This window comes from Lissotriton vulgaris, chromosome 4_1, assembly GCF_964263255.1.
Source record: "Lissotriton vulgaris chromosome 4_1, aLisVul1.2, whole genome shotgun sequence".
Lineage (NCBI taxonomy): Eukaryota > Metazoa > Chordata > Amphibia > Caudata > Salamandridae > Lissotriton > Lissotriton vulgaris.
In genome coordinates, this window is record NC_141691.1 from 1,344,871,007 (window position 1) to 1,345,015,185 (window position 144,179).

Genomic DNA, 144,179 nt, shown 5'->3' on the forward strand with positions numbered 1-144,179 from the left:
GGGTGTTTAACTTTTAAATTTTGATCAGGTTCACATCCGCCTAACTTCAAGTGCAGATCAATAAATTCTGCCTACTTTCTCATACACACTCGACACACATATAAGGCGTATCAATCGCCGTGTTTCTATAACTTGTGCTGACGCTGCCGGAAAGTTCTAAAGCAGCAGGCGCACACGGGCTATTGAACACTTAATGCGCAGACACATTAGAGCAATGTACCATTAGTGCCTTAGCCCCTTTGCATTGTTTCACAAGAAGCGCAGGACGACAGCGGCGCATGCGCACTACGGAGAGACGCAACGGGCATGCGTGATGTGATTCCTGTTATGAGCACACGCATGCGCAGAGTGTCATTAGAGACCGATACAAGCCGCGATATTTCGAAACAGCGGCGTGTTTCTATTGGATAATTAACTAATTAGATCTTATCTTCCAATCAGCGTTAGTATAAGAAGGAACTCCTGACCTCCCTCGGTACCTCCCTCATTGCTCGCAGACTGCGCCGAGGTACCGACGGATAGGTAAGTCCTGAGCCCTGTTGCTCTTAAGGAACTACAGCCTGGGTTGTTGTTGTTTGACTTCTCTCTAGCCAGATTAGCATAGCGCCAACTTACTCCTGATTTTCTTTACGCTTCACTTGGCTCCTTCGGGCAAAAAAAGCTATAAGTAGTATCACTATGGCCATTAGAGAATGTAGCTCTTCCATTCTCCAAATATTGTTGATGAACATCTTTTATTGAGACAACGTATATGTAGCTAGTTGCCACCATATCTCCTTCACAGTGAGCAAAATTGCACAAATTCTTTTAGTGAGGACTATTACTTCCTTGTTGTGCCCACTCTTGGTTGCTACCACAGAGTCTGGCACATTAAATTCATGGTCAGATTGTAAGCAACATCTCCATTGGGGGTCAGTTGGGTCCGCGTCTTGGAATAACACGGGATGTGGGCATATAAGATAGAGGTTTCTTAGTGAGTTTCCTAGGGATACAAGTTAGATTATGTAATCACTTGTTGTTCCCCCATGATTTTTCTTTTTCCACTAGAGCGGGGCCTCACACACCGAGCAATTGCCGGGCGAGGTGAGGTTTACCCCCACAAAAAGCTGGGTGAGTACCTTCCTTTCATTATAACTATAATTCCCACCATCAGCACTCTATGGCTAATGGGACTAGTCGCGTATAATGTTTGCACGACCATGTGACAGATTGAACCTCCCTGTTACTGAGCACTGTTTACCGTTCATCTCCTCAAGCTGAGTAGCATTATCCTTGATAATATCTTCTTTTTTTTCACAGGGATGAAGAAATAACTTTGGAACCACACACATATGAGATATATGTCAGGTAGGGTGGTTAATAACCACTGATCCATTTCTCTTCGTAATAATATATTGTTTTCACATGAATTGATATATTTGCAGTAGCACACACTATCTTTTAGGTCCTGAAGAAAGCCGGGTCATTAACCCTCTCGGCTGAAACATGTTGACCTCACCCCTAGCCAAATGATAGTAATACATTTTTCCAAACTATCAGGCGGTTTTTAGTACATGGCATTAGGACAATCCCTAAATAAACATATTTTTTGTCCTTCTAGTCATTTTTATCACACTTGCACTTATCACTTGCACTGCACTCCACCGGTCCTTACACCTTGGATAAACATAGAGGCTGAGTTATCCAGAGAGTAAGAGGTCCAGTACTTTTGTACTTTAGCCTGTGCACAATCTTGGCTATATGTGACCCTTCTCTCTTGGTTCTCCAAATGACGAAGTTCCGCCAAATGGGTGGGCTGATGGAAACCTAACTCTAGCCTGGGATGGGACAAGTTATGTATAACTGGTGAACTGCATGTGCTCCAAAATAGGTACCTTCTGTCACATCCTTCAGACCGTTGTTCTTCCTTCAGCCAGTTAGGTTTCTTGATTTTGAGCACACTGTACTTCTCCGTTGGGGGGAGGTGACACTGCTGTTTTTATTCATTAACACTGCAAAACTGCCAGTACTGCACCTTTTGCTCCCCGAACCTTTTGAAAAGCAATGAATTAAACAACTGCCCTCAAAAACTACTTTTTCAGTTTGGCTAAATCAACAAACTTTATTTATATCAATTTTCATCAGTTTTTTCAAGTAAAAGATACTTCATTATATTACACAACTCCTACCACTCCTCCTACCCTGTCCCTGGTACTACTCAAGCGTTCTCAAAACAGTGGATAAGTGCGTGCCTGTCTGTGCACTTGGAGCACTCATACCAAAAATGTGCACGTCTTGCGAGTACATATTCCCTAGTTGTAATCCAAACATGGTCCCCCTGATCCTCCCGGACCTTTGGTTGACTGTCCTAACCTCCTCCAGGAGGGGCGCCCCTAAAAAGGCTAGAAAACTATAGGCAAGCCGCTGGCAGTGAAAATGGTCTTCCCGAACTTAGCAAGCCCATAGTATGCTGCCACAGATCTGTATTCAGTTCCCCCCACTTTGCCTCCGGATCGAAAGCCAACCACACCCTTAATTCCTCATCATAATGGACCCAGGAATACCACCCGAAAGTCAATTGGACCTTTTGTATTACAACCATATATTTGAGCACGGCAACGCAATGTTCAGGAAACTTCTCGCAGTAGACACTGGCATAAATGTAAAACGCTGCGGTCCACTTCTCTATTGTCAGGGGATTCCTCTGTCACTTAGCCAGTTCATACTTCTCTTCATTTGACCCCTCTTTGGAGTGCAGCTCCCTATGAAGGAGCTTAAACATCTCTACATATTCCCCCTTCCAGATGTTTTCCTTCATTGCCAACATTAAGTGTTCCCCCAAGGGCTTCATCATCCCCATGTATGGCAGTCACTTAACTTTCAGCTCTTTGCTGTTCATACCATTCTTCTTGCCACCTGAGAACCCCATGCCTGTCGCACTTGAATCCCCTGCACTCTCCCTGCCCTGTACCTCACAGTCTTCCTGTCCTCCACTCCTACTCCCAACTCTTTTATAGAATTGCCAGCTGTTCTGTCTGTACCCAACACCAGCATCAGCAACATACTTACCTCTTTGCAGATGCTCCCCTCCTCATTGTCACACCCCACATCTACATCCGTAGATAACAGCACTGGGCCCTTGCCCACCTCATGGCTTTCAAGGTCGGAGCCTGTACAGGTGCTTGCTGCCTCACCAGAGGCCTCCGTGTTACGGATGCTGCATTGTGCCGGGCCTCTCCCATCTGTAACACACTACGCACCAAACTGTGCCATCCCCATCTTGCACATCACCTTCTTCTGGGCTACCCTCCTCGTAATCCATTATTGACACTCCCACAGCACCCTCGGTCCTGGCCCAACTCGGGCCTACCCCCTCAGACTGTCTTCTTAGCATTGTTCTCACTTGAACCGTGGGCTGGCTCTCATTGGCTAGGGGGCCAATATGAACCCCACCATACTGGTCTACCGACACCACCCATCCCTCCTCTGAATTGAAGGTGCCGGAAGTCACCAAAGACGTACCCACTGTTAGAGCCAAGGGGGTCACCCTGGACCTAATTCTGCTGGCTGCGACGGGATACCACAGATGTCTGGTGAACTGCTCTGGGCCCACCCATCTCTTCACCTCTATGTCTGTGAGCCAAACAAAACTCTCATGGGTCTGGAAAATTGAGATGCTCTGCAACCTGCAAAAAAAGAGCACATGACTAGAATGTTGGTGCCCCTCACTCTCCTATTCACTCCCATGTCTCCCTCCAGGACCCAAGACCATTGCTCCTGCCCATGGCTGCCATCCACGCCATCCAAGGAGTACCCTCCATGGACCTCACATCTCCTCCCTAATCCCCCATAAACCTGGCTCTCCCTCTCATTGATCATCAGACTCTGCCCCCTCCTCTTCCCCACTCCATTCAAGCACGGCAGCCACCAACCCAGTGGCCGGGACCTGCGTCTAGTGGGCCCCCTCCACTCCCTGGCCCAGTCTGCTACGCCCCACCCAAGGCTGGTCTACCTCACTCAGTTCGTGACCTCCTGACCCCTCAGGAGCCTCCCTGTGTTGCCCTCTGGAGCCAGTCCCCTGGGCCCAGCCAACAGCCCTCCCTTGTCATCAAGGATCCCCCTCTCCAGACACAACCTGCGCCTACTTGAGGGGCTCGATCGTACCTGGGCCCTAGAATCAGCTACTCCCCTCACTCCAGCAGCATGAATTTAGGCCAGCAGGAGGATCTGCAGGGCCTCCTGCTCTCTTCCCAATATCTGCGGGAGGCTAACCATTTGCCTTCCGCTCCATAATCACCCCCTAAGCAGACGGAAGTCACAGCAGTGGCCTCTCCCTGCCTAACTCTTTCAATTTGGTGGACTTGTATATGCCTCTGGGATGCAGTTGAGACGCTGCCGTTTCTTCAGCGGGATGTGCTGACTCGCTTAGTACAGATGCCTCCCGATTGCCTGCTGCCTTGCCCTTGCCACCCCATGTCTTCCGCGGTTTAGAGACATGCTGCTGGGTGCCAGGTTGCTGTCTTCAGTCTCATCCCTCACCTCCCCACTATGAGGACCCCCACGCACCTCATGAGGCCTCATGCATTGTCATGGAGCGGCCTCTGGGTCTCACCTGAATAGAGGTTGCCCGCAGTTTGCGAGGTGGCGAACAAGCCAATATGGCTGCTGCCTCGATGTGCTTGTATCGTGTCCCCTGTTCACCACTAGGCCCATGCGCCCTGCATCATGTACCAGGCGAATGGCTTGCGCAACCTTGCCGGCATTGGACGCCATTCTCGGCCCAAACTTTGACAAACGATGGTGCCAGGAAAAAAGGCAAACAGGGCTCCCTGACGATAGCCACCAGGTCACCCAAAACCTAAAAGTGTGGCAGGGAGCCCAAAAAGAGGCCACTATATTGCCCTCTTGGGCTATATTGGGCTCCATTGGAGACCAACAAAAAGGAAGGTGGTATCTAGTCCAGACAAGGCCGGCATGGCTCGCGTGTGGGGGGCGGGCCTAGGGGGTCAAGCAGGGAGAGGGTGTTACGGGGGATCACCCAAGGAGGAGGGTTACAGGGGAGGTCGAACGGGGGGGTTCATTTAAATATTATTTTTTTTTAATTTAACTTACCTTTCCACCGGTCAGGTCTAGCGTCTTTTGGCTCCTGCTCTTCTGCCTCCGGCAGGAACAGGAAACCAGGCTTCCTCCCCTAAGCCAATCACAACGCTCGGGAAGGCGCCCAGCCATGAGATTATGGGGAGGCATGTTCACCATGTAGGCTGCATGAGGCCTGCATTGGTGCTATAGAGTTCGAATGATTGGTTTGGGCGGCCCCAGAGGGCCGATCAAACAATCTTTGCACACTCAGGGCACTAGTGGTCACACCACTCCTCCCCTGCTCGCAGAGCAGACCTGCAACCAAACATAAAATGGTAACAACTAGAAGTTTTTACCATTTTATGTTTCTGCTTCTCGTACTGCGAGAAAGTAGTGGAGCGACGCTCCTCTGCCCTAGTGGAGGAGCTGCCTCTGAGGCAGTCACTTTGACTGCCCCCTCTCCCAAAAACCATGGGGGCAGACTTCCCTGCAGTCAGTTGCCCTCTCAAATCCCCATGTTCTTGATTATCTTGCATCTTGAAACATAACTTGGGAACCTTATTTGCAAGTGATAAAAAGAATGAATAATATAACTAAGTTTTTCAAATCTACCAATCTGTTTTTAAGGTAGGCCAGATTGCTACAATGAGCTACGAGCAGATTTCCCACATTTGCTCCTATAATCAAGAAATTGAGCCCTGTTCTCATGACATCGTGTGTTTTAATAAGTAATTTTTCTTATGGAAGATCAAAAATCCTTGCACCTGCACTAAGAGCATGTTCTCACACTTGTGCCTTGCCCTGCCTGCACTCCCTTTCTTGATCTTTTTATTCTTGGTTATGGGTCCCATTACCTTAGAAATTCTCTCTGTGGAGGAAAGACTGAAGAGATCAGTTGTGAGATATGAGTATATCAATTACTCTTCAAATAACTAAACCAGATTAATTTCTACTCCAGTTCAGGAAATGGGGTAAATTGGACCAGATGAGGATGAGGGGGATGGGGCTGTAGCAAAAGACACCCAGCCCTCAAAGTGAAACACAAAGCCAATGCAAGATGTTTGAAATTCTGACTATATAATTTACCACTGTACGTTAACAGGTTCATCCTATTCGAGAACATTGCCATTCCAAATTATGTCAACAAATATAAATAGGCATAGGCACTGAAATAGGGGCGTAAAGGTGCTGCTCCCTCCCCCCTCTCCCCTCTACAAAAAAATAACCATTCTGGAATTCAGAAGGTGAAAGAGCAATAAAGATGGATTTAAATGTTGTTAATATCTTTTCACGTTTACTGTGCATTCAAAGATGGGGGTCAAATCCAGATTGGTGTATTGTATCATACTGCAGCATTTAGATAGCACTTAGTACTCCTATGTGGGGTGCTGAAGCACGTGCCTGCATGGGCAGCATGCAATGAGGAGGAAAACTGCAGGAGTTATGGTATACCGGGATCGTCCGCAAACGTTGCAAAGGGTGAAATTCAGGGACTTCGCAAAGCGGGGTTAAAATAAAAATATCTTTGCAGACCCCTAGTAACAGGGCTCTTTGTGAAGCAGACAGAGCTCTTTGTAAAGTAGTCTGCTGCACCACTCTATTAAATGCATAATAATAAAAAACAGCTAATTATCTGCTCAAAGAAATCTCTCCAAAGGCGCTTGTTTGTGCAAAGAACTTCGCTCACTCATCGAAGGAAGTTACTCACTTAAAAGAAAACAAAGAACTAAAACTAGGCGCCACTGCTGTGTTTACTTTTGGAAAAGTTTAAATCATGTAATGACAACAACCTCTTAACTCAAGCCCAGACATAGTTATTAGTGTAAAGAATACGGCATCAGCATTTGCTGCTTAAGGAGTAGTTAATGGTCAATGCCAAAACTTTCACACCCAAGGATCAGAACAGGCGGTGCAAGAACACTGCCAGACACCTACCAGCCAATGGTCGGGCTGGGCTAATTCCAAAACAATGGCGAATACCTGCCAGTGTGAGATCAGTGTGGATAGTAACATCTCATGCCAAGTACCCGCCAGTCAGGATTCAGAAAATCTCCGTGGATAATCTAGAATGTAATTAACTCCGATTTCGCTTAAGAAAACAGTTTAAAGTAAAACAATGATGTAAATGATGAACACTAGTATACAAACAGGACTCACAAAGGCAAAAACGTGATGGTTATTTTATGGTCGCCAAGTAAAAGGTCTACACTCATTTGTTACTTTATGAGAAGTAGCTCCACAGGAAATGTATGTTTATGATAATACATATAGGGGTACACTGATCCACCCACTTTTGGCTATAGGTGTATGCCTGAATGTATGACTTTATAGTTTTGGGTCATAACTTCTGCTACCCCACTAAGGGCCAGATGCACAAACATTGGGAATACCGATTTCCTAATTGCGATTGTCTCAGAGTCGCAGTTAGGAAATCGGTATTCCTATTGTATGAAACTCTTCTGAGTTTCATTAGTGATTCCTAGTGGGTTGCAATAGACCTACCTTGTCCATATTAATGGGGTTGGCCGCAATTTGTGACCCATTAGAGATCTCAGCCGACATAGGGCTGGTGGCCTGCTGAGGTCAGCATACCATCAAGTCTGTAATGCCGCCCGTTTTCCTTAACCCCTTCCGTGTGCGCGTCGGCCGCAGGACCGTTGGCCGACGCAGCCCGGCCCACTTCGTCGAACACCCGCACCACGGCGGAATTGCCGCCGCCGTAAACGGGTTAAAAGAAAACAGAGTGTTGTTTTAAGAAGAAAAAATTTACATTTTCAGTTTTATTTTTTCAAATGAAGGCAGTGGTTCATGAGACCACTGCCTGTTCTAAAATATATATTTTTGGGGGGATCCCCAAGAGACCCTTTCCACTTTGCGAATGAGTCATCACCAGTTTTAAACTGGTGGTAAAGTATTACTGTTTTGCGAGCGGAATTTGGTCACAAAACATTAAAACATACCATTCTGATTCGGTATTTGGAAAGGAAGCTTCTTCCAAATACCCAGTTGGTATTCAGTAGCAAACACAAATTGCGATTCGGTAACAAGTTACAAAATCACAATTTGCCTTTTGTACATTGTAAAAAGCTGTTTTACAGTTGCAAGTGACCCGATTCTGTGAATCAGACTGTTTGCAAACGCAAAATGTTTTCTACATCTGGCCCTTAGTGCCTCGTGTATGTGAAGTAGGTGGAACATAGCCAGGTTGAGAGATCCTCCACCCCCTTGTCCACATCCTCCTGGCCGACAAAAGGGCATACTACCCCGTGCAGTCATGAAGGATTCAACTGATGTCCTTTCCAGTTTCTCCTGCGAGTCTTTGAGTGTAAGGGAGTGTCCCTCATATGGGGAGAAGGCAGTTGAAATAAGAAGGAGACTTCTAAATGATCTGACCTGCTAAGGGGAAGCACAAACTGAAATGACAACCCGGGTCATTAGAGAAGATACCATTGAGAGTATGTCCTGCCACGTGGGTGGAGACCGTGACAACCTGTGACAGCCCAAGGCAGGCCAGGGTCTCTTTAAAAGCCATCTCTATTAGCACTGTCCTCAAGATAAAAGCAAGAATGGATATATTGCCCTTTCCCATGTGGGGCTCTACAAGGTTCGCTGTTTCAGTCAGGAAAGATGTCCTGGGTCTAGGGGGTCTGTAAATTAGCATGCCGGAGAAGGAGCTAGTAGGAGATGTTTTTATTTTAAAGTAAAGAATTTCACAGGAGTTGCTACAGACGTTAGTCTCTGGGTGGCATTGATATTGTGCTTTAAAAATCGCTGCCAGACCTCCTCCTGGCCTACCTACTCTATTTTGTCTGAGGATTAGGAAATTTGGAGGAATAGCATCCACTAAATCGGGGCCCAGGATTCCGTAATAAAGAAGGGTTGTGCGCCTACAAAAAGTCTCCTAATTCGCCTTTATTTTTTATCATATACCTAGAATTAATTAGAGACCCTATAAGTATATGTTCCGACCTCCCTGTTTGTTCAGACAACACAGCGGATTTTATGCTGTTATGGAAATTCCCAGATGAGCCCATGAGATATGAAATGCCTTAAAACCACAGGGGTTACATTAACTGGAACGAGAGTCATACATTTCATGAAAGCCAAATGAAGTACAAGGACTGGGCTTACCCTCCCAACTTAAACCCCGTAGCTGTCTCTAGAATATACTATAGGTGGAGGCTTTTCTGGGCCTGCCGGGCAAGGGATCTGGGCACCGAGTGCATTCCGCATGTGAACGTGCAGAGATGGGCTTGCCTTTGGAACGCCGTTGTCACGCCTGTGCTCTCATTTCCCTTAAATTGGGTCTTTTAGCCCGAATGACAAGTTCAATAACTTCCCAAGATGGCCCATTGAATTCAACCAGGAAGTGGGCAGCAACAAAGCCTTTCCATCTGTAACAATCAGCTTTACAGTACAAAGTGCCAACACAGAATATCAGTCTAAAAGATTCTACAGTTCAAAATACAGCAGGTATTTAAATAGTGAATGCAAACCGGCACTAGATCGACTATTAGCACGTCCGCGCTCTCATTCCCCTTAAATAGCATCTCTCAGTCCAAACGACTAGAGTGCCAACATCCTAAGATTGCCCCTTGAATTCAACCAGGAAATGGGCTTCAACAAAGCATTGCTCTACGCAACAATCGGTTCTACAGAACCATGGTGGACCAGGGAGAAGGTCAAATCAAAAACTGCAAAGCGCAAATACAGAATATCAGCTTAAAAGATTCAACAGATGTGTCAACCTGGCTATGTGAGGATGCGGATAAGGTTGCTCCCACACAGAGAGTCGAGCTATGGAGATATCCTCTGCCCCCTTGTTTACAGATAGGCTGAGGGTGCTCAGAAAGGCCTGCCATCGACAGGAACGTCTTTGGAGAAAGAATTATGTGGAGCAGGAAAGGTCAGCAAATAAGACTATGATCAGAGAATATATGAAGGCTCTTACAGAACAAAAAAACAAATATTGCACCAACTTAATTGAGGCTACAAATTCTTCTAAAGAACTCCTTAAAATTATTCGGCAGCTATTCCACACCTCTTGACTCCAATGTAGCCGCAGGCTCACAAGAGCTGTGCAATCAGCTTGCTGAGTTCTTTGAATCGAAAATGGATAATATTTATAATTAGCTCAAAGAGCTAAAACCAGCAGCGGAGAGTTTGTTGCCCTTAAGCAGAGAGTGTCAGTCAGAGTCCCTCATCTCCTCTGAATTCTCAGAAGTACGCTAATCGGGTTAAGGTATTTCCTTCACTTACACTAGAACTTGTGGAACAGCACCTTCTTAACAATAAGTCGGGCTCTCCCCTTGAGCCACGAGCTCCTAAAATCCTTGTTATCAAAAAGTGTGTTATGCCGTTCCACTTGACTCAGAGAGTTCAGAGTCAGAGAAGACAGGAATCCCTGGTGCCCCAAATGGGGTCAGTGCTGGTAATCCATATGTTGGATAGTAATGCCCTCACACACCCTTGCAGGTGTCATGCTTCATCATCTGGGCTGCTCTTCGTTGGGTCGGCGGTGCAATACCCAACCAGCTCCCTATGGACGGGCCTCTTTATTGGAGATCTTTTTATCCAACAGCCATGTGGTGAAGTGCGGGTATGGGTTCAGAAATATGTAGTTGTAGTGAGGTGAGTTAAAATAGGATTGGGAGTACTAAAGAGAACAGATTTTTATTCTGGGGGTCTCCTATCCTAAGTAAAAACAAAAAACAAGGCACTAGACCAAGTGTAATGTATCGTGTAGTGGTGTCCTTGTTTAGGAAGTGTGGGTCGACATGTTTCTCGCTTCTGGATCAGTATCCTCACGATTCTTCAGGACTCAAATTATTAACTATCTACACCTAAACTGTGTGTTATATTTCCTACTCACAGTAGTAGTGTCTATTACTAAAAGTACCTGGTGCAACCTGGATCTGCCTGTTTTGGGAGACAAAAAATGTATAGGCATCATTAAGGTTGATGTAGTACATTACTAACATAGACACGGTCTTGCAGTGACTCTGACTTCTTTCTTAAACATAGGTGGAGAGAACACAATTGCTTTGGAGGACGTTAAAAACAGCAGTTTTAAAATAACAGGTGGTGGGTCTCCACAGTGAGCTATTGCGACTCAAAGCCCCTATGGAATACCATAATGCTGCAGAGATATAGTAATGTACACTCACCCTATTCAGTATAATCCCCAGGCATCAACAGTACCCGGTGGAATACGCATAAGGCTTGGCTCCTATGTGTATTAGACTAAACAAGAAAAACAATTCATACATAAAATTGAATACATCTACATAAAAGGTCAAGGTTGAAGTCGCCATCATGTTTAGTTTCTGTTATTGCGTCTAGTTTAGGATGTTCTCAAATTCACTAGACTTGCATGCTCTTTCGATTTTCGGTTGGCTATGGGATGTAGTTTAACTTACAGTGTGTAATTCTGTTGGATTATTTATATTCAAACCCGTAGTAGCGTTAACTGATCCCCGCATTGTGAGTCACTGGGTATGAGACTTGTGCGTGTTATTTCGTAGTCAACCCGAATCCAAGACGTGTGAGAGGCATGTTTGCCCTTGGGTGCACACTGCGGGCTGCGGCCATCAAAACGCCTTCTTAAATCTGGTAACTAGGGCGATAGTTGAGGAGAAGGTCGTGGAAGCCTCCCTCATTTCCCAAAATACGGGGTCCCTGATTGTAGCGGTAATGGTGTGCTCACTTCAGTGCGTGCAGCGTGATGTATCTGGCCGGTCGCCTGCTGCAGTAATTTAAAATCAAAATTGGCCTGGTACACACGCAACGCGTATGGCGTGGTGTGTGCAGTAGTAACCCGCCCGTAATGAGAACTTGTTGTTGTCTCTTTTAAGGTTGAAAAACATCGAATAAGACTAACTGAACTGAGAACCGCTAGCTTTCAATGTCATCCCCCATTATTTTTGTAGCGGGCTCCCGGGCAGTGCTTCCCCTACATTGATGCACAGACCGATGTTTGGGCAAGAATTTCCGAGTCTGTTGGAGTGATTAAGAGTTACGCTCATCTAACTAGGGGGGAATTATTCTCGTAGTCCACAATCAAGCGGTCTGGTGGTCCAGAGATCCTTCCCTTCACCCATGAACAGACCGGAAAACTAAGGCTAAGAGTTACGAGTCGGTTGGGGTGATTTAGCTCATCAAACCCGTGGGGTAACTCCATTATGCTGAGTCCTAGACCTGCCCTCTCCACCGGGTCCAGGGGGTGGCTAGGTCATTGGCTCCTATGTTTTTGTTGCCTCCGTGGGTGACGTGTCTATGGGTGCGGTTTGGGCTGGGTTGCTGCTAGTCTACTGTGTGGACTACAGAAGCGGACATCTTAAAACGGGTTTTACTCGTGTTTGCTAAGTGGTGGGCGTATTGCCTCAAGTGTTTGTTCTCTCTCAGGTACAGTGTGTTTTTGCTACAAGGTACATTTATGGTGTAAACTTGGAGGTGTTTTTGCATGTTTTATCAATTTAGTCATATATACTACATTGGTATAATCGGCCATAGGGCTTGAATAGGTCCTATGGCGGCGGCCATCTTAGAAAGGTAATTGGTACTAATTGTATTTTCCGATGCAAAATAGGCGAAATGGGTCCCAAGGTGGTTTTGCTCTGGTGCTAAATGTTAGCAAGGCACATAGCCAATTTGTGTAGTTAAAATCCTCCACATGGTGGATAGTTTGTTAGAGCTCCCCCTCTCATCCACAATGTTTAATGAACAAAGCCATCTCTCTCGGGTGCTACCCTCAGTTTTGGAAGGAAGCAGCAGTGAAGCCTCCTTTCAAGAAGCCTAACCTGGACCCCAATGACTTTAAAAACTTCTGACTTATCTCTCTAACCCCTGTTCCTGCTTTAAGATCTTGGAAAAAACATCTCAATAACCACTTGATGGCATATGTGGAAAAGCAGGCCAGGTTGGATATGTCAGTGCGGGTCCGGACAGATCACGGAACCGAAACAGGATTGGTGTTGGCTACCGACAGTGTTAGGCGGCTAGTGGATGCGGGGCAGGGTGCGGCACTGATCCTGTTGGATTTGTACGCAGCCTTTGACACTAATTCTCCATCTCTGCTGGTCGATCCCCTGTAGGAAATGAGTGTCTCAGGCAGGGCTTTGAAACGACTGTCTTCTTTCCTTAAGTACAGATCCCAGAGTGTGGCAGTTAACCAGTTTCTATATGACCCTTTCTCTCTGCTTGTGGGGTATCACAGGGTCATCTTTAAGCTTGATGCTCTTTTGGGCTACAGGTGGTTTCTTACGCAAATGACACCCAGCTCATCATATCAATTACGAAAGATACTAGCTACTGCTGCTAAATTCAAATTCCGCATGACAGCAGTAGCTGGGTAGATGGGAGACAACTACCTGTAGCTCAATGGGGAGAAGACTGAGGTACTACTCTCTGGAAAACAAACCTCATCTGGAACAACAACTGGTGGTCTGAGACTGTAGGTACTCCTACTATGCCTACAAAGAAGGCTAAGAGCTTAGGGGTGATACTGGTCTGAATGCTCTCTCTAGATCTTCAGGCCAAACTCCATTATGTCAACATGTTTCTGGCTGAATAGAATGTTGAGGAAAATGTTTCCTTCCATCCACCTCTTGGCACGGTAACAAGTGGCCCTGTCAAAAATTGACTACTGCAATGCCCTTTATTTGGACATCAACAATAGCACCCAAGCCAAACCGCCAGTAGTGCAGAATGCGTTGGCCAGGTTCACACTGTGCATTCCTAAACAGCAGTCGGTGGCCAAGAGACTACATGATCTTCACTGGCTCCCAATAACAGATCTCATTAAATTCAAATCCATCTTTATAGTGCATAAGGTCCTTTACCAGGCCTGCCTGGCGGGAATCAAGGCTATGTTTCACAGTTATACCCCTGGGAGAAATCGTCGTTCAGTCCACCTTAACTTGGAGCCCAGATTTAAGAAGAAGAAATGGGGAGGTAGAGTCTTCTCGGCTGCGGCAGCAAGACTGTGGAATTCACTGTCAAGTTATCTGACCGGTATTTGATCACACTCTCCCTTAAAAAAAGCCTTAGAGACCTGTCTTTTGATGCTTTAGGGAATCGCCAGTGCAACTGTTTGTTTGAGTCCACTCTGGCTGAATCACACCATTTCGACTATAGCGCATTGACGTCTTCAGGAATTTGATGCACTTTATATATCCCGTCAAATCAAATTGTACGTTGATAACATATGCAGTACAATATTCCGAATAGGGGGTAGAATAAAATAGCCACAGCTGGCTACAATCAAACACTAGTAGGCATTAACAATCTAAAACACATAAATAGGTCCAAAGACATAGGCCCTGCCCTCTGTCCCATGTGCCTCACCGCAGTATGAAGTCCAACTATGAAGATGCAAACCATGCCACTCAAGAGGAAGATGATATTCAGTGAGAAAGAGACACTCACCATGGTTGACTCTGTGGCTGACCGTTATAAAAAAGTCTAGGCTCTGCCTCCACAGGCATTCTATAGAGCAGAGAAAAAAGCCATGACTAAGGAAGTCATCAAGATGGTGAATACAATGTAATGGAGATAAGACCAGTTATGACAACACAGGGCATATTTACAAGCCCCTATTGTCACCACAACCTCACTTTTCATGGCGATATGGTGGCGATAGGGGCTTTGCCTTATTCACAAGGCGGCATTAAGCCACTTAACGTGGCTTAACGCCACCTTGTGAATAAGGCACCCTTTCACGTCATACTTAGCTTCAAAGGGGTGGGCAATGGGTGTTGTGGAGGGCGTTCCACCACAACACCCGTTGATTTGATGCTGCTCTATATTTACAAGGGTAGCGTAAATATGGGGCAGATCCAAAATTAAGACCAGAGAAATCCTGTTCTTACCCTGGCGCAACTAGGAGAAACATTTAATTAGCAACTTCTATGTGCTAAGGACATGGCGTTAAGGCAAGAAGGCTAATGCCATGCTCCGTCACTTTGATTGTAAATATGCCCCCAAGTATCACCGTCTTCGTGTCCACGCAATGTCTCAATGTCTTCAAGCTTAAGCCATGCCAATCAGAGGCACAGGACCAAGTAAATGCCAAGCATAGAACAGAGCAGACACTGGCAATGAAATTAGCAATATACTCCTATATGAAACCTTATGTATAGGCAGATGTTGGAACATAAAATGTCACCAATTATGAGTTTTTCCAAACCCACTGTACGCTCAGTTCCAAGTCGCAACACAAACAAACATCTTTGTTGAGGCAAGGGCTCGATCAGAACAGGCCACAAAAACCCTCTATGTCACTGAAACCAAAAAATGAGTCCACTGCATTGTTTGTCTACCTGCACAACACTAAGATGATTTTAAAGTATATTATTCCCTGGTTCTTAGCACTAGGAACATGTTCTCAGGATCAACTATTGGATGCCACTATTCTTGTCTGTATGTGTGCTTCACACACCATCTCACATTCGAAATCCTCTCCTAACAATTGTATGCACTGTTTCTTTTTTACACATATTGAATATTCACATCACCAGGGCAGGTCCTGTGTTGCCACAGATGCTATCCGTCCTCTGGTGCCAGCGGGATCTGCCACACAGACTGCTTGGGTGACAAAGCCAGGTAGGAGTTTTTTTTCATGCATCACATTGTTACCCACAAACACAGCATTAAGTATAATGCATATTTCACCCAGCCATGTAATAGGTGTCCTCGCAAGTCCCATGTCTACATTTGCCGACCACACCTCACAACCAAGAATGTCCCACTAATGGCGTTACTAACCTCTAGCAACATACACAATTGTATCTGTGTAAAGATGTCTAAATATTGACAGTTTGCCTAGTGCAGCCCTGTGTCAGCCTGATGAAAGTTCAACATACTTCTTGTAAATGTCTGCCTTGCCCAAAAGCAAAGAATAAGACAGCTTGGTGGCTGCATGCTATCATACTGTAGCATACTCTATTTACCTGTTATCTAATATTCATACACATGCTTTTTAACCAAATATGGTACTGCCAACACCAGCGAAGCAGGACAGCACATGGTAACATAACATAGAATTGCTTCTGACCACACTGCAGTTCCATCTTCAACATACACTCTTATCAAATTAAATATTAAAATATGAAATATGGGTATGTTTGCATAAAGGTAGATCCCTGTGCCCCAGTACCAATATTGAAACACACCCACCATAGTGTGTTGAGGGATCACTGCAAGTAAGACCTCATTCCACTCTCTGAGGACAGCGTGGATGGCTTTTAGCTTGATTCCTATGACAATATATGGTGACTTGTTGCTTTACATTGTGTCTTTCAGGCACCTTACAGATGAATATATTAGGTACCCATTGTGCATGATGTCAGCCACATTAATATTTAATTGTCAGGGTCCATGTCTTAAAATTCAATGCAACTGCTGTGAGTAAAACCAGGCCCTGTGCTACATATTGTGCACTGTTTCCATGTCTAAACCTTCAGCTGCATCTCACAAGGCATAACCCTGTCAGTTCTTGCCACCACTTTGAGAGGGACACACACCCATTGCCGGGATTGTCCACACACAGACCACAGGTGGCCTAGGAAGGTATGCGATGATAAGGGACAATTTTACTCTGAAAAGTCATGCATCATTTACTGACTGACTACTGTATTATCTATTTAACTATGAATTTCAATAATCAAATGGAGGGACAGAGGGCCGTTTAAGGTCCAGCACAGGCGCCCCCAGGAATGTAAGTATACATAGAGGTGTGCAGTTCCTATATCGGGGAAGGTCGGGGGAACCTGAGGGATCAAGTTGGGGGATCTGATCCTTCAGGAGCAAGAGCCCTCACACACCCCAAGGGGTGTCATGCTTCATCATAGGGCAGCTCCTCGTTGGACCGACCCTGCAATGCCCAACTGGCCTTGCAGGAGGGCTTTTTGCCAGAGTTCTTTTGAGCTGCCGTAGTGAAGTGTGAGGTGCTGTGTAAAGTTGTGTGGTAAGTGAGTAGGATGGTGGATTAAAAATAACTCGAGGTGTTAATAAGGCAAGTGTTTAATGTATGGAACCCTAGGTTATACTAAAAACAGGTATAGGCCAGAGGGGATATAATGGTCCACATTGGCTCTAAATCCAAGTATTGGTCAACATGTTTCTTGCCATGAAAATGTTAAAAAGGATCAACGCAATTAGTCAAGACTGTGAAAAGTGAAAAACGTATACTAAACTACTCATGGGGAGGACGGTCAGAAGTACATGTGTTACCTAAAGCCATACCAACCTCAGCGCATCAGAGTATATAGTATACCTTGAGGCAATCGATAGGTAAACCGACCTAGGAGGGATAAAAAGAAGGGCGAAAGCAGCAATGATATTCAATGACAGTACTGGTGCTGAATAGAAATTGGCATATCATGCAGTTGCATACTTCTGATCAGTACCCAATGGGCGTAACAGTACAACAATAATCACAAAACATCAATGATCATAACAGTAAGACACAGTGACCAATAGGTTAAAAGACGTTTCATCAAGTGGTTGTAGCAAGCCCAGTGGCCTAACGAAAGTTCAGGCCCCCCCCCCCTGCAAGGTACATGGAAGGCCTCTGCTCCGGATTTAATCCGAAGCTCTCAGACCTGAGTACAGTGATGGGGGCCCCCTGCAGCCCGGGGTCTCCCCGCACTGCACTGAGCCAGCCACACACTGGTTGGAGAGGAAACACAGTGATCAACTCAAGGTATTTCATGTGAAGTTCTAAGTAGGTGTGAGTCCAGATGTAATACAACTGTTTAATTGCATACAGAAAGGGAGTCTCATGCATCTAGTACACAGCAGTGGTGACAAGGATCAATGAACACACTGCATCAAGTGAAGCCGGTAAGGTTACATAAAGGTCTCCACCTAATGGATGCCGGTCATGTGTAATATCGTCGGGTCTCTCATGCTCATTGAAGGATAAAACAAGGATCTACCGGTGACCTTACTGCTAATAATGCTGGGCTAAGGCTCCATAAGCAATGGCAGAGTTACACTACAAAAGTGTTGTGCTGTCTGGTTAAAAGGTAGAGAAGATACAAGTAAAGTGAGATAACCGGGTCCCCATATGGTGGCCATTATCCACGTGGGTATGACCCCCCTCCCAGCCGTTGGAGTATTACTTACGGTTGAAGGTCTCCACGGAAAGTGTGCAACCTACCCCTGGATCGGCTAATCATCATGGCATGCTGCAGCACTAGTTCTTCTTGTGGCCATTGGAGAGGAACTCTGGGAAAAACCCAGTGCCATATTGGATCGTAGTAACAGGATAAACCAGCACCATCTTATGGTGGAATTGTGAACACATTTGTCTAGGGATGGCTTGATTACCACGTGCGTACAAAACATCTGAATTGTAAAGAATGTCGTAGTACTGTAACAGGAATGATTAATGTAGGAGGTAGGAGATTGAATCATTTGTGACATACTTTTATCGGGGACCAATGTTAAATCCCAAAATCACTGATCTGTTCAGGTGACAATGTCACTGTTGTGTCGACAGTATGGGGAACACATATCAGTGATGCAGCAAACTATAATACTGTGAAGGTAAGTATAGAAGAGAGGATGCCAGAGACAACTCAGTAAGCTTATGATCAAATGGTAAGGGTCACGTCTCTCAAGAACTCTAAACAGTTGTAGTCAAGAGGAGTGAGAGACAGAGGGTCTTGGTCCCACTGCTATGTGTGTCCAGTACTGTCCGAGACAGGTTATCGGGTGAGCGGAGTTTGTCAATAAAGTGTGTGCTCATCTTGGTTGGGGTACCTTACAGGACAAAAACAATCCCCAGAGGCGTTTTCCGCTCTCTATGTGTGCTTCAGAATACAGCACACATTGAAAGATGTGCTGCAGAATGCAGCACACATGGAAAGAGGAAAAACCAAGGAGAAATAAAAATATTTCTCCTTGTTACGACTGCTTTTGGAAGGCGTAAGGTTTTGGCGACCCCCCAAGTTTATGTGATTAAGTAAATCTGGGGCAGCGTCAAAATCCATGGGTATTGGCCGGGAAAACCCACTGCAAATCCCATTGGAACGACACCTTGAGGCAGAGTAAGGCAAGGCACTGACTTGCGCTGTCTTGTCTTACTCCATATCGAAGAGGCCATTCCGAGTCATGAGGAGTGGCTTTGCCTCACCTCATAGATATGATAGATAGGCTTGCACTGCTGGAACATCAAAAAAAGTGACGCTCCGGCGGCACGAGCCTCTAGAAGTCAGGAACAGGACACATAAGACACATAACCAATTCTCGCATAGCATGTGAAATTACTTTGTCTTGTATTCACACTTTGTTTCATTGTTGCATGTTCTGTTTTCTTGTTTTTTCTTTAAACAAATGTAAAAAATGTTGAGTGTAATGTACACTTCACACCACTGTGTGCCAGAGACGCATAGTATAACTGAAATTGTTTCACTGTGGTTGCCAAGAACTTAGCTTCACATTCAAACTGTGATTCTAATTTAAGTAAACTAATAGTGGCATGTAGAAACATGTCCACATGATGCAAAACTAAATGAATTAAACAATCTATGTTAAATGAGGGTAAGTTACTGTTTGGGGAATCCCTTTGGCAGTCACCAGAGTGCACTGAAAAGGATGTTCATTTGTTCATTCATTCAAAACAATGTAGGGATGTTCAATTTCAGACTCAAAACAGACATCATACATGCAAAGAATGAACCTGTTCATATAGTCAGTGGGAATGATGATGTATTTGAGGCTGGTTGTCTTCTGATGATGATAAAGCTTCAATGGTTGCTAATTGTGCCGTCTTCAGCCATCTTTCCTTTCTCTTTATTCTGTGATATTTCACACCATTGTTGTTTAATTGAATGCATTGTCTCATTGTGGGGATATCTGAAAAATACATATGTGAATGAAGCAATAGCTCAGTGTCACTGATTTACTTCAATCACTCACTGTTTTTAGGTCTCGCTAGAGCCAGCGCATGTGCTGGTCTGGCGAGACATTTAGGAAGCGGGTTTTCAAGTGCTACCAAAGACCGGCCACCAGCTTGCTATTACGTGCACAAGCACACGTGCCTCGCTCTGCCTCTCCAATGTTCTGTGCTGATTTCTTTCACTTTCTATTTCATGCGCACACAACTCCCGTTCGCGCCTGTACGATTATACCTTTGATAATGAATATTTGGCAAAGACGATTTTTGGTGTGTAAGAAGGGTAATGTAACGCTTGGAATAAACAGTTAAACTTTATTGCTGTAAGTCACAGAAACTCACCAGTTTTATGTTTTCATAGTGCAAATGCGGCTTTCCCTAAATGACCCAGCGCCGCACTCTAATCCAACCATCACATCACCCAAACCTCCAGGCAAGTGTCTCACAGCTCAAGAGCAACATCTACCGTCAAAACCACTGTTTTCTGTGCTCAGCAGCATGACACCAGATATTCACACGTGCTGCCACAATGTACATCGCTACATTTCACATGATTTAGGAAGCCATAGGAAAACAGCTTTTTAAATAAATGTGCAGGTACGACGTCCACCACATGCATAGAAAGCCTCCAAACATACTCTTTAAAAGTGATGTTTCCAGTCATAAAAATACCTTCCAGTACGCTGAAGTTATCGTGTAAGTGTGAATTTATTTATTTATTTTTCACATTTGTAGAGCGCTCTGTTACCCGGAGGTGTCCTGGCGCTAACGTGATTGAACCAGCGTATGTGGGTTGAGAGCTTAGTGAGTAAAGAGCGAGGTCTTGAGCGCTCTTCTGAAAGATAGCAGGTCCGATGACTGTCTGAGATTGAGTGGTAAGAAGTGGTAAGAAGGAGTTCTGATTGTGTCTCATGCTGGTGAGAGGAGGCATGTTACACCTGTGTGTGCTCTGGCACTGTATTCACAGCTTCTGTCTGTGCTGTTCCACTGTGTTCTGTTGCGCCAGAGGCAGATGCATGGGTACAGTAATGCATTTTCTATCTTCATGATGGAGGTGTTGAGGCATTGTGCTTTTATTTGCGGCTCTGAGAAAGTTACACTTTGCAATCTCTATGGCCCATGCGCGGTGTTGGTGGTATCACAGTGGTGTGTAACCATCTAGGTTGTTACACGGCATCAACAGTATTGGGTGTTGAGATGTGAGATTGGTCGGCGTAAGTGTGTTAAGTGTCATTTAGCCATTTGTGACATTACAATAATTATGGTATCTCATGTTGTGTGCCAGTGATAGGGAGGTTCTTGTGTGTAGCGCCATGTTGCTTGCTTCAGTAGAGACTGGCACTGCGTGGGCTGCAGGAGAATGCGGCATTGGTGAGTCTACTGTACTCTGTTTTTCTGACTGCTGTGTTCTGGTTCCAGTGGTACATTTCGTGCCTTTGAGGTACGCTGTAGGTGTTGAGACATTCAAGTGCCTTTAAAGTTGGTTAGAAGTGGTGCATTGCCATCTGTTGACCCTTGCCAGTGTGTTGGTTGCCTGATGATTTTGCGTTGGTGTGTTTAAAATGTTCAGGTTTATTCCTTGTTGCCCTGGGCAGACAGTGGTAATTGAGCGGTACCCTAAGCAGAGTGTTCATTTACCAAGGGCCCCTAGTACAGCTGCAATCCAATAAGTCAACCACTTTACTCCTGCTGACTTTAACTTTCTGGGATGGTGAAGCTGAACAGTTAAGATGTGCTCTCAGAAAGGGCAGGGGACAGACAAGAATCCTTACTGCTAGGAGGAAAGAGGAAAACTGCACCTCTTCTAGGATACAGTCTAGGCTGTTAAATGCTTTACAGGGTCAAACCTCCAAGCCGCCCCCTGAAAATTCCCCTACGTTAAACTGTCTTTATCTAAATGCCAGGTCTATTCCTAAACACTCCATAGAAATATGGGACATACTTAGTCACAAGCTCCCAGACATATGTTTTGTTACAGAAACATGGCTTCACACATCGGTCCTTCCTTGTGTTCCTGTCGCACTTCCTGATAGCTATAAACTGTCCCGACTAGACAGGGAAACCAGGCCGGGGGAGGGACGGGTGTCTGAGAGGAATAGCAATTCATTTTCAAGATACTCTCAAGCTACAGCTAATCGACACAAAACTCTAGAAGTGGGCAGAAATAGCAAAATTCAAAGTGGAACTACCCCATGGGGTGACATGGAAAGGAGCTTTAATTTACTGTCCCCCACACCCCAAGAAGCATTTCAGTCTTAAATGAACTGAATATTTAGCTCCCTATGTGATATCCTCGTCCCATTTTCTCCTGATCAGAGATTTTAAGTATCCTGCTGAACTAGCATCTGACCCCGACGTTGCTAATCTGTTGTCCAATCTTATAATGCTTGACCCCCATATGATAACAAGCATTTGCATAGCAAATAGGTCTCGCCTTTGGGACCTTATAAGTATTTAGTTATGCAGCACAATATCCTTAGAGCAACATCATTAACTGTTGCATGGCTAAACACTTATAAGGTCCCAAAGGCGAGACCTATTTGCTATGCCAATGCTTGTTTATTGTTGATTTCTTAGAACACATAGTCTGCAATGCAATGCTTTACACTTGAAGCACAACTGTTTTACTCCCAATACAGCTAAAGGTGCTAAACATTCTCAACTGAAACAAGTAGTGAGTGAACCATTGGTCAAATGTAAATACTGACTGTGCTTTCCTTTCTACCAAAATCAGTAAACTGCCTACCATTAGATTGGGTAAGAATAACATCTGTTATTTATAGTGTTTAGGAATGGCAGAAGTGTGATACGAAACTCTACATAAAAAACGGAAGTTATTATTTTACTTGTTTTCCTTATTGTGAAAACTTTATTTTTAGATACTGCCTTCTTGTTGCCTTCCCTTTCGTAGTATGTTAAATACAAAAGGGTAGATTTGCTAATAAAGCAGTGCAAAGCAGCACAACTATCAAAGTTGATGTGCTATAGGGCACTAGGGGGAGAGACAGCAGCACAAGGTAATATTTACTAAATGTGGCCTGTAGTTGCTGACTTCTCATGTGGTAGCACAGAAAAAGGCTGCCTAGCACTGCGCACAGACCTTTTCACCATATGCAGTGGTGTGTGCATTATTATTATTATTAATTAAGTTTGTAAAGTGCATGGATACACTAGCTAGTGTGTCCCCGTGCTGTATAAAGCCATAATCGACTCCCCCCTCACTGTTGTTCCTCATGGCCGGTCAAGCAGCTAGCCCCGTTCTAGCCTTTGGGGAACAGGTGAGTTTTCAGCTCTCTGCGGAATGCCAACTCTGATGTCTCCAACCGGAGCATCTGCGGGAGTCTGTTCCACTGTTGAGCTGCCATGACACGAAAGGAGGCTCTCTGTGGAATGCCAACTCTGATGTCTCCAACCGGAGCTTCTGCTGGAGTCTGTTCGACTGTTAAGCTGCCATGACACGAAAGGAGTGCCCTCCCATTCTCACTCTGCTAAATTTGGGAACCTGAACCTGCCCTGTACCGCTTGATCTCAACTGTTGGATAGGTTTGTAAGGGTTAAACAGGTTGTGGAGATATGTTGGCCCTTTCCCCTGTAAAATGCGGTGGCCAACACATAGGGCTTTAAATGTCACACGCTCCTTGATTGGCAGCCAGTGCAATGTTTTAAGCGCTTTCTTAGAGGAAGCTCTCTTGGGCAGCATAAGGATCAAGTGGTCAGCCGCATTTTGTATGCGCTGCAACCTCTGGGTGCACTTAGCACTGGCCCCCAGACACAGGACATTCCCATAGTCCAGCCTGGATGTAATTAAGGCGTGGACCATGGTTTTCCTATCTGACAATGGCAATAGGTCCAGTGTTTTTCCGAGGACCCTCAAAATCCCGAAGCAGGTGCCTGCCACCTGTTTGGTCTGCTCCTCGAACGAGATTTTGTTATTGAGCCATACCCCCACCCTAGACGATTGAAGATTTCACACATTGGATGCGTGCTGTGCAGTGCAACGCACATCCGATGTTTGGAATATTTGGAGAGATGTAAATGTTTCTCCTACTTTTCGCCTGTTTCAAGGACGAGATTTTTTTCCCAAAGTCAGGGCTGACAATCTTTGTCGATCTGGTTTTGTGTCACAAATCAGTGGTCTCGTGGTGTAGGAAAGTAGAATCTCCTTCTTATGGTTACCCCCATTTTTGCTTTTTCCACCCACTGTTTTGACTAGTCTGGCTGGGATCCTGCTGTTCACGACCCCAGCCTATCTGCTTTCTCTTTTAAATTGATATGTGTGTTCTTTTGTACCACTCCAGATTGGATACTGGGGTTCCTTATCAGTCCCTAGTATATGGTACCCATGTACCCAGGGCATAAGTACCCCAGAGGCCTTCCATGGGCTAAAGCATGTATTAGGCCATGCAAAATGGAACCTTAACTCTGCTACTGCAGCCTGTGTAAGCTGGTGCTTGCACCACTTACGAGAGATATAGGTTCACTATATCTATATATATCACTACACATAAAACTTTATAAGTCACCCCTGTAACAGACCTTAACAATCCTGAAGGCAGGGTGCTGGGTTTTACGTGAGAGGGTGCTCCTGCATGAGCAGGGCCCCTCTGCCGTCTTCGGAGACCATTCTCCAGGGCTGTACGTGATACTGCCAGACATATAGGTAGAGGTGCATTATAACCTTGCGGTAAATGCTATCTCGAAAACGACTGCAACAAATAAAGTCGTGTTTGGTGTCAAAAACACCTTGGAATCATACCTCTACACTAGTAACTGATGTGGGAGGTATGATTCCTCCCCTCAGGACCAAGGTTCTGGGGGTACCTAAGTCTACCGGTACCAACTTTCTCGAGCCTTACAGCACAAAATGGATGCTGCCAGCCACCAACACAAGTCTTCCCTCTTGCAGCTGAGCCAAGCTCACGCAGAGGAAGGTCGGACAATAGGTATCCTGTCACAGGGAGGTGTGACCACCTCCCAGACAGGATTTAGTGTATTGGGGCTCGGTGGGTGCATGGTCTCCGTGCCAGAAAGTCTGCATGAGGGGCACATTTGGTGTCCCTGTGCACAGTCTAGCTCAAACCAGTTCTGGGAGCCATTTGCTCCGGCTCTGGAATGAAACTGGATAAAGGACATGGGTGTAGCCATCCCTCTGTTCTGTCCATTCCCTAAGAGGGTCCCTAGAATCTGTCCAACCCTCTCCCGTGGGCATAAAATGGGTTTCCTGGCTACAGGACATTAGATTTTACGTGGACAAGATTCTGCAAGAAGATACAGCTACACTTCGACTGTGTGGACACGCTGGACTTCGCTGGACCTCCCTTGGGCTCGACTTTGTCTTCCCTTGCCGTCCCCAGTCTCGTCTCTGTCCATGATCCATACAGGCTCCGTGCAGGACCCTGGAGACCTCCAAGACAACAGAAGAAACTCCCTTGGGGTGAATGAGTGACTCCCCTGCAAACGCAGGCACCGTAACGCGTCTGACTGTTTTGCTGCTCCAGAGCTTCTGTGGACTCCGAAGACTCCAGCAACACAGGAGGTAGGTTTCTGAAAGTCTCCGAGGTTGAGATCACTCTCACTGAGTTTTAGGCTGATATCTCTCGTGGGGACCGTATACCCATACTCTTGTGCACCGCGTTAATTTGCAAATGCACATGCTTGTTGTCCTACAATAATTCCATGCATTGGGCCATTTGTAGCACTGACCCCTGCGCATCTTTTCTGAGAAGGGCTCTGGCATCCTTGCACTCTGTGCCCTGCTAGCTGGTATCCTGTGAAACTGCCTGAGGTCCCCTCGCAACTGCTGTGCCTTCGGCCTGTAGGTCCACTTGAGGGTCAACTTTGCTTTTTTTGGGCTCCCCTGGTTGCTCCAGGCCTGCCTTAACTCCCCTTGCTTTGGTGAGTCTCCTGGTCCTTGCTGGGCCAGATCGACACCGAATTTTACATTCTCCATTGTTGCATTTGCCAAGACTTGTTGGTGCTCGAGCCGGACACTGACCCCTCAGCACTCGACATCCATCTATCGTGGGGCAGCTGTCCTCTGGCTCCTTGTCATCCTAAACGTCTCCGGCTCTTCGCAGCTAAAGAGTCAACATCACCGTCAACACACCTGAAGCACCCGGCATCGGTGGGCATTCATCTACCGAGCCCCTGGTCACTCCAAAGTGAGCAAGACTCTGTCTCCTCTGCTTTCAGGTTCAACTCACCTAGAATCCATGTTTGGATTCCACCGTATGTTTTTCCTTCTTCCAGCAGCAGCATTTCTTTGTCGACATCCATAGAAAATGACGAGGGTTTCCGACCCCAATTCGCACCTATGCACCCGGCTCCTCTGGGATAGGTAACTCTGGTACAAAGGTATTCACGGGTGGGGTGGCTCTTCAAACTCTTAATTCCCAAGGGCTGTCTTCGTAATCTGCTGGGAAGGGTCCTTAATCTCGAATTTTCCAACCGCAACTTTCCCGTTGTATTGTACGGAGCACTGGGTTGTGTTCTCACTCTGCACCAGTCATCTGAACCACTCACTTTGGGTGGTTCAGTGGGGTCCCAGCAATTCCACGCCTCCTAGACTAAGTCTAGTCCTGAGTCATGGTTCTTATACCACTTATTTAGTATATGGTTTGGTCTCCCCCTGGAGCCCACTGTATATTGTGCTACTTACGTTTGATTCTTAGCAACTGTATTATTTGATTTGTGTTCTATCCTCTTGTAGAGGATCCTAGAGAGCGTTAAATATAATAAATACACATTTTTATACCTACTGTGTGGTTTCCCTTTCATTTAACCAACACTATAAGGTTACATTCTGGTAAAACAAGGTGCTTAACATTCCTTCAAGACTTAGCCTGAAGGCTGCTCTCCGTAGCTACCACTAGGATAGTTTATAAAGGTTTTCTTTGAACTAATCACCATAAGGGTAATCCATCTTTACAACAAAACTTTTTCCCCGCATACCATCACTCCGCATGCAAAGATAACGAAAGTACTATTACTCCGCAATGCCATTATAACGTATGGCATTACATTTTATATGCTTTTACCACGCATGCTTTTACAACGAAATTAGTTGTAAATGCATGAATGGTAAAATCATATGTTTTTTAAATTTAAGTTTAAGGTAAGTATGGTTTTGGTTTTGGGGTGTAGTGGTATATGTTTTGGGGTACAGGGGTATTTTATGGGTTCGGGGTGAGTTTGGGTAGTGGAGTGCACAGGGTAGTTTTAATTTATAGGGTGGGTTTTGGTTCAGGGCTAGGTTTAGGTTTTGGAGTACAGGGGTATTATTAGGGTTCAGGGCTAGGTTTGGGTTTTGGGGTACAGGGGTATTTTTACGGTTCAGGGCTAGGTATGGGTTTTGGGGTACAGGGGTATTTTTAGGGTTCAGGGCTAGGTATGGGTTTTGGGGTACAGGGGTATTTTTAGGGTTCAGTGCTAGGTATGTGTTTTGGGGTACAGGGGTATTTTTAGGGTTCAGGGCTAGGTATGGGTTTTGGGGAACAGGGGTATTTTTAGGGTTCAGGGCTAGGTATGGGTTTTGGGGTACAGGGGTATTTTTAGGGTTCAGAGCTAGGTATGGGTTTTGGGGTACAGGGGCCTTTTTATGGTTCAGGGTTAGGTTTGGGTTTTGGGGTACAGGGGCATTTTTAGGGTTAAGGGCTAGGTTTGGGTTTTGGGGTACAGGGGTATTTTTAGAGTTCAGGGCTAGGTATGGGTTTGGGGTACAGGGGTATTTTTAGGGTTCAGGGCTAGGTATGGGTTTTGGGGTACAGGGGTATTTTTAGGGTTTAAGGCTATGTTTGGGTTACTGTTTAAGGGTGCTGGGGTATTTTAAGGAGTAAGGGTGGGTTATGATTATGGCATGCAGGGGTATTTAAAGGGACCAGGGTGGGATTCTTTTTTAGGGTGTACAGGGTAATTAAAAAAATATATATATACACATAAAAAATATATATATATATAATATATATATATAAAAATATATAAATAATTCAATTTAAATGAAAAAATGTTTTTTTAATTAACAAAATATATATGTGTATATGTATATATATATCTGGATATCTCCGAACCGCTCTGCAGTGCCCCAGCCGGAACACAACCAAAGGACGAAATACAGACTCCAAATGTTGTGGAAAATGCAGGTCTTTTTTAATTCAAGTTTGTCAAGTTTGTCAGACGCGTTTCGAATACCTTTGTATTCTTTCTCAATTAATAAACAAAAAGTCCGCTTTTAGTTTTTATACAGTTTTTTGTGTGATGCTTTCACCCCCTCCACGTGATGTATGGAAATAGAGGAAATACTGAATACGTATGCATGCTGGGACTTGTAGTTGTTTTGAAAAAAGCCTCATTTAGCATGTTAAGTTTGCACAATATTACAGCATGAATGCAGTTTCATGTAAAAATGTAAATGGCATTATGCACAGTTATTGTGACATTTTTGCAAATGCACGTTTTGTTTAAATAGGTTGCCAGTTTCAGTGTATATTTTCTCAATGAATATAAATAAATAAATATATACATTGATAAAATGTGTCATACAAAAATATATTTTTTTGAAAGTATATACCTTTCATTATTATTATAAAAAATGACAAATAAATATGCATTTCATATATACAGAATACAATATAAAAATAGAAATTTTGTACACAAATATGTATATATCTATCTATATATATATATATATATATATATATATATATATAGATAGATAGATAGATAGATAGATAGATAGATAGATAGATAGATAGATAGATAGATAGATAGATAGATAGATAGATATTTAAATAAAGTACTTTTACAAAGTATATGCCTTCACTACGCATGCCTTTGCGTTGTAATGGCATGCGTGGTAAAGTAAAAGTTTGCGGGTCATGGTATGTCAGAGTAAAAGCTTGTGCGTTATAAAAAATGCGGAGTAATGGTATTTCGGGATATTATCCCGCGGAATAACATCATGTATTCCACCATAAGGGTTGCAGCATATACCAGGCCAACTTCTCACACGTGGGAACCCCTAAGTGTCATCCATTGAATATCCCTTTTCTTGAAGAAGCTCAAAGTGCTAATTACCTTACTTAAAGGGCAACTTTCCAGTGCAAAAAAAAACCGTTTTGAGTGGAAAATAAAAACCTTCATTAACACTTTGTGTCACTTTATATGACTTTTCAGTGACACAAAATCATGATAAATCTCCCCCATTGTGTTATTTGTCTTATTTAACGGTTGTATTATTTAACAGTGGTGAACTTACACCTAACGAACATACCCCCATGACATAAGCGCATTACAACATTGCATCGCAGAGGAGAGTTTCTCACACCTGGATTTGTACCTCCATCCACGTTCCAGTAACTACAGCAGAAATTGGCACTCCTGAATTATTTCAGCCTCTTGTGAAAGGATTTGCGGGCAGGGGACTGACCCAACAACAGCGCTACAGCCTTAGGGTTCAATGCCCAGTATAATGACTCCCTGCTGGGTGGTCCATGAGCCATATGGTCAGGTAGAGCCGAGCCCTCCTCCCTTAAATCCTCCCACGGGGTGGGGGACCTTCCCCAAACTGGTCACCTTTCCTCTTCCCCCAAGGCACACAACTTCATCAATACCAGTTTTTGGATTAAGGGTCGTAAACCCCAGCCATATTTATTACATAACAATAATCAAAACATTGATATATTTACATTATGTTTGTAATACGTAGAAAGTCCAATCCATTACATTGATAGGTACAGTATGTCATTTGGCTAACCTTAACATGTTTCTAATACATAGCCATTCCTATCTTAAACTAATCATTCAACAACATCATATTATCTTTCTGCGTATCCCTGTTTGAGCCTAAGGCAAGGTCAATAACTGACCCCACATACTGAAGCTAGATCCCAAACTCCGACCAGAGTGACCTTGTGCAGGGGGCCCTGTTCACCGGAAGGATACCTCACAACCCGGGCACCCCCTACGCCCTCAATGTTATCTCCATAAGGGGCCAGTGCAGTTATGCGCAGCTTACTTGCGCCTTTCTGCACGTGTGGGGTGGCCAACCAGCCTACTGGAACCATAACTCCCCTCCCCCCGCACCTACCAGCTGTAAATGCCCCTGGAGTTCCTTGAGAAACCATCTGTCCCCCCCTCGGATGTCCCCATTTGACAATGGCGATATCTGCTAAGGACCATAAAACTATGCTCACCAATCATTACCTTACCGCCACAGGTCAGTATAGTTGCCCGACTATCTGGCCTCCCTTCCTCTAAAGTCCTTATCTTATTCCTTCCATCGGATACCACCATACTTCTAGTGAACACCCGCGATCCTACTCTGGTAGCATGCCATTTCTGCATCCAAGCCTGGAAAGCGTTCGGACATGACTGCCATGTAAATTGAGAAACCTTTAAACCAGTTAACCAAAGACTCCTCAACGCTATATATTTGCAACCGATTCGCCCATTCCTTCGGGTGCATCCACTCTTTGTTCTTTTTGGCCTCCTCCCTTTCAGTCTCATCTAACAACAAGGAGAACATATTCACATAACTTCCCTTCTAAATTTTTTCTTTCATCTCCTGTGACACGTCTCGCCAACTTTTCCCAGGACGAACGCACTTCGCCTAAGCCTAACACTGGCAATGTCCACAGCGTACCTGTTGCAGCTGCTTCCGCTTATTTTTCCTTTCCAGCATCCGATGGTGTATTTAATGCTAGTGGTTCTTTTCCGTTCCCTGCAGGAGCTGCTCCAACCGCTGCTGCACCACCGGCTGAAACTGCCTGCCCCTCCCCAGGCTTACCACCTGAAGACTGCACCACCATCATTGCAGCTTTCTAATATGCAGACTCCCCGCCGCCCAAAACCCCTGCCGCTGGGGTCCAAGTACCCGATTTCTCCAACCATGGCAGAACTGCTGCCAGGCTCGACACTAAATCATGCTGCCCTGGGATGCCCCCTGACGGCCCACCTGTGGCCGGAGGGTTTGTATCAGACACCCTGGTTGGCTCCCTGCCAGGTCTCCCACCATAGAGATAACTGGGGCCTGAGGCATGGGTGTGTCACCTCATGCCCCTGGTAGAGGACACCCTGGAGGAGAGGTACCCGCTGCACCTGGCTGACCACTCCCATCAGTAGCCTGTGGCACCAACCCTGCTGGCACCAGTGGTACTCCCTGTGGCACCTCCCCTACTTGGGCAGGTGCCGCAGTTCCATCCACTTTCCCTACCCCGTGTGGAGACGGGGCAGGTTCTACCCTCCTCCTGAGTTTCGCCCTTTTGGGGACAGGGGGGAATGCTGCCTTAGGGACCACCCCCGCTCGCCTGGGCCTGTCTTCTGTCCCATCCTGCCCATCCACCTTGTTCATCAACTCCGCTATAGTTTGACCATATCCTCCATTTTCTGCATCATGGACTCCATAAACTTGTCCATGCGCGAGTGCTGTTCATTTCGCTGTGCCTTATGGGCCATGGTACCACCACACGAAGAAACCCCTTTTTGCCTAGTAATAATTTACTATTGCGCAGTCCACTGAGCCCACCGACTACAGTGCTTAGTAACCCACAAGGGAGGATACACCCCACAAAACCACACTAAATCTTCTACGTAAATGTGTCCAGGACCCACTTCCTTGCCACAAAAAAGGTGGGGCCTCTCCCTGTGGTTATCCTACAACATAAAAAATGCCTGTCTTAACCAGACAAAAAGAGCCCCTGTTACCCGTAAAGGCTTTACCACCTAACACACACAGCTTATTAGCCCCCTCAGCCACATAACCCCTTCCCTTGCGGAATCCTGTAGATGTTCTGCAGTCACAGCACCTTTCTGCCTGTGTGCCCGGTCGCCAAAAAGACCAGCTGGAGCCACCACCGCAAACCACTATGTGGGACCGGTGAGTAATCTCAGCCTGCGTGGCCCTAAGCTGGCTAAACAGGGCACCCTGAGCAAGGGGGTATGGGGGTTAGGCTTAGGCTTGCTCCCAACGCTCTCTTGTTGTGGTGATCCCCCTGCAGATTCCCTCAGCAAGAGCTTCATAAAAAGATGTCTGGACAAGTTTTTTTGTGGTTGTTCTGATTCAGGAAAAACTCCAGTAGGCTGGTCCAGACATCTTTTTATGAAACTACTGCGCATTTAGGGGGTTAGGGGTCTCCCCCTGTCCAGGACAAGTACTTAAAAACAGAACTGCCTAAATCCACACGACGGTAAGGCATTGAGACCCATCACCCCTTCTATTCCACATTCCCTCAGCAAGAGCAGCTGCTGGCATAGTGAAACCTTCCAGCAAATCCCTGGAAAAACTGGAAGAAAAGGTGGGGGAAAGAAAAAGAGCTTCTGCTCCAGACGATCCACCTGCAGGGGAAACAGAAAGAAATAGTTGGGACCTCCTATCGAGGTCCTGGCGTGTAATGAGTCAGTCAGGGCGCTGCGTTACTGCTGTGCGCGTCACATCCCCGTCTCCCTGTCGGCTGCGGGGGACCAGCACAACTGCCATACTTGCAGCGTGTCCAAGTCCGCCCCGCCTTCCGTAGGACTCCCTGCTGGGTGGTCCATGAACCGTGGGTAGGCAGGGTACAAGGATTTCTCAGTGCTCTCCACCTTCCATTGTGACCCATAGTGCTCACTCTAGTGGGGGTCCAGATGGGGCCCGTGCCCCAGCTCTATTTGCCCCTCGCCATTTTTGAAACAACACCAAAGGTGTTCAATGTGCAGGAGGTAGCACAAACAAAAAAACTAAGCTCTAGATGTATCAACATACCCTTTTGCGATTTCCAAATAGCGATTTTTAAGGAATCGCTATTTGGGAATTGCAAAATGGCATGTATGTAGAAATTCGCTATTTTTTAGCGATTTCTTAATATTCCTTATTTGCGATTAGCAAATTGCTAATCACAAATAAGGAATAATTTCCCATTCATTTCTATGGGCCAGGAGGCCCATAGGAATGAATGTGAAATTATTCTCAATTTGCGATTCGCAATTTGCAAATCACAAATTGAGAATAATTTTAAGGGTGCAGGGGTGTCTCAAGGACACCCTTCTGCACCCCTGAAAATGATATGTGTGCGCATATGGGGCACATACATGCCCTAAGGGCATGTATGAGCGTCACATGGCACCTTTACAAATTGCATAAAGTGCATTTGTAAAAGAATTCGCAAATTACCACCAACTACAAGTTGGTGGTAATTTGCGATTTCTTAGCCAATATTCGCTAAAATGAAATGTTTCATACATAGCATTTAAGAAATCGCAATTTGCGATTTCTTAAATGCTTGCGCAATGTTAAGGAATCGCCAAATTTGAGATTCCTTAATATTGCTAACTTTTTGCATGATACATCTCATTTCCCGTTTTTCTGGCCGCAAACGCTGCTATTTTGCGAATCGCAGCGTTTGCGACAAGAAAAAAGCTTGATACATCTACCCCTAGGTCACTGCACTGTGCCACACACATATATTTGTCCACAACCTTCAAGTGGAAAACAGTGTTGTTTGCTTAAAATGTTTAAGTCCGACTACATCTATATATGATGTATAGTTAAATAAAGATATATACCTATGCATACAAAGTCAGGAAAAAAAAAACATATATATATATAGAGAGAGAGGGCGAGAGAGAGAGAGATAGATAGATAGATAGATAGATAGATAGATAGATAGATAGATAGATAGATAGATAGATAGATAGATAGATAGATAGATAGATAGATAGATAGACAGACATACATACAACACACACACATACGTGCATAACATTGTAGGTGGCCCCACACGTTTTATCAGTGACCCAATGTGTGCCCATGCCCCTAAAATTCACTTCTAGAGACACCACCACTGTGGCCTAGTTTGACAGGAACACGTCCTGCCAGCCATGATCAAACATTGTCTGCAGCAGCCTTCTCACCTCTAGTCCCTCTTTCATGCTCGCATATAAATATTGCCCCAGCCTGGTGGTGCATGAAGGTGCAGGACGCCGCAGGTCTATCACAAATTAAGCAGGCAGAACACCTTCCTCCCACCTAACCAATGATTGGTCAGGAACACTGCCAGGGCATAACCACACCAGTCAAACTCTAAAAAGGCCCGTAGTCCTGCTTTTAGCGCATCATGTATCCTTTGGAATCTGAAATTGGGCCTCAATACTTGGTTACAAAAACCATTGGTTTCGAGGATGCCATGACAACTCCATAGCTTATTTTACGTTCAGACAGCAGCTAGAATTAATAAAAAATAACGAAATAAACCCTGTGGATTGTTCACAGAAACCTCACAGGGCCCGAGAAAGTAACTACACACTCCACGCATTAGAATAGAGGCGCTTACATGCCAGGGAGTCTAAATACATACACCTGGTCCCACGCAGTCTAATGGAATATGCTGTTTTTAAACGTGGACACCCAGCTCACGGAAGTAAAAAAAAAAGTCTTCTTCCTCAATATGAAAATAGAAGGAACCAAGAAAGGAGAGCTGCAATGAGAAATATGCCTAAAGTGAAGGTAGAGCTTAGCAATTAAGGCATTGCTTATGTTAGAAGCAAGCAACAGGGACCTAAGTGACAGCCGAGAGAACACGAGTCTCCCAGTGGACCATTCGGCATAGACACAAACGACCAGAGCGCGATACTCCAAGGGCAGTTCCAGGAATACAAGAACATCCTCCTAAAAAGCACCAGGGAGTTGGCAGCACGTCTTGCAGTGCCCGGGGATCACGAGGAGGTCAGAAAATATTTAATTTATGGGTTTAAAAGTGATCAGATTATCCTCACGGAGACCGTCAAACAAACAAAGTGGGCCTGGGGGTGACCTGCCAGCCGTGGAGCGGCTGACCACCGCGCGCCTGCCGCAGCCGGCCAACTTCCGCAGCCGGTTGGACGGCGGGAAACAATGAGGGCACTGTACCTGCGGGAGAAAGAAAATCTGCTGGCACGAGCCGCCAGACACGCGGGCAAACACTCGCGAGCGCGCAGACGGCTCGTGCCGGTACTGCAGCCATGCGAAGTTTACAAAAGATTGAGAACAGTCACTGCCCTGCAAACAGACCACACAGGTGCAATCCGCTGCGCTGTCGGTGGAAGCTATAAACAGACAGAACTCAAGTATGCAAATAGTCTGCTGTCGGCCTTATAAGGTAATCCACTTGTAAATACGCAGCACCGCAAGGACGTGTTGAAATCACAAGAGGAGTTTGGGATGTGGCGCGAGATGTCACTTGGAAGCTGCTCGCTGAGACTGCAGTAATTTTGGATGCCCGCGAGGCACTGAGCTCTTTTTCAGATTAGTGCCTGTACCAAGTTTGTGCGTGTACAGCTCCTATTAGCATCCCCGCTTCACTGTTTCCCTCGCCTATAGTGCCTCTGGTGCAGTCGCTTTCTGAAGGTACGTGGCAATGCCACTTCTACCTGTCACATCCAGGAATGCCACCTAGGACAGCCAGCAGCGCTATTCGCCTTGATAGATGTTCTCTGCCTGCGTGTACTGCTTGTCCTGTTTCTCTCTATGTGAAACGTAGCAGCTTACATTAAACAAGCCTGACATGTTTTTTATATGCAAGAGGCATGCATGTGAACCGTTTTAAAAAGTAAATGCAACATTTAACCAGAAATAAAGGAAAAGATTGACCCGCCAGCCGAGCACTGAAACAGACTACTTTTTAGGTGGACGCGCATATGTGCAACAACAAAAATTGGTATCACTCAAAGTGAAGCGAGTTAATGGCTGAAGTGGGATGATCCACTACCCCATGTTGTACTTTGTTGTGTGGAAGCAAAATGTGAATGACACTTGAACAGGCCAATGGATGACGAGAGCTGTCTGAAAGCTCCTCTATATATGTATATATATATTAATGTATTTTTATTATGATTTTCTTTTTCAAAATATGAAGCTGGCGAGTTAGCTCTAGGCCAGAAATAAGGAAATAAAAAGGTACTGGAGGAAGCTGGCAAGGCACATCATGCCATAGAAGTAACAAAATTGTTGTCCAGGTTTAGTAATGGAGCTCTGCTCAATGTGCTGCCTTGTGTTACTTTGCATTAGGGAGGCATTCCATGGGTGGTGCAACCCGTGCACCCACCTATGGATGCTGATGTGAAACCATATTTACATACACCCAGATTTTACAAAGATTTTGCGTTTGGGTTACATCACATTTTTGACGCAGCCCAATACAAAATCCTTTTTGGTATTTACAAAGCCACACAAATGTTCATTTGTGTGACTTTGTAAGAAAAGATAACGCAATGCAGCAGGTAAGCACTCCATGGGTGGTGCATGGGTCTTACTGTGCATCTACCCATATATTTTGAGGCAAACCCATATTTACAAAGAGTTACAGACATGGTGTATGCCAAAATGGCGCACCTGTTTGAAGGTTGGCTTAACGAGGAGAAATATCTTTATTTCTCCACAATATTTTCCCTTTCCACATATGCGAAGAGGAAAAATCCTCCAAGGATAGTTTATGCTCAGGAGGGTATCTCTTTTCACACAAACACTATCCTGCCCATAACTCAGACAACCTTGCACTCTGGAGCCAGGGTGCCTGCTTTGGCATAGGCAGTCCAAAGAGCGCCGGAACATGGACGGAGCAGAATTGCTCAATTTTTTGCAGACATGACGCTGTTCTGCTCTCTTCAGATGATGCAACACAGGGTAACAACTTTGCTTGCTGCACTGTGTTGCACAACGTCTTTGTTATTTTGCCTCTTAGTTACCAGTTTACCACAAAAAGTAGTAAATCTGAGCTCATAGCAGCATCCTTGAATTAATGCAATTTTACCATTTTATAGAATTCACAAACATTGGCAGTAGTACGCTTGAAAAGCTATGTCAGTCTTGGGTTTCTAGGCATAATACAGGCAATCAAACACCCAAAATATGATGGGAAGAACGCTTGTAAATAGTTTAACGACTAATAATCCCTCCGGGTAGGATTCCATACCATTGTTTTTCACACACTAGCCTACTCTAGACAAAGGGCCGAATTTAGGATATCGAATAGGAAAGAAAGACAGTTAGGGTGGCAGATGACTTTACCCCTTTACTCCGCCTGCTATAGATGTCCACCAGCTTGACAGTCATCTCTATACATTGGCAGGAGCTGCTGTCATGACATTTCCTGTCAATGTAGGAATAGTTTAACAGAAGGCTCTGTCGACAAGACGACTCACCATCGAAACTGTCCAACGTTTTATTTATTTTTCAAAAGCGGGAGTTCGATTTTGAAAAATAAAAAAACTAACGACCCCCCTCCCCCAACAGTTTTCTCCCATCTCCCTTGGTATGGATGTAATTTTTCTTTTTTTTCACTGTCCCTCACCACCAGGATATACATGGCAGTGACAGACAGTAAAATAAAAAAAACATCCTGGCTGTCAGGAAATGTGCTACACTGACAGAATAAAGTTTACTTCGTCAGAATAAAACTTGAGGTCTGCCCAACTCCAAATCGGGGGGAGGCATATCTTGAGTTCGGCTGACAGGGTATTCCATCCCTGTTGCAACTGAGTACCTGTCAACAAACTTCTAAAGCAGCTCCAGAGGCCCACCTAATTAAAATCAGAATTCTCCCTTTTCCTCGTGTGAACAGTCTATCCTGAACCTTGGTCACAGTCACTCTGTGGCCCACTACTTTTTTAGTTGGGAAATTTGAGCTTCACAAACCCAGAATCTCACTGACAAAGCTACACCCCTGGTTGTATCCCTGTAGCTTGACAGGTGGTCAGCCTTATGATAGTTAGGGGTATATTTACAAGGGAATAGATCCATCAAAACATCACTTTTAGTGACGTTCTGGGGGCGCTATGCCCTTCTCCATATTTAAAAAGTGGTGTTAAGCCACTTTTTGTGGCTTAACGCCATCCTTGTAGATATGGCCCATTTACACGCATCACTTTGTGTGAAAGGGGCATGCAATGGGTGTTGCTGTGGGCGTTCCACTGCCACATCCATTACTTTTTGACGCTGCCCGCCAGATTTACAAGGATGTGTAAATCTGAGGTAGCCCCAAAAACTAACGCCATGCAATAGCAGCCATTAGAATGGGCCAACAATGCAAAATACTTTTAATTTGTCCTTCTTTTTTCTTTTTTCTATGTGTGCTGTATTCTGCAGCACACTTAGAAAGAGCAAAATGCCATTAATGATTGTTTATGTGCAGGAAGGTGTCCCTTCCTGCACATAAACAATCATTAAATAATGACAATTTGCTACTTCTATGTGTGCTGCTTTCTGCAGCACACATAGATGTAACAAATCAATGTTATTGATTGTTTATGTGCAGGAAGGGACACCTTCCTGCACATAAACTATCATTCCCTGCAACGCAGGCACCCTTGCACTATGCTGCAAGGGTGCTGCTTGGCTGTTAATTTTAGCACCAACGCCAGGGAAAACACAGGGGTGCACCGTATTGTTGTAAATAAGGCGCATCCTTGTGTTTTGGAAATGTCAGAGCGCTGCTCTGCCAAATTTGGTGCCTTTCCGTGCTACAACATTTTCTTGTAAATTTGCCCCTTGGAGTCCACTTCCCTCTCTTAGGTGCAAGTGGGAGCCAGCCCAATACTTTAGGGCTCCTCTCAGGTCACTTGCAGCAGTTCCAGTCCTCTTAATTTCCTCCTCAGGTCCAAGATTGTGTTCTTAGTTGGGTGTCTGGAGTTTTTTCTGGTCTGGAATTTGGTTTCGATTTAGATACATACAATCATTACCTTTCACAAAACCCACTTAGTCATAAGTTGTAGAGAATAAAATTAACAGTATTTTCTTCAAGCAATTGCTTTGGCCCCTTTCCTGTGAAGGAAAAAGGTCACGTTAGTCATAATATATTTACTTCACCTGTCTTCATCCATATCCTCCTCTCTCGATCATCTTTCAGTTCCTTGAGGGAAGAGGAAAAGAGAAAATATTATTAGAAGCCGCACTGGGGTTCTCCAGTGGAGATGGGGGGCCACTTTGGAGCCACAGATGTTCTTGTCGCTTTTGCCTGATCCATTGATAACCACATATTCCTGCAGGAAGCTGTGGATCATCTTGCAGCAAACTAGAATCAATGCCTCCTTCTTCCTTACTACCAGGCCATTCTGAAAAAGATCTTTAAAACAGCACATGAGCCTCCAGTAGTCCAGGAGGACTCAGAGTGTGTGTCCCTGGAAACAAATCATACATTATAGAGTCAGTGGTTATGCACATTGTGGGTATCAGGGCCCATGCTCCGTGCATAGGGCTCAAAGAAGGTCCAGGGCATAGGTGCATCCCCAGAAGTGGTGTGGCATCCTGTAAGGCAGGACTTGAAGCTGCTGAGCCCTCCTATGAGCTTGAGGGCTCTCACAGGCAATCCCTCTTAGATTGCTACCCAGTCAATGTCTTTATGCTTGTTGGTCAGGCATCTGAGGGTGACATTCTGCTACGGGTTGCAGATGGGAAGGCACTGATCTGTTTGCTGATGTCCTTTACGTGGATCTCTTGTTGGATGATCTTCAGAGTTCACTGGTCTGAGGCTTCATCCTCCAAGCCAAACTCCTTGACTATAGAAAATAGAAGTTTGCGGATCGCTGGCAGCCATGATTGTCATTATTCCTAAAGAAGAGAACGATCTTAAACAAACTGAAAACGACAGATCTATATCACATATAGAACTAGATTGCAAAATATATTCTAAAGGTCTATCAGATCAGAACAAATACTTTCTAAAATCATTAACCAAACACAAACTGGATTTATAAAGATCAGATTTCAATCTACAGCACCCATTGCCAAAGATGCAGATACAAGCTTTTACAACGTTTTCCGACTTTTCTAAGAACTGTGCTACATAATTTAGGCTTTGTAAACAATGTTAACAAGATGGTCATCGCTTTATACACTAATCTCTTAGCAAGGGTCAGAATAGGAGGAGCTACCTCGTGGGCCTTTTCACTTAAACAAGGCATGAGACAGGGCTGTCCAATTTCATCAGCACTATTTTCTTTTGCAATAGAACCACATCTATCAGATCTGATTGTAAGAAAGCAGGAGTGTCTTTCAATGTTCCAACATAAAAATCAGCACCATACCCTGATAACATTCTAGCATTGAAGGAAGACTCAGCAACCTCATCCATGTGCTGATTAATACAGTCGAAAAGGATGCTGTCAACTCTGGTTACTCTTTCAACAAAGATAAGTCAGAGGTCAGATCCATAAACATGCACTGCACACAGGAAGTTCTGGGTAACACCAGCTTGATATGGCAGCTGGCATACCTAAATAGCCAGGCACATAATTCAAAGATGCCTTATGCAAATCAGTGAAAGGCAACAAACAAACAACAATAACATTTCAGACTTCCTAGAAGTTTTGCCTCCCATTTTTCTATTGTGGTGAGTAAGAGTAAAAACAGTTGAAATGAAAACATCCATGATAAATGACCCCATCAGGACGGTCCCAATTAACCTTTGTAAAGAGTCTTTTAAAAAAAACCTCTTTTATCAACAACATCCTTTGCATGGAGAAGAAACCCTGCTTTTCATCAAAAAGCTAAAACAATTCAGACAACAAGGAGATGGAAATCAGACTGATTTTTAATCCCACCAAACAGATTTCTTTTTTAAAGAGGGCTTACTTTGGTTTTCTCCAGAAAACCTAATATACAACTACAATGTTTAAAAATCGAAAGAATTTAGATAGAGAAGATATCGCTAACTTCTATAATGTCAACCTTTAAATTTAATTCTCAACACTAAAAATAATTTTAAGGGACATCAAGGACGCCCTGACCTCGATACATAAACTTGAAGTCAGGATGACTAAACTTGCCCCTCTGTGGCTGAACAAAAGAATCCAATTTGAAGAGACCACAGTACTTTGAGAAGATTGGACAAATAAAGGAATTTATTTGATTAAATATCTCCCTTCTAAATAGGGCACCCTGACCTTCACTAATTTCCAACACATTTTCAAACTGAACTAAACATAATTCCACAGATGTATGAAGCTGAAAGTGGCATTATCCAAACAAAAGATTATGGATTTAAATCCCTCTTTTCCAACACTCATTACAATACTTATGTGGCTGATTTAGAGTTTAGCGGATGTCTTACTCATTCACAAACATGATGGATATTCTGTCCTGCATAATATCCTGTGACTCATGTAATAAGGCGGATGGAATAGCTGTCACATTTGTGATAGAGTACTCGTCCACTAAACCCAAAATCAGACCTACAGTCTCCGTCCATGCCCTAAACAAACAAAACTATTTGCTCCAACACAAATAAAATGGAAGACAGAACAACCAGCCACTGATGAAAGAAATTTAGCACAAGCTAAATGGAATAGAATATGCAAAACACCTTTTACATACAAGATTCCTTCTGATCGTATTCTTGCAAAAACAAGATTTATGATAATAGACAGAATATAACGGTTCCCCAGGTGTATGCATTAAATGCATCTGCCCCCAAGATAATTGTTGGGAACTGTAATGCAGAAATTAGCAATTTTAAAAAGATGTTCTTCAATTGCCACCTCCTAAATGATTTTCGAAACAAAATCAATAAATCAATCTTAAAAACTTTCTAACCTGATCTCCCTATAAACTTCTCCTCAATAGCCTTAGGAGTTCAAGGTTGTCTAATCTGGAGATGCACATTTACAGTAGTTGACCTAACTCGATATCCGCCTCTGTGGGTACCCACAACATACCCAAACTAGGAAAAACTGGATAGACACATGTGGAAACGCAAACACCCTTAGACAAGAGTTTTACAATTTCTCTTCACCCGCTACACATAACATAGTTATCCAGTTCTCTCCAAATCTCCGATCTATAGTAAATCTTCTTCAATTAGCTGTATTCACAATGCACAAATCCATCTACTCCATCACCACAAGTCAGTGATTTCTTATCACTTGTCCTACTAGCTCACTTTCTTTTCTCTCTTCTTTTCCTTTTATTTCTTTTAACTATTTACACATTTGCCAGGTATGCTCTTCTAGTGCAATCTCCTCGCCAGATTCTACAAAATGCATAATGAGTAATACTGATGACAATACTGACGTATTATCTCAGACATGATGAAACCGCCCCAAAGTCCTTATCAGTGTACCCTGGGCTTTCATTTTATTTTATTTTCTTGTGGATTTCTTTGAAATATTCTCAATATAATCAATAACATATTTGAATTAAAAAAATTAAGAGAGCAGTGAAGAATAATGGGAGTCTATCAAGTTAGGAATTCTGGAACTATGGAGGAGTAGCCCATTGAAAGGGAAAATATCAAAATTATTGGATTTAAGATCTGATTTCGTCTAGGTTGAGTCCGAATAGAACATGGTCTTTTGCGAGTATTTTAACGTTGGTTAATCACTTTTTTCTCCTAAAAACTTCATGCAACGTAAACTCATATGTACAGAAACCTCATTCTAAGCAAATTGCTGTCCCCGATGCAATAGGATGATGTGCTTTTGTCAGGTTTGTTGTTGCTCAGACACAACTCTCATCATGACTGTATCTTTTATCCCTCATAGATTTGCAATCCGGAGCCCCACAATATGAAAGATTAAATTATCTTTCTAGTCAAGCTCAGAAAAACCTGCACAAAAATAAATTGGGAGTGAACCAGTCTAAGATTCTCTTTGCAGACTCAAGGTGAAGATTAAATTGTATTAAATTTGGCTCTTCATAAAGCAACAACTCATCCAAAGGAGCGAAGAGAAGGGATAACAAATACCATCACGTTTGACTCCATGTCAAGCAACAACTCGTTAAAATGAGGGAAGCCACTGGAACAGAACCATACTGAGTAATAAGACAGGGTGGGAAAAGGCCATGACATCTGGTCTCACGAGAGAGAAAAAGATGAGGACTAAAAGGAGCTGACATGGACATATAACGTATACACATCTAGGGGGCAAACACGATTGATTGTATCTCGTGTTCAATGTAAAAAAGATGAGGAATGGTGGAAGCTGGCATGGAAGTGTAATGTAAGCATATCCACGGTATACTAGATGGATTGTATCTGGTAATCAATGTTAATTTGCAGACAACAATGTGAACTGGGATTGTGTCAAATTCATTTGGAATACACACAGGTCAACGGGTAACGCCACACCCCCCGCAGGGAGTGGGGACTGCACAAATTGGACAATAATGTGCCCGCATGAGGGATTTCCTAATTAAAGGTAGTCAAGTGACATGAGGAGAAATCTGCGTCTATTGTAATGCCATGATTCCCTCATTAGAACAGTTGTCCAACTGTGAGTCATAACACTCTATAATGAAAAAAACCTTCAATAATTGTGTTTTTAATGTTCATTGAAACTGTTTTTTTTCAATATAAATACTTGTTAATTTTTTCCTGAATATTAATTACATTTTTTCATCTTTTCATTTTGACTTGGGATTGCAGCTTGTTCTGTTTTCTATGGTATTGTATTTCTACATTTACATTTATGGATTTTATGTTTTCTATTTTACTGTTCCTCAAGGACAATTGAATGTTTTAGACTGAAAGAATTATATTTGTCTTAATGCTGCAGTCTTTGAAAGGTTGTGTGATGTAACCACGCTTGCCATTAGCACGCATGCTGGTTTAAGCAGGTCTTAACCATGCAAGTTTTAACCACGCATATGCCTTTGCCACGCATGCCTTAAACAATAAAATATGTGTTGTTAAAGCATGTATGGCAAAGACATATGCATGGTTAAAACCTACCTATATTCCCTGCCCCCACCCTGAGCCCTAAAACATCTCCAGGGCAAAAGTCTTCCTCGCCCCAGCCCCTACCTCTCTCCTAATTCCCTCCCCCTTGGCCTTAAAACAGCCCCAGGGTAAAGATCTACCCTGACCCTGTGCCCACGCCCCCAGCTCTGAGCCCTAAAAAGCCCCCCCACCCCCAGTCCAAAAAACAAACCAAATCCCTGGCCCCGCGCTGAGACCTAAAACTACCCCTCTCCTTCCTGAAAACCAACCCCTTCCCCTGAGTCCTAAAAACTTTCCGACCTCCCCAAGTCCTACAAACTACCCACACCACCGATCCCTAAAAATGACCCTGCAGCCCCTGAGCCCTAAAAACTACCCGGCTCTCCTGAGCCTCAAAAACTTCTGACTCCCCTGGGTCTTAAAAAGTTACCCTGACCCCCAGCCCTGAAAACTACCCCAGCCCCCAAAATTCCACTCCCACTTACCTCATCGCGCCCTCTCCCGATCATTCCTTCATCTCAAGAGACGCAATTTGTGTGGGATTCTTTTAGTAGACAACATTTTATTGGTTTTTGAACAACAATGAAAAGAAGTAATAACATACACATACAATTCCACATGAGTGTAACATATCTCACTGACATATTATTGAGATCAAGCCATAGAATTCCCACCAGTTGCCCCAGATTTGTATCTGCTTCTGGGGACAGCCTCTCGCCTTCTAGATAGTTTCTTCTATTTCGGCGCACAAGTCCATTGCCCGGCCTCACTTCACGATCGTCCGTGGCATGCTAGAGTTCCACAGTTGGACGATGTCCCTCTAAGCCAACTAAGAACCCAGACCCACCAGCACTTATTCACCCCTATTACCCCCTACATCTTCCAACAGTCCCATGAGCACAATGTGGGCTGACACCTCTACCGAGGGCTCCAGCATCTGCATCAGGACTTGGAAGATGGATTCCAAGTATCTGATGATAACAGGGCGGTAGCACACCATATGAAAGAAAGGGCTTCTCCGTTTCCACACCTTAAGCAGCTGTGTGTCGGGCACCTGCCTGCCCTTCAAAGCCTCCACTGCATCAAATAAGTAGTATGCAGACAATTCAGTTATATCAAGCAGAGCCTGGAGGAAATCGATATTTCTCTTGCAGAAATGAGAGCCTCTCCCCATTCACTATAGTCTAGTTCCCCACCCAGGTTTCCAATGTTAATGTTAATGTTAAGTTTTTGTAAAGTGCAATATTCATCCTAGCTAGGATATCACGGCGCTAGAAATTGCTAGAGTAAACGGAGAGCACACACCTGAAAAGAATAAATTTTAATGAAGTTTTGGAAAAAGTAAGGTTTTTAATTTTTTTCCAAACGTAAAATGGCAATCTGTGAGTCTGAGGTCGGTGGGTAGATCATTCCAAATGGTTGCTGCTAGGTGGGAAAAAGCCCACCCTCCCATCCTGGCTCTCTTCACTCGGGACACAGCTGCGCTAGCTATGGATTGCGAGCGGAGATTCTGGTTGGGGGTGTAGAACTTGATTCCGTTTTTTAGGATGCTGGGACCGGTATTATTCAAAGCCTTATGTGCAATGCATAGCATCTTGAAAGAGGCTCTTTGCCTCATGGGTAGCCAGTGTAGATCTTTTAGACAGCTCTTGGCCGAATCATATTTTTTCCTGTTGTAGATGGTCTTAGCTGCCGCATTCTGCACCAATTGCAGTTTTGTAAACAGGTAGTCTGCCATGCCTACAAACAGGGCATTCCCATAGTCCAGTCTACTCATTAGCAGTGACTGGACTAGAGTCTTTCTACACTCAATGGGAATCCATGGGAATGCTCTGTTTAGCATTTTTAACAGGGCAAAACTTTGCCACAAATTGTAGACACATGGTTTTTCATGGATAAAGTGTTATCGATGAGGACTCCCAAGTTCCTTGCAGTTAATATTGGGGTCGGGGGTGTGCCCAAGGCTACAGGCCACCAGGTATCATCCCACAAGTGCTGCAAGCCGCCGAACAGGAGGATTTCAGATCTATCGAATTTTAAAATCCAATCCAATTTTTCCAATATGTTTCTCAGTGATGTGAAGAGGTCTGGTGAATTGATAACACAAGATTCATACACTCAAGATATACCACCCTGCACTATCGGAGCCATTAATAGTTGAGTCTCCAAGGGCTGAATTCAGGGGGCTTCACTCAGGAGTCTAGATAAACTAATAGTTCATGTCTGGCCTGTAGATATATGTAAAATTTTGATTGATGTAAGCTAAAGTCCACCCTCTAGTCCTGGAATGATTTCATGTGGGAGCCCTGCCATGCGTCCCTGAGTTGGGAGATTCCAATGAGTTCTCACTTGGTGAAACCTAAATGGGGAACCTGAACCAACCACTTCCCTTTTCACTTTGGAGTCTGCAATGATCTTATTCCACCCTATCCACCACAGAACTGACCTCCAGACTTGCACCGTCACCCTCGACATCCCCGGGAGAGAGGCTGTGAGCTGTGCTCCATATAGCGTATTCAATGCATTATCGAGGCCCACATATACCACCTCAGACCGGAACACCGGTACCTCCCACCCTTCATACATCCAATGATTGAGCACAACAAGCTGGGACATCCAATAATAGAGCAGTATGTTCGTGGCTGTCATGTCCCCATCATATGTGGATCGAGTTCAATTCCCGAATGTGATGCCTATGACCCAGATACAAACTCCTATTTTGGCTTGAATACTTTGAAACCATCGCTTAGGCATCTCATAGGGAAAATGTTGTAGCATGTACAAAAATCGGGGTAGCACTAACATCATGAAGAGCGATACTCTGCCCAGAGTATTGAGGCAAAGCCACATCCACCTCCTGAGATCTGACTGTAGCCTATCCATGCCCAGTCTAACGTACAGAGACTATCCCCCACATGCATCATTGTGTTTTGTATTCGCAAACGGTGCGAATCGGTAATTTTGACCGTTTGCGAATGCAAAATTCAATTCTGGGATGCATCATCAAAATTGCGAGAAATCGCATTTTAAGAATTCGCATATCGTTTGCGAATTCGCATATCATTCGCAAAGATAAGGAATCGCATTTTTGCATGGAAAAATGGCATGCATGAAAAAATGCTATTTGCGATTCTGTAAAAAATCGCAAATAGCATTACCTAAAATAAGAAGAGCTCAGACTTGGTGTTATTTTTTTCCTAACCAAAGTCTCATGTGATTTCCATCCCTCTTAGTATATAAGGCACACTCTGACCATTACATTTCCTTTCACCATGGCTGCAGTCATAGTCTTGGCACGCAGGCGGAGATTGAGAGCTGCATTGAGGCGCAGGGTAGTGAGTGAAAGGATATTTAGGGTGCGCATTAATTTATTTGGTCAGACTGAGGCAGAAATTTATGACAAGTACAGGTTAAATGTTGATTCCATACTGGAATTAATTGATGATTTGGATCCTATACTACAGAGGCCCACCCTAAGAACACAAGCCATTCCTACTCATGTCCAAGTACTTTGTTGCCTACATCTTCTGGCTTCTGGTTCATTTCAAGGTGTGATTGCCATTGCTGGGGGGGTGTCACAGAGTTCCCTTTCAAGGTTTTTCAGAAATTTTTTAAATGCTATGTTGTTGAGGATCAGGCATTACATAGTTTTTCCAAGTACTCAGCAGGAACTTTTACAGACAAAGTTGGACTTCTATAATATGGCTCATTTTCCTCATGTAATAGGCTGCATAGATGGTACTCATATTCCCATATGCCCACCTTCTCACAATGAGTACATTTTTAGGAATAGAAAATTGTATCATTCATTGAACATTCAAGCCATTTGTAATTCAAAAACCATAATCACAGACCTAGTTGCTAGTTTCCCTGGAAGTGCTCATGACTCCTACATATTTAAACAGAGTGCCATATTTACAAAGTTGGAAGCTGGACATTTTGGAGATGGATATTTACTGGGTAAGTGATCATTTTTTTTTTTTAAAACTGTACAGAGAAATGTTTTGACAGGTTTTCAAACCACTGAAATGTTGATAATGTTTCCATAGGTGACAGTGCTTATGGTGTGAGAACATTTATCTTGACTCCTTATCTGAATCCAACAACCCGCAAAGAGCAAAATTATAACCAAGCTCATATGTCTACCAGAAATGTGATAGAGAGGACATTTGGAATAATGAAATCCAGATTCAGAATACTTCATAAAACTGGAGGTGCATTGCAGTATCGGCCTGATGTTTGCTGTAAAATTGTTGCCACTTGTGCCATGCTGCACAATGTTGCCATGAAAAGAGGGCTTGGATTGGAATTTGAAGACAACATCCCAAATAACCACAATCAACCAAACCAACCCCAACCTAGAATCAATGGTCCTGATGCTGCAGAGGGAAGGAGAAGAAGAGCAGAGATAACTCAGCATTACTTTTAAATAAAGGTATGAGACAGGACAAACATGCATGTGCTGTAACTTAGGTATTTATTGTTTTTCAAATGAAAGTGAATGTGTGCTTCCATTCCAACGTATGTGGTATTTTGAAACAAAAATTTCATTTGAATAAAATCTTCAAATGTATTAATATTGTCAACCATTAACTGTTAAAATAAAGGTTCACAAAATATTCTCATATGAATCACTTTTTCCTTGCTCTTAACCCCAATGCCTTAACCTTCACAGGGTTTGAATTTTTGTTTTTGCAGGTGTCTTTGGCTACATTTCTGACACTTCTTCTTTCTGAAGGTGGTTTGATATTTACATTTGCATTGTCTGAAGAAGATGCAGGGAATGCAGACACTGGTTGATAGATTGTATTTGGGCCTTGATGGTGGTCTGAAATGGGGCCTTGCATTGATTTCATGCCACATGCCAGCTCACCATAACATTTCATCATTTCCTTTTGGAAGCCAATTGTTGTTTCAATCAATTTAGAAGTATTACTGCACATTCTGTGCATGGCTCTTGTGCTTGACTGCGTACTCACAACTGCTCTTTGCAAAACTGCACCCTGGTCACCATGCATTGCTTGACTTAGTGTCTCTATTGCAGAGGTCATTCGTTCCATTTTGTCTGAAGAGACATTGACCATGTTGACAAGTGCAGAACTAATATTGTGCATGTCTTTGGCTATATTGGTGATTTTCCCCTTGATAACCCTTATGTCCTTGCCTTGCAGGCGCTGTACTTTTAATAACTTCCTCTCAAGGACACTGCCATTTACAAAGTCATCCATTGATTCATGAGTTTGTGAAGGAGCTCTGCGACGCCGGAAGAATTGTCGCAGTCTTTGACGCCTGCCTGGGACCCTTTGTGCAGGCTCTGCATTCAGTGTTGTATTTTGAACTGCAGTGTCCACATTTTCCTCTGCCTCAGATTCAGTGTCTACCAGTCGACGCAGTCTGCGTCTTTGATTTTGTGGTTCCACAGTGGGTGAAGGTGGTGGGTCAAAGTTATTTTCTGCCTCATTTAATAAGTCTTGTGTGAAAGACTCTGCAAATTGAATAAATTCTGCATCCAAATCAGCATCTAAAAATGAGACAGTGGGAGTAACCTGTTAGAAAAATATTCCCAATGCCTGTTTTTCTTTCACAGATTAACATATGACACTGCTATATTGAGGCATGGATGACAAATTATCGTGGAAGTGAATGTACCTATTGCTAACAGTGATCCTGTTGTCTGGACAGCAATAAAAGAATATTTGTGAGGAAAACTACATGTCCCATGATGCCATTCTTTCATCTTAAATTTACAATATTTATTATGCACTTTGGCAAAACATGTACTTTTGACATTTGTAACTTTACAGATCTAATCACAAGTCATGCACTCAATGACATTATCCTGTTTTTAAAAAAAATTACCTTGACTTGTTCCAGGCTGCTCTGAGGTGTCAATGTCATACACTCCAACAACTGCTTCAGTAGGTAAAGTCCCCTCTACTAGTTCATCCCAAGGGGTAGTTGGTATGTCTTTTGGTGTACCCCCACCAGTTTTCCTTCCAGATTTGATGCGTGTCGCAATCTTCTCCTTTGCTCTGCTGCGCAAATCGTACCATCTCTTCTGGAGATTACTGATGTCTCTGTGGGCGACACCTACAGCATTGACCTTTGCCTGTATTGTTAGCCAAATTTTTCTTTTCGTTGCCTCAGGTATTTTCAGTGAACTTTTTCCAAAAAGTTGGTCATGCTTAGCTGTGACTTCTTCAATTAGAACCTCAAGTTCTTTGTCACTAAATTTGACTTTCCTTTTCCTGGGCTGCTGCTGCTGTTGCTGCTGCTGCTGCTGCTGCTGCTGGGGCTCCAAAACCACATTGCTTGCCTCCATAATCTCAAGAGAAATCAGTAACCTGTCCAGCAGCTTCCACACACTCCCCAAACTGCCAAATTCAAGTTCGAAGTAGCCCACAGGTGTCTGTCATTAGTTTCAGAGGCAGCCACACTGCAATCACTTGAGTATTCATCATGTGCGTCTTTTCCTTATTTGCGAAGTCGCACAATGCGATTTCGCACATAAGGAATCGCATTTTCCTTGCGATTCGGTAAAAATTGCGATTTTTACCGAATCGCTAAAAAAATGCGAATTAATTGATGCATCCCATTTTGCGAATTCTTATTTGCGATTCCTTATTTTTCGCAAATAAGAATTCGCAAAATGACACAATGATGCATGTGGGGGATAGTTAGCTCTGGGAGACGCAAGATGTAGATACCAAGATATTTTAAACTAAGTCTGTACACCAGTATTTGGGTCTGCCAGTTTGTAGTTCCCGCTCTCTGCGTCTCCGGCATCTTTAATGATTTGGCCCAATTCACTCGCAGGTTTGAGGCCTGCCCATATAAATAAAGCATCTGGAGAATACGTAGACCCAAACACTGTAGCTGGGAAACAAACAGCAGTACATTGTCTGCCTCCCTTCCACCTTAATCCCTCTCCTTGTGTGTCACATGTGACCCAAGTTTCTAGTGGTTCCATAGCTAGGGCAAATAGCTGTTGGTTCCTTTTTTTATAGGGAAGATAGGTGATACTGAACCATTGGCCTGCACCTGCACTATGGGCTTCCAGTATAGAATCTTCACAAGTGAGATAAATCTGGGCTCGAAACCCATGTGGTGTAAGGCTTACCACAAGAAGTCCAATCCAGGCTGTTGAACGCTTTTTCGAAGTCATTCAGGAGATGCGCGTTATCTCGACATAAGTATTCCTTATACACTATTGCAGTTTGTGCCCTACGGATGCAATGTCTAGTGCTGCAGTGAAGCATGACTCGCATTGATCTGTGTGCACCAAGAATTTAACAAGAAGTAGCCTATTAGCCAGCATTTTGGCATAGATTTTAAGCTCCCTGTAAATAAGTGAAATTGGGCGATATGACGCACAGCTGTCAGGAGGCCACTTGGTGCAGTATTATTATAGTCACTAGGTCTAGATCATCAGGCAGATGTCCTTTTTCAATGGTTTTGTTGAACATGTCCATGAGAAGCGGAAGAAGTAAGCATCCTGAGTTTTTTATAGTACTCCACGGGGAAGCCCTCCTGCCTTGCAGTTTTGCCTGTCTGCATGTCTGAGAGAGTGGTGTTGAGCTCCTCTGCCATAAGGGGTTGGACAAAGTCTGTTCTAGCCAATGACAACAGTCGCTGGAGAGGCGGGTACGCAATGAGTGGGGGCATTGACTCCCTGGTGAGCCTTTCCCGTCTGTTATATAGAATAGCATTATATTTGGTAAATGCATTTGGTATCTCTCATGCCCCCATCCTCCTGTGACCAGTTGGGTCAGTGACCCATGGAATTACCCTTTCCGCAGCTCTGTGTGTGGCCAGCCAGCATAACAGTTTACTGAACTTTTCGCCCCACTCGTACACTCTATTAGGCATAGTGATTCAGCACTGTTGTGCTTCATTGAGGTTGAGCTGTCGCAAAGCCAGTTTATCGACTACGAACTTGAGCCCTTCCTTTCTACTCCCCTTTCTCTCTAAGTATGCAGGGTTCCAGGTCCTCCACTTGCTGTGCCAATTGTCAGTCTTTGGCCCTGAAGTGCAACTTTGCAACTCCTTGCATACATGCGCTGTTGGCCACCCCATAAGGTACAGGGGGAGCCTACAGTACCCATGTTTAATTCTAGAAAGGTTTCTAACTTGTTGAACAGGTGGAGGGCTATGTCCCTGTTCAACAGGCACCTAGCCCCCAGTCTCAATACCGTCCTGTGTTCATGGTCAGGACCACCAAGTTGCAATACTACAGGTGAGTGGTCCGAGATCCCACTCTGTAGTGTATCGGCTGCAGTGATATGTAGAATGTCCGCAGACAGCATTAAAAGATAATCTAGGCGTGAGCGCGTTTTGTGGGCCGCTGAGGTGTGTGTGCAGCCTGCCTTGCATAGGTGCCAAACACACCAAGTATCACAGAGTCCTAGGCTCATAGCCCAGGCTGCCAGGAAGGTCACCTTTCCAGGAGCCCTTGAGCAGTCGATATGTGGGACCATCACCATGTTAAAATCCTCCCCTATAATGGTACCTCCCTCTGGGAATACTAATGATATGGTCTTAAGCATATCCAGCGTGTCCCCTGGGAGTGTCAGAGGGACTTTCACACTAACTAGATTGAAGATCTGCCCAGCAAGCACCCCTTCTACTGTGACGTACCTACCCCAAGGTTCGGACTCCATTTGGGATACCATCAAATGCATCCTCTTATGTAAAAGAATAGCTATCTCGTGACCCATGGGTATTGCCTGCATGAAACACTCTGTCATATCCATATCTAGCTAGGCAAGGGTATTTACTGCCTAGGAGATGGGTCTCCTGTAGTTGACGCATTTCTGGGCCCTGTCTCTTTATGTACCCAAGGACTGCGCCCCATTTATTAAGTTCAAGCAGTCCATTTATGTTCCACATCATAAACTTGAGTCCTTGCCCTGGTTCTTACCAGTCATGATGCCCTGTCCTCTCACTTTATTAACTGTTTGGAGACGCCTGTTTTGTACTTTCAATTCATTGTGCGAAGTTGTGTAACCTGTGAGCAACCAGGCCATCAGACAGCTAGGTTTGAGAAAGCTCAGGCCTCCAGTGCTCTTGAGAGTGCTAAGTGAGGCTGCTCCCTCCAATCTTGGTGCTGCTCTCATACTGATGAGAGCAGCACCAGGATTGATTAGGGGAGTTGGCTCGGCTCTGCGTTGGAGCCTGTCTTGAGAGAATATTGAAGGAGGACGAAGTCGCGTAGCGCAGGAAGTTAGGTGTCATTTTTTTGTGTCACCCGCACCGCCACCCTCAGTACGTGCCAACCACCATTGGCAATCAATGTATCTACTGCTTCTCAGTGCCCCCCTTCGCAGGGGAATAGACCACTATCCAGCAGTCTATGGCAGGTCCAGCCTGCTCTGGCACTATTGTTTCATGTTTCTGACTCTCTGGAGAGACCGCTTCTCTGCTGGCTAAGAGTGACTTCCTTCCCAGCAGTAAAACGGTTGCTCGGGGCACTGACCTGCATGTCTGATGGCCGCACAAACAGCCAGGCCCAAATTCTGGCCCTCACAGCAGTGGCCCTACCTAGTCCGTTGGAGGAAGGCCACAGAGACCCCCAATTGTCATCTCCCAAGCTAATAAGGGTTGTCTGGGGGTGGGGGGGGGGGGGGGCACGACCCATATCATGTTCCCCCAAAGGTGAGATTCCATCTTCTACCATGCTGTCTCTTCTGTGGCCGCATTTTTCCCAATCTGTCCCAGCTCTCAGAGCCGCATTCGCTGTTAAGGGTTTCTGCTGAGGGCCAGCTGCAGGGTTGGATTGGGATTGAAAATCGGCCCGGGCACGCAAAAAGAAAATCGGCCAACATTTGCATAATCACTCCTCAAATCACTTCTATGGCATAATCATATAAAAAAAACTTTAGGAGGGGGTAAACAAAAATGCACGTGTTAGTTTACAGTGGTGAGACAAGTTAGGCCACTTCTACTCAGGCCCTCTGCCCCCGCTCAGTATGTGCACACATTAATGGGCCGTCCAGCGAGACAAAGGGTGTGATACCTTGATAAACGGAGGTAATGAGCGCCAATCCGCCTTTAGAAAGGCCACTCAGACACCTACTGGGCCGCTGGCAGTATTCGAACAATAGAGACAGTGCCCAAATGGCCACCCCAGACTGCTACAAAAAGAGGCCCACAACAGCACTCGGACACCGGCCCCTCAGGCATTGCCCGAATGCCCCCGTTACCAATCCGACGCTGGCCAGCAGTGCTGTCGCCGAATGGTTGCCCGGCTTACCTACAAGACCACAGAGGCCGACAACTTCCCCAGCCTCAATAGCAGCCATGCACCTCTGGGGGCCGTTGCTACAATGTGGATCTTCAAGTGGCTGCACGATCCAGTGCTCCGCCTGGTTGCTTCTTCACGGAACACCGCCTTGAGCTCTTGCAGCTCGCCTTTCGATCTGCTTAGACCAGGTGGTCTCCCAGCAGCGTCCGGCCCTCTCTGCCCAAACTTGGTGTGTGCGCGGTACCATAGGAACTTTTCTAGGCCTGACTGCCTGTACAAGCTGCCTCGCGGTCTATCTGGCCTTTCCAGGGACGGCAATGAGCCTGCTGTCTGTGTACTTCATGTGTCACTCATGTGCCTGAAACGCCCCCCTACAGTTGATCCCAGCCCTTACTGCAGTCAAGCCATGGGTCTGCAGTGCTAAAACTCAAGCCATCAAGAGGATGAATGTTGATTTTATGAGCTAGGGGCTGGGAGCTCTCTATGAGTCATCCGCCATCTTGGTCTGCCCGGCCATGCCCTCCTTTATGTGGGATTCTTAAAACGTTTGAGGACCATTTTAAAATAACTCTATGTTTGAAAACAGCATCTGTGATGTGAACTTTTAATTTGTGTCAATAGTTAAATAAAACATGCTCATTGCAAAGGAGGAATAATTCCTTCCAGTGTGTCTGAATTCCATTTAAGATTTTAATATTTTTGTTTACTGCTGCAGACAAACCACTACCCTCCTATTTATCAACGAGAATGTTTACACTATCTGGGTAAATAAGCCACATCTGATTAAAACAAGATGGTGACCTAGATTTTGAAAAATGGGTGAAACATCACTGTGATGTTGATAGCTTTCAACCTGTTGAGCTTAGAACATTTTTATGAAAGCTAGATATTAAGGAGCAGATTGTACATTATTTTCCAGTGAATCAAATTCATATGAACTCGGATAAAGGAGCGGCTACAGATTCACATTCCTATACGGTCATGTTTCTAGGCCAAGATGTTTTGCTTCTTGCATACTGAAGTGTTCCTCATCGGTATACAGTCTGAATATGGAGTCTTTCAGTTGCTTCACTCTGAGGACCTTATTTATGAGGCCTTACACCGCAGTTGCGTCACTTTTTTGTGACTTTGTGTCGGTGTAAACAATGCGCCACACTGCACCATATTTACAAAGTGATGCTTCTAGGTAGATGCATCACTTTGTAAACCGCGGCACCACATTATACCTTACGCAGGTATAATGTATGCAGGGTAGGCGTTCCCCCAGAGAAAAGGCTCGTAGAAGTGGCGCACTGCGCCACTTCTATAAGTTCACTGTGTCAAATCCTTACTCATGCTTCACAGCAGGCGTACGGTTTGACACAGGCCCTTTTACAGGGGAATTGCCCATGTGTGATGCAACATTGCAACTCCAGCAATGCGTCATTACTGCGCCACAAGATACGTCAGGATTCCTGACGCAACTAGTCAATCCTTGCGACATGAAGTGCCATACAGTAAATATGGGGCATCCAAGGTGTTGCAAGCAGGGCGCAATAAAAATTGTTGCATCGCTGTTTTCAACAAGCCATGCAACACTTTTCATAAATGAGGCCCTAAAACCTTTAAAAATGCATAACATGCAGTAGGCATTTTCACTTCTGTCCTTACCCCATCCAGCCGAGTCCATTTGTGCTAAATTCTAAGCTCCACCTGGCTTTTTATTATCTTTTGCCACAGTAGTCTGCCTTTGGAAACGTGTTTGTCTCCCAGTACTGTGATGACGATTTCCATTATATTGGCTCTTTTATTATTAATACCACCTACATCTGCCCTGTTTATCTCAGTCAGTATCAATCACCTTTCTGCTTCTAGAAATTGATTAACTGTACAAAGTTGAATTCAAGTATCGCTCACCAGTTCAAATGCTTTTTGTGAGGATTCAAGAGTGTCTCTTAAAGCGCCCCGCTCCTCTCTGTTATCTGACTCCTCACTAGAAATGTGTTAAATATTATGGTTGTGTTATTAACAACTATATGCTGCAGCTATACTTAAATTCCTGAGTTGGTGTTGGTAGCCTTTATCGACTTAGAAATTTGGATAAAGCTACAGATAAACGCAAGCTGAAAGGCTAATTATTAGTAGTTCATTCAACTTATTTGAATTATTGACTCATAGATGGAGGAACAATTTATCTTTAAGGCATACAAATGTGATAATAAGTCACCAGAAAGCACCAACGATGCTATCAATGTATATTTGTTTGTGATATGGTGCGAACAGAGAGTGTTTGGAGAAAGTGTTACAACTCTATACAGTAAATTGCAAAGAATAAGAATAGTCAATCATGAATCAGTATTTTGGTCCATGAGCAAGCAAATGAGTCAGACCATCGTCAAGATTATAGATATCTCATAATATCATTCATAGTCCCCGACAGAGATCAATAAATTACAGTTAGAATTGAATACCAGAGAAGGAGACCGTAGAGAAATCATAGTTACATAGATTTTTACCAAGAAGGTTTCTAGTAAAATGAGATGTAGAGAGTGCATCACTGGACTGAACAAAACTAACAAAATTCACATATTTAAACATCTGTCGCAATTTGTAAAGGAAATTTGCAAAGAAACTTTGGGGCAGATTTACAAGCCCCTTGCGCCTCTTTTACGCCGCCGTTGCGTCACTTTTGTGACGCAGTGGCGGCGCAAAAGATGCGCCATGGTGCGGGGTATTTACAATGTGACGCATCTGGGAGATGCGTCACGTTGTAAAGCCCTGCGCCAAAAGGAGGCGTTCCTGCGCAGGTGGGGGGGGCGTTCTGGCACAGGAACGCCTCCTAAAAGTGGCTGAGTGAAATCTACAAGATTTCACTCAGTCACTTTTAGGCCAATGCTGCGTCACAACCCTGCGCCTGCTTGAAGCAGGCGTAAGGCTTTACATAGCATTGGACAGATAGGGCCCCCAAGAGCATTGCTGGAGCTGCGTCGCGCTTGCGACACAACTCCAGCAATGCGCCGCCGTCATGGCACAGATGCGTCACGCATCTGTGCCGTTTTTACCCCATGGTGCGCCGCATTGTAAATGCGGCGCACCATGGGTGGCGGAGCTGCGCGCACAATAACTGGCGCATCCCTGGGGATGCGCCAGTTATTGTAAATCTGCCCCTTTGTATATTTAGAAATTCAACAAGAACTACATCATTACATTCAAAAAGAGACATGAACCCACTTACTCACTGGGAGATTATTATGGCAAGTAAGTACCCTGGTACAGGATGCTGGGGCCTGCTTTAAGTCGTGCAATCTGGAATAGAAGGATGAAATAAGGAGTCACACTGTAAACCGATTCAAAACTGAAGTCGTAAATTGCTGAGCAAAGCAGAAAACAGTCCTGAGAGCCTTTATTCAATCAAGCAAACATCTTAAATTCAGGTTTTGAGTGAGAGCAAGAGGACTGAGCTTGAGGTACATAATACTTATAGTGAAAGGCTCCTGCTTGATGCCACTGCAGTAATAAATCATTAACTCAACTGTAGCACCTATGGGCCCGATTCACAGAATGAACTTAAGACTCAATCCTAAATTTACTACTATTTTGGTATTCACAGAATGCGCTTACTACTTTTGGCATTCACAGAATGCACTTACTACTTTTGGCATTCACAGAATGAACTTACTACTTTTGGTATTCACAGAAGTTAGGATTTTGTCTTAAGTTTGTCTTAAGACAGACTTAAGACAGACTTAAGACAAACTTAAGACAGACTTAAGACAGACTTAAGACAAAATCCTAACTTCTGTGAATACCAAAAGTAGTAAGTTCATTCTGTGAATACCAAAAGTAGTAAGTGCATTCTGTGAATGCTAAAAGTAGTAAGTGCCTTCTGTGAATACCAAAATAGTAGTAAGTTTAGGATTGAGTCTTAAGTTTATTCTGTGAATCGGGCCCCAGATGCGGAGGCAAGGTCAGATATTATAGTTACAATTTACCAAAATGTTTGGGAAGGCAGGGGCATATTTACAAGGGGATATCACCACCAGAACGCCACTTTTTGTTACGTCCTGGTGGCGATAACTCCTTCTCCTTCTTTACAAAAACAGTGTTAAGCCACTTAACGTGGCTTAACGCCACATTGAGACCCCTTTTTACGTTTCACTTATTGTGAAAAGGGAGTGCAATGGGTGTTGCAGTGGGCGTTCCGCCGCAACACCCATTGCTTTTTGATGCTGCTCCAGATTTACAAGGATGGGGCAGTGCCAAAAACTAAGGCCAGGTAAAACGTGATTTTAGGATGGCAATACGAGGAGAAATTAATAATTTCTCCTCATATTGCCATTCTGCATCACACTTAGAAAAAATAAATTGCCTTTAAAGATTGTTTATGTGCAGGAAGGTGTCCCTTCCTGCATATAAACAATCGCCCCTGTAGTGTAGACACTCTAGCAACATGACACAAGGGTGCATGCGCTAGCGCTAGGTAGCTTTTCTAGCACCACCGTTAGGTTTAAACACAGGGATGCACCATATTTATGTATATACGGCGCATCCCTGCATTTAAAAAATGTTGGATCGTGATGTTACCAATTTTGGAGTAACACAGCAGTCCGACATTTTATTGTAAATATCCCCCAGTTGTCTAGTTCATCTCTTGTGTCAGCATTAAGAAGGTGTTCCTGTAGTAGTCATTGTTCTGACAAACTTCATCACACTGTCATCAATATACACACAGCAATAGCCGAATCACTGGAGTCCTGTCAGCTCCAGTGTCACCATTAAAGCACAGCTCATAGCTCTTTTGCACAATTTCACTCTACTTCCAGGCTCAAGGTCCATGATGAAGTGAGATGCTGTTTCTGTCTGACAAACACATTCTACAAAGAGATGAGACTCCCTCAGGCTTAAGGAACACTTACCATCTCTCCTTGACTAGGTGGTCATTGCCAGCTCTGATTGTTCCTCTAAGGACCACAAAGGTAATAATGGTGGTTGAGAGCTAATCCTCTTGTAATAGCTCATCGATGCGGGAGTTATTTCTGGGCTCCTAAGAAATGGCACACGTGAATCACAGGAAACCCTACATTCTTCTATGAAATATATTTAATGCGTTGCTCACTGCTTCTATTGTGGACTAAGAGATCCCATTTCACTCCCATAATCATGCTTATGTCGGGTTCCAAACACAGACGTCTTCCTCTTCCCCTTATAATTCCTTGGGTTATCAGAGACAGCATGAGAGATCCAGAATTCCCGATCACACCCCATATCAGTATCCTTGAGGTCAAGGGCCCTGAATCATTTCGAAAGCTGGCACACCCACATTCCACATATTCACGGTATGGATCTGCTGTCAGAACATAGGCAATCTGATTGGAATGACTCAAAAGAAAAACATAGAATTGGGTCTCTAGAAGTAAAGGGTTGTGGGCTCTGGGAAGCCCTCAATCAACCTCTGAGGGTGCAAACAAACCTGCCTAGGGTCCTAGAGGGTCTTGCTGCTAATTTCAGGTGCTAATTGCTCAAATTTGCATTAACGTAGGTGCACACTTTGTACCTAATTACATAGGAATGCGGGAGTCACATGCAACTAGAGTGTGTTATTCCCCTTTTCTGCTTGCAAAATAGTGTGTTTAAACTGTTTACTTCCGTGATTTACACAAGGTTTCCATAGCTGCAAATCACGGGAGCAACCACGTGTGTTTTTCTCACCAAGCTAAATCCCGTTTTGAAAGAAATCGAGAGTTTGTGCTCAAAACTTGATTTGCTTGCTCATTGCAATTAGGGCCTGGTTCTTTCAAAAACACCCAAAAGTGGAATTTCTTTAACAAGCCTTCTAGATTCTAAAGACATAGTGATCAAGTAAAGCTGACTAGAGGCAGAGAATTTCTAATTAATCGGCCTTCAAACTCCTTTTGGCCCGCAGCATAGAGCCTACTAATACCTACTTCACCACTCTCAGTACTAACTACTATCCAATCAAAGATAAAAACATAACCATCCCGTTCCTCATGCAGATGAACATGATTGATCAAATACAATTATCTGAATTATATTTGCTTCTCAGCTAAGATAATACTCTAAAAATACTTGTACATACCTACGTACACGCATATACAAATACCGTCTCTGCACATAAGCAATATTGCCTAAGGGGCAGGGCAGTCCATGGTAGTTACTGACCAGGGTGTAAACATGAAGTTCCAAAGTGAAGCTGAGGGCCCTTTTCTAACCTGTCAGTGGCTACCTGAGAGTGCCCTAACACTTGGATAGTATTGCTATTGTAAAAGGTGGGGTGAAGTTCACAAAATGTTTGTTGTATGGAATATTTTCATGGGGCTATTTTTAGTGAAAAGTTACAAGAAGCATACCGGCTGGATTTATTCTTTTGCTAATAAAGTTCTACCATTCTTGATACATTGAAATGTATTGAAGTGAATGCCTGGCTTTAAGGGTAAAAAAGGAGCATATTGAAAGGGTAATAAGATTTTAGTCAAAACATAAGTTAGTTGTTGGTGGTATTGTATGACCTCTAGGAATTGTGGTGAGTTCTTGAGGTGAATTTAGCCTGTAAAGAAATGCTGATCCCCTGCTAGGATTTGATGACCCATGTTTTCTCTCATGATTCCCTTATGGAAATTATGGAAGTGCTCCGCAAGCTAAAATGAGAACAAATGTTCTATAAATTCACAAATAACTTCATCAACAGTGAGAGAAAAATACACTAATATGCTGAGTAGCATGTGTACTTCCAATAGTAGCAGCGGTCTGTCAGTTGATTTCCCAGTGTTAAACTGCAGCTTCATGACAGAGTTGTAATGAACAGCTATAGTACAAGCATTCTATATTCAAGATAAAATTGAGGCTCTCCTGAGTGCGATTTTGCTGAAATTTGGAGCTGTTGACTTTAAAGTCTTTCCTATGGGAAGGCTGAGGTAAATGATCATGGATGTATTAATGCCGTGGAAAAAACCAAGTGTTTTAAAATGTGAGGGAAGGTATGGATATTAAATCATTTATGAATGCAAATCTTCTGCACACGTATGACAATTACAAACATGAGTGGTACATTTATAGATCACAATTAGTTTTTCTTGTGCTTTTTAAGGTTATTTATTAAAGTTCTTCTGTAAGCGAAGTCCATTCTGCACTTCACTACTCCTGATTCTTAGCCAACACGTTTTGTCCCTGTTACATGGGATTACCTTGCAACTTCTTCAGAGCTAAGGAAATATACAAGAATACTTGTTCGTATGTACATGGGTCATTTGTTAATTTATATTAGAATACTGTCATAATGAGTCAAGTGACATAAACAGGCCTTTGTTCACTACGGTGTTTGTTCGTGGAAACCCATGTGAAGAATAGCATAGAACAGTCAGTTGCACATTCATATTGCTTGTGAAGCAGTCTATATATGGGGAAATCAACCATTTGCTTGTAATCCTAGTCATCAAAACCTGTTTAAAACCACAATTGTTTATCCTGATTTCCTCACTGGGAAGCTCCTCAGGTCGGCAAGGTGCAGTTGTGATCATGCATTCGTCAAAATTATGCTTATTAAAATATTTTGCGTAGTGCACCCTCATGTTGTCAAGGTTAGGTGCTGGCATGCTGAATACGATGTGTATTCACACTATGGGGACATTCCATATAAGTAGATAAGATACAATACCTATGAGCTATTGTTCTGCATTCTGTCCATCACCTGTGGATTTTGCATTAGAGTAAATTGCAGAAGCTCCATTAGGAATACTTTCATGTCCTCCTTGTATTCACTGGATAACAATGCTTTTTCCACTGCTTCAATGCCTTGCCGGTGTGGAATAGATGTGTATAGCGCCTTCACATCAATGGTCGCCAATATTATATGTTGGCCTTCTGTGATTTTGATGGTGGATAGTTTATTGAGAACGTCTGTGGTGTCTTTGATATATGACTTGGTGGTAGTCACACATGGTTGTAAATATTTGTCTAGGAACTTCCCAATAGGCTCATGTACGCTTCTTCTAGTCGACACGATGGGTCGACATGGTGGTCTATGCGGATCTTTATGTACCTTAGGTACCATATAGAAGCTTGGGCTCACTGGATTCTCTTGTGTGAGGTATTTCCTCACTTTTTCATGTATCACTCCTTTGTCAATAGCTGCCTGTAGTATTAGCTGTAAGGTCTTTTTAATCTCATTGGTGGGGTTGAAATCCAATTATATGTAGATGTTATCATCCTCTAGGTGACTCTCAACTTGTGTTTCATAGTATGTCTTGTTTAGTGTTACTAGGGCACCCCCTTTGTCTGCTTTTTGGCACGTCACTTGATCGTTGCAAGCTATGGATTTTAATGCTCCGCATTCTTTGGCTGTAATGTTCTGATGTTTACTTTTTTTTGTGTGTTAAGTTTGGTAATGTCTTTTCTGCATAGTTGTTCAAACAGCTCCATGGTCTTACGGCTCATGGGAGCCATGTATGTACTGGTAGATCTTAATCTCTTTAGTTGATCCTCTTCTTCTTTCCGAGTTTCTGTTGAGATATTGTAAAAAAAAATCTCAGTCTGAGCTTCCTTGTTAGTTTAAAAAGACTTACGTCCAGTTCTAATGTATTGGTATGGGCTGTAGGGACATATGATGTGCCCTTCTGTAGGGTTTTCAGCTGTATTTCGGTTAATGGCCAATCTGAAATATTAAGGACCAGGTTGTCTTCCCCTATTTTTTTGTTTTGTCTTTTTTGGCGGTTACTTTCCTCGTTTGGGGGGGTGCCTTGTCTTTTTCTTTTTCCTTGTACCCTCCGGGGTCTCCCCTTTCTTCGTGGCCTCTTTCTAAAAAAGGCACGCTGGATGATGTGCTAGCTGGTTCTTGTGGTTTTTGAGTGTTGATTGATCGCGATTTATGGGTGGATGATCATTCGCTCTCCGTAGATGATGTATCTGTTTTCGACGTGTATCCTTTGTTTTGTCTCTTCCTTGCATATATGTCCGCCCATGTATATACTTCTTCCAGTTTGTAGTCAATGGTATCTCTTCTGTATTTTCTGATCTTTCTATCATTGACCTCCTGTGTATGTTTTAATAATTGATTATTTATATCTTCCAAAATTTTAGACATTTCCTCTGATGTGATTACTTTTTCCAAATCCTGCTTGGCTTTATCTATTTCCATTCTTAGTTCATCCAATATTTTAGAGAGTTCCTTCTATAATTAAGAGTATAAGATCCAAACTACATTTATTGAGGATTGTGTACCATTTTTCTGTGGATTGTTTTGAATTCTTGCAAAGCGGAGGTTTGAGGGATATTCTGAGGCCTCTCGGAATCCTCTGAGCTTTGTGATATCTTATCATAGTGCTCGCATGTAGGCGTTGGTTTATTATCTTTCTAGTGAGATACATTAATTGCTTCAGATGTTGTTCCTTGGTCTTGGTGGTGGCAAATTCAGTGGTTTCTTCTTGTATTAAAGAGTAGATGCGTGAGCATGCTTCTTCAGCGAATGCGAATGTTTCCGCTCTAATTTCTCTGAGATGTGTTACCTCTTCGTACTGCATGATGTACGGTTGCGCGAGCTCCGACTGGTGAGTAGGAACTGAATATATATTTTTGGTAGTGGTCGTGCACAGCATTTACGTAAACAAAGTTAATTAAGTCTCCTGTGCTCCTGGGAATCACTCCCCACTCAGGAGTGTAGGTCAAAGTATACTGTAGGTGGCAGCCCCAAGAATCCTTGGTCTGTCTCCCTGGGCACCAGGTGGAATGCTGAGCTCCCAGCTAAATTTAAAAATATATGTTACTTCACTCCTTTATGCTTGAGTTTGTAAGTTTCTTATTTATTCATACACAATGTTGTATTCACAAGATTATGCTGGTTATCCCCAAGATTGGGGATAACCAGCACGCGTAAACTTCTTTTAAGAGCATGCTGCACTCTATTAAGATTCGGAGATAATAACAGCTACAAGCTGGACCAACATGCGACTTCTGGATTAACTGACACGCGATAGTTCTTTTTCTCTTTTATACCGTAGTCACCGTTAACCACTGCTAGCGAACAACTAAACCAATCACAGTGCTTTTTTAAAAAACCGCCGCAAGAATACCAATTTCTAACCTGCGTAAGCATAACCATATTACTAACGAGCACAATATTTGCCACAACGTCGATTAATAACATCAAGGCACAAAGCACATGACGAACTAACATAGAGACACAGCAAAGTTCGTAACTATGGACAGTACAACATGAGGTTAACAGTATTTGTTGTAATATACTATTAGCACACAATGCGGAGTAGAACACCCGGGCGGTAGAGGCATATTCATAAGGTTTTCTAGATGCTTGAACAAACGTAATTTCTTTCATAGATATGTCCCCTGACGAAGGCGTACCACGCCGAAATGCATTGGGAAGGGAACAATTGTAGTGAAATTCACGTTGTATGAAAGAAAGAATGATGCATTTTTGATCATGAAGTAATGAAACATGACTACCTGATGTGAATACAACATTGTGTATGAATAAATAAGAAACTTACAAACTCAAGCATAAAGGAGTGAAGTAACATTTATTTTGAACTTAGCTGGGAGCTCAGCATTCCACCTGGTGCCCAGGGAGACAGACCAAGGATTCTTGGGGCTGCCACTTACAGTTTCTCCATTAAATACATTACCCGGATCTTGTAATACAGTTTCACTGACTATTCAAAGCATACAACTTTATAGAACAAACAATACAGGCTGAGCTGGTCTGGCATATATACATATAGGGCCAGATGTATGAAGCTCAAATGGGTTCGCAAACGCCGAAATTCAGCGTTTGCGAACTCATTTGACCAAATGGTATGTATGTAGCAAATTTCAGTGCAAAATAAGGAATCGCAAATTTGCGATTCCTTATTTTGCGATTGCATTTAAGGAGTCAATGTATGATGCAAAAAAAAATTGCTAATTGTCCCTAAGGAATCGCAAATTACCACCAACTTCAAGTTGGTGGTAATTTGCGAATTTCTTGAAAAATTCCCATTTTTGCTTTTTTCAAAGTGCCATGTGATGCACATACATGCCCTTAGGGCATGTATTTGCACCACATATGCACCCATGCTTATTTCAGGGGTTCAACAGGGTGTCCACCCTTGAAATTATTCTCAATTTGCGATTCGAAAATTGCGGCTCGCAAATTGAGAATAATTTCTATGGGCCTCCTGGCCCATAGAAATGAATGCAAAAATTATTCCTTAATTGCGATTAGCAATTTGCTAATTGCAATAAAGGAATTTTAAGAAATCGCTAAAAAATACCAAATTTCTACATACATACCATTTTGCAATTCTCAAATAGCGATTCCTTAAAAATCGCTATTTGAGAATCGCAAAAGTGTATCTTGATACATCTGGCCCATAGTTCCCATCAGAGACGTACTTTTAGCTGAGCTGGTTATAGTACGAAGCAGACCCTATAACAATACATATATAAGTTGAGAGACACAATATCTTAGAGGAACCTCGTTAGGAGCAAAGCTGGTCAGATTATTATTGTGTTCAGTATCACCCACTTGGGACATATTATACTTTTTAGTTTTTCTCCCACTAGACCTATTCACATGGCAAACATTGTGGTTTCTTCATTAGTAACATTACCCGAATCTTGTAATAAAAATTCACTGAGTATTCAAAGCAGACAACTTTATAAAGCAAACAATACAAGCTGAGCTGGTCCGGCATTTCTTATATACATATAGACCCTATCTGAGACTTGCTTGTAGCTGAGCTGGTTATAGCACAATGCAGATCCTACAATACTAATTTTATGAGGTGAAAGACACATGTTCTTGGGGGAACCTCGTTAGGAGCAAAGTGAGTCAGATTATTACTGTGTTTAGTAACACCCACTCACAACATATTATACTTTTTACTTATTACTTTTCCTCCCACTAGATCTATTCATATGAAACAGAGAGCGTAGGGATTTTTAGTCCCAACTCACATGCTATGTATAAATCATAAAAAGGTGACATGGAAGCTCTTTTCTGTGTTTTCATGTCCCATGTGTGGCATGCTAGTGTTCCTTATCAATGTTAAAACATATAGGTACACTTTACATTCAGTAATGCTACTCCTCAGATTCAATGGCCACATAGTCATCCCTGCTGTTATCCTGTTGATATCATGGTTGATGAGAATGCAAGATTCCGTAGCATGCTAATCTCCCAAAAAGTACTGCAGCTCATGATCGGTGTTTAAGCCTAGTTCCACACTCCTGAGCCTCATGATCCATAGGGTCTCTCTTCTCCTGAGAGATAACTCCCTATTGCCCCCCCTTGGTCCCTGGGTATGACATCAAACCCATAAATGAAGAAAGTTCTGTGGTTGTCTTGAATCTTGCATTCAGCTATATGTGTGGCTGTTGGGTATCTGGGGTTCCCTTGTTTGACAGCCCTCATGTGTTCCCCAATACGCTCCTTAAGACTTCTGATAGTGCTACCAATGTACCTCAGTTTGCACTTACACTCCATTGCATACATCACAAATTTGGTGTAGCACGTGATGTTCGTGTCAATTTTATACATCTTGTTAATTGGTCCAGAAAATTGTTTTTTCTTGTCTGAGGCCCATCTGCACATAGTGCAGTCGCCACATTTAAACAAGCATTTGCAATGCAATAGGTGTCGCATTTTTAAAATTTTGATCTATTGGTATTGTAAATGACAATGCCTTTTATTATTACTGGTTTCTGAAACACATACATGAAACGCATTGTTATTAACAATGTCGATAGCTAAAATCTCTCAAATGCCAGACCAATTGCATTGCAGAAACATGTTTATCTTCTCTCGAGGGCTCCTGCACTTTATCACGCAAGCTGCCAAATGACATCTGCATGATTAAATGAGCAGTAGCAGCCCCAGCCTGCACCGTTTGGTCATTCCCACTGCCTGCTGCCGAAAAATGGAAAGAGGCTGGAGAGCACAGTGAAGGTAGAGAAATGAAATGAGTTGAGGTTTGAGTTTGAGTGGAGGTTGAGTGATTTGTCGAGAGTGACACGACTTCCAGTGCCGAAGCCGGGCTTGGAATCCAGGCCCCAAAGTCCCTAGAAGCATCTGCTGCAATCCGAAAGAAAGCAGCTAATGAAAGTGTTAGGCTTTGTTATTCGAGACGTAACGCCTAACAGTACAAGAATATGCAAGGGAGGACTGGGGCTTGCTTGACTGAAATGTTGTCTCTTCCTTCAATGGAAGAAGGATGCGCATGTCTCCACATCAATAGGAGCAGCTGCCCTTGACACGGTGGAGAATAATATAGACACTTTATTGACTGTGAATTAATGCCTCTGAATGCGAAAAGGTTGCACAACAGGGAGTGTGGAAGCGTATAAATGTAAACAGTTTCCCGCATGGGTGGCCCTATCACCTCATACTTTACTCCCTCCACACTGTAATCACCCCACCTCCAGGAGACACAACGCCCTATTAAATGAAGTCATTAACCAGACAATGTTCACATCAAAAGTGAAAGAACAATGTTGAAAGTCAAGGAATTTGCCATTTCACCAGTGCAATTAAATGTGCACATTTCATGCATATAATACAACACATCTATGAAGTTGAATTATTTTGAAACAGTAATTATTTGCGAGAACCTGTGTGCGTGTGGTTTTTGTTTGTGTCCCTGCCAGGCATCGAATCCAAAGCATGCTGGAATAGCTATGGAAAGACGCCTAAACATGCTTGATTCCTATCAAAAGAAGCCCAAAGCTAGGAAAAGGTAAGGATAATAAATGCAAGCAGCAGCAGAAAGTAACAATCGTAAAGAAGCTGAAGAAATACTTCATTGCGGGCTCATGCTGCATTTAAAGGGCATTTACGTGATTCCTGTGCCAGTGACTTTGCTGCTTCCGACGCTATGGCGTTTGTAACCAGTGGCACTGCTGTTTTTAGGTTTCGCCCTGGCCGGAGCACACTGCGAAGCAGTGCTCCGCCCAGGCGAAATCTTATGTCCTACAGTATGGGGCTTCGTCCCGCCTCTGTCTTCCATTGGCTAGCTCCATAAATGGAGGCTAGACATTGGAAGAGATTGGCTGTCAGTCACTATTTCCCCGTCGGAATGCGATTCGGGGGCGTTTCCGTGTCTTTTTTTAAGTCCCACCCTCTCCTCTTCCCATTGGCTGGAATTTTACCTTCCAGCCAATGGGAAGGGGAGACCACGATAGATAAGGGACTGCCCGCACGTCGAGCGTGATGGTTGTTTACTGCCTTGATCTGTGTCTTGGTGTAGGGCTGGCAATGTGTGTTTACTGTTGCTTGTTATTCTATGAGTTGTTCCCTTTACCCTGCCGGGTTTCAGTGAGCTACACACTTTGCACACACTCTACCCTGGACAAACACGCGGCCGCGCCCACACTCTCTTCCAGATTTCCTAAAAAGCGCCTCGACGCCTCGTCTGGGGTAGGAAGCGCTATATAAATACGGTGACGGCTAACATTCCTCCAGACAGAGACGGTGAGCAGAGTGAGGACTGCTTTCACTTTGCACACACGGTGCTTTCGACGCCGGGCACCGGCTCAAGGCCCGGCCGAGCCCGCCCCGGCCTGCCCCTTCCAGGCAGGCTGCCATGTCGCAGCCACCGGAGGCCTCTCTGAAAGGCGCCGACACAAAATGCACATTGAAGACCGAGGCAGCCGCGCATGTCCGTCCACGACAGGAGCAGCGAGCACCGCTGGGGAGACCATTCAAGGCGCTGACAAAGGCCCAGCATGGGCACAGGGAGGCGGGGGCGCCCCGCGCCCCTCATCTCCATCTGAATGCAGGGGCACCAAGGCGGAGAGCGGCCTTCCAAGCGAGGGCGGCCAAACACGGTGAAGGAGGAGAGGACGTGCTGCCCAGATGAGCTTGGAGGGTGGAGGTGCGTGCTAGGCACGGAGGAGAGGGCGTGCTGTCCAGATGAGCCTGGAGGGTGGAGGTGCGTGCTGGGCACGGAGGAGGCGAGGGCGTGCTGCCCAGATGAGCTGGGAGGGTGGTGGTGCGTGCTGGGCATGGGGAGGCGGGGGCGCCCCGCACCCCTTATCTCCATCTGAATGCGGGGGCACCAAGGGGGAGAGGGGCCTTCCAAGCGAGGGCGGCCAAACACGGTGAAGGAGGAGGAGAGGGCGTGCTGCTCAGAGGAGCTGGGAGGGTGGAGGTGCGTGCTGGGCATGGAGGAGAGGGAGTGCTGCCCAGATGAGCTGGGAGGGTGGAGGTGCGTGCTGGGCACAGAGGAGGGGGCGTGCTGCCACTGCTCAATTTGTAAAAAATTAAGTCCCGGTGCTCAATATTTTTCTTAGGAGGCTGCAGCCACTTCTTCCAGTTGTCCACCCAGCTGTATTCCTGGCACCACTCAATTGTACCATTGTCGTAGCCATATGATGTTGTTCTTGACTTAACACTACCACGCAAAACTACTTTCAGAAAAATAAATAATTTCATGTTTTTGCATCAGTTTCTCGTTTACAAGCCTTGGAAGTACGGAATGTATCATTCTCAGAATGATGAAATGCTGAGTTGGCTTTTCCGAAAATGAACTCACAGATGTTCGCAGCTAGTTCTTAACTGGCTTATCCCTCATAAGAAAGTCTTTGTAGCATAGTTCAGATGTACGATTAAAGGTGCCTTGTGATGACATCATAGCACTGAGAGTATGACATGCTATGGCGAGGCTGCAGTGTTCAAATAGGCACCGCGGCTATCCTCACATCACATGCTTTCCAGGGCCGTGTTCCGGGTCCAAGTCAGTGGTGTAACACATAAGCCCCCGTGGTGCAGGGTGAGGGGGGCCTGCATGCTCCATGGGGGCCCCCCTGTAAATGTAAAGGTACTTGTATAGCACAAGACTACCCAGAGGCATCTCAGCACTTGTACGAATACCGCTGAGGAACGCTTCCTGGCCTTTCCCTATGAAGTGCCCACTCCTGGGCACCCCCAAGGTGAAGCCAGGCATCCAAGCGCTGCTGAGGACGTTGTGGAGATTAAGCAAGCTATTGCCCAGAGTTGCAGAGTGGGACCCATGATTAAATTATCAGGTCCGGGAAAATTGAGTCCAAGAGCCGCCATGCAGGAATAGAACCCTGGTCCCGGGCCAGACCTCTGCATCAGGGTCTGCCGCTCTAATCGGTGAGCCACACTTCTCCACGACTTTGTACTTTATAGGGGGCCCCCTCAAGTTTCATTATCCCACAGCTCCTAATACCATATCAGCTGAACTCTTTCAGCAAAAATGTGGATTCCACCAGCGCACACTTTAAAACCGCAGGGATCTTTTGAGGCTGCACCCTCTACCGCCGCTGAAAGGCTTGCGCGTGATCATAAAACAGACTCACACATTGTGCATTTAGGAGTGTGTATTTGAGTACGTGTTTATAGATAAAGAGAAACATATTTTATTATAGTCTCTTTAGTATTGCCAAAGTTGGTCTGGTCCCTAACTTGTGACTGTATACAGCACTCGCAGATGCAGCAGACTTTGCCATTCCATAGAGTAGTAAAATTAGGCGTTGCTACCATTTAAGTTAGGGCCATTCCTTTTGTTGACCTCTAAAGAATGATTGATTCAACACGAAAGAGCAGCCTCAAGAGTTTAACACGTATCTCAGCTGAAGACACCAGCCCAGCAAACGTATCTTACAGCGGATGTAAATAAGTGAACAATACCGAAACTGAAATTATTTTCTACCCTCAGACCTACACAGCCTCCATTGATAAGGCACACGATATAATCGCACTGCTAAAAATAATAGCATGAGGAATCTAATAGTGCTAGAAATGATGGTTAATAATAAACACAAGAACAAGGAAAATGTAGTTTAACAAGCACTGCGTCACATTTTGAATCTCTTCATGGCACAATTGAGACACCCTATTGTTTTACGGCGCTACATGATTACTCACAGTGGTGAAGTTAACAACGCCGCAGTCGTCATTTCGTTACTGGCAGTGGAGCATAATGTCCTCCATTTTGTGGCCCGTGCACTGGAAAAAGTCCCACATGCAGGAGGACTTGCTGTGGAATGATTTGGGAGTCTTCCACCAGGCCTGAGGCTTGCAAGTAGTCACTGTACCTTTCCTCGTCCTCTATGTTCCGGAGCTAGCTAGCCCACAGCACTTCGTTTTTAGGTTTCTCCTGTCGAAAGCTGCGCAAGCAGCGTTTCACGCAGGCAAAATCTAATGTTAGAACAGTATGGGGGACTTGAACCCGCCCCTTCTTCCATTGGCTAGCTCCATAAATGGAGGCTAGCCATTGGAAGACATCGTTGTCAATCACTTTTTGCCGGTCAGAACGCGAATCGTGGGCGTTTCTGACTCTTTTTTTAAGTCCCGCCCCTTGTTGCCGTGTGTCCCGGGCCGCGCTGTGATTGGCTGCCGGCCCGGGACACCCCCGTGACGACATTCCCCGGGCCGCGCTGTGATTGGCTGCCGGCCCGGGACCTGACTTGTTCTTATTTTTGTTTTGGTTGCCACCCTTCCCGACCTTGTGCCTGCTGTTGTAACCGCCCCATTCAGCCCCTGGAGCTCCATACCCATCCTCCCTGTCCTGTTTATAACGGCCTACCCGCACAAAACAGATGTAGGCGGAATGTAAACATGATCAATGGCCCACAGGCAGCTTGTATAGGGGAGAAGTATAAATTCTGGGTGCCGATTGGCGTCTCACGCTTTGACGCAGTCTCACAAATCAGACCTCGAAGAAAAGGTAACTAAAATTAAAGAACACACCAGCTCTCCACCATGCATATATCCTCAATAAATAAACATTGCATTGCTAACTCTCTCTTCTTCGACTTTGAGAGTAAGTTGAATACCACTGTTTTACGTGACGCATTGTGCCATTGGGCCATTGGGCTCATTGTCTCCGTGGTGCCATGTTGGCGCTATAAAACAGAAATACACACCCAAAAACCAAGATTCTTTCTAGATATTATGTGTTATGTCCAAAGCAAATGTATCCAGTCTCCCTCTGCCAAGCGGCCAGGAGATGGCGCTGCCCCATGACCGGGAGATGGCCTTTTGTTGTTTCCCCACAGATTGTACGCTGCTCGCTCGCCCGCCGCCTCGTGTTTACTGCGTTTTTTTATGAGAATCGTGGAGGACGGGCGGGTAAAGCTTCAGTTTTATGGCAAATGATGCTAAAGAGCAAAATATTGATAAATGTTGGCCCATCTCCTATTCAGGATCACAACCTAGTTTACTTTGCCTGGTGTATTTGATTGATACGTGTCTAAAATGCATTAACTTTGAGATAAAAGGTGACACCGTTTTCTGGATGGCTCTGCTAGAGCAAAACGTTAAGTACAATATCAAATAGTAAGGCGTTTATAAATGAGTTATGTTTTGCCTTTCCCAACACGCTGACTAACTCCTGGGTATTTAAAACATGTTATCTGCACTAGATTTTAGAGAAAGGTGGCTGCGCACGTGCATTCGCATGCACGTGACGTCACATACCTTCAATGCCAGCATACAATGCTGCCTACAATAGGCCAGGAATTACCACATTTAGGCTGCCACCTGCATTATGCACAACCACCGTGGGTGATTATGTAGGAGACAAGGATGTCCCTAATACGTCAAAAAGTAACACCGTGGTGCAAAGGCTGCCTACAATATCTATGAATGGCCAGATTTATGACAGGGCGAGTCATATGCCACAGTATGACGCCATGGTGTAATAGATGCCAGTAATTATCTCCATACTGCCACAATCACCATTATGCCCTGGGTGGGCGCACAGGATGTACACGACATGTCACAAATAATCACCATTCTGTAAGGGCAGGTGTTAGTCAGAAATAGGAGCTACCACCCTTGCGTCATACCCGAATGTTACCAGGGACGAGCAATGGGCCTCCTCCCATGGAAGGCCATAGGTTGGCGATAATTACAACCGTCCTGCGAGGCTCAGTACTTGTTGCCAACAAATGCCTTCTTTGTGCCTGGGCCAATATTTCACTAAGACCGACAGTGGGCCCGCTTCTCCTGCATGCACTCAAAGCCACGCATGCACACACTAATATATGCGTGTATGAACTCACACAAACAGACGTGTGCGCACAAAAACACACAGCAGCAACATTTTTTCAATTACCTTCCCCGCTGGCCAATTTTCAAGGTCTATTAAAATATTTGGAATTTGGACGGAAATGTTAATTTTGAATCCGATTCTCTATGTAATTCTTCATTATCTGCTACCTACAGCCCTGTTTTATTGAAAGATCAAAGATAATAATCAAAACAAGTATTTTGACAGATTTATTAAGGTGGGTATTAATTTACCTGTTATTGGTTGTGTTTCTAACTTGGGGAGTACATGGCGCTATATAAGTATATAAGTACTGTTGAATTGAATCTCATAGAGAAATGAATTGAAGGCTGTGTGGCACTGCGCAACAGCAGCAATCCATTGTTGTATGATACATTTTAAAAAAAGTAGAAATTGAGTTTTATAAGATGGCGAATCCTCTTGATGTCTCTTTCTTAATCTCACATCTCCTGTAATTATTAATTTGGGATGCATGTATTTTCAAACCGTCAGGCTGAATGGAGTCTCTGGAAACGTCACACGTTGTGTTACTAATAACATTCTTTGTGCCTTACTTTCTGCATCAGTATGGGCTTGCAGCACTAACAGCGCGCGTGCTCTTACTTAGCTACAAGCCACATAGATAAAAATGAGCCTTTGTATTATATTTTAGGCTCTCTCTTTTTGTCCTGACGAAGACCCCAACATGAGGCAATAACAACCCTTCAGCGTACATGGGGGTCGAAACGTAGACTACGCCAACCTAGCACACCATAGGACTGAATTAAATGGACTTACCTAACCTATGTGTGATGTGATCTGGGAACATTTATATTACCTTGACTGTAAAGGCGTATAGATTTTAATGTGATGTTATTAATGTCACGCCACCTTTACCCAGTCCCTCACAAACCTCCTCACAACCCTTCCCTTCTTCACTGAGAGCACTATTGATGTAATGACTTCATAATTACATTAACACATTTTGATGATTAAAACAATTTCTGTGATGATGAACTTACTATAATACATGATTGCAAAAATAAATGCAATTAGATTTTGAACATTTAAACTTTGTTTTTCATTTTGTTTAGTTATATTTACTGAAGCTTATTTGTGGTGAATGACTGTATGGAGTAAATACAGAACATTTGTGGAATAATTGTGAAACACACGGACCACTCTTTGCTGTACTTACTTAGTGACCCAGGTCCACGAGTTTTCAGGGCCCACCCCGTTAAAACTCAATACTCCGGAAGAAACTAAGCACCGAGTTTTTTTATTTAGTGCATTATTATATAGCGCGGACATTACCCAAAGGTGTCAGAACGCTGTACTATAGGACCAGTTACTTTACATGAGAAACGTGTTACTCAATAGAACAGTTAAAAAAATAAACAGGAGACTAAAAAAGGTAGGGTACTCGCAGTATGTGGGGGGGGTCTTCCAGTGTGTGGGGGGGCTCGCAGTGTGTGGGGGGCTCTGTGTGGGTGTGTGGGGTGGGGCTCGCAGTGTGTGGGGGGGCTCTGTGTGGGTGTGTGGGGGTGCTCTGTGTGGGTGTGTGGGGGGGCTCTGTGTGGGTGTGTGGGGGGCTCTGTGTGGGTGTGTGGGGGACTCTGTGGGTGTGTGGCGGGGCTCTGTGTGGGGGGGCTCTCTGTGGGTGTGGGTGTGTGGCATTTGCGAGAGATTAAGCTATTGACATTGTAAATGACGATGCCATTTATTTATCTGTTTTCAAAACCAACACATAAATAAAAAGTTTGTCATTTACAATGCCAATAGCTCTAACTTTTGCAAAGGCGAAACCGTTGCATTGTAAATGCTTGTTTGATTAGTGGGGGCGGGGTCAGAGGGTGTCATGTGGTGCCGGAGATGCAGCAGTATTGGATGACACAGAGCACATCCGATACAATGAAAGTGAAAGCAGAGTATGCAGCGTTGTTAAAAAGCACTAAATAAATCTTTCAATCATTGGAAACAAAAGCGCGGCCACCACTTTACATATTTTGCACGGTGTACAGGCTATTGTGAAAACAATGAACAAAAGAAAAGTACACCCGCCATTATCCAAGCTCAGGCAGCTGGAAGCTAAAATAAACAAGAAAAGAAGTCCTCAGACGAAGACATCAACACACAAGACGTAACACTATAGTACTTAGGTAGTGCTGCATCCAGCTGAAACAGAAACTAAAAGGAGGGGACATAAAGGGAGGATTACCCATTGGCAAACAAGTTTTTGTGAAGGACAGTAACACAGCCAATAAAAAAAAACATCTAGCAGCAATAGGAGTAGTTGAACTGCTAAAGTATATACAAGAGGTCAGTCGCTAAGCGATAGCGCAAGCGCCGTCTAGGCTCGACCTAAAAAACCAAGAGTATTTAGTGTGAGCCAATTGGGTGTTTGCTCTCCTCTTGGGTAGCTGGGGCTGAGAATATTTCTAAGACAAAGACCCATACGGAAAGTAACCTCAGGTCTAGATGATGTGAACTCCTGCACTGTCTTGTCTGCAGTGTGTAGGTGCCAGTGTCTTTGCATGCTGCCTGTAAGTGTTTGTGCATGTTTGTTGAAGTTTGTGATCAGACGTACTGTTTTGGTGTCCCTCTTTCCCAATTTGTTCTTGTGAGTGCTTTGTTGGCTGACCTTAGAGATTCTATCAAGGGCAGTATGTGCAGTTCTTTGATCATATCCTCTGTGTGAGAATCTGGATGCCATGCTTTGTATGCAGTCTTTAAAGGCAGATTCAGTACTACAGTTTTGTCTGGCACGCATGAATTCGCCATAAGGGATGGCATTTATCTGGTGGCCGGGGTGTGCATTAGAGGCAGGGAGAGTTGCATTGCAAGCTGTGGGTTTCCTATAAAGTCTGCTCTGAATTTTATTTTCCATAATAAAAAGTTCCACATCTAAGAAGGTGATGCTCCTCTGGCGATATTGAAAGATGAATCTGATGTTACGGTCATTGCTATTTAAGTGTGTAAAATAGCAAGACGTTTTGCAGTGGAACCTGTCCAAATCATCAGGCAGTCATCTATGAATCTGCCCCAAAAAAGGATCAAATCATTCCAGTTGCTACCTCGTATACTCCAAATCTATTCCTCTTCCAGTCTGCCCATGAATAAATTGGCATACGAGAGTGAAAATTTAGAACCCATAGCCACCCCCTGTTTTTGCTTCTACCAACCTTCCTTGAAGAGGAAGACATTGTTGCCAAGGATGAGTTTTGTCATCTCGAGCAGCATTTCCGTGTGTTCCCAGAGGCAAGCCGATCTAAGATGTAATGTATATCATAGGGCTTGTAGTACAAGATCATGTTTGATGCTCGTGTACAGTGCTATAACGTCTAACGTCACAAGTGTCATACTGTCCTCCCAAATGATGTCTGTGAGTGTACTGAGAATATGCTTTGTGTCCCTGATGTATGACAGTAAGTTGTGAACTAATGGCAGTAGGAAAGTGTCCACATATTCAGATATTCTTTCCGTCGGCCCTCCTATGACTGAAAATATCAGTCTGCCCGGGAGCAATAGGAGATTTTGGTGAATTTTGGGCAGAGTATAGATATAAGGGTATCTGGGACGGTCTAGCATCAGGTATGTGTATTTGTTTCTGTCCAGAAGGCACGAGCCATGCCATCCCTTGAGACTAGAGTTTCTGAGATGTGTGAGGGACCAAATGGGATTGGAAGGCAATGCTTCATAGCAGGTTGCTTCGTTGAGCTTTGATAATATGTCCTGTTCATAATCTGAACTGTTCATGAGAACCACATTGTCTTCCTTGTCAGCTTCGAGTATTGTGATGTCTTTGTCTGATTGTAGGGCATAAAGTGCCTCCCTTTCTCCCTTGGTAAGATTGTCCCTTCTGTTGGTATGTTGTGTGTGCGCATTGGTGTGTTTATCTAGATCTGACAATACCAGTTTGTGAAAGATATCCAAATTGCTGCCAGCCGGCAACTGCGGTGTCCATTTTGATTTTTCCTTCAGGCCACTACTTACATTTGTGTCCATATTAAATTATTTATGAAATAATGTATTTTTAAAGGAGCTAAAATAGTTAAATAGTCCCTACCTAAGTCTAGCATTCTCCTTCTTTATTTCTTTACTCAGGTTACCCATTGGCTCAATTTTAAAATAGTAACATTTTGGTAGACATCGAAGCTTTTAGTTAATCTTCCATTTGAATATACAGAAGTAGATTGGTAGATTTGTAAGAGATTGAGGAAGCAATTTACAGACAGATTTCATATTAAAAAATTACTAGATTTGTGCTCTAATGAGTAGTGAGAGCCTCCAAATGAGTTGCTGTTTGGATTTTTATTTTATTCTTATTAGTTTTTCCCACTTGTTTGTACCAGTATTAGAAAGGATTTTTTTTAGAGGACTAGTTTATTTCAGGCCCTTGTAGCAGCAGAGCCAAACGTTTTCACGTGCATATTTAGCTTTCTGCACACAAAAGTGAATTCTTCTAAAGCAGCACCATGCCTCCCAGTGAAGCCACATTATGTAATCGAGGTGAAAGTTATAGTTCCTTTTAGAACTTTATGATCTTCATATGCTCTGCCTTTTTCTTTACCGTTTTTCCTTTGGGCCACACAACGCCAGGACTGCCCGGGACCCTACCACAGCCGCCGCCCACACCACCAGTGCCGCTGCTGCCGGGGCTCGAACCAAACTGCCCGGCAGCCCTTGCCGCGCGTTCGACAGCAGCGCGGGGGGGAAAGCGCCAGGAGGCGCTCAAAAGCAGAGAAGGGCTCCGGTGGAGTGGGAGCCCTGACTTTTTCTTTACCGTTTTTCCTTTGGCCCACACGACGCCAGGACTGCCAGGATGACCCGGGACCCTACCACAGCCACCGCCCACACCGCCAGTGCCGCAGTTGCCAGGGCTCGAACCACACTGCCCGGCAGCAGTTGCGGCGCGTTCGACAGCAGAGCGGGGGGAAAGCGCCAGGAGGCGCTCAAAAGACAAGCAGGGCTCCGGTGGAGCGGGTCACGTCGGGAGAAGCCCGGGACAAGGGCGGGGCCGTCTGTGGCCATCAGAGGCTGAAGGAGGTCAGACCAGGCCATCCCTCCTGGACTCTGTAAACATATGGACCAACTAGGTATGTTGACAGCTATAGTCTTTTATTCCAGATTGATATTGGTGGTATTGTAAGCCAGAGTGTGCTTAGACCAAGACCAAAAGTTTACTGAATTGTGGCTCTAAGAATTGGATGGTTATTGTAACCGGTCCTTATCAACTAGGTATTGGAAGTAAAGGGGAGGGAGGGTGTGTTTCTCTCGCTTCCCTGTTACTGTGCACTTAGCTGTATAACTGTGATCATTAAGTAGCCGTAGGTCCCTTTTGTTTGTATTTGTGAGTGAGGTCTAAAACTTGTTAGTGTAGTTACGAGAAGAAACCCTGCATAGCTGCGAAATCATACTTAGCATACAATCATGGGCAAACGAAAATGTAAGGCAGGGACTTTGGATAACTTTATTCTAAGGGCAGAATCACTCATAACCCATGAGATTGAACTGGTAGAAAGAAGATTATCTCTGGATCCATCTAAACTGCCAACGTATAAGGAATGTGATTTACCAACTCTACTCGATCCCCTACAAATGCCCACGGCCAATAGTACTGTATCCCCTTCCTTGTCTGTAAGTAGCCCTGAGGTAAACCCAGTCCTTAGCCATGATGATACCCCTGAAGTGGATGTACCAACAACACAATCAATAACAACAAGAATTCGAGGACTAAGGCAGGGAGGACCAATGAAATAAAAACCAAAGATTATATCGCAGGGGAAACGGAATGCCAAGAACAATGGGGGGGCTAGGCGATTAGGGGCAATACATAAAGGGGACACAGAAGTGATTGAATGTACAGGGGTCTCAAGAAGGACATTTGGTACTCAAACTGAGATTTAAAATTGTCCTCATCTTAATAGAGTCGATGGCACGATTGAGACATTAGAGCAAATCGTTGCAGATATTTTTAAGACTACCTTAGACTCTGTACAGGCCCAAATAAAGGACTCTTTGGGCATTAGAATGATGGACTTAGATGATAAAATTGCCCAAATAAACCAGGCTATAGCGAAACTAGATATCACGTTTGAAAAGGGAAGTGGCATTATTGATGAAGGGGCTAAATTAATTGCTGAGTATAGAAATAACTATCCCAAAATTAAGGAAGTAAGTACTGATTGACATCCCCTAGCGCAGCCAAGATTAGATTTCGCATAACACAGGCATCGTGAGAAAAAGAGTTGAACCACTAAATAAGAAGGAGTCTCAAAGTGAGAATAAATATCCAGGAGATAGAAGAATAGACCCAACTGTGAAGGGAGTAGACCACACTGATAATGGCATTAGAAGGGGGTCAGTATCCAGTATAAGCAAAACAGAGCTAATCCCTAACCATGATAATTTAAATCTACTGCCAGCTGCATGCCTGTATGTGTTAATATTAACTGGTGTGCCGGCTCTAAGGCAGGACTAAAATGAGACATGGCATAACCTTGGAAATAAAGTTGTAGACTGGCTTCAAAAGTTTAAAAGATTCAACCCACAAAAAATGAATGAAATCCTAATGGTCCACAGGGTGGGGTTGGTGGGGGTCCACAGGAAAATTATTCAAGGCAACTGTATAGTCGTAAACTTTAGGCACCCCGATACAGTCCGCAACTTATTAAGATTACATGAGGAGTCTTTAACACAGAATACTAATATTCATGCCCTCCCTCTTGGGTACTTTTATAGACCAGTTGGTGGAGAAACAGCCCAGAACTGTAGTAATTTGTCTCCCCTCCATATTGCTAATAGATTTCAAGATCTTTCCTCCTGGAGGCGGTCGATTGACTGTATTTACCAAAAGCTCTGGGAGATGAAAAGCTACTTATACCGATAGAAATAGATATGGAGGGTGAAAAGGTTGCTTCTTACACTGTATCAGAGATTAATTTACCTACAATACAGGAGGTAGATATGGGTGGGGATGGCTTAGTGTTGCAAAAAACTATATCAAACCTGGGTGGTGAAATATCACTACTAAGGGAAACTACGAATATAAGTCACACTGTGTTAAATGAATCTTTGGTAGTCAGGAGTGGTAGTAATTAGCCAAGATTAAAACTAACCTCATGGAACATAGCGGGGCTCAGGAAAAATTTTAGTGACCCGGAGTGGAATGAGTATATTGAAACAAGTGATATTTGCCTTTTACAGGAAACCTGGGCGTTATCTGCCCCGCATAGAGTGGGGTATTGAACATTCCATGTTGATGCAGTACCCTCTGTTAGAGGGAGGCCCTCGGGGCTTGTAATATGGGTATAGGTAACACTTGAGATTAAAATTACAGAACTACGTACTAACTCAATGGATATACTCGGAATACGAATAAACACAAAGGAAGGAAGGGTCTTTCATTTATTTAATGTGTATAACAGACCAGGTCCTTCGGCAAGAGAGTCACAGATATGAGAAAAGTTGGACTTGCTCCTTAATTCTTTGGAGGGAAAATCGAGCATTATAATAGGTGGTGACTTAAATTGTAATTACGAGCCCATTATAGGGCTTGGAGACATTTTTGAAGATGAGGACAGTGCCAACAATATCCCTGTATTAAATAATACCAACCTAGTCCCCTTCACCATCCTAGCAGTACAAATCACGAGGTTGACAGCTACCTATGGGCTGAGAGCTTGTAACAGTTGTTTTCCATCAGATACACTAATGGCTGCTACCTTTTCTAGGAATAACTCCCAAAGCAAAATCAAATATATTTTGGTTTCTCTTGATATTTGGACCTATGTAGTTGATTTAGAGATTATCCCTAGAATTGAGAGCGATCATCGCCCGCTCCAGTTGTTATTTCTCAATAGTTTACTGTCTGGCTTGGTTACGACTAGTGAAGCAGCTAATAAAAAAACTGATGTCATTCTAGCTAGTAATAATCGCTGCTCATTAAAATGGGCCCACGTGCCGGAACATAGCGAAGTGCTAGCAGAAATTTATAGTACACTAGCTGACACTTTCCTTAGACATTTAAGTACACAGGTTGAAGGGAGTGTTTTTGTAGATTTACACAAGGTTTTTTTTTTTAAATCACTAATTCCGTTGGTAATGAAAATGCCCAAAAAATCCCCAAAAATGTAATATTAATGTTAAGTAGGAAACCTTGGTATGACAAGGATTGCCGCAATGAGAAAGCTAGACTACCACAAACAATAAAAAATAAGAACTCTATTTAAATCAAGGAAGCCAGAAAGGAATATAGGAAAATACAAGAGAAGGCGAAAATAAATTGGGATGAGGAAAGTTGGTCAGAACTGTTGATGGCTGCTAAGAGCAAGGACCAAGTGGCGTTTTGGAGATTAGTGGCTAAGGGGAATCGTACTGGAGGAGTAGTCAAGGATGTCTTTCTCGAGGAGACAACCTGGGTTGAACATTTCACCCAGCTTTACAGGGCATCAGAACAGTTGGGGTTCTAAATAAGGTTGTTCCACTGTTAAGCCCTAGTATACCCACATTGGTGTTTGAACTAGAGGAAACAGTGTTAGCTATTAATGTGGTAAAAAATGGAAAGGCACCCGGACTGGATAAAATCCAAGGTGATTTATATAAACACGAAATTAATGTCTGGGCGCCGTACATTAATCATTTGTGCAATGCTTTAACAGCAGGCGTGGATTTTCCGGATACCTGGAGGGGGGGCGGAAATCGTATTGATTCTTAAAAAGGGCAATAGGAATGAACCAGCTAACTATGGCCCCATTAGTTTAATGGATATCTTACAAAAAATTTATGCAAGGCATATTTTAAACTATATGAACACATGGATAGAGGAGAAAGGTGTCCTCACGAAGTTTGTCAGGTTTTAGACCCAAAATAAGTACCATAGACCAGATATTTAGATTTTGTTGTTTATGTTGGAAGTATGTTAAGATAAGGAAGGGGCATCTGTATGTTGCATTCGTATATCTTAGGGCAGCTTTTGATCTTATCCCACGTGAACTGCTATGGGAGTCACTATACTGTCAAGGGCTTCCAGTTTGCCTTTTGCAGCAGATTATAAGGTTGCAGGAAAATAATTACGCTAAAGTAAGATGGGGCCCGAATGGCAAACTAACAAAAGCAATCCCTATTAAGAGGGGAGTTCGCTAAGGATGTGTGTTGGCACCCACACTATTTTGATTGTTTGTTAATGACATCCCATCATATTTGGAGACCGGTAACAATGATGCACCGAAACTGAATGGAGAGAGGGTTCCAGCCTCCCTATTCGCAGACAATACTATATTGATATCCCAAACGCCTAGAGGTCTGCAACACTTATTAAATACATTCCAAACATATTGCACTGGAAAGGGCCTTGAGATAAATACTAATAAGACCACATGCATGGCCATAAACCCTCATAAAACCTCCAGGGGAAATTTGTTTTTAAATAAGCAAAAGCTAGAACATGGGGAGGGTTTTACATACTTGGGTGTTTCATTAGATTCAAAATTATCATGGAAAACCCAAGTAGAAAAAAGTAGATTTTATACTGACACAGAACACCTTACCAATTATGAAAAAACATGGGAACAGTCATAGTAAGGCTATTTCCCCCGCTCTTGAGGGTTTTAAATTTAAAGCACAGTCCGCTGCATTATATGGGGCAGAAATATGGGGGACATCGAGTAGGAATGTCTCCATGGATTGTGAAAATAAATTCTATAGGGCTCTCTTGAGACTGCTGACAAGTACGCCATTAATACCAGTAATGCTCGACTTAAACATGAAACGCACGGACCATTACGCTATCTTGAGACCACTATCCTTATGGGTGAGAATTTGGTCCACACCTGAGTTAGCTGTTTATGAAGATGGCCTGCAAGAAATAATGGGATTGGACTGTAATAATTCAATTGTCTGGTTAAAACATGAGCGTACATGGCTGAAAAGGATTGGCTTGGCACAGTTTTGGGACGAGCCTTCAACCTTGAACCAAAACTCGAAGAAGCTACTAAAATCTGCATTCTGGGTATATATCGATTATAGTTTACTAAATTAAAAAACAGGCGGAACTTTGACAAGTAAATTTTCTTACATTTAAAGATTGTGCTTTGAGCAGTTTTTGGATGAGCTCCAACCACCTCTGGCTAAAACATTATATATGAAACTTAGATATGGGTCTTGAAAACTAACAAGACTTTAGCCAGATGGACAAGCACTCACACTGTAAAGACTAGTGACCTATGTACCATGTGTCCATGCAATACAATAGAAGATGAGTCGCATATCCTCTTTTTTTGTCCTGCCTATGAGGCAATCAGGAAAAGATGGATTAAACCTCTGTGTTTAAATTTGGGAGTACGCTTGTATAAAGAAGCGGAAAGAATTTTAAAAAATGATACCAGACAGGTGATAGTTTTCGGCGTCAGCAGATTTCTGCTAGCCACAAGTTTTATACGCATTAAAATGGGTCTGAAGCTCTGAATGAAATTATGATGCATTCCATAACAATTGATTATAAAATGTTACTGTCATTTTGGACAGATTAATTGTGTATATATGTTTATAGTTCTTAAAGTATTATTCTTAACAAGTTATGATGATGAGCTGGACTGAAGTAATGATATCCATGTGTTCTTATATGTTTTTCATATTCATTTTAAATTTGATGCCTTTTTAATCTATTTAAATTACGTTTTTAGTGTAACTATTTCCTAACCTTGACCACATTATCTGTAAAACCACTAATTCCCTTATATGAACCTTGTATTGTGTATTTTATGTTTTATGTATCTTTTATGGCTCTATTGTGCCGAAATAAAGATTAAATGAATGAATGAATATTTAGCTTACTGCACACAAAAGTGAATTCTTCTAAAGCAGCACCATGCTTCCCAGAGTAACCACATTATGTAATCGAGGTGATAGTTCTAGTTCCTTATTAGAACTCTATGATCTTCTTATGTAGCTATTTATGGGACTACGGTGTTGTTATATGTGGTTTGATACATAGCGACGCTTGTCTTGGGTGGTAGCTATGAATCTCCTGGGTACATATCAACTGGCTAGGACCTAATCAAAATGCAGCATTTTTTGTATTGTACAGCGGTCTTTGTTTACAACTACATATACCACATACATACATATACAATAACACAAGTGGCTGTAAAGCAACAAGATGTGTATCATAAATATATATCTTAAAATAAAGAAATACAGTGTGTGTGATCTGTGTCAGAGTAAAATGTACACTTTGTTAACCCTTCTCTGACCTGCTTGAAACACTGTTGAGCAGAAAGCCTCTGAAAAAAGCTCTGAGCTGAGCTGAGACAGCTAACTGTTATTTGTTTTTTAGAAACCAGCTTTCATCCTTGGTGTGATTTTCCCTGAGGTCGGTTTTGCTGGAACGCAGAAAACATACATAAATTAGATCTAAATAGCTAGAAAACATTGTTTTATTGTGCACCGTTAGAACCACAGCAACAGAATGAAAGCATTATTATTTTACTTTTTTTAATGTTTTATCAAAAACTCGTAAAGTACCCAAGAGGCGTTCTGGGGATGGATTTTAACGCTCTTATCCTTGGTCAGTTTTTTCTGTGAAACAGCATGTAGCTTTTTTAAATATTCTTTTTATTGTTTTTTTTATCAAAGACATTACATTACCATATCAGCTCTGCAATCCCATCACAGTACAATCACATATTTACCGCCAAACCCAGGGGACATCATATTTAGGATGCAGCACACATAGAAATAGGAAAATGCCTCTAAGGACTGTTTTTTGTGTGTGCAGGAAGGTGTTCCTTCCTGTGCAAAAGCAATCCTGCCTACAATGCAGGCACCCTTGCACTATGGTGCAAAGGTGCCAGCGTTGGTGCTAGGCAGCACATTATGCTCCAGCGCTGGCAAATGACAGGAATGCAGCATATATTGTTAAGTACGGCGCATTCCTGCCCTTTCCCTATTGCGCAGTGCAGCAATGCGATTTTCTGCACTGTGCGTTAATTTCATATATGTGCCCTTTTGTCCTTCAGTTCTATCTCCTTCAAGGAAGTCTATTGTTTGGAGGGTCAGACAATTTAGTTAACACTTTCGCCCACTCGGCAAGTTCCTTCATAACTGTATCATATCTCTGTGATGCCTTCATGTGTTGTTCTCCTGCCAGGGCCCACTGTAGTAAGTCTTTCTTTCAGCAAGTCACACCAGGGGCACTGGGAGAAACACAATGTATCGCAATTGTTCTTTTTGCCAGTACTTTTCCCAATGCCCACATTCGTAATCTCATTTTACAATGTTTGTGTACCGACAATATACAAGTAGACATGTTTATACGGATGTCTCCCGAGCCATACCAGTCCTACCGCACAATGTTCACCACTTTAATCCAGGAGCTTTCCGCCTTTGGACACACCTATGTCTCATGTAGAAATTTTGGCCTCAGGCCTGTCACATCTACCACACTTAAATGGTCTACCTGGGAATATGAGGGCCAGTTTGCCTGGTGTGATGTATGTTTTGTGTAAACAATGAAACTGTGCCAATTTGAAACAAGTGTTAGGGGATATAATTTTAACCGGCTCGAATGTTAGCCAATTCCGGTATTACCCTCTAGTTTTCTGTGTCAGCATAACTTTTCCCTCCAATTCTAAAAAAAAAAAAAAGAAATTCAAGCCCCATCACTTTTTGATGTTTTTTGATTGGTGTTGGCCATAACGCCAGTGCAATATTTGAAAAATTTGCATAGTACTGGGTCATCCAAATTTGATCCATAAGCCGAACAGAGTGCGATTGTAATCCTTGCGAATTGGCATTCAGCAATCACCCATCTGCCGTACCTGTCGGATGAGCATTGTATAAACCCACAAATATTCCTTGCTCGCTAGAATTGCCACCCCTCGGGTATTTGTGCTTGTTGTCGTATAGGCACCCAACATGAAACCAAAAGATTCAAGAATTATTTATTTGATCCCTCTATATGCGTTTCTTGCAGGCACAGAATATCTGCATGAAGAGCTTTAAGATCTTCAGCGATATTACGTCTTTTGACGTTATCATTCAGGCTGCAAATATTCATGCAAGCCTTACTCGTTGCCTAGCTGCATAAACCATTTCTTGAACAGATTTATTTTAAGCAGATTGAGAAAAGCCCAAAAAATTAGAAGAGAAGGTTAGAAAAGAAAACATTGAGATTTGGCCCTTTAAGTTCATTCAGTTACACTGCGGCTTTAACCTCTGATGTAAAAACACGGACCTTGTTTCCAAAAATAATTGTGAGGTGGCGGGGTTCATCAAGAATGTTTCCGTGCCTTTCTCCTGTCAGAGCTTAATTAACTGTCTCAACCTCCACCTTTGTTCAATGGGAACATGAATAAGGTCTGGTCTTGTGAGTGTGGCAATCAGAGCTTCACTTGGAACAGGCTGCGCTTTCTTAAATATCGCCTGCCTAGGCAAACAATTACACAAGTAGACGATAATGATAATGGCATCACCTCCGCTTTGTGCCTGACTTTGATTTTGCTTCTCCATAAGGGGGAACAATGAGCCCACTGGATCTCTTGGTTCAGTCACACGATGACAACGCCCGGAAAGGCACCCTTGAATAGCTTCACCAGAAACAGCCCGGTATCCCTGCTCTCAACACCTTTCTCATAGCCCAAGATCCGGAGGTTATTAAGCTTCTGTGCATTCTCATAATCTTCAAGTTTCCATTGAATATCAATGATTTGATAGGCCAGTGATTTAGTTTGGCCCTTTACTTCAAAACAACCATTTCCAATGTTGCAGTGCGGTTTTCAACTGAAGTGATCCTCTCTTCAATCTCTGTACAAGCCTTGGAGATTTTCCTAACTTCTGCCTGAAGTTTCTTTGTGGCTTGTTTGTCCTTGCACCCATCGAAACGTGTTTCATCTTGATGTTGCTTAATAGAGTTGTATATTAACTTTAATGAAGGTTCCTCAACAACATTCAGCATAGCCTTATGTGATTCAGGATAAACCTGTTCAGTTGCTGAATAATCCCATTTCAGAGCTAGGGCTGTGACATTTCTATGCTGTGCGCAATTAGTTTATCATTTGACTTTGAGTTTCTTGTTTTTGTATGGAGCTTTGCCCTCTTTACAATATCAGTCAAATCATCAGAGGTGCTGCTTACACTGCTCTCGAGGATTAGGAGTTGGTACCCCATTTCATATCCTCCATGCTGGAAGCCTCCGAGCCATTGGTTAGAGAACAGAATCTGTCACCTCAATCAGAGGAATTATCTAGTGGCCCAAACCCTCCAGCACTGCTCACCAATGCTTTTATGTCCTTGGCATCAGACTTGGTCTTCTTTTCAGTGAGATCATTGTCTTTTATGGCGTTTCCCAACATATCTCTAATTGTAACAGAATTGACATATAACTGCTCAGCTACTACTGCCATTGCCATGGTGGCGTTCCAATCCCCCTTCACTCCAGAACTAGCCATAACACTGATGGCAGGGGTAATGGGGAGCGGGTCTGCCAAAGGACCAAGTGATGAGCCTTCTGCGGAGTTGCCGCCATAATTTGGGGAACAGGCAAAGCATGAAGCAGGTTATTATCACTCCCATCAATGCCAGATTGCACACCCTTCAGAGACCTGGAGATTAGTCTTTGTTAGTCACAAGAAAATAAAGACTGGTGGCGGTCTGTGTTCTACCCTAAAGATTAGAGCAAAAAATATGATTGTAAGAAGGCAGGTGTATGTGTGTTAGAACCTAGAAGTGTATGAATAAGAGGAAATGAATCCCATCAGCCCACCCATATGGCGGAGTATCGTCATCTGGGATTAGAAGAGGTCAAGGTCCAGATAAGGAGACACACCTGATTGAATTGTGTGTGTTTATCTCCAATTCTCCAAGACCACCCAAGATGGATCCGACCCAGAGTAGTATGCGTGGGTATCTATGGTGTGAGAGAACAAATTGCAGTGAAAAAAGTGTGATCAAAATCAGAAATAAGTGCTAGTTAAAATTGGCTACCATGATATAGGGAAATCTTTATTCGGGGTAAACCATGGTGTCAAGATTAAAAAGAAAGTGTATAAAAGTCTAAAATAATGACTGTCCTATATAGTTGGTATCATGGTCAACATGTTTCTGCCCTGCAGGGGCATCTCCCCTACTAGGCTTTCATCAGGACCAAATTAGGATACACTACTGCAATAACGTACATATGATCAAAGAATCAAAAAAGAATTGTTACCAAATAATAATACTGGGTATTGTGCCGCCCGCTAGTTACTCACTGCGTCGGTACTTCCAGTTTTACAAAGGATTCCTTCCTGAAAAAATTCAAAACACACATATATAACAGTATCCAACACATACACAACCTGCCTATAATTCAATCCGTGTTGGTAGCGCTTCAAAATCAAAATTTAGCAGTGATACAGGGTAACATCAATTTAGAAAGAAATAGTTTTCACTCACCCAATGATTCTTGGGAGTAAGCCTCACCTCTCCTGGCCACGGCTCAGGAATTAGAGGGCCCGCTCTGTATTCGTGGGAAAATAATTTTTTAATATATATGTAAAAGTGGTGTACACAAGGGTATCACCCTTCATATAAATTTACCACTACATGTACCTCCACAGGGAGGCACATAAACAACATTGGTATTGAGTCACTTATAGTATCGAGAAGGCTGAAGACATCAAGGAAATGTCAAGAAACAGATGGCTGTCCTAACACTCAACATAAATGAGACGATTCTTGTCATCTACTTCTAGATACAATGCAAAGTTGTTTCCAATGGCATGATTCTTAAATGCATCTCATTTCACAAGTTAACTAGATGGTTAATTTTATGTTTTTGTTTAGTCATAGACTAAGATAGATGTCAGAAGTAGTTAAGAAAAAGAGCAGAGTTACAGCGCACTATTGCTCCTTACCTGTCCGTCGGTACCTCTGGCCTTGTCCTGAGGCTTTGGGGGAGGTACCGACTGGACCGAGCTTCGTAGTTAATATATCCACTAAAGACCAATCAACACGCCGTGTTTGCTCATATGACCAGTGGACCATGTTGGAAACTGCAGTTACTTTGAAAATAGCTGAAGGCGGGACAACCCGGTACTTATTATTGGCCCTCTGCTGACCAATCATATGTCTATTCCAATGTTTGGGGGTCGGGTTATGGTTTTGAATAAGGTCTGGCTGGAATCTCTTCTCTGGTTGTTCATAATATTCACCCGAGATTATACTCCTTGTGAATTTATTAAGCCATTTCGTATCGGTGTCTAAAACCTCAGACACCGAGTCATCGTTCTATAATGCTCACATGAGAGAAATATTTTCTCCGTCATAGAGGCCCTGTTATTGGGCAAGAGCCCAAATCGAGAGCACTGATTGGCCCCTAGAGAGTCAAAGGGCTATCATGTTACATCACTAAGTATCAGTCATCCTCTACACTCAGGGTAACTATTATACCACAAGCTTTTTGTTTGGTTTAGAGCCTGAATACAGGTCATTGATTGGACAGGAAGCAAGACTCTGTGATAGTAACATTGAAGACCTTAGGCAAATAGCCCGTGTTCGATGTTATCAGCATGAGGTAGTAATATCAGATTAATAATTAAACTGATAGCTGTCTAGTGTGTATTGGTATTCTCCTTCCGCATTGTCGAAAAAATCGGAACACCGAAGGCGCGTTCCATTTCCGACATACGGAAGTGGATGTTGTCTTCATCATAGGGGCTTCATGATTGGATAAGAACCCCAGTCAAGAGCGCTGGTTGGTCCTTCAAAAGTCAAATGGCTTCTCTGTTAAAACGCTCAGTGTACTCCCCCGGTGGAGATCGTTTTCTAGGACACAGTTATACTAAGCATCCCAAACCTTATGATAGGATTAGAGCCTAAGTAAGGGATGTTGATTGGGCATCCGTAGAGTCAGTGATGTTTACCATAAAGACCTAAGGTGTGTGGGTTACGTGTGGAATAATCGCTACACACAGAGTGTCCTCACAATGGGATATTGATGTGAAATAAATAGTGTAAATGGTGTATGGTTTCAAAGCTTCACATCTATACGTGGACAGAGTCTCAGTATTTACATGTGTATCAGATTTCTAGTCTTTCTTACCATGCTGCCAGACTGCAGAGTCGAGTGACCTTCTTGTGATTCCTCCATGATGACAGTAACCGGTACTTGAGCAGGGGAGGGTGGATTTAGGTGCTGTTTCAGAAGACCTGCTGCAACTGTCGACGCCAGGCCCATCTCTATTGTTGAGGCAGTCGCCCTTCAATGACCGGATCCCCAGGAGTGATAGTGGTCCTCCTGCTGGGGCAAAGAATTCCTCAATAGAGGGCTGCGTGCCAGATCCAAATCCCTTAGCCAAAGAGTCCGTGCTTTTTCTCCCTTCCACTTCCATCTTAAAGTGCCGGGAGCCATAAGTTTTACCGCCGGACTCTAGCTAACCAGTGCTGCTGCCAGGCTATTAGATCTCTTCTTGCCACTCGTGATCTACAGAGTATCACCCCAGTGAATTTTATCATGGAGTGCGCCAGATTGGCAATGATGGAGAATTACTTCAAATTTGAAGATCAGATCTATCTCCAAACCTCAGGAACATCTATGGGGAGTATTTTTGCCCCCAGCCTCACCAACCTTTATGTTCACCTGTTTGAGCAGAATCATGTTCTCAACCATAGCAACCCCTACTTCCATCAGGTGGTGCTATGGAAGAGATACATTGACGACATTCTCTTGGTTTGGCAGGGTACACCAACAGAGGTGAAATCATTTCATGTTTGGTTGAACAATCAAAACCAATATCTCAAATTCACTGTTGAGTTCAGCCGGGTTGATTTACCATTCCTGGATATTCTTATTTTCCCTAAAGATGGGAAACTTGAATGCGAACTCTATAAAAAACCAATGTCCAGGAACTCTTTGTTGGCTTTTGATAGCCATCACCCTCGGGCATTACGGGAGAACCTCCCAGTTGGACAGTTTATGAGAATTCGTAGAAACTGTTCATCTAAACCTCTTTTTGACAAACATGCCCGTACTCTGTCCCATCAACTACATGAATGGCAGTATCCACGCCATTGTGTAAGAAAAGCCTGGAAACGGGCCTCCAATAACAACAGGGAGGCACTCCTGGAGAACAGACCAGAAAAGGCGCCTTTGGATAGGCTGACTTTTGTCAGCACATTCCGTGTCCTTTCAAATAGGATCCAAAAGACAGTGCGAAAACATTGGGATATCTTGAACATCGCCCAAACCAACATTCTTCCACCACTGTTCTCTTTCAAGAAAGCTCGTAGTTTACGGGATAGTCTGGTCCACACTAGACCCAGACCAAAAGTGATAGAAACTGTCAATACATTGTGGCACATTCCACCAGTACGTGGCCATTTTCCATGTGGCTCTTGTAGCGCCTGTCCTCAGACATACAGAGCGGACCAAGTGGACATAGGTACAGGAAATCCGTGGTTACTCCGAAAACACACCAATTGTAACACAGAGGGGGTTATATACATGATCACCTGCCCGTGTTCACTTAGGTACATTGGCCACACTACTCAGAAAATGAAGGTTCGCATTAGCGAACATAAAAGTACAATCCGATGTCATAAACAGCCCACCTGCACCACTAACCATTTCTTGTTGATGAAACATAAAGCAGAGGAATTGAAATGGGTGATTTTGGAACATCCTTACATCCCACCACACATTAGCGACAAATCCAGGTTTCTATTCATCAAGGAGCAAAAATGGATTTTCAAGCTGCGTAGTGACAGTAGAGGATTGAATGATTCCATCCCATGGATCTCCATTTAAGCATTGTGTTATATATCTACCCCCTCTTCTGTCTCCATCTATGAAGGGATATGAACATTTCAGTATACTCTCCCTTTGTCAAATGTGGTGTTCAACGTACCCTTTCACCTTTGGACTGTATGTACCATAAGGGACACTTTGCCACACATATCATCATCTTTTTATGGGCCACATTTATTGACCTATATAATTGGATGTAATCAATACAGTTTACTACATCATACGTATGACTGCATTCCTCTGCCCTACAGAGCCTTGATTTTAATATCCTGGAATATGCATTTTTGTCAATACAACACGCTACGAGTGTGCGGGAGAGGTGCGTTTCGTCGGCTTCATGATGTGCGACAGCCGCGAATGCGCTGCTTTGAATTTAATTGTTCTATCCTCCTTTTGTTCGCTAAATTTGCGGCGATTTCAGTCTTTTTACAATGCCAGCCATCCTTTTTTCAACAGCAGCGGGATTTAACAGCGTGGTCCTAACAATGCTAAACCCACCAGTGCGGCTGCGCGAAGGATTAGTAGCCGTTAGACGCTTCATCCTGAGTGCGCATGCGCGAATGACTAGCGCACCGTTCCACAACAGCTTAGACAACGCGCAAGTCCAGTTTAACGAGCCACAACTATAACGCGGCTGTACACATGCGCATCGACTAAAACGCTTGATAATCACCAATTAACCCTGATTTTGGCGGGTGAAAGCGGCTAATCAAGTCGATAATTCAATCAACTCCAGTATAAAAGGGAGGAGCCCGGTCCTGTCGGTACCTCCACTTCCTCTCGGATGACTGAGAGAGGTACCGACGGACAGGTAAGGTCTCCTCCTCTGGGTATTTTTCGACTGGCACCTTAAGTTACCTTTATATAACAACTACCCAGTCTGTGACTAAGTCAGGTTTCCGTTTTTAACCTAAACCGGTGATAGAAGGGGGTCTTTGGCAATTTTCTCTTCCTTTCCTATTGCCTGGAGTGTATGTCTCCTCTTTCCGGTGCCGACAACGGTGTGGTTGTGACTGTGGTTTTCATTGACTCTGTCCATAAGCAGTTAGTTAGAACTAGGATGTAACAGCTACTAGCTGGGGCATATGACCTTTGGATTTATGCCCCTTTCTTCCTTTTCACACCTTAGAGCGGGGCCTCATATTCCCGAACGGTTGCCGGGTGAGGTGAGGTCATCTCCCACGCAAAGCGCGGTGAGTATTCACAGTTAGGTCATTCCCCTGTGAACAGAGTGAGTATACTCAAGAATTAGCTAAGTGCAAATCACTTATGCTATCGTGTTGTCTGTACAGTTTCTTGTGAAAATATGGATTTTCATGTAAATATGTGTTTGTTTGTTGTGCTTCTTTCAACAGGATTAAGACACAAATTTACATCTTCCTTGTGAGCATTGGGGCTCCAAGTTCCTGGAAGATATAAGTATTCCTATATAATTTATAAATATTTTTGTTACTATTTTTCACATTCACGTTTTTCATGTTGCAGTAGCTTAATACCTAGGTCCTGATGAAAGCCGGATAGACTTCCAATTAGGCCAAAACATGTTGACCGTCCTGCACAGTGCCATTGTGTAGCTACATATTTAGGCTACCCGGCGTGATTTTATACCTTGACACTTAGACAATTCCCATTAAACATATTTTTTGTCTGAGTTGTTAATTTTAAGTTTTCTTCACCACAGCACTGCACTACACACCTTCAGCACTACCCTCTGAATAACACTCTGGCTAGAGTTTCTAGTCCACATCCATATCCGCACCATCATTCGATGGTTTGGGCGGCTGGTTGGATGGATTAACAAACATCCCACATGATGAGACTCCGCCAGAAGGGTGGTCTGATGGGAATATCTCAGCCGTTTGTAACTCTTTCACTGCTTGCATGAGTCCTACTTTCTCAGCTACGAGTACAGCAACACATAGAGGACCGGTCATTTCTTTAGTTTTGTGTAATAGACTGTCATAGACTGTCATAAGTGCCACTGCTGACAATTAAGTGCTGGTGCCGAGCACCGGAAACCACTGGCTCAAATTAAGCACTGGCCCGCCACGCAGTAGAAATGTACAGATTCCTCCTTGTAAGAATATACTACCCACAAAAGCACACCCAAGTGTACACACTCTGGAAAAGTAACTGCCCACCTTACCAAAACACGACGCACCACAGAACACATACTGTAGGTGCATAGTGATTCTAAGAACTGTCTAGAGCTGATGCTTTTAATTAAATCAAAAGCAAGTTTATTTGGAGATATCATTGTTAATTTCTAATAATCTATTTGAACACCGATTTTTTACCTTTGTCTTCTGGTTGTTTTTTTCCCTGATTATCATTTTTTAGGTAATGTAGAACTTCTCTATATATATATTGCACATTATTTGATAACGTCCAAGCTTACAAGTGACTGATTATACAAAATACACTGTAAAATGGTAAGCAGATCCTGTTTTCCAATTTAAATAACAAGGAAGGATGTTGGGTATCTGTTCTTTTATGATACACATGCCGGTATTAACGCATCTCAGATACACACATGTACATAAACAAACAACACATTGAACTAAGTAGACATGCTTAAGTAAATTGAAACTAATTTTACAAGTAGTATCTTTATTACTGCGGCGTCCCTGCATAGAAAAAGATAGGACTGTGCTATCAAAGATACTACAAATAATATGTATTTGTGAACAGTAAAAAAACGGAAACTTACACAAATGTGTACGTTTACCTTTGTGAATCAGGCCCACAATCTCTACCTTCTGGCAATCCAGTGGTATTTTCTTCACTCAACAATGAAAGGTTTGCTTAATTAAAAACAATATGTGCTAGATGTATGTACACATCATATGAATGTTAACACATCTAATATCGTGGAACTGTATTAAAATATGCAATGCAAAAAGTATTGGGACCCCCTCTACACAAGTTACTTTTCAAAGGCCAGGGAGAAGAGGGGCAATAGCAGAAAACAGTACAAAAGATACTCCCTTACAACCTATATGTTATTACATACAATTTCAATATACATTTCAAACATGGGCTATTCAACCAAGAATTCAATAACATATCACAGCTTATTTATTTTTTAATTTTTGCTATAGTATTATTCTTTTATCTTTGTTCATTTTCAACATTTATCAAAAATACATATTTCTATTATTTGCAACAGTCTCTAATACAAAATTACTTTCCACAATTATAATCTGTACACACCCAGGTAGAGAACAAACCCACACATACCACTCATTCATACATATACATTACATCCATATCCCATCCATAACTCTATGTAGCTATCCCAATTTACACGTTCAGTTAGTTTTAGTCAACTCGTTTCGGTGGCATAAAAAACATGAGAGCCACCTTCAACAGGACCAATGGTTCTCAACACCCTGGGATTTCCTGGAAAAATATGTAAAACAATCAATAAGTTACTAGCCCATGACATATAAATTTCAAAGACACTGATTTGTACCAATCTACCAACAATTTGGGGCAAATTATAAAGTGATTTTTGATACAAAAGTGCCACCTTATCCGATTAAAAAATGAAGACATATGGGATTATGATATTTCTGTAGTTATCCAGCCCATACCAACACAGGGCACGAATAAGACAGAAACCTATTGTGAATAACACCAAAACTTCTTCAGCTACCATCACCATATTCAAGAACACTGTACATCAAAAGACACCCGAAGATATCATTGACTAGGGGATGCAACACTATCCTAAACCATTTTAGTCTCCCCCTACAAAGGTTTACACAAGGGTACTTACTGTAATTGTATATCCTACTGGGGCAAAATACTTCCCAATATTGTGTGAGACAACACCCACAGCGATGCCATGTACAGGAGTTTGCCCGAATCCTCCCAAAGTAAGAGGAAGGAGGCTCTCAAGTACTGTTGACTGTTAATGATTAGACCCCCCTCCATTCTTCCTTATCCCAGCCTCCGTATCAAAACGAAATGCTCTTACCAGAGGGCAGGGTCTTCTTCCTGCTCCTTAACCAGAGGGTTGATCACTAGAAACCCTCTGCTGCGCCCCCAAATCAGCCTTGGGGAATTAACATTTTCTATTAACCCATAGTGCCCTTTCTTTGGGAGTTCCCTATAGTAATTCTTCTTCTCTTTCAAGTGCAGGTATCCATACTATTTCCACAAAAGAGAACGGATCAAAGCCGTGTCCTCCCTTCCCTTCATCGTACCACTACCAAGAAAAGGAACATATTGTGCTAACTCGTGACGTGATTGCATCACTATCAACGTCAATATACATTGTTTTTGACTCTACGTTGGAGTTCGAGCAAGTCAGCTCCATTCAGACATTACTCGCATTGACCTCACACATCCTTTAGTCCCTGTTATACAGACAGCCGGTTTTGTGATTCTGCTGTTCTAATGGCCAGAGCTAGCATTAAATGATGATAGCTATACGCACGTTCATTGATTTCCTGTGAGTGTTTGGATATTTGTATGTTAATGTCTTCCAGGATTTTTGACCAATGTTCAGCTGACATCATATTAGTCAATTCGTTTGTAACTTCCACAATCTCTTTAGATAAATCTTCCAATAAATTTGATAATTCCTCCACAATAAGTAATATTAAATTAAGAGAGCACTTATTTGAGATAGCGTACCAACGTTCTTGGAACTTTTGTGCATTTTTACAGAGGGATGGTTTTAATGCTATCCTCAGTCCACGGGGTATGCATTGCGCCCTATGGTATTTTATCAACGTACTCGCGTGCAATCGTTGGTTGATCTCTCTTTTTGATAAGTATATGAGTTGTTTAATGCTCTGTTCCTTGGTTCGTTTTGTGGTTGCCTGTGACGTCTCCTCGTGCATAAGTGCGTAAATCCTAGAAGCTTCATCGTTTGAAAATTCGAATGTCTCCGCTCTTTGATCTGTTGTCTTGGTGATTTCGTCATATGACATTTTGTTTGTGTTTTGGTGTGCTGCAGGCTAGTGGACGGGAATGTTTATTGGTTAATAAATGATGATAGCTGTATGCACAAACGTCTTGTTAAAATCCTTTGTGTGTATTTACTCTTTTCTGGGGTGCTCCTGGGGTGACGTTGCCATCCCGGGATACGTCAAAGTTTCTCTAGAACAACTGTGCTTCCAACTAAGTTTGGTTGCATCCCCCTTTGGGCACTATCCTTGTCCTTTGTTGAGGTTAGAAAATTAATTGCAACAAATGTAATAGTTTCTTTTATTTGTTTTCATTTCAGTATTCCTTCTTTTGCACTGTTTATTCATTTATATATTCATGAGACTCCAATGCATTTCGAGCTTACTCGCTCTTCAGCAGAGAGCAATTCTACAACGAAAGCATTACACACTATTTAAATACACTTCTTTATGCTTGCATAAAATCATTAAACTATATTGTATGTACATTTAATAAGTGAAAAAAGGCCCTTGTGATCAAACTAGGGTGCCCGTTTTATAGTGTGCTTAGTGTGCTCGTAGTGAATACGACACATGTGTGTCAAAATAGCCCATGCTACAAACTCGAGCTGCAAGCTCACAAGTTCATAATGTTCATCTCGAAAGTTATTTCACGAAGATCTATATGAATAAACAAAACATAAACTCTCATTGGCTGTTAACAGAAAATAACTGTTCAGTCTATGTTCGCGTCTGATTTGTAAATAAAGTTTCTACCAAGATTTACTGCTCGCGCTTACATGTGTTGAAAAGACAACTTACTCGAAAATCAGTCTTGATTAGAAAACGGACTAGTGTGTAGTATTTTGTACGGCGGCCATGTTAGGTGTGGATAAACACTACTGTGTAGCTATGGTTTTTATTATATCAAATGAAAGCGTTAGTGTGTATCTGCGTAATATTATGGCACCTGTTAGGACATTATAAATCACTGTACATACATAAATCATGATAGTACAATGCAATTCTTTAGCAACCATACAGTTCCTCAGAATAGAGCTATTCTGTAGCTGTTTATAAGTAACATGCATATTCTATGGGTTCATTGGGACCATTCGGGCTACATGATCGCATTTTCATTATCCAATAATTTTCATGTCTCAGTAGATATTTTCTATTGTCTCTTCCTTCAGCCCGTTCAATTATTTCAAATATCAGATATCATAATTGGGATATGTTATGTTTTGGCTCCAAGAAATGGTTTGCAACCGTCGATTTCATGTTTAGTTCTAATATTGGACTTTTGTTCATTAATCCTTATCTTGAATTTTCTTTCAGTTTTTCCCACGTATACCTTGCCACACGGGCACTTTAGCATGTAAATTACATTTTCTGTGTCACGTGGATCTTCATAGCATGTCTTTTCATTGGGTGATTTATTTTCACTCCTCGATGATACCATTACAGTTCAAGCAGGGTATTGTACCCCTTGGGTTTATTATTGTTCTATGCTGCTGTTTGAGTATTTCACCTGGATTTCTATTTATGGCATATGCAAAAATCGGTGGTTCTGAAAATGAATTCCTAAAGTCAGGTTCTATAGATAACATAGGCCAGTGTTTAGTGATGGTTCTTTTAAACATTTTGCTAGCTGTTGAGAATCTTGAAACTATCACCGTTCTGGTGTTTTTCGTTTTTTGTCTGGTCTTGAGTAGAGCATCCTGTGTACTTGATTCACATCTTTTTTTTTTTGCATTCTCTAGGATTGTAGGAGGGTACCCTCTTTGTTTGAATCTTTCTTCTATTTCTTCTATTTCTGTGATTCTCTCCCGCATCGACTATTGTAAAACTATGTACTTGGGAATGGGTGAAAGGCAGCTTTCTAAACTACAGTCACTGCAAAATGCCGCGGCAAGAGTACTGCTGGACCTCCCAAAGCGCTATCCAACATCTAAGGCCATACGCCAACTCCATTGGCTTCCAGTCCGTCAGAGAGTACAGTTTAAAGCCCTCTGTCTAGTTCACAAAACAGTAGTTGGAGGAGGAGCCGAGGACCTGAAAGCTCTCTTTCCTCCCTATGTCCCTAGCCGTACATTAAGATCTGCTGGCTTGGGCCTGATTACCATCGCGAGAATAAGGAGAGCACCTGGGGTGGCAAGTCTTTTTCCCATCAGGCAGCTAAGCTATGGAACACCATGCCAATTAAGCTCCGCCTACAATCAAATAAGATCTGTTTCAGAAAGGCATTAAAGACCTGGCTGTTCACTACGCCCTAGTCATCCAGCAGTTGCCTTACCCTCCGTGCAGTGCCAAGACGCCACGGCATAAGTGCGCTTAATAAGTACTTTAGTCAGTCTGTTGTGATATCATCGGGTTTGATAAGATTCATTTCACTCTCATCATCTGTGATGTGGTTAAGTGTGTTTTCAATGATAATTGGTGATAGCTGCTGTAATGAAACATGTTATTCCTGTCTGTTTTCTTCCGGCAGATATCTGTTTCTAATCTATTCTCAGTTCTGGTAACTAATACATCCAAAAAGGTTATGTGGGTTTCCGAGATTTCACTGGTAAACTGTATTCGCCCATCTATCAAATTCCATCTTGACAGGGCCATTTCTGCTTCTTTACGGGTGTCTTTCCACAACATAAATATATTGTCAATGTATCTGAAATAGGCTTTTATATGTGGCTTCCATTGGAAGTTAGACAATATATGTTCCTCTTCAAATTTTTGCATTACTAGATTAGCGGACGCCAGCACTGTACAATTGCCCATGGATGTTCAGGTGAGCTGAAGGTACCATTTGTTTTGCAACTGAAAATACTTTTGATATAGGCTGAAATAGAATACAGCAGATATCACCAATTATCATTGAAAACAGACTTACCCACATCACAGATGATGAGAGTGAAAAGAATTGTATCAAACCCGATAATATCACAACAGAGAATCACAGAAATGGAAGAAAGGTTCAAACAAAGAGGGTACCCTCCTACAATCCTAGAGACTGTAAAAAAAAGATGTGAATCAAGTACACGGGATGATCTACTCAAGACCAGACAAAAACCGTAAAACACCGGAAGGGTGATAGTTTTAAGATTCTCAACAGCTAGCAAAAGGTTTAAAAGAACCATCACCAAACATGTTATCTACAGAACCTGACTTTAGGAATTCATTTTCAGAACCACCGATTATTGCATATACAAGAAATAGAAATCTAGGTGAAATACTCAAACAGCAGCCTAGAACAATAATAAATCCGAGGGGTACAATACCCTGCTTGAACTGTAAAAACTGTAATGGTAACATACGAGGAGTGAAAATAAATCACCCAATGAAAGGACATGCTATGAAGATCCACGTGACAGCTACTTGTGATACAGAAAATATAATTTACATGCTAAAGTGCCCGTGTGGCAAGGTACACGTGGGAAAAACTGAAATAAAATTCAAGATAAGGATTAATGAACATAAGTCTAATATTAGAACTACAAATATTAAATCGAAGGTTGCAACCAATTTCTTGGAGGCAAAACATAACATATCCCAATTACGATATCTGATATTGGAAGTAATTGAACGGTCTGAAGGAAGAGACAATAGAAAATATCTACTGAGACTTGCAAATTATTGGATAATGAAAATGCAATCATGTAGCCCGAATGGTCTCAATGAATGCATATAATATGCGTGTTACTTATAAACAGCTACAGAATAACTCTATTCTGAGGAACTGTATGGTTGCTAAAGAATTGCATTGTACTATCATGATTTATGTATATACAGTGATTTATAATGTCCTAACAGGTGCCATATTATTACACAGATACACACTAACGCTTTTCATTTGATATAAATAAAACCATAGCTACACAGTAGTGTTTATCCACACCTAACATGGCCGCCGTACAAAGTACTACACACTAGTCTGTTTTCTAATCACGCGACGCTAGACGTCGGACGCGCAAAACGCAAGGAAAACATAGCGTTTGTTTAACAACAACCGGAGCCATACGGAGATGCCGCTGAAAACTGTCCAGAGCTTTCAAGACTGATTTTCGAGTAAATGTCAAGCGCGAGCAGTAAATCGCGGAAGAAACTTTATTTACAAATCAGACGCGAACATAGTCGGAACGGTTATTTTCTGTTAACAGCCAATGAGAGTTTATGTTTTGTTTATTCATATAGATCTTCGCGAAATAACTTTCGGCATGAACATTATGAACTCGTGAGTATAAAGCTCGAGTTTGCAGCTCGAGTTTGTAGCATGGGCTATTTTGACACACATGTGTCGTATTCACTACGAGCACACTAAGCACACTATAAAAAGGGAACAAGAGTTTGATCACAAGGGCATTTTTTCACTTATTAAATGTACATACAATATAGTTTAATGATTGAATGCAAGCATAAAGAAGTGTATATAAATAGTGTGTAATGCTTTCATTGTAGAATTGCTCCCTGATAAAGAGCGAGTAAGCTCGAAATGCATTGGAGTCTCATGAATATATAAATGAATAAACAATGCAAAAGAAGGAATACTGAAAGGAAAACAAATAAAAGAAACTGATTAAGGAAATTATCACATTTGCTGTGATTAATTTTCTAACCTCAATGATGGACAAGGAGAGTGCCCAAAGGGAGATGCAACCAAACTTAGTTGGAAGCACAGTTGTTCTACAGAGCTAGATTTGAACACAAAGCCCACCATCAGAACCAACCCCGAGACTTCCATCCCTTACATACGGTTTCTTGTGCGAAGTCGAATTAGTCATTTCAATTTGGACTTTACTCGCATTGATTTAAAACATCCCGCAGTCTCTATCCTGACGGCAGCTGGTTATGCAGTTCGGTCGTCTAAGTTACCAGAGCTGAGTGCGATACCCTCACCAACACCCATGACAGACTCTCATTAAGAAATAGCCCACTTCTAATCGGATCCCAGCAAATACCCTCCGTTGTATTTTAATACCCGCCTTTTGAGCTAGCCCCCAATCTCATCACTCACCTTCTTTAATCTGTGTATCCGTCCCCCAATAGCGTGCCTCAGAGACCTAATCTCTCCTGCAGAAGACCGCAAAATACATATCCACCGAAACCCACATATATACCCGGCGTTGATTAAAATAAAACGTTTGCGAACTTATCAAATGCTCATCACCTGGTGGATTCCTAAAAACCAAGGAAAGACTCACCCTCCTCTACCCACGCTGACACTACATTTGTTAGGAAAAACAGCTCTCTGGACTTCCGTAAAGGTGTAGGTATCGGGCTTACTTCACAGCGAGGACGGACTAAGCGCTACTTCCCGTAGCGCCATCTTGGATAAGATTAGAAGGCATCATCTATAGGAGCGTACTACACCTAAGTGTATTATTTATATTCACAGCTATTTATACAACAAAAGACAAAACAACACTGTAGTAAAGAGTGGCAATAATTACCATTACTATAATCAGTTTAAAAAAACCAGAAAGGGAACACACAATTACTATGCTCGTTTTACATGGTTCAAACAAGCTTCTTGGAATTATGGTTGTATATAGCAATGACCAACGACAATCGCCTCAACAGCCACCCTGTAAAACCATAAATTACCCATCAACGTCTGGGTAACCCAAAATCATTAGTACCCGAATTTGGATTTTGTCCAGGTAAAGGGTCCAGTACCTACAAACTCAATATATTCACTCAATATTCAGAAAAACATTTGCGATAATACATTACAAGCCTCAATGAATCTATCTAGAATTCACCTACATCTTAATTCAGACAGAACTGAGTAGACCTAAGAGATACATATCTCAATTCACAGATCAGCAAACATAATCATGGAAACAGACAGCTGTCCATTTCCAACAACACAAATTCATAATACCAAAGCTCTGGGGGAATGCTGATTGTTGCACAGATCAGCAAACATAGTCACGGAAGCAGACAGCTGTCCACTTCCAACTTCACAGTTTCACAATACTAGAACCCTGGGAAATACTACTCCCAAACAACTAAGAGACAGCATAAGTGGTTGTTTAAATGATGGCACTCTACTCAACAAACCAATTATCACAAAACCACTAGGTCATTATTATCCTGCATAAAGCATTATACCAATATCATTACACCACCTGAAGATCACCATGGTTTCGTGATATTCTATTGTATCTCTTCATTCAATCCTCTTTTACTCTATCCATAGTAAAATATGTACATATGCACACACACACATATAAATAAAATCAACTTGGATATCGTCTCAATTTACTTTATTTCAGTCAAAGACATTAAAGTAACAAGAAATATAAAAACACTTCACATTGTTTATATACTAGCAATACAACAATGTCAAATAGCAAGATTCACAAACATGTGTACAAGTTCCAAAACCTATGCAAAAATTGGTGCCACATTTAGAATAGAAGAATGTAAAATCCAACATCATCAAATATAACATACTAATTTCATATTTATTTTTTAAAACACTGCATATAACAAGTACTTAGAAAAGCAATTGTCTTAAAAACTAGTAATTTGTCTGACAGGAGTGGTTCTACAGTAGCAACAAATCATTAAGTATGCAAAGGTTCATTTTCAAATGGCACTGTTGCATAAACTATTTATCAAGACAGAAACTATCAGATACTTTTTCCGGATAGAGAATTTGTTCTTATGCACATCAGAAGCAGCTTCTCAACCATTTGACAAATTTGGAGCGATTAGACCAAGCCGATTCTAGGAATTTAGCTACAGAATCGAAATGCAAGGACCAGTATCTGACCTATAGATCTTCAAGGGCAGCTTGTAGTGGCATGTTCCCAAATATCTGCACAGGGGTACAGCCTTTGTTGTCTCTCATATCTTGGGCAGCAAAAAAGAAAATGGTAGTTTGTTTCATCAACTTCCTTACGGGCAGGGCAGAGTGCACTGCCCTCTCAACAACACCTCCAGTTCCTGGTAAAGAACGGTAGCGGTAGTGTACCTAGTCTAAATCTTATGTACAATGATCTAGTAAATGGAGGGTCAATCTCTTTGGTTTAATAGGATTTCGTCCACTCTGCTATGGCTTATGGATAAGAGAAGTATTGACTCTTCATTATCCCAGTTTTACTTTTTTAGCGAAAGAAGAAGTAATAGACTCTGCATGTTGCCATAGATCAGGCAATCCCAATGTGTAGATGGACCCTTTTACATACTTCAACCAAATCAATACAGCAGTGCTCCTAGGTAAACCAAGGATTTCTTTCAGCCCAATTCTATTCGGATCCATCTCTGGGTCAACCATAGTCTAAGCCAATACAAGATTGGTTTTATCCAGACTTGGCCAGTAATTGGTTGAATATTTATGTCTACTCTAAAGAAGACCAAGAGCATACTCTAAGAGAGTCTTAACACAGCCCTCAAGAACTTATTTTCAGCCACACCTGGAGCCTCTGCATTGCTGTAACCTCAGAGCTCAGTACCGTAGGTGGCAGCAGCCACAACTTTGGATCTCCAAATCTTCAGTTGGGGAGACATCAGGTGGAATGTAGTATTTTTTGCAAAGCTTGTTGTGGCAGCTACTCTGTGATTCAAAAGAAGCACACCATTAGTTAGCTGGCTACTCCATGAGGTAGAATCAGATAAATGAATACCCAAATCATGAAAGTCTTCTAATCTTTCCACTTTTTCTCCTCCCAACCTCACCAACCCACAACATGTTTGGTGAGGGTGTATTGCCATGAATTTAGTTTTGTTGGTATTGATGGCTAGACTATTATAAATGCAGAAAAGATTGAATCTATCCAGCACGCATCCAAATCCTTAGGGATTTTCGACACCAAAAGGCTGTCATCCACAAACAATAGTGCAGGGATCTTTATGCCAACCAGGGCCAGGGAATCACTTTCACAGTCCATCAGGAACTCAAAACAGTTGTTTATAAATAGCAGGAAAAGAGTTGGAGCTATAACACATCCATGTCTGGCACCATTAATAATATTATAATATAGACATTTATTAAGCGAACAGCGAACCCATATGGGGTGTCCCAGTGCTATAGCAGACAGTGAGCAGGGTGAGGAAATGCGCAAGGGCTAGTCATTTTGACTAAAGAGCCAGGTTTTCAGAGACTTGCAGAATTCTTGTTCAGACTGAATCAGACGTAAATGGGAGAGTAACTTATTCCAACATGTGATAGCGCCCACCTTAAAAGATCTACCTCTCATTCTATCTTTTGAAAATCGAGGGGTGGCAAGGAAGTGTTTGTTGTTAGACCTTAAGGATCTGGATTGTTGATAGGTTCAGAGTCTCCTTCTAAGGTAGGCCGGCCCTCTTCCTTTATCTGCCCGAAAAGCGAATGTCAGAGCCTTAAATTCGACTCACTTGGTAATTGGCAGTTGTCGAAGATAAGGAGAGATGCGGGGACGGAGCGGGACACCGCAGACTAATCGGGTTGTGGCATTTTGAACAATCTGGAGTCTACGGAGGAAGCCCAGTGGGAAACCCAGGTATAAGCCATTCGCATAATCAAGGTGGGAGATTATCATTGCATGGACCACTGTTTTGCGAGTTGCATTAGGCAGCTAGTTGATGAATTTCCTAATGATGTTGATTTTAGCAAAGCAGGCAGCTGAAACCTTTTGAACCTGCGAGAGGGATAAATGTTTTTCCCATCTAACGCCCAAATTCTTCACAGAGTCCTTAGGTGAAGGGGCATTTCCTAATTCATCAGGCCACCATAAATTCGAAGGAAGAGTAGAGGGTTGGTTAAAAAACAAGACCTCGGTCTTATCCGCATTAAGTCTTAAAAAGTTGCGTTCCATCCAGGCAGCAGTGTTCTTAAGGCACTCTTTTAGTGGGTCAAAGGTGGAAGCTGACACATAACTAAAGGTGAACAATAACTGGGTATAACTGGTAGGAGGTTATTTTGATCCCAGTTTTGGAGATAAGCTCTGCCAGGGGCGTTAGATAAACATTAAAAAGAAGCGGGCTCAGGGCAGAGCCCTGGGGAACACCCCAATTAAGAGGTTTGACTGGAGAAATGAAAGGGTGGGTTCGGACCTGTTGTTTACGGTCAGATAAGAAGGATGATAATCAGTTCAACACAGTTCCTTGGATGCCTATGTCCTTTAGGCGATTCAAGAGGATGGGGTGGGAGACGGTGTCAAATGCTGCAGATAAATCTAACAGCACTAATACCGCCTTAGAGCCTCCATCCACCGCCCATCGTATGGAATCAGCCATTTCAATCAAGACTGATTCCGTACTGAAACCAGGGCGGAAACCAGATTGAGATTCATAAAGAAGGCTGTTGGTCTCAATCAAACCAGCCAGTTGCTGATGTACTAGTTTCTCCAAGACCTTTGAAGGCGCAGGGAGTAGTGAAATAGGTCTATAGTTACTAGTGATTTCCGGGTCAGCGTTAGCTTTTTTTTAATATGGGCAAGAGAAAGGCATGTTTCCAAGCTACAGGGTACATACCCTGTCTGAGTGAAGAATTCCAGATGGAATTTAGATGGGGATTGTCACATATGTGGTCCATTATTTCTCCATTTGGACCACACCTAATTTAGGCATAGTGTAGGAAAGTAGGATCTGCTTCTTATGGTTTCCCCCACTTTTTGCTTGGAGTTGCACTGTTTTGATTAGTCTGACTGGGATCCTGCTAATCAGGACCCCATTCTATCTGCCTTCTCCTTTAAAAGTGTTATGCATGTACTTTGGTACACTCCAGATTGGATACTGGGGTGCCCTTAAAAGTCCCTTGTATATGGTACACATGTACCCAGGGCATAGGTACACCAGAGGCCTCCCATGGGATGAAGCATGCATTATGCCACCCATGAGAGGCCATGCAAAATGTAACTGCAGGTCTGCTACTGCAACCTGTGAAAGCTGGTGCCTGCACCACTTACTTTAGACATAGGTTCACTATATATATAGGTCACTACACTTACAACATATAAGTCGCCCCTATAGCAGACCTTATCAATCCTGAAGGCAGGGTGCTAGGTTTTACGTGAGAGGGTGCCCCTGCAGCCTTCAGAGACCATTCTCCCGGGTTGTCTGTGACTCAGCCAGACATATACGTAGAGGTGCATTACAACCTCGCGGTGAACGCTATCTCGAAAACAGCTGAAACAAAACATGTTGTTTTTGGTATCAATCACCTTGGAGTCATACCTCCACACCGGAGGTATGATTCCACCCTTCTTAAGCAACCTTTGTGGGTTTTCTGGTCTATCCGGTGCCAGCCTTCTCGACCCGGTCAGCACAAAATGGATGCTGCCGACCAGAGACACATCTCTCAAGCCAACCCAAAGTCTATTTCTGGGAACCAAATCAAATGCCACCATGAGGTCCACAAAGGACACATAAAGGCTGCCTCCATTCATCTCCACAGTTTTCCATCTGAGAATTAGAATTCTGAATACTTGGTCGACAGTGCTTGCTTTTGGGCATAAACCTTCCTGAAATTAGAACACAATTTTATTGTGTTCTATCCAGAGATTTAGGTGGGCTAGAATCTGTTTTCTAAAAATATTTGGGACTTTGTCGATCAAGCTGATAGTTGTCTGGGTCGGGTTTCAAACCTTTCTTGCGGACGGGAACTATTTCTGCACTCCTCCATAAGTGGGCAATTGGCGAGCCGGCCAAGATGGCATTAAAAATGATATTAAGATATGGCACCCAAACGTTCAGGTCAGATTTGCACAGGTCCCCAGGAATCTTATCCGAACCGGTGGACTTGCGGGCTTTCGTTTCGCAGATAGCTGAACATGTTTCCTCAAGGGTGAAGGACAGTATGAGATTACATAGGGACCCTATAAAATCAACTGGTTGAAAGTTTAGGTCTGCAGTCAGTTTCTCCCAATCAGTTGTGTCAGGGTCAACATCAGTGGCACTTGCTAAACGATAGAGAGATTGGAAGGGGAAACCCAGTTCTTCTGTAAGAGATTAGATTCTGGTTGCATGGAAATAGATTTACCTCCATAGCGAAGTATGTGTCAAAAAGATACCTGTTCTTGTTCAGGATAGCATTTAGTATGTCCCCCATAATAGAAGAGCCCCGGGTACTCTTAGCCTGTTTTATAGTCTCTTTGTATCTAGCCATGTGAGAACTATTTTAATGCTTTTTATCAAAGCGGACTTAGCTACACTGCATTCCCTATCATACCAGGAAGTACTATCTCTGGGTCGAGATTTACATCTGGAGATAGATTTTGTAAACCAATTTTTCCTCAGTGTCTCAAAACAATTATTGTGTAAATGCATGACAGCTATCAGTGGAAGATCGGGCTCATTTAGTGCAGTTAATATAGAGTTTAAACTATGATATAGTTGGCCAAGAGTGGTATTACTAACGAAAATGGTAACCCATTTAACATTCCTCCTGTTGTTACTGGTAGTCAGGTCCCCATTGGAATGACCAGAGACAAAAACTGTAGGGCCTAGGCTACCCTGGAGCCCTAGGAGCAAAGGGAAATGGTTGCTTTCATACCTTACCTGGACCTCCATATCAATGAGAGCTGACCATGATTCAAGATCTCGGAAAAAGTAATCAATCATGCTCCTGTACCCTCCCCTCATATATGTGGGTTTCCTTATTATATCTGACAGGGTATGGCCGTTGCAAGTTCTCAGTTCAATCAATTGTGGTATGACTTTAGAATAATTTGTTATAAAGGGGCCTAGTTGCTGGGGCATACCCCATTTCTGTTCTTCCTCGCCCGCTATGTCCCTAATTAAAGCTGAGGGCTCAAAGCAGGTGTTGAAGTCACCTCTGACCACAATAGCTGTAGTATTGCTAGCCATTACTAAACATTCTCTCAGTTGTGCTATAACCACTAATTCCACACTTAGGGCATCATTAAGATGGCGGCGGACAAAGCCAGCTAGTCACCGTAACGGTATGCGGGACCGTCCGCCAGGGGTGTGGCAGTCCTGCACCTGCAATTAGGATGCCACTGCCACCGTGGCTGTGGCATCCCCCATTCCCAGCATTGTGGCGGGCTGTGCTCACAGCACCGCCCGCCACAATGCTGGGAATGCATGTTGTGCATTTGCATGCACAAGGGGACAGGCACTGCATGGTGCCTCCCACCTTGTGCATGCAAATGTAGGGGGGTATCATAGATACCCCCCAAGTGCAGTCACCCACCCCCCAACCCCCTGGGGGCCTGTAACGGGCCCCTCAAGGAAAGACTGCATGACTTTCCATGGCGGAGTCTCCGCCATGGAAAGGCCAATTGCCGCCTGCATCATAATATGGATGGTGGTGTCTTGCAGACACCGCCACCATGGTATGCATGTTTTCCGCCTGGTCGATGAATCGACCGGCGGAAAAGCGGCAGACGGTCTTTCCATCCGCCGCGGACCCCCAGCCATCCTAATGTGGTGTTTTTGTTTAGGTGTGGATGGTGGACAGATCGACCTCACCAGGCCAATGGTGGCTACCGCCGGCCCGGTAGGGCCGATCCGCCCGCCATCCTAATGGGGCCCTAAGTGAGGTTTTCCTACTATAGACATTTAATAAGAAAAGTATTTTGCCTATCCATGACCAAAGTTCTAACCCTAAAATGTCATGGGAGTTGATATGTAGTTGTTTAGCCTCAGAACCAAAGGAGGAGCTGACCCATGCAGCTAGGCCCCCAGAGGGTGTGCCTGCGACTGAGCCCAGTGCCTGATGTGAAAAACTTTGAAGCCATTCCTCTGTGATGGCACTAAGTCTAGGTCTCTTGGAACATAATTATATCTAATTTGTCGAAGAAGTCCCCTCAGTCCACATGTGACAGTTTACCTCTAAGGCCCGCTATGTTCCATGTCATTATTGCTAGGTTAGTGGACTACAAGGAATCTGCAACAGACCGGTCACCTTGAGGAGATGTTGGTATGGCTAGCAAAATATTAGCAGAAGGTGCAGGCACATAACTTTCACCCTTATCTTAGACTATCCTTGAATCAGGGTCCTGAATAATATATGGACAAGTAATAGCTAACTCTGCAACACCCTGGGAACTGCCCTGCATCCGTTTCTGTTGGGGATTATCCAAGTCATGCAGGGTAGTTGGCACTGGGATGCCACTGGAGCCAAAGAAAGTCAATCCACCTCAACTAGAGAAGATAGTGGTGCAATGCGAATGAAGGTTCATGAGCTCCAGTGGCGGCCTTCTTTTGGCTGAAACAGCCCCAGTGAGCCTGAGACAGCAAGTCATTCTCTAATAGGTGGTTACGAAGGTTAACAACAACACAATCCCTATCAAAGCATTTTTGCGGCTGCCTCACCCACACCTTCGGACCATCAAAATATTATTAGCAGGGTAAATAGGGCATGTTGGTATATTCAATTTGGTGTTCATCCAGTGACAGACCTTGTTCCCTAGTTCAGCAGTTATTTGTTCAGATCCAGAGGGAAGCGTGGGGATGTTGGCCAGAACAACAATGTAAGGGCATTATGCCGGTGGAAGACATAGTGTAGAAGACCCATCACTGTGTGATATTGCAGTAGGTTTCCTCCCTGAATGTTGGAGGCTGCCCATTGGTGCAGAAACTATGTACCTTCTTTGACCAGCTTCGCCGACCTCGGGTTGAGCCCTAGGGCCTGGACCCCGGGTGACGTTAAGCACACACCCAAACCAGAACTGAGAGGCATGACAGTGCTGCATGTGACTGCAAAGTGGGGAATAGTACTGGCCTCTCTCCCTAGCCCCATGGTGGCATCCTGTTTCCTCCCTGCATTTTGAACGTCCTTAGCTTCCACAAGGAGCAGCCAATTTGACTCAATGGACAACAGCCGGGAAAAAAACAGTTCTAATTTAGCACTCAGGAGAGGCTCAAACTCAGCTTCAAGTGAGTTGATCAAGTCCCCTGCGTTAAACAGGCACTGCCATGAAGGAGTCTCAAAAGGAGGGATCACGTTTGGGTGTAGTGAGTTTCCCTCTGGCATTAGCTAACCTCCACCGGCATTGACACACTGGGCTAGGGCTTCGTGATTTACTACGTACCTGAAGTGGATCAATATCAGATGGAGCAGTTGGACTGCAAGAATGCAACTGGTTAGAAGGGACACACATCGGAGGAGATATCAAGGGGCCAGGCTGGGCTTGGGCAATGGGGAATAGCAGCCCGGCAAGAGCTCAAGGCTCGTCTATGCAGTGGAGGCCCTTCCCCTGTCAAGGATAATCTGCGATCAGATTGTTCGATCTCTTTAGACACTACCCCTACTGCATGGGCAAGAAAGCCATCGATGGTTGAAATTCGGGCAGGTGCCAGTGTGGGTAGTGATTTGCCTGGGGTAGTCTTTCTTTTGCCCATAATACAAGTGCTGCCCTATAACAAGAGCCCCCAGAGAATAAGACAACAAGCCTAAAAGGCTGGAGATGCAGGTACCAGATACATGCCACAATCCAAAGGCAAGCCAGCATCTTCCAGGCACTGCAGGAGGAGGAGTAGCACCAGAGTACTGCATAGGCCCCCTTCTCTGGGGCTAGTCACAAGGCAGTGATCCTGACCTGCCGCCACACAACAGTTCAAAGAAGTAGCAATTCAAAGCAGTTCAGGATGAGCTGGGCAGCAACTCCAAACTCCAAAACAACCTTGTGGATTACTTGCAAATTCCTTGCAGATTACTTGATTACTGAGTGTGTTCTATGTTGTTGCATCACTATATATGCAGCAGATACCTAACAACTTAGCTTCATCCCCTGGCTAAAGATAGCCACTGCCACCATCCATGGCGATACGTTGCTGCTTTTCCCCCAACACAGAGATACTCCAGCATGTACCCTCAGAGCACCCAGTGCGACACTGTGATAGTTGGCAGCGAATGGTCCTTAGTGCCAATTCTAGATTTGCTTCCAGACTCTGAGTGATAGAGGAAGAATGAAGAAACAAAGGGAGAATTCCCTTAAGCCTTGCCTCTGCTGCCCTAGCCTCGGCCCCAGTCACCCCCAAACAGTCACAGCCTACCGCCCCCCGGCCGGCCACTCTCCTGCCACACGCTTCTAACTCACTCTGCTCACCAAGAGAGTAGAGCGCAGTGAAGGTGGTTAGAGAGCTTCACAGTGAGCTGAGGTATATAGGGGTTAGGAGAGGCCAGAAAATTGATCAACCACACACAACCCTGTGGTACACGAGAAGGCAGACTCACAACAAGCCACTGCAATACAACAATACCTTTGCTTCCACGATTCAAGCCGCATCTCAACCTGTAGCAGGGATTTATGCTCATATACAGAACTGTGCATAGAGACTTGGAAGCCTCAGTGAATTAGGGTGTGCCAAAACTCACCTCAGCATCCAAAATCCCCTACCAGACTAGCTATCAGTGTCTCATTGGTACTTACAAAACCCCAATGATTTAGGCAACCCAGAACATCGACTTAGAACACCTCAGGTAACGTGGAACACATGAATACTCTTTCGTTATACTAACATATCAATCCAGAACGAGGAGTCAATGAGGACACGTGCGAGTTTGAAATGTTTATTTCTAATGCAGTGTTCTGGAACGCAGTATCTTAGCTAGTACAAGCAAACATATTTTAAGGAAGAAGGTTAACAGCATGGTTACTATTCCATAAAATACAAAGGGTGAAAGCATGTTAAAATGCTAAAGGAAACAGGTCTAAATAGAACCTCAGTTTCCCCTCCCTGGCTAGTATATTATATTATATTTAAAGAAGGTCTCTTTGGGTTTAGAAGGGCGGGCCCATACCTTTGGGTTCAGCAGAAATGGATCGCAATATCTCCTGCACCAACTCTCTGCATACGGATATTCATCAAATGTGTCTATCCTGCTTCACGCAGTGCCTTGTTAAACGCGCCTAAACCCAAAGTTGGCCCCAGCTGCATCCATATTATGTCTACTCTGTGCGCTGATCAATCCAAACAATAAGCACTGTGTTGAAATAACCTTGAAGGCCTCGGCACTCACTGTACATACATAGCTTACCAAGCAAGGCTGATATTAAAAGCAAACATGTTATTCTCGTGTAAAGCAAAATACCTAACTTGGCGAAAAGCTTTAATAACAAAACGTGTCGTGTGCAGAGGCAGCAGAAAAGGAAAAATGGCGTCAAAACTTCTAACACGCTCATGCTAACTTAACACAGTGCAAAGGTGAAACCAATACACAAGACACCCTCCCTTTGATCCGAGCACTGATAGGACAAGTATGAAAGGACAAATTTAGGAAAGCAGAGTTCAAGTTTGATAGTTCAAAGAAAAGTCGCTAATTTGGCACTTAAAAAATCTAAGAGAAAAAAATATAATAGTTGTGAAAAAAGTATTGGACATTGATAAAGTCAATAGGCAAGACTTTCAAAAATCCAATAATCCAACGAGATTTGTAGGTCAAAAAACCGAGACTGCAAACACAGTTCATCCTAATAATGAATATGCAAAATATGCAGCAACAGCCTCCAACAGGAAGTCACTGTCATCATCCGAAAACAAATCGGCCTTCCAATTTAATAAAGGGAAAGAACATACATGCTCTTCAATTACCGGAGCCTCTTGCACCATCAGAGGACAACTCGGTGCGATCTCGAGGAAGCTGCGAGCCAAGAAATCTTGCGTCGCTGCGAACACATTCCAACGACCCAGTATACCATGCATCGCTGCAAAGGCCATAATCCCTCCATCAGAACAAAGCAATTAATGAGTAACTAAGGGACTCATAAGTTGATTATAATCCGCATCGGGAGACACCGTATTGCAGAGACACAAATCCAGGGCCCATTTGAAGTCGCAACTCAGGCAATGGAAAACAGGCTCAACGCATGTAAAGTAGGAAAATCCAAATGATAATCCATAGGCTGCACTCAGTGTAGCAAGAGGCAGCGCACCATAGTATTCAAGCATCCGGGTGCGAAGGAGCCCTAGCCGAGATAGCTCTTTTTGTAACACAGGATGAGCATCCATTTTGAAAGAGGTAAATCCCCTAGCCTTTTGGTTTGTATTTCACGCACCAATTTTTACACATAGTCCAACTTTTTAACTTTCACTGCCTACGGCAGGGTAGGCCTTAGCGCGCCTATACCTGTTGAGGCAACACTCGCTTACTGGTCCTGACGAAAGCCCTGTAAATTCACACACTTAAAGGGCAGAAACATGTTGACCTTCCCCTAACAGGGAAACACCAGTATTTCTTTTGGATAGTTTCCCTGCACATAGTTCTTAATTTTAATATGTCAAGTTGACCAGCGAATAAATGATTTTTTGGGACAACCTCTGACATTTTTAACCACACCTTTTTCACTCTTCACTCTCACAAAACCTGCTCCGCAGTCTCCTGGCGTCGTAGCACACTGGGGAGGTACTCGATCTCCCTAGTGGACCCGATGATGAAGCATGTCACCACTAGGGTGAGTGAGGGTTTCCTGAAAAAATCAGAAATTTTTTCTTGAAAGCTGGGCCAGCTTTGTGAACAACCACAGCTGGCTTCATATTTTTACGTGCTATCTCCACTATATTAACGCCACACTGACGGACACTCTTCCTTTGTTGATATATCTACTGATTGGGGACTAAGAGTGCCCTTGAACCCTGTCTCTCCCTTTGTTGACTGGTATAAGAAGTTAGCCATCCATTTTTTCAACTTAGCAACTTTTTATGCTTTTATTGTGTTCAAGGAGTGTTCTCCTGCGTCCAAGTTGACATTTCTTCAGTTTCAGCACTCTTTGATATCTAGCCTTATTGTTGTGGAACAATTAAGTGTTCCTAGATTTGGAGTGGTGGAGGATGTGGCTCAATTGAAAGATCGCCACTTTCCTGATTACATTCCTCCCATATCTACAAAAGACTTTCCCACTAGGAAATGTAGAGTCTGTTGGCGAAGAGGTTTGCGGAAGGAAATTCGTCTTTTCTGCCCTAGGTGTCCTTCTAACCCTGGCTGTGTGTGCCTGCTTGTTAAAGAGCGTACCACACACAAAATAATTTTTGGGAGTATCCATGAGTGGTAAAATGAACTGCCTGGTCTGTATTTTTTAAAATTTGTATTCCGTTTTAAGGTTGGCATTAGTGTAATGTATTTAGTTTCAGAATTTGTGTTACTAGATTTGTATCTATTTGCAAAAAAAAATTTGTTTTGTAAAAAAAATTCAAAAAGTGATGGTGGTGTGTGTAGGCTGGCACTTGGCTGGCGGTGTGCGTGGACTGGCGATTGGCTGGCGGTGTATATAGATTGGCGCTTGGCTGGCGGTGTGCATGGGTTGGTGCTTGGCTGGTGGTGTGCGCGGAGTGGCGCTTGGCTGGCGGTGTGCGTGGAGTGGTGCTTGGCTTGCGGTGTGTGTGGAGTGGCAGTTGGCTGGCGATGTGCGTGGAGTGGTGCTTGGCTGGTGGTGTGCGTGGAGTGGCACTTGGCTGGTGGTGTGCGTGGAGTGGCGCTTGGCTGGCGGTGTGTGTGGAGTGGCTCTTGGCTGGTGGTGTGCGTGGAGTGGTTCTTGGCTGGCGGTGTGCATGGAGTGGCACTTGGCTGGCGGTGTGTGAGGAGTGGCACTTGGCTGGCGGTGTTTGTGGAGTGGTGCTTGGCTTGCGATGTGCGTGGAGTGGTGCTTGGCTGGCGGTGTGCGTGGATTAGTGCTTGGCTGGCAGAGTGCATGGATTGGCGCTAGGCTGACAATGTGCATGGCCTGGTGCTTGGATGGTGGTGTGAGTGGACTGGCGCTCGGCTGGCGGTGTGTGAGTAGTTACTTTCTGTTGGCCACTACACACACTGCTAGCTGAGCACCACTCCACACAGTCCAACACTTTGTGTAGTTGCTGTGTCTGGAATATGGGCGTGTGAAAGTGATGGGCCCTTGAATGGCACTATCTGCTGGTGTGAGTGTTGTAATGTGATGGGCCCGAGGCTGGCGGTGTGAATGTTTCGTATGTGTCACACGTGTGAAAGGCCTGTAAAGAGGTTGGTGCCTTGACGTGGCTTTACAGCTCACGAGCTGTGAGTCAATGGTTCAGTTTCTCATTCTTTCAATTATTAACAGTGCATTTCATTTTTGTAAAATGACTTGCTAATACAATTGTATATACTGAATCATCACTCACCCTTGTGCCAAATCCAACCAGTATGTGTGTGTGCTTGAAGATTAGATGGCTGTGCAGTAATATTTGTCTTTTTTCTCTTTCTGAAGCAGGGTGTACCTTGTCCCTTTTTGTGAATGTTGTAATGTGTTGTTTTTTGCTCCCGGATGGTGTGAATGATCTTGTGTGTATCAGGTATGAAAGGTGCGTGAATGGCCTGTAAAACGGTTGGTGCCTTGTCGTGGCTTTACAGCTCACTGGTTCGGTTTTTATGCATTTAATTATTGACAGAGAATTTCATTTGGGTGAAATCTCTTGTTAATAAAATTTTATGTACTGAACCATCACTCGCCCTCATGCCAAATCCAACCAGTATGTGTGTGTGTTTGAGCAATAGATAGCTGTGTTGGAATGTTTGACTTTCGAGTGTCTCTGTTAAGGTGAACATTCCAGCTAAGAATAACCTACTAAATGTAGACATTATTGTTAAACCATGGGAGTATATGGTGATGTCTATCTTGTGAATTCCAAGTTATTTTTTTCATCCACAATGTCCTGCAAACTTGAAAATGTCTGTCACAATTTCCATGCAATATTGTCCCAAAAATCTCACGCTGTAGAACTGAACACATAATTAAGTCAAAACAATTTGGTTTTGCAAGGGAGGTCACCTGGGTTTTTGGCCCCGTGCTCGATGGCCATCTAGAGAAACCTACCAAACCCACACATTTCTGAAAAGTAGACACTAGGGGCTTCTAAGGAGGTATGGCTTGCATGGATCCCCCAACGTTCCCTTACCCAGAATCCCCTGCAAACCTCAATTTTAGCTGGAAAAAAACATTTTTTCACACTTTTTTGTGTGAGAAAGCATGGCATCACTGGGCTCACACAAATTTCCTACCACCCAGCGCTCCCCCAGGTCTCCCGATAAAAATGGTGCCTCACTTGTGTGGGAGGCCCAAGTACCCGGCAGAGCTAGGGTTCAAAAACTACAGCTAGGCACTTTGCCAAAAAAGGGTCATTTTTGGGCAAGGGCCCAAAACGTAGTGAGGCGACTTCAAAATTGCCTATGTCAAAACCACCTGCTTTTGCAAGGGGGGTCACCTTGGTTTTTGGCCCCATGCTCGACGGCCATATAGGGAAACCTACCAAACCCACTCTTTTCTGAAAAGAAGACACCCGGTGTCTTTCAAGGAGGTATGGCTTGCGTGGATCCCCCAACGTTCCCTTACCCCGAATCCCCTGCAAACCTCACTTTTAGCTGAAAAAATCAATTGTTTTCACACTTTTTCGTGTGGGAAAGCGTGGCATCACTGGGCTCACACAAATTTCCTACCACCCAGCGATCCCCCAGGTCTCCCAATAAAAATGGTGCCTCACTTGTGTGGGAGGCCCAAGTACCCGGCAGAGCTAGGGTTCAAAAACGACAGCTAGGCACTTTGCCAAAAAAGGGTCATTTTTAACTGCAAAATTGAGGTGTGACCACGTTGTATTTTGCGCCGTTTCCTGTTGCAGGCACTAGGTCGACCCACACAAGTGGGATACCTTTTTTCTTGGAAGACTTTCGGGAACGTGGGGTGGAAGTAAATTTGTGGATCCATGCAGATTCCAGAACTTTCCACCACAGAAATGTGGCGAAAATGTGTTTTTTTAACAGTTTTGTAAGGATTTCTGGGTAACAGAACCTGGTGGGAGTCAGTCAAGTCACCCCATCCTGGATTTCCCTGGGTGTCTAGTTTTCAAAAATGTATAGGTTTGCTAGGTTTCCCTAGGTGCAGGCAGAGCTAGGGTTCAGAAACTACAGCTAGGCACTTTGCAAAAAAAGTGAAATTTTTCACTGCGAAATTAAGGTACGACCACGTTGCGTTTTGCGCTGTTTCCTGTCGCAGGCACTAGGCCGACCCACACAAGTGAGGTACCATTTTTCTCAGAAGACTTTGGGGAACGCGGGGTAGGTGGAAATGTGTGGATCCACATAGATTCCAGAACTTTCCACCACAGAAATGTGGGGAAAAATGTGTTTTTTTGGTCAATTGTTTAGGTTTGCAAGGGATTCTGGGTAACAGAACCTGGTGGAAGTCAGTCAAGTCACTGCATCCTGGACTCCCCAGGGTGTCTACTTTTCAGAAATGTATAGGTTTGCTAGGTTTCCCTAGGTGCCGGCAGAGCTAGGGTACAAAAACTACAGCTAGGCAATCTGCCAAAAAAGGGTAATTTTTCACTGCAAGATTGAGGAGTGACCACGTTGCGCTTTGTGCCGTTTTCTGTCGCGGGCACAAGGCTGATCCACACAAGTGAGGTACCATTTTTTCCAGATTCCAGAACTTTCCACCACATAAGTATAGGAAAAATTAGTTTTTTGGACAATTGTTTAGGTTTGCAAGGGATTCTGGGTAACAGAACCTGGTGGAAGTCAGTCAAGTCACTGCATCCTGGATTCCCCAGGGTGTCTACTTTTCAGAAATGTATAGGTTTGCTAGGTTTCCCTAGGTGCCGGCAGAGCTAGGGTACAAAAACTACAGCTAGGCAAATTGCCAAAAAAGGGTAATTTTTCACTACAAGATTGAGGGGTGACCACGTTGTTTTTTGTGCCGTTTCCTGTCGCGGGCACATGGCTGATCGACACAAGTGAGGTACTGTTTTTATTGAGAGACTTAGGGTAATTCAGATTTGTAAATCACCTGTTATTACCTATTGTGTTTTCATTCATTTCTCCCTTCCAAATGAAAGACATTGTGTAAAAAAGAAGTAATTTTGAAAAATTACCAATAATTCTCATGCTAGTATGAATATTCCCAATTTTGAAAATGTTTAAATATATACTGTTTCTAAACTCTATCATTTGTACCCAATTCGGAAATACATAGCTGACTTTCATACCGATTTTTCCATGTATACATTTTCCCAGAATAATTGCGCTATACCCGGTACATAATAAAATAACATTGCAAGTTGCTGCTCAGTTTTTGGCTCTGGGTTTGTCGGGTTCTTGGTGAACCTACAAGTCCTATATATCCCCACAACCAGGAAGGTCCAGCGTGTGTAACAGTATATATTGCGTTCAAAGAGCTTTCATAAGTACAAGAAGTTACAGGTGAAAACGTTGAGACAAAAGGCTGTTTTTTTCACCTAATTTTCAATTTTTCCCAAATTTAACTGTTAGTTTCTATAATGAAACAACCTTCATGGATTTAGACAAATGACCCCTTTCTGAATTCAGAATTGTGTCTACTTTTCTAAATGTATAGCTTTCCAGGATCCATTATTGCTTTCATACTTATTTTTACCATAAACTGGAAGGAGGTTGAAGGCACTAAAAATAGCAAAAATAGGCTATGTCCCAGAAAAATGCCAAAACTGTGTGAGAAATGTTGGTTCTCTGCCAAAAGACTGTCATTCCCTAAAAGCTGGGAAAATGGCAATTTTAGCCCCACAAAACCCATTTTTGATAACATTTGCAGGGAAAAACCCAGAGGCTTTCATTTGCAGCCCGTTTTTCCAATTTTTCTGAACAAAACTAATATGTTACTGCATTTTGCTTAATTTCTGGGACCCCTCCAAGGGAATCCACAAACCCTAGGTACCTTTACAATCCCCATGATGTTGGAAGAAAAGGACACAAAATTGGCGAGGATACCTTATGTGGTCAAAAAGTTACAGGGGCCTAAGCGCGCACTACCCCAAAGAGCCAAAAAAAGGCTTAGCACAGGAGGGGAAAAGGCCTAGCAGCGAAGGGGTTAATATACATAGAAAGACATTGAAATTATAATGCACTAATAATATAAGTAGCTGTTAATGTGTTTTATTGAACATAAGCAGATCGCAATACAGAAAAGGTAGGAGACCCCTGGTTTAGGCGCTGTTCTTCAACAGTTAGGTTCTTCTGGATTGAAGACCATTTTTTTATCTCGTAGTTTGAAAGACCCTGAAACTTGATACTCAGTGGTTGAAAGAGAATCTCTCACAGTTTTTTGGGCTGTAAAAAAGTTTAACATTTTTTTGTGGGGAATAGATTTTGATGTTAGGACAGATCATAAACCCTTGGTCGAAATTTTTGAACAAAAAAGGGTCTTGATTTGATTTTCAGTTGCATCACTAAGTTGATAATAAGTCTTCAGGAGTATACATTTTCCAATAAATACATCCCTTGAGTTGTTCGACATCCTCTTTGTTCGACAGCTGAACTCTTGCCAGAATCCCTACCTGCTTATATTTGCTGCCTGGGGGGACCACGCACGGGGATCTGCCTGCCCGCCTCCCGCCGCCTTACTCCTGATTCCACCGCGGAGTTTGGCCGCCGAGCGGAGAGTGGGCGGGGCAGAGGACTACAATCCCCAGCAGCCCTAGCGGCACCCTGACACAGCTTTGCGCGCCAGGAGGCGCTTAAAAACACTGCTATCCCGGTTGAGTGGGGGCTCTTTGTTCGACAGCTGAACTCTTGCCAGAATCCCTACCTGCTTATATTTGCTGCCTGGGAGGACCATGCACCGGGGATCTGCCTGCCCGCCTCCCGCCGCCTTACTCCTGATTCCACCGCGGAGTTGGGCCGCCGAGCGGAGAGTGGGCGGGGCAGAGGACTACAATCCCCAGCAGCCCTAGCGGCACCCTACACAGCTTTGCGCGCCAGGAGGCACTTAAAAACAACGCTATCCCCGTCTCGCGAGACCGGGCAAAGGGTGGGCCCTCTGAGGCCCTCAGACGACAAGGAGGTCGGGTCAGGTGCACCCCCATAACGACATAATTTCTTCATCACGTAGGGCTTCTGACTTTGTGTTTGTTTATCATTCAATTTCATTGGTGCTATACCAGAAGGCTACTGGCCTCGTTCTACACTGTTCTGTGGCTACTGGGTCCCTGTAACATTCGTCCCAACTAATATAATAACATTTATCTTAGTATGTCTACCAGAGGTAGTAGGAGCAAGACAGCTGCCGGAGGGGCATCTGTGATTGGACCAATAGACAATTTCATAACAAGGACTAATGATGCAATCAAACTCAGCATCTCGCTCCTTGAGCGTAGGGTCTCGCAAGATTTAGAAATTGCTAAACGTTCTTCCCTTGGGAGCATTAAATCAGCAAGAACCCCAGTTAGCTCCAAAAATATACACACTGGTTGTACTCGTGAAACCCGAGCTGACCTTCATACCCTGCCTAACGAGGTTAACCTATCGGCAACCAATCCCCGAATCGACTCCGATCCTGATTTAAGCAGTGAACTAGAAAGGACACCAGAACTAAATATAGATTCCACACCAGAAATAGTAGTGGAAAATAATGAGATACATCCAAGAGACAGGCAAGAGGGCGCAATTCGAAAGCAAACAAAACAAACGATCCAATCCATTCCCTCTGCTGCTAGAAAACGTAATGTAACAAAAGGACAACACAGGAAAAGCATAAACAAGCATTTAAACACTAACGGAATAAATCCATCTATAGAGACACTAAGTGAAGACACTCAGGGGATCCCCCACGTGCACGTGGACAAGCCTGATGCAACCACAGCAAACAACCAACTAGTTGAAAGATTTGGCGACCTTCTAAGCATTTTTATGTCGCCAATTGAATCTAGGCTTGCCCGTATCGAAAAACAGCTAGAAGAACTAATAGCCTATAACAAAAAAGCTTTTAGTGCCGCTCCAAAAACTAATGCAGGCTTGAAGACAAGTATTAGTAAATCTACATCCTCCAAATTGAAGGTTATCCCAGTTCCAGATACTGTGACAAAATCAAAACCTACCATCTCTTTAAGTAAAGAAACTGTCACAAATAAATCTGTACCAACTAGCAGCTCTATTCCTAGCACTGACACAAATACTCACATCACAAATACACAGACAGGGAAGACACACACAACATCCCAAAGTGGAAGAAAGACACCTAACCAAACTAGAGACACGATGCCAACTTTCCAAAGGCCCCGGATGCCTCACGATCCACCTTACAACTCAAGGCAGATTCCTCCACGCATTAGTCTGCCACCTGAGTGTGGGGCCTACGTGTTGGTCTTGGTTAATGTCCCGAAACTTAGGTATGATCAAGATGAAACCTCCTCCTCACTGAAAAATAAGACCTTACATTGGTTAATAGCCAGTTGCAATTTCCCAATGGAATGTTCAGGAGAAATTATTCATACCCAGAGAGTATGATGGATAGGTCCTTTGAAGAAAAAGTTTGAGGGGGATTGTATAACTGTCAATTTTAAAAACCCGCAATGGGCTGAAAAAACTCTGGCTAGGCCCCCCCTACCTTGGAATTCAATACCACCCTTCTCCCTTTGGGATATTTTTATAGACATCTGATCACTACCCATCCCATCATGGCAACCAATCCGACTACTTCTTCTTATGATCAATATTTGACATCTGAAAGCAATTCCCCTTTCTTTCACCAGAACCCTAAATTCACTTACCCGAATGGTCCTGCACAATGGCATCAAGGCCAAATTCACTCGCACCCGATAACTCATCCTTACTTGTCTACAATGCCACATTATGAGCACAGAGACGTTCGATGGCGTCAAGTTGCCGCGGCACCAGGCAATTCTTATAGTATCCCGACCCATAATAGATTCAGTGCACGGTCCGGTTTGGACTTTAATGACTGACTGAATCATGACCAGTCCAATAGGGTAAATGTGCACACATCAAACACGGGGGAACTACTAATATGTAAAACCCCAGACATAGAGGATAAAAACATAACACTTACTCCTGGTAAACATACTTCTACTGTTTTCTTGCAATGTTGGTCGGGCGATCTGGCTAATTCACCACTAGCCCCTCCCAATCCTAGGTCAACGGATAACTCAATGAATACATCAATCCCTCCCAGCCTTAATCTACCTATTTCCCAAGTACATTTTACGTATTGGAACATAGCTGGCTTGTTTGCCAAACAGACAAACCCTAACTTCCTGAATCAGGTTAATTCGAGTAACATCATCTGCCTCCAGGAAACTTGGGCTATTGATCCCATACACATAATGGGGTACAAGACTTTTTTCTCTGCAGCCAAAAAATCATCTTCTGGAAGAAGCAGGGGTGGTTTAGTCACCTATATTGCAAACACTTTACATAGTGAGGACATTCTCCCCCTAAAATAGGAAGAGAACTATCAGTTAATAGTCCTAAAGAGAACTAAACAAAAGATATATGTAATAGTAAATTTTTACAACAATTTGTATATAGATGACCTGATCAACCTTCTTTCAGAGATTTCCCTAGCCCTCCAAGATCTCCGAGTACAGTTCATTAAGAAGTCATGTACAATAGTGTGGGGTGGTGATTTCAACCTTCATTTATGTAGAAATAACAACATTGATTAGTGTGGAATCAAAGAGGATGACGGCAATAGTATAACACACTTTTTACACTCGACTGAGGGTGAAAAAATGAATGAGATTATGACAGAATTGGAACTGGGCTTCGCCAATGAGATAAATACCTCCCCAGTAGCCTTTTCGCCAACATTCAATGGCAGGGGATTAATGAGCCTGATAGATTATGTCCTGATTTCATCATGCAAAGGCCCAAACATCGAACTATTTGAAGTAATTAAAAATCCATTGAGCGATCACTTCCCAAATACCATTGCCTTATACGAATCAAAATCTAAAAAAAAAACCGACATAATGAATATCTTAGACCAGGAAGAGCTCGAATTAGGATCTTTGAATGGTTATACATTAAAATGGGGAAATATTGATAAAGGAGCTGCAACCGCAAAAATAGTCAGGCAAAGTCAGACAGACATAATAAACTGTCTTGACTATAGGACAAAATCCAGAGAAGTTCTGGCTAGCTTTAATATTATCTCACAAAATATAAAGAAAGAACTCACTAGATCATACAAACAAAAAAGTCAGGTGAAAAAAGGCTGGTTTATTTCAGCTTGTACAAAAGCATATTCGAAATTAAAGGAAGCCCTAAGTAGGGGAAAGAGAGACAGAGGGGAGGTTATCAGATTAAGAAAAGAATATGCCTTAGCTTTAAAAACCAGAAAACAAGAGCTAAAAGCTGACCTATGGGAGCGACTAAGTAGAAGTTCAGAACTAAAAGACAGTGCAACTTTCTGGCAAATAGTTAGATCTTCCTTTTTAACAGACAGAGAGGACTTACCTTCCATCGATGTTGCGATTAGCGACAGTGAATGGGTGAATTATTTTTCTAAAGATTTTAGTGATGGGAATATACGGGGTATGGACTATATAGATCCCCTGACCCAGGTTACCTACCCAATAACACTGCATTTTTCACATGACGAGGTACAAAAAGCACTAAAATCCTCAAAAACAGGTAAAGCCCCAGGCCCAGACGGGGTTCCAGTGGACATTTTTAAACATGAAGTAGATCTTTGGTCCCCGTTACTGACAAATGTCCTAAACGCCACCATAGATGAGGGCTTAATAGAATCTTGGAAAACCTTGATATTGGTCCCTATATTTAAAAAAGCGGACCGAAATAGCCCATCTTGTTATAGACCTATTTTGCTCCTGGATTCGCTCGGGAAGATGGCAGGTCGGATTCTTCTCGACCGACTCCAGGAGTGGACAACTAGTCAGAACATCATTTCGGCAATACAATATGGGTTCCGAGAGGGGCTAGGTACAGTAGACCAAGCATTAAACCTGTCTTTATTGGCAGGAAAATACGTGGAGGCCAAGGGGACAGCGTTGCATATGGTGTACATTGATTTATCCGCAGCGTTCGATTGTGTAGTACACTCGAGGCTGTGGAAAATCATTTTAACAATTAGTGTCGACCCCCCGGTTGTGGATTTCCTCCGGGAACTATACACTGGAACAACAGAAAGAGTAAGATTCGGGACCAAAGGACAACTCACTGAAAGTTTTAGGGTGGAAAAGGGGGTCAGACAGGGATGTGTGCTGGCCCCCTTTCTATTCACTCTGTATACAAACGGGCTAGAGGCCGCCATGCTAGAAGGAAGTAAAGATCTCCCTTTAATTGGTCGTCGGCAGATACCAGCTTTGCTATATGCCGACGACGCGCTTATCCTAGCAAGAACTCCTGTTGAGCTGCAGCGAGCACAAGATAGATACTGTGCCTTTATGTCGAGTCTAAACCTGACCCTGAATGTAAAATAAACATACACTGTGAATGCGGGGAAAAAAACTGCAAAGACTAGAAGCTTGTATGTAAAAGGCGAGGTACTGGACAGAACTGTAACATACCCATATTTGGGAATTGTAATTGATGAAAAATGTAAGTGGAAGGCAGCGATTAATGCAAGGAAATTAGCCTTCTTAAGAGCAACTACAGCATTAAAATCGTTTGCACAAAGACTGGGTCAGAGACCACCATTAGAACTACTAAAAATATACAATGCAAAATGTGTTAGTACTGCCATGTACGGGGCTGGGATATGGGGTCTCGTGAATGTGGATGAACTGCAAAAAAATAGAAAATTATTTTGTAAGGTACTTACTTGGAGTACCGAAGAGCTCTTCCACATATGCCTGTCATTTAGAGCTGGGCATAGATTACATATCAGACACCATAAAAACCCAACCAGTAATGCTGTGGCGCCGAATTTGGGTAACTGAACAATGTCATGTAGCAAGATCAATTGTACAAGACATTCAGACACTTGATCATTGTGGAAAGATAAAATGGTTAGCATATGTCAAAGCTTTATTAACAGACCTAGGATACGAAAAAAAAATTGCAGAGCCGTTAACAATAACTGATATCTCAAAGGCGGATTTAAAAAAAGCATGCCTGGCACATTTGGGCCAGGTACGCCTGCTAAAAGAGATAGAGAAACCCTCTGTTCAACAGGGTTTATTAGCTCAGACTATGTTTTCCATTGAACCTTATTTGATGTACAGATTAACTCAATTTGAAAAATTGCTGCTGAAACGTTTTAGACTTAATATGTTTCATTTAATGGTCTCCTTTCCCTCTCAAAACGACTGGTCATCAAAATCAATCCCATGCCCTTGCGATTCTGTTTCGATGCAATCAACCATACATACAATTATTTTCTGTAAATTTTATACAATACCACGAAGGCGTTGGTTATTGCCCATACTGAAAAACTGGGGCCTGCGCCAATGCCGTCCAGCATATTTGGCGCTTCAGTACCTCGAAGACGAAATAATAGCAAAAGCGATGGCGCGCTGCCTTAAATTCTGTATTCGTCATTGTTTAAGTCTTTGACAAAGACGAGTCATCCTGTTTGCATAACAGAGGACTGATGAACTTACTGTAAAAATTGCATGTTATGGTCATCATTTTATGAACTGTGTTTTCTATGTAAATTGTTTTTTACTGTATAGTAATAACTAAATTTTAACTGATTTTTTAACTGAGAAAACTGTATAAAATGTATTTTATGAACTTTTATGGTATTTCTACAACTATGAAAAACCAAATAAAGTTGGTTTTGATTTGAGTTGAGAACAATATTGCTGATGTCCTTTTACGTCTTGTTTCTATGGAGGATTCTGATCTTGTTGGATATGAGGCATTTACTAGCAATGATTGGGCATGTGTTGTTGACCATGATCATATAAGTGAAGATAGATGGTGTGAAGCTATTGATCTGGATGACACCCGTAAAGAGGTAATATCTTTGTTACAAAGCAATTGGGCAAGGGCCAAGCTGGGGTCGGAATCCACTGAACCATTTTGGTATGTGAGACATGAACTGTCAGTTGATAAGGGTTTGTTATTTCGTGGCACAAAAATGGTTCCTCCTTCTAGTCTTAGAAAGGAGTTGGTGAAGTTAGCTCACGTCACTCACCCTGGTGTTACTAAGACCAAGGAAAGATTACGCATGTCATACTGGTGGCATGGTATGGACAAAATGGTGGAGAGGGAAATATGCGCGTGCATACCATGCTCCCTGAGTGACAAGTCTAAGTCGCCCAGGGTTCAACCCATGACTTTGAGAAGATGACCCATGCGTCCATGGGAGTATGTTGCCTTAGATATCCTTGGTCCTATTCATGATAAGGGTACTCAAGTGTTTCTTCTGCTATTGGTGGACATGTATTCTCGTTGGCCAGAAGTTTTCTTTTTGTCTAGTATTGGGACTGGTCACATCATTAAATGCTTATAAGTGTTGTTTTCAAGGGAAGGTTTTCCAGGTTCTATACTTATAGATAACGGTGTGCAACTGGTTTCCAAGGAGATGGAAGAGTTTTTGTCTTCCAATGGGATATCTCATAAGGTATGTGCTCTCTATCATCCTGAGGAAAATGGAATGGTGGAGAGATTTATTAGAGTTTTGAAAGAATTTATCACCTTGGCGAAATCTTTGATGCTTGATTGGAGAAGTGAAGTCTTGAAAAGGGTAGATGAATATAGATTAACTCCTCATTCCACCACGGGGAAAACACCTTTCCTACTACTTCGAGGTAGGATTCCCAATACCAATCTTGAACCATCATGCGTTAACAAGTATTGCTTGATGAAGGGTAAAGAATGTGTTGCGAGCAGTGATGAGACGAAAGTGGGAGAAGAACATAAAGCTTTACAAAGAAAGGCTTATTTTGACCACAGGAAATCTGTAAAGAAGGTAAATGTGAAGGTTGGTGATTGGGTAGCCAATAAACATCCTGGTTTTACTGGTGGCACTAACCCTAAATATTATAAACCCATGAAGGTTATCAAAGTTTTTCGCAATGCTGGGAAAACACATGATTATCGTGTTTGGAATCTCAATAGAGTGGTGGTATTGAAGGGTAAATTTGTTGATAAGTCTGGGAGGTTTTCACACGGATCCAATGATACAAAAAATGAACGTACTGTGGTACGACGATCATCTAGACTAACTGTGCGACCTAAGCATCTTGATGATTATGTTTAAAATATTACAAATGCTGTATATAGTTCATTCTTTTGCAGCAGAACTGGTATTCTTTCTCAAGGAAGGGAGATGTGTGATATCCTGTTCTACTGTCATGCACTCTATATCTCTATGATCTTTATACTTTCTTTCCCTTTTACTTTAATGCTCTTCTGTGGCCATTTGTTGGAATGTATATATGTCATAGTTGAAGTGGCAGAGAAGCTGTAGTTTCAAGACAGTTGGTACTGCTTACTAAACTGGTGGATGCGATCCTTTCATGAACAATAAACTGCATGTTTCAACCTCAACATGCTTCCTGTTTATTCCTCTAGAATATCACAATATGCTCTCATTTTAGCTTCTGGAGCACCTTCCAAAACTCTATGGGACAAGCATGTGAAAATAGTTTTCACTCAAACATGATTCATGATATCCCAGCAGAAGTTTTTTCACAGGGTAAAATCGCCTTAGAACACACCACAATTACTGAAATTAGTAAGGTACCAGTACCATGAACAGATGAATTCTAATGTAACTAAAGTCTTTTATCACCCTTTATAGTTCTCCTTTTGATAACCCTCAAAATCTTTGTTTCACTACAATGCATTGCAATGGGGTACTATCATGTATATTGGTCCCAAGATGGCTGCCAGCAGTTCCAGGGTGAAGTGCTGACAGCCAATCAGATCTCACGATGACATGTGTGGTTAGGCTCCACCCAGATATCGATATTTTTTCTTTTTCAAATTTCTCAGGAACTACTGAACGAATTTACACAATTTAACTAAAAGAGTATTTTCTGAACCAAGGGCCACTTTTTGCCAAATTTGGTGTAATTCCATTCAGCAGTTCGGGCTGTAGCCGTGTCTAAAGTTTCCTATTGGAAATAACATGGAGAAAACACGTTTTGGGACCCCCTTTTTTCTCGGCTCCCGCTTGCCGAATCACCCCGAAACTTTCAAGATAGGAGTGAACCAAAGCGCGCCACATGTTTTTAAAACTTTGCGAAGATTCGTCAATCGGTGCCAAAGTTATTGGGAATAGAATGTAAGGGTAGAGATGCCGGTTCGTGGTGGAAGGAAGCGAGCAGCGTGTTAGAGAACTTGTCTGGACCACCCACTGGGGTTTTATTTTGTAAGTGAAGATTGGCACGACATCGCATCAGTGAAAGATTGGGACCACAAGGACCATTAAGCCACAGGGGTGGGCGCACCCTTATGGGCGGGACTTCATGACTTAAAATGCGGTACCGCAAATCGTCGTGCCATTTCCAGTTTAGTCCAGCGCCTTTGAAGAAGTGCTTATTCCATGAAACGCGTCAGCAGGACTTTATTTGCTGCAAACCTGGTTTTTCTTCACGCTGCTTCTGCCATCAATAAATGTGGCCAATCTTTATGTTCGTGTGAGGCTTTCTTCTTACACAGGGAACATATATATATAGATATGACTTTCTGTATACTAGTTAGCAATGGCAACAAAGTATCAGCGATAGTGCGTTTTCACTGTTTATTACATGTCACGTGATCATGGTGGGCGCCACCAGGGGGCGGCGTCAATATCACTGCATTCAATTATAAAAAGGCATAATGATTATAAACATGTTGCAGCGTGATCAAGGGCTTTCCGCCCGAAACGCGTCGCTGGTTCTTTTTTTAAATCAATAAATTTACCATCTTGCTGACTTTGCTGGTCCGGTCCTCATTTTTTGCTGGCGTGGAGGCGGTGTCTGCGAGCGCAGAGCAGGCTGAGGAGGAATCTCTTGTTCATTTGTTAACGGAGTTTGGTTTGCCTCCGTAACGGACCCCTTCGTCGATTGCTGACAGCTGCCTCAAATCACTTCTCTTGGATCTCGTTTGGGAATCGTAGCAGCTGTCCCCGGATGTACTGAGACCCTGCCGCTCTGGTCTGGCGGTTTGAGCAGCCCCGAGGATTCGCGTCGGAGGACGTGGGACGCGGAGCAGTTCCTGCCACTGACCAACGGTGAGTGCGTTTTCAAAGGCAATGTCGTCCGGTGACGAAGTTTACAAGCAGCGATAGAGAACGAGTCTGATGTGTGCTCGTCGAGATTGAACACAAAACAAACAGAACTTCAACAACATGGACAAAGACGAAATTGACAAGCAGCGGGAAGAAGCCGCACTGTCACTCTTCGATGCCACAAACACATCTTCCAGCCGTAACACAGAACAAACACAAGGTGAACATGATAACTCGCAAACGAAAGATTTAAAGCAACTATTTAAAGAGCTAGTGAAATTGCGCAAAGCCGAGTGTACCAAATGGTGGGAGCATAAATCCCTCAGTAAATATGAGGAAGTGGGACGTGTACCACGAGGACTGAGGATTTTACTGGCCCCAAGTTTCGACAACCCAGACCCAGCCATGCTTCAGGAATGGGGGGAAAGCAACTTGGCCGCATCAATGAACTTAGTTTGCATATTAATTAAATATGCCGCTAGTGACCGAGCTAAATTGTTGGAAAAAATTAAAGCATTAGAATTGGAAATTGATGCCTGCCAGAATGCTGCGGAAACGAAAAAACTCACGGATAACATGAATGAACAATTGCGGAAACACGAAGAAAAAATAAAAACCCGCAAGGCATCCAAATTCGCCCGTGATGCAGACGATTACCGCTTAGGCAGGATATTTACATTTTCTAGAAAATACAATTCGGCTAAAAGGCAGGCATACACAAAAAAGAAAAATGCCTCTGCCTCTAATCCCAACAATAGTTTGCCAACTACCAGCTCTGGTTTAACAGCATCTAACACTACTGATGCACACGGAATAGCACATCAAACTGACTCATCAGTGACAAGCGCATCCAGCATGGAATCATTATCGTCTGGCTCTACCAATAGTGATTTAAACTTAATTGGACTGGAAACATTGAATCTCCAGCAGGAAATGGATTTTGTAGTGGAGGAGAAGCTCCAAACCTTGAGATCGTGGCAACACAATCCACAAACAAACAAAGGAGGAACAAACGTAGGAAAGAACGACGGCGCAGAAGGAAGCAACGCCGGGGAACAACATCAGCAAAAGAAAAAGAAAAAAGCATGGGGGAAACGACGATAAGCAATAATACTATTATCAACCTCTCTGATGTGGTTCTTGATAAAGCTGAAGAGCAATTGCTTGCATTGGGATTAAACTTTTCACCAATCCAACATTTCGATTACACCACTACTAGGGTGGATCTCTTCTGCTTTATAAGAAAACTCAAATTAAAAAAACATTTTGCTTTACAATCAGCTAAAGACCTTGATACCCAAGATGACGACATAAGAGGAAACGAGCCTACGTCTTTATTGGCATCTGACACACATGTTTTCCTTGATGCTAATGATCTACTTAACTCTAATGACGATATGGAACCGAATCCTATAGATTCTACTCAAGATCGTCTCAGACAGATTCCTATTCCTCCCAAAGGAGCAGGTTTGAGCCCTTTCCACAGCAAATCAAAATTGGTACCCCTGATGCCAAAAGATGCGATTGACATTTTTCACGATTGTGTCACCAATGACATTAAGAAGCTGTACACTCATACCAACAATAAACGTTGCAAAAAGGAGACATACACCAAGATTGCCTATAACAAATTGATGAAGAAACTTGATAATAACCCTGACATAGTGATTAAGAAGTCTGATAAGGGGGGCAATTTGGTGATTTGGCCTAAAAAAGACTACATCGCTGAGGCCAAACGCCAACTTGGAGACCCAGCCTGCTATGCTAAAAGTACTCAAAAGGAATATGAAAAAGCAATATCTCATTTACACAAGTCTTTGAGCCAATGGAAAAGGGAAGGCTTAATATCACCGGAAGAACATAAATACATGTATGTGAACTTTCCGATCTTACCTTCTCTTTATCTTATTCCGAAAGTGCACAAGGCCGTGCAACCAATACCGGGCAGGCCGATTGTTTCGGCTATTGGCAGTGCAGGAGAAAAAGCTGGAGAATACATAGATTTTTTCCTACAAGACTTTGTCAAACAACTCCCCAGTTTCACTCGGGACACCAGTGACTTTATATCTAAAATATCTACACTTTTATGGGAGAGTGATATGTTGCTTATTTCTCTTGACGTTGAATCGCTGTACACCAGCATTGATCACGCCAGGGGTTTATCTGCTGTACAACACTACCTTTCAAGCAGACCCATCCAATACTATGAGCACAATAAGGTGATTGTAGGCCTGATAGAATGGTGCCTTTATAACAACTTTTTTTCCTTTGGAAAGGAGATTTATAAACAACTGAGAGGCGTAGCTATGGGGGCCTGCTTCTCTCCCAGCTATGCGTGCTTGCACGTTGGCTGGTGGGAGGAGCAGGTCCTCAAGGTCCGCCACAAGGCATGGATGGAGGGGCATGTAAAGTGCTTTTTAAGGTACATCGATGATGTCTTCATCATCTGGAAGGGTAGCAAAGAGCAAGCGTTGTTGTTTATTGATGATATTAATGACAATTCGCTTAATTTCAATTTTACGGCACATATTGATAAAAATCGCATCCAATTTTTGGATGTTGAGATATATGTCTCCAATGGAACTTTAAACACCACCCTCCATAGAAAACAGACTGCTGGCAATGCCACTTTGCATGCAACCAGTATGCATCCCAAGCACACAATCTCTGGAATCCCCTATGGGGAAATTCTCAGATTAAAGGGAATCTGCAGTTCTCCCTCTGATTTTAATGCCTGCTTGGAAGAACTCTTAACCAGACTAAGAGCTAGAGGGTATTCCGAGCGGATATTGAACGCAGCTATAACTAAATCTCTTTTAAGATCCAGGGAGAGCCTCTTTCCTGACTCTACTCTAGCAGCTGAACCTCCTCTCAATATCGAACCCCAACTGGAGTGCCCATGTCTTATCACTACTTTTAGTAGGGAAGATAGGAAAATCAGGTCAATTCTGAACAAAAACTGGCCGATCATAATGAGCGACCATATTTTAAACAGCAGGTTGCCTCCCTCCCCTACATTAACTTTTAGACGAGCCAGAACTATGGGCAACTACCTGGACAGAGCAGCCCCTGAATTAAAAACTAAAGTTCCATGGCTGCGCCCTTCCAGAGGATTTTTTAAATGTTCCAGTTGTAGGGCTTGTAAGTTCGGAGTAACTACCACTCACTACCTTACCCCGTTTAGCAAAGTTGCCAAAACTATCAATGGCAACTACAACTGCAAGACTGACCATGCTGTGTATGTTCTGGCGTGCACCTGTGGGCTTAGATATGTTGGCAGCACTAAGCTCCAGGTGCACGCCCGGATACTGCAGCATCTGCGGGCTATTCTTCACAGTGACACCACGTATCCAGTTGCCCGTCACTTTAAGCGGGCACATAATAAAGATCTTAACTGTCTGAGCTATTTTGTGATTGGGGCAGTACCCCAATTGAGACGAGGAGGTGACCGTGAGACAGAGCTCAGAAAAATGGAGTCTAGGTTCATATTGGAACTCGATAGTCGTTGGCCCAACGGGCTCAACAATATTGAGGAAATGCATCATTTTCTGTAAGTTGAGATATGAATCTCTAGTATCTGGTTCTGTTTTCTTCCGTGCAACAGCCACTCGTTCTTCTAGTTAGGTTCCCTATTAGAAGTTTCTTGTGCCTATTTTTATATCTTGTCCCATAATCTGCTGTAACAACTGGTGAAGTTTATATCAATACTCACCTACGGTGACACAATCCATGCACTTTATTTTGCAATTATCAAACAAATGGCATCAATATTTTTATACAAACCTATTCCTTGATCATGTACAATAGTTCTATGATAGTTAACCTTGAGGTAATTTTTAATTGTACAGAGATTTCATTATGTGGGTAATTTGTATAGATTTTGTTTTCCAACTTGAGACTGCACAATGGAGTGTATATATGGAGTTGCACAGATACCAACATTTGTAAATAGAAATGGGAGTGTTTTGACTGTTTGTACGTTTATATGGGTGTGTAAATAGCTATTATTGGGTGTGTATATATAGTTTCTGGTTGACAAATTATGCTTCGCAAAGCAATCAGACTTACTGTACGGTTATAATGGGCTGGTTGTGTGGGGTGGTGGGTGAGAGAGTGTGTGTGTGTGTATATATATGAAATATGGTCTTATTTATACATATTGTCATTTTTAGCTTCTTGGAAAAAAGGTTCTTCTTTTTCTATTTTTGAACTTTTCAATAGAACTTATTACGGGATAGGATTATTTTGATGAATTTACTTGTGTAAACATCTAGATATGGTGCTTAATTGCTGATTACTATTCCATTGGTAGTTCCATATGTTTCCGCTAACCTTTGCACTTTATCACATCTCCATCACTTATGCACTTTTTCTCTACGCACTTTAAATTTCTGCTGCTATACATACGAAATTGCTTATTTGCACAGAACTGATACATTTTTCATTCGTTTTTTAACATGGATAAAATGTGTTTGAATATTAATATAATTGAATATATTCTTATGGATTCGAATGAATTCCTGGATTTAACCAGATATGACTTTCTGTATACTAGTTAGCAATGGCAACAAAGTATCAGCGATAGTGCGTTTTCACTGTTTATTACATGTCACGTGATCATGGTGGGCGCCACCAGGGGGCGGCGTCAATATCACTGCATTCAATTATAAAAAGGCATAATGATTATAAACATGTTGCAGCGTGATCAAGGGCTTTCCGCCCGAAACGCGTCGCTGGTTCTGTTTTTAAATCAATAAATTTACCATCTTGCTGACTTTGCTGGTCCCGTCCTCATTTTTTGCTGGCGTGGAGGCGGTGTCTGCGAGCGCAGAGCAGGCTGAGGAGGAATCTCTTGTTCATATATATATATATATATATATATATATATGGCTCGTAATCCTCAAAATTACTGTCGGAAAACAGCACTCGTAGGCAAGTTGACATTCACTCTCCTGTTTATTTAAACAGAGTCGACAAACGCGTTTCGGCTGCAAGCCTTCGTCAGTGTCGATTATTGCGTGCATAACAGCAATGTATTTAAGGGATGTCACATGATTTGGTCAGTGCTCTACACAGAGGAAGGACTTACAGCCTTCTTGCAAATGGTCGTGCCTTCTTTAAATGAGCAGATTTGAACCAACTGATGGACATGATGATGTTTGCATGATTAACATTATCAATGCACTTTGCAAGATTGTACCGGCCAGGTGTATTGCCGTGGATCGGCCTGTAATCTCAGTTCTAGCCATGCCTCAAAATATTTCACACATTTTATAAATATTTCAAACATTTTTAAATATTTTAAGATCGCGTCATCATATACTTAAGATAACATCCTACTTCTGGTAGATTCACCAATTGGTAGATGTCTGGTGTTTATAGATTGTTCAAAAATTCTGCCGTGGATCGGCATGTAACCCCTGTTTAACCCTAACACAGAGGTTTAGATATGGCATATCGGCAACCTATCTGGGATTATTCTTCTAGCTGTTAGGCCATGTAACGGCCTGTGTCCCTAATTCCCAATGCTGACCAAAAAGAGACCTTAGCATTTCCAGTGTTCGTTCATAAAAACCCTCATGTTTCCTTAAATAACAAATAATTCATCAGTTCATAAACTATCAAAGTTAGAATCTCAGTTTCAATAGTTCAAATATAATCCAGGTTGTGGTCTTATTCCCACACATTTTTTGACTAGACCAACACGGTCAAGACTAAAGTGACCAAAATCATAGAGAGAAAATACTAAAGTACAAAATTCAGAATTAGATGCGTAATTATCTTGGTCCCAGCAATTCTTGCTCTTAATGTCCATGTTTGTAGCTGTAAATGGCAAGTGTTATCAGTTATCGCTGAACATGCCATCTATCATAGATTATATGTGACTATCGTAGCTGTCTATTTTCCTAAATGTACAGCTAGTTCTTCTCCGCTGTTAAGCCCTAATGGTGCCTTAGTCATCAAATCTATTATATATCTGGACTCCAGACGTCTTAGTTGTTTTAACCTGTCTCCCCCTCTCATGCTTGCTGGGATGGTGTCAAGTCCAAAATGTTGTAATATATTCCTGTCTCTGTTATGTACTTCATCAAAATGTCTTGCGACTGGGTAGGAAGGGTCTACTCTGTGGATCGCTCTTTGATGCTCCAATATCCAGATTTTTAGTGGATGAATTGTGCTGCCCACATATCTTAAGCCACATGGGCAGACACGACAATATACGGCAAAAGGTGTACTGCACATAAGGAATTTCTTTATGGGCTTTGCCATCTCTGCCCCCGCAACCTAGTATGATAGTGTCCTTTTGCTTCCTGCGCAGGCTTTGCATTTTCCGCAAGGAAAGAAGCCTTTCATTTCAGACAGTGTGTTTTTCTTGTTTTTTTTTCTCATAATGACTTCTTACCAAGGTCCATGTCCCTGATTTCCCTGCTCTCTCTTTCAAAATACAAACCAAGTTTGCTATGGGACGGGCGGGAGCCGCGAGACTCCTGCCTCTCATAGCAAACAGCAGTATCTCGGGGGTAGGCACCCTGAGACACTGCAGGAGCCGGACCTGGGGGGTGGCGGTCCCCAGGGCCCTCGAGGGCTCCAGGAGGGGGGCCACGCAGCCCCCTCCCACTATACAGAAAGCCCCAGGGGGTGATGGTCCCCGGTGCTTGGGCGGGTCATTGAGGCCCCCCACCACTAATTTTGCAGGAGGGGACTTGGAGCTCCCTGAACCGTTTATCTTATAGCCCCGGGGGGTGGCTCTCACTCTTGCATAGCAAAGAGCAATGTTGAAAAAATCTTCCGGTAAGATAACAAAGGATTTTGAAGTCCATTTTCGCCGTTTTTGTTGTAGTTTGCTGCCATTAAAGCGGTGACAATTTTAACGCTGTCTTTGTAAATATGCCCCTAAGTTTTGTAATGTTGTCAATCCCGCCACGCAGCCCCCCTCCCAAAATACAGAAAGTCCCGGCAGCCGGTGGTCCCCGGGGCTTGGGGGGGTTGTTGAGGCCCCCCCACCACTAATTTTTCAGGGGGGGCCTTAGAGCCCCCCCAACCATTTATGTTATAGCCCAGGGGGGTGGCTCTCACTCTTGCATAGCAAATAGCAATGTTGAAAAAATCTTCTGGTACGATAACAAAGGATTTTGAAGTCCATTTTGACCATTTGTGTTGTAGTGTGCTGCAGTTAGAGCGGCAACAATTTTAACGCCGTCTTTGTAAATATGCCCCAAAGTTTTGGAATTTCGACAATCCCGTGACCCATTTAAATAGGCGCAAAGTATTTATTGAAGTGCATTGTGAATCGTGAAGCAACACTGTCTAATTGCGATCGATAAAGAATTCAAAGAGTTGTGTACTTCTTTTGCTCGTAATGTGCATAGGGGCAGATTTACAAGTTTATTGCGTTACTATTGCACCACTTTTAAGATGGGAAAAGCAAAGTTAAAGAGGCGCAAGGGGCTTGTAAATCTGCTACACCGTGTTCTGTCTTACTTTGCTTTCCTTTCTGTCATGAAGAGGATCCTGGGTAAATATAACAGTTTCTGTACAGCCAGTACCTTTCAACCCTACCCCCAAACTGCTTACTGCCTGTTACCATAGTAACAGTTCATGGAACACTTAAGTGAGCACACAGGTTAGAAGTTCATCACACAATGCTGCTAATCGAAACAGTTTCTGTGCTGGAGTTTTAAAATGTTTCCATAGGAACTGTTAGTCGTAGCTATAGACTCTGGTAAAGAGCTGGTAAAGAGTTAGCCTCAGCATTATACTTCTAGTTATAAATATCATTTCTTTTTTTTTATGTTTTCTAAGTATATGATTATCACACTAAATAATAGTGAAATGTTGTCAGAAAAAGACTTATATACTTTTTAAAATTTAACTTTTATTAAAACAACAATAAATTACTAGAAACGTAACTTTAACAAAACAATATAATAAACAAAATGTGATATGGACTCCAATAGAAGTAGGGTAGGGAACCTACAAAACAAAAATGAAAATAAGTGTTTAAAATTAGATCGATGTGACTGAAGGAGGTCAAAGATTATAAGTTAAGGTAATACTTGGCAATATTTGTTAATTTGCACGTAAGCAGTGTGCCTGATACATTCCACCTCTCTTATAGGCCCACGTTCAAGAGTTGTCCGTACGGAAGTGCCTACTGCATCAGATTTACAGTATGGACCAACAGGTCTTTAAAATAATTCAGAGATGAGATAGAATTAGGTTAGAGATCAAGTCAATATGCAGGACAATATTCTTTGGGGCTTATTTACAAGCCCCTTGCTCTACTTTTGCATCACTTTTCCCATGTTAAAAGTGGCGCAAAAGTGGCGCAAGGGGCTTGTAAATAAGCCCCTTTATTTCTAACGCATTTAATCGGAGGCATTGAGTATCTAAACCGCTCTGCTTACCTTCTGTAAACACTGTGGCGAACAGAGTTCACAACTTGAACTCAGCTTTGGTTGTACAATGCAAATGCATTACATTCAGCCTTTATTTTTTTATCGGCAGAATGGGCAGCAGCGTCCATAACTTTAAAAGAGAAAGAGAAATGATGTGAGAGAGAGTGAGAGAGACAAAGAGAGAAAAAACGACATTAAAACTGTGTGAGAGAGAAAGTTATAGATGGAGGAGTTAATACTGGAGAAAATCTTCATAGCTCACCTTTGTGCCTCCGTTTTGTGTCCAAACACGTGCCGGTTCATAGTGCACCCTCTAGTTTAGTAATCTGAAAGATAGTATAGAGTTAGTAATAGCAGAGTATATACAACTGCACAAGTATATTTTTACTTTATGTCTTTGTAAAGGCAGGATACTGTATTTCATCAACTTCCACTGTAAGGAGGTGTCTGTGACCTGTTTTTCTTCCAAAGTACTATATACCATGTACTCCCACTGCATAGCGGTGAGTTCTCATTACTGCGTACCCAGACTGTTGCACCCCATTGACTCCCAGAGTCCGGAGGTGAGTGCTTTTTCTTGCGCACTCAGGGGTAGATTTACAAGCTCATTGTGCCACTTTTGTCATGTTAAAAGTGACACAAAAGTGGCGCAAGGGGCTTGTAAATCTGCCCCTCAGACTGACAGACTGTTGTAACCTATCTATTCTCACTGCTCGGAGGTAATTGTAAATTCCTACGCAGGGAAGCTGCTGCACACTACCTACTCTCCCCGTCCGTAGATGACTTGTCGTTGTTTCGGAAAGAAGCTTCTTTGCTCACCTTGTGCCATTGGTGTGATTCAAAGAGGGTGCACCACGTGTCAAAGCAGCCTTCTCAGATGTTGTTACGATGGCCACGCATCATCGCAGAATGCACGAACGTTGAGCTTTGGAGTGTTTGGGGGGGAGGATGCCAATTTGTGAAACACAACCTGTAAGATAAAAAGTAAGTTAATATTGTGTGTCATTTCTTTATCAAAGGAGAGGGGAAGTGAGAGAGTGACTGAAAAGAATATTCGTAGTTCACCTTTCTGTCACTGGTGTGTTTTTCACCACGTGCCGGGACATAATGCACCCTGAAGCTCTACATCTAAAAGATAGCAAAAGAAAGTGTTAGAAATGGGTTTTCTTGGTTGGCTGAGGCTTGCGCCAAAGCCAGGCAGGAACCACCACTTTAGTTAGGGCAAGGGAGTTACACTTCAAAGATAACCCCTGCTCACCCCCATGGCAACGTGACACGAGCAGTAAGGCTGATCCCGTAGGCAATGTGTAAAGCATTTGCGCACGCACCCACCAGTAACAACATCCCTGGCTCCCCACAAAAGGAACTCCACATATGGTTATATAAAAAAATAGCCTTTGTATTATCAAAACACATCAGATAGTAATCACGCCATATACATTGTGCCAACTGGCACGGGCAATATTTACAAGGGATTATGTACACCTGACAGGGCCACATGGACCACTGTCAGGATCATCACAAAGGTAACTTGGTAAAGGTGAACTAAAACATACAAGTAAAAATAGGTCATAGAACGTACAGTCAGTAAACACTGATAATCACTGCTCTTGCAACAGTCTGTGCCATGAAATCCATCATGCACAGTACCTCATCAGTCTAACTACATTAGACCATCACCACTAAACAGGTAAAACAACCTCCTATGCCTACATCCTATTTAGAGGCATCAAACACAGGGTGCGCAAAGCATACTACACACAGTACATTTCCTAACACCCAAAGCATTAGCACATAAATCACATCAAGGTCCAGGTTGCGCCACTTCACCAAAACCTAAACGTTGCAGCTGCCCACTACTTGCTGGGCAGCTAAGAACAATGAACAGGGCCTAAACGCTGCAGCTGGCACTAAGTGCTTCGCAGCTGTGGAAAGCCAAGGTAGGGGCTCAGGAGTGCGACTCACTCCTGAGCCCAAAGACATGTCCCTAGAAAGAAAAACCTAAACGGTGCAGCTGCCCACTACTTGCTGGGCAGCGGGGACTCAAATCAAATCAAAACAAATCAAATCAATATAAGCTTTATTCGTTTTTTTTTTGTTTAAAACCATAAAAGCAGCAAGAAAAAATACATACATGTATAAATGACTCAGCATATCATTTACAGAGTAAAAAGGAACCAACTATTAAAAACAAACTAAAATCAATTTGACAATTCAGCTGAAAGAAAAAGGTACGAGCAAAATCGAAAGGGTAGAGGGTTAGTAGCACAAGGTTCATGGAATCCCCTTTCACCAAGAATTGTCGTTCAATGACATTTGCCTTAGGGACGGATGGGGTCGGGGGCCGGGATAGAAATCATACAAGTCCCAGATGCAAATGGGGCCATCTCCCTCTTTGGGCTGGGAAGATCGCAGATAGGGGACAATGTTCGTACTCTTGAATTTAATTAAAATCAGGTCGCCCGGGATGTCTTTGGGCGACGTACCTAGCCACCCCACCCTCCTGACACTCAGGATTCCACCATCTAAGGCAGATGGCAATGGTCTGTTTTGTTTTAGCCAGGAAATGGCTTTGTTTAGCAGGTCCTGGTGAGTTTCAAATTTGCCATGACTAGGTGCAGGGACCCCAGAGAGAACAGTCACGTAAGGGGCGGCTTCTGGAGGTAAGTTAATCCGATTCATTCTTTCAAGTGCGGTCCTGGGAACTTTATGGGGTACAGGTATGGAGTTAAAAGTAATGTTCCGGCCTCTTGGATTAGGTATAGACATGAGGGGTTCAAGAGTTTGAATTTTCGTGCGTGTCGTGGGCTTGAACCTTTCATTGTTGCTGGGGGGAATGGGGTGAATGGGTGTAGCAGTTTTTTCAGTTGGAGTATAGTTCCTTAGTATTGTTTTTTCGATACTGGTCAGCCTGTCTCCCAGATCGTTGATTTTTGTGACCAGGGGTGATAGTGCAGATATTAATAGTTGCTCGATCTGGGCCAGTAAGGTCAGTTGGGGTGGTGATGCGGGGTCAGGAATTCTGCTCACAGCCTCAATCGGCAATATTATAGGTGGGTTGGAGGGAGATAATGAGGGGCTAGTGCACATTTTGTCAGCATTAGAAGAATTCTCAGTGTCATTATCTTTTTCCTCATCAGCATCTCTACCCACTATAGGGGGGGGTAGATACGTGTTGGACGTAATTCGTACCACACAAGACATTCAGCTCCTCCCAGATGGACATGATGAGAGTAAATCAGAGCTGGAACATCAACAATAAACAGAACAGTGTGGGATAAATAAGAAGATGAATTAGAACAACTCTGTACCTTCTCCTTCGTAGATGCCAAGAGGGGTGGCCCGTCCCGGCCTCCTTGTGCCTCTGAGGGCCGTAGAGGGCCCACCCTTTGCCCGGGCTTAGCCCGGCGCGGTCCCGCGCGCGTCCCGCGACGCAGAGGGAGTCTCCGCTTATTCTGCGCCTCCGGGCGCGCTGGGCCAGGAAGTGACCCGCTCGGCCTGCTGGGAGCTGTAGTTCCCCGGCGGCCGTGTAGTTGGAAATCACCGGCGGCGGGGGGGAACCGACAGCGTATGGGCCCCAGCAGCGGCGTGTGGCGTGTCCCAGGTATGGCCAGAATGAATGGTTTTTGCCCCCGCTCCTCAGTGGGAGCCTCCGCTTTTTCTGCGCCTCCGGGCGCGCTGGGCCAGGAAGTGACCCGCTCGGCCTGCTGGGAGCTGTAGTTCCCCGGCGGCCGTGTAGTTGGAAATCACCGGCGGCGGGGGGGAACCGACAGCGTATGGGCCCCAGCAGCGGCGTGTGGCGTGTGGCGTGTCCCAGGTATGGCCAGAATGAATGGTTTTTGCCACCGCTCCTCAGTGGGAGCCTCCGCTTTTTCTGCGCCTCCGGGCGCGCTGGGCCAGGAAGTGACCCGCTCGGCCTGCTGGGAGCTGTAGTTCCCCGGCGGCCGTGTAGTTGGAAATCACCGGCGGCGGAGGGTAACCGACAGCATATGGGCCCCAGCAGCGGCGTGTGGCGTGTCCCAGGTATGGCCAGAATGAATGTTTTTTGCCCCTCAAAAACTGCGACAGGGGCCCTCACTGGCCCTTTAGGACAAGTTGCGCCAACGTTGGAACCTTCCAGGCTCTGAAACAATGCATGTGCCCTCTGGAGCACTCTGGGTCCTCAAATACATAATGCCCCCAAAGATTGGAGACTGAATTTGCCTGGGGCAATAAAGCATGGGCCCCTCAGGCCCGTTGAACAAGGGAGCCCCACGGGGCTCAGGAAGCAATGGTGGGGCCTGGAACTAGCCCTGGGCCACTCTGGCCCCTTTTTTGAAAGTCTTGCCCCCAATCGGTGGAGCCAGGCACAGGCTCTAGGGGAGCACGGGTCCCCGGGACCTCCACAGGGCCCCTAATACAGAAGATGCCCCCATCATTGGAGCCACCCCTTTTCTGAATCATTTTGTCCACCATAAGTGTGGAAGGGTATACTCAGATGTGAGTCCCTTGCTCATTGCACCATCAGGATTCAAGCAAGCCGGGCCGACGACGGCTGAAATGCCAGAAACCGGTCCCAGGAAGCTTGTTTCCTTCCCAGTATAAGAATTGGCTTTGTAGTTTGGTTTGCCCTGTTCCCATCATGCACTGGGACAGGAACAGACTAATTTGCATGTAGCCAGGTTCTGAGCTGGGATGGTGCAGTGAGCTAAAAAACGGTGATGGATCAAGCCCTGATCTTTGGAATGGGTAAGAGTGGTCTGCCTAATTCAGACACTCTGTTCATCACCACCCCCTTTTCTGAATCATTTTGTCCACCATAAGCGTGGAAGGGTATACTCAGATGTGAGTCCCTTGCTCATTGCACCATCAGGATTCAAGCAAGCCGGGCCGACGACGGCTGAAATGCCAGAAACCGGTCCCCGGAAGCTTGTTTCCTTCCCAGTATAAGAATTGGCTTGGTAGTTTGGTTTGCCCTGTTCCCATCATGCACTGGGACAGGAACAGACTAATTTGCATGTAGCCAGGTTCTGAGCTGGGATGGTGCAGTGAGCTAAAAAACGGTGATGGATCAAGCCCTGATCTTTGGACTGGGTAAGAGTGGTCTGCTTAATTCAGACACTCTGTTCATCACCACCCCCTTTTCTGAATCATTTTGTCCACCATAAGCGTGGAAGGGTATACTCAGATGTGAGTCCCTTGCTCATTGCACCATCAGGATTTAAGCAAGCCGGGCCGACGACGGCTGAAATGCCAGAAACCGGTCCCCGGAAGCTTGTTTCCTTCCCAGTATAAGAATTGGCTTGGTAGTTTGGTTTGCCCTGTTCCCATCATGCACTGGGACAGGAACAGATTAATTTGCATGTAGCCAGGTTCTGAGCTGGGATGGTGCAGTGAACTAAAAAACGGTGATGGATCAAGCCCTGATCTTTGGACTGGGTAAGAGTGGTCTGCTTAATTCAGACACTCTGTTCATCACCACCCCCTTTTCTGAATCATTTTGTCCACCATAAGCGTGGAAGGGTATACTCAGATGTGAGTCCCTTGCTCATTGCACCATCAGGGTTCAAGCAAGCCGGGCCGACGACGGCTGAAATGCCAGAAACCGGTCCCCGGAAGCTTGTTTCCTTCCCAGTATAAGAATTGGCTTGGTAGTTTGGTTTGCCCTGTTCCCATCATGCACTGGGACAGGAACAGACTAATTTGCATGTAGCCAGGTTCTGAGCTGGGATGGTGCAGTGAGCTAAAAAACGGTGATGGATCAAGCCCTGATCTTTGGACTGGGTAAGAGTGGTCTGCTTAATTCAGACACTCTGTTCATCACCACCCCCTTTTCTGAATCATTTTGTCCATCATAAGCGTGGAAGGGTATACTCAGATGTGAGTCGGAGGGGAGGGGAGAAAGAATCGGCACTGCCTCCACCGGCCGCCTTGATTCCACCGGGCGGCTTCTCCTCTCCTAGGCGCGGGACTTCAGCCAAACTCAGCGCGGCGGCGGGCAGGACTTCCCTTCCAAACCGAAAGTCCCGCCCAGCGTCAGGCACTACGGTGCCTGACTTCCTGTTTTCGGCGCGAGGGCCGCGGCTGTGATTTTCGGGCATAAAGGAGGGGTGGTCACCCTCGGTTTTAAAAATAAATATCAGGAAGTGGCCATCAGCGGGGTGGGCACCCGAAATTGGACTCTGACATAAAAACGGGGTGGGCACCCGTAATTAACCCCACACCACCACGGGCATAATGCAGGGTAGGCACCTGCTATAAACACGAGCAGAACAGTTCCAAAACAAAGCACTTCCCATGCGCAATGGGAGGCAGAAACCCTAGCCCCACAAAGAAAATGGAGCAAAAGGGTTTCCAAGAGGTCCTGGGCATCAGGAGGGGCAATGCAGGGCCCAGGGCCAGCACAAAGGGCACTCCATCAAGGAGACAGCCCCCATGGGGGTCCCTCCTGGGTCCC

At 43.5% G+C, this 144,179-nt stretch overlaps 1 protein-coding gene across 1 annotated transcript; it reads right to left on the bottom strand.

The window, feature by feature from the left end:
• Window positions 1-48,251: 48,251 nt before the first annotated feature.
• LOC147723958 (uncharacterized) lies at window positions 48,252-87,275 on the bottom strand. The gene is made up of 4 exons (XM_086917966.1): window positions 87,141-87,275; window positions 86,607-86,767; window positions 49,480-49,781; window positions 48,252-49,141 (listed from the first exon to the last, which is right to left on the bottom strand). The coding sequence occupies exons 1-4, from the start codon at window positions 87,273-87,275 to the stop codon at window positions 48,252-48,254; spliced, it is 1,488 nt and encodes a 495-aa protein (XP_086774092.1).
• Between the last annotated feature and the right edge of the window lie 56,904 nt (window positions 87,276-144,179).

Bases quoted from the DNA above. Each gene is read 5' to 3' on its own strand.
- LOC147723958 (XM_086917966.1), bottom strand. From the start codon at position 87,275: ATGGCAATGGCAGTAGTAGCTGAGCAGTTATATGTCAATTCTGTTACA. The intron at 49,782-86,606 runs GTAAAGGGCCAA...TTTTGGAAAAAG, and splicing joins TTGGAAATGGTTGTTTTGAA to TTCACTGAAAATACCTGAGG. The intron at 49,142-49,479 runs GTAATTTTTTTT...TCTCATTTTTAG, and splicing joins GCAGCCTGGAACAAGTCAAG to ATGCTGATTTGGATGCAGAA.